Source organism: Cryptomeria japonica, chromosome 6 (genome assembly GCF_030272615.1).
Source record: "Cryptomeria japonica chromosome 6, Sugi_1.0, whole genome shotgun sequence".
Classification (NCBI taxonomy): Eukaryota; Viridiplantae; Streptophyta; class Pinopsida; order Cupressales; family Cupressaceae; genus Cryptomeria; species Cryptomeria japonica.
Window position 1 is genome coordinate 479,322,835 of NC_081410.1, and position 144,179 is coordinate 479,467,013.

At 36.3% G+C, this 144,179-nt stretch overlaps 1 protein-coding gene across 3 annotated transcripts; it reads left to right on the forward strand.

Moving 5' to 3' along the window:
• The first annotated feature begins 19,263 nt into the window (after positions 1-19,263).
• On the forward strand, positions 19,264-55,439 carry LOC131050999 (elongation factor Tu, mitochondrial). Of its 3 annotated transcripts, none has more exons than XR_009107063.2 (13): positions 19,264-19,772; positions 30,547-30,622; positions 30,856-30,948; positions 31,316-31,390; positions 52,334-52,438; positions 52,596-52,686; positions 52,788-52,993; positions 53,643-53,726; positions 53,799-53,864; positions 53,955-54,017; positions 54,104-54,344; positions 54,439-54,586; positions 54,900-55,439. XR_009107063.2 is itself a non-coding variant. In XM_057985322.2 (12 exons), the coding sequence occupies exons 1-12, from the start codon at positions 19,606-19,608 to the stop codon at positions 54,504-54,506; spliced, it is 1,335 nt and encodes a 444-aa protein (XP_057841305.1). In that variant the 5' UTR covers positions 19,265-19,605; the 3' UTR covers positions 54,507-54,855. The 3 variants fall into 3 exon arrangements, 1 of the variants encoding a protein (XP_057841305.1); XR_009107062.2 differs by lacking the exon at positions 54,900-55,439 and adding an exon at positions 54,695-54,855; XM_057985322.2 differs by lacking the exon at positions 54,900-55,439 and having other exon boundaries at positions 19,265-19,772; positions 54,439-54,855.
• Positions 55,440-144,179: the final 88,740 nt, after the last annotated feature.

Sequence of the window (144,179 nt, forward strand, 5' to 3'; positions counted from 1 at the left end):
CTAAGTGATGGAATCTCTAATTCTAAAGGCATAATAGAATTAGCACCATAAACAAGATTATAACCTGTGTAGTTCCCGTAGCAATTCGTACGCTCGTTTGGTAGGCCCAAAGAGCATAAATTAGCTAAGTACTCCAATCCTTACCATGCTTATTCACAGTTTTACGAAGAATTTGTTCAATTATCTTATTGGATGATTCGGCTTGACCATTTGATTGAGGATAGTATGGTGTAGAAAATTGATGTTTGATATGATACTTCTCGAGGAATTTCTTCACGTCCTTGTTCTTAAATGATATCCCATTATCAGAGATTATAGTGGAAGGTATCCCAAATCGAGAAATAATGTTTTCTAGAAGAAATCGACAAATCACTTCAGCAGTAGTAGAGCGAAGGGGAACGGCTTCTACCCACTTTGTAAAGTAATCTGTTGCGGTTATAATGAAAGTATGTCCTTGAGATGAAGGAGGGGAGATTTTACCGATAAGATCCAGCCCCCATGCAGAGAAAGGCCAAGAAGCTACATGAGAACGAAGTTCTTGGGCAGGAGCATGAATCAAATTATTGTGTTGTTGACATTGATGACATTTCTTAACAAATGAAAAAGAATCCTGTTGCATAGTTTGCCAATAATATCCCATATGAAGCAATCTTTGAACCAAGGATTTGCCTCTAAAATGCCCCCCACAGGCACCTGAATGGGCCTCTTCAAGGGCAATAGGGATTTCCGATTTGTTAAGACAACGAAGGAGAAGACCGTTATAACCCCTTCGGTAAAGAACATTAGAAAGAATGATATATCTAGCAGACAGCTTGCGAACTCTAGCCCTAGTGTTCCTATTAGCGGAATCAGGAAAGGTACCATCAGTCAAGTATCTTACGATATGCGAATACCTTTCATCTGAGTCTATAAAGTCACAACATGTCACCAAGCTAGAATCATCTACGATAGCTGGAGAAATAAGGTTGTGAATAACAAATTTAAGATCAACCATAGGGTCCTCTAAAGATATCAAAGAAGCCACACATGCCATTGTGTCCGCATGTTGATTATCTTTTCGAGGAACAGGTTCCATGGTGTAAGAATCAAATTTTTGTAACAAAGAGATAGCAAGGTCTTTATATTGTGATAATTTGTCTTGTTTCGTTTGATATAGTCCTGTTACTTGTCTTATAATCAATTGAGAATCTCCAAAAATATGTATGTGTTTTATATTCAAAGCTAAGGCTACCTTTATTCCCGCTATTCATACTCAGCAATGTTATTGGTACATAGGAAATTGAGACGATAAGATAAGGGAATGGACTTCTTTGTAGGAGAAATCAAAACCACCCCTGCCCCCGATCCTGTACGACACTTAGAGCCATCAAAGTATAACTCCCAAGTTTCATCTTTCTCTGTACAAAGAATGAAGTCATCAGGAAAAGACTCAGGGTTAGGGAAGGAGAAAGGTGAAGGGGCCTCAACTAAGTGATCGGTCAACGCTTGCCCTTTAATTGCTCTTTGTGAAACAAATTTAAGGTCAAATTCAGTTAACATCATAACCCACTTAGCTAGGCATCAGGTGATAAATCAGTTTTAGAGAAAAGATGCTTCAAAGGATCAAACTTTACCATGACGTGGACTTCTGAATTTAAGAGATAATGTCTCAATTTTTGAGTCGCAAACACCAAGGCCAAGCATTGTCTTTCTATCGCAGAATATCGGGTCTCATAATCGAGTAAGGTACGACTTATATAATAAACCGGACACTCCTTACCATCTTTATCATGTTGTGCCAATAATGCTGCAAGAGCATGAGAGGAAGCAGTTGTATAAAGAAGAAAGGGTTTAGAAGGTTCGGCCGGTTGAAGGATAGGAGGATTAGCCAAATACACTTTTAAATCTTCAAATGCTTGCTGACAATCCTCATTCCATTGAAAAGTGATATTCTTTTTGAGAAGTTGAGTAAAAGGAAAAGTACGATCCGCAAGTTGAGATACAAACCTACGAATAGCTTGAATCTTTCCTTGTAAGCTTTTAAGTTGAGACACATTTCTAGGAGGTGGCATGTTGACAATAGCATCTATTTTCTTAGTGTCCACCTTAATCCCACGATGCGAAACTATGAACCCTAATAGTTTTCCACTATCCACACCAAAAACACATTTTCGGGGATTCAAGCGCATGTGATATTTACGAATTCTTTCAAAGATTTGACGAAGGATTTTAATATGATCTATGCGAAGAATGGATTTGGCCAAAATATCATCAACATAATCCTCTAAAATCTTATGCATATAATCATGAAAGATAAGGGTCATCACTCGTTGATAAGTTGCACCAGCATTTTTAAGTCCAAAAGGCATCATTATCCAACAAAACGTACCCCAAGGAGTGTTGAAAGCAGTTTTGAATTGATCTTGAGGGTTAATGTAAATTTGATTGTATCCTAAAAAACCATCCATGAAGGATAACAAGGCATGTCCTGCCGTAGAATCAACTATCATGTCAATGTTTGGAAGAGGGAAATCATCTTTTAAAGAAGCCTTATTTAAATCTCAAAAATTGGTACACATTCTTATTTTATTATCTGGTTTAGCCACAGTGACAATATTTGAAATCCACGGGGAATAATCAATAGGGCGGATAAATCCAGCCTCCAAAACTTTTTCAATCTCAGCCTTAACCAGCAGAGCCACCTTAGGATTCATTTTTTGAATCTTTTGTTTCACAGGCTTAGCATCAGGAACTAAGACAATATTATGAGTAACAATCTTAGGATCTATACCAGGCATGTCAGAGTATGTCCAAGCAAAGATCTCGGGGAATTCACGCAATAAATCTTCATATTGTTTTTGTTCCTCTTCATCCAAACATTTTCCAATTTTAATAACTTTTTCTTCATTGCAAGGATCCATCTTAACATCAGTGGTGTCACTTATGAGAAGATTACTTTGTTGAGGAGTATCCTTTAACTGAGGGAATTCTTTCACAATCTCATCATTATCAATCTCTTTTCCAAAATAGGCTTCAGTGTTCAAACAATAAGGGAGTCCCCTATTGTGATGATAACGAGGAAGAGTATCATATGCTCCTAAGAACTCAGCTAAAGCAACATCGGTAGGAAAAACATCCAAAGCACAGGCACACGAAGGATCCTCATCAATGTACTTGGGGTGTTGCATTGATAGAGATGTAGAAATAGCATTAACACTAATACATGGTCTCTTAGAAGCTTTAGTGCGCTTGCAGGGATTATAGCCAAGTCCAAAGGCATAATTGTGAAGATTATTCTCTAGAGGAACTTTTATCCCTTGTTCGTGAGCGCCACAACCATTTCCATGATACCCTGCTTAGCAAAAATGCGAAAACCACGACCATAATGATCAACCATTTCAGAAAGAGAAGGCGGTTTTTCATAAGACAAAGAATCAAACTCTTCAGAATTAGAGGTGTGAGGAGAAGAAGTTTGAGAAGCGGCCACAAAATTATTGCTCATAGGCTCAGGTAATGTTGATTGATTTTTAGCTTCTTCCTTCTTTTCAACTTTAAGCTCTCTAGAAGGAACCTTATATTCACCTACAAAGGTGGGATTAAAATCAAGGGATCCCCAATCGTCGTCTGCGAGAACCTTCTCAGGATCAAAATCCTTCTTATGTGTAGTTTCAAGTCGAGAAGAGTCTTCTTCAGGAGCTCCAGACTCATCCAAAGAATTTTGATCATCAGAGAGCGAGGATTCATCGATAGGTATCTTGTTTAAAGAGTCATCACTAGACGAGGACGGCTTAGAAGAACCCCCTTTGGAAGTAGATGTTTGTAAACAAGCTTGGAAATTAGTATCACCTATCAAGGTATATGTCTTATTGTTATAGATAAATTTAACTTGTATGTGCAATGTAGAGGGGACAGCTTGCATACTGTGAATCCAAGGTCTCCCTAATAACAAGTTGTATGTTAGATTTCCCGACATAACATGGATAGGAGTAGGCAAAGTAACAGGCCCCACTGTGAGGGGTAAGGTGATAATACCTAATGAAGTCTTAGCCACATTGTCAAAGCCTCGAATGCGATGAGAGTCAGGCTCAATGAGGGATGTATCCACATTCATTTTATGCAGTAGATTAATGCTACACACATTAAGGCCAGAGCCATTATCTACTAGTGTTCGTCTTATAGCAGTGTCATTTATGATAACCATAATCATCAAGGGATCATATTGATGTTGAATTTCACTAGTAGGCAACTCATCTTGGGTAAACACAATTTGAGCTTTAGGATTCATCACAGAGTTAACCAAAGATGTTATATTACTAGATGTATTCGGTGGAGGAACATTCAAATCTTTCAAGGCATCTAGTAACATTCCATGATGAGCGGAAGAAGTTTGAATCAAATCCCATAGGGATATCTTAGCAGGGGTAACTTTAAGTTGTTCTATGAGATCATATTCCTTACTAAGAACTTGTGAAATACGTGGAGCTTGCGGAAGAATTGGTTGAGGATTCAGAAGAGAAACTGGAATAACAGGAGGAGGACTAGGCTGCCTATTATTTCTGGTATGATAAGTATGGGCAACCGCATAATAACTCTCTCTAGTTATTTGCTTGGCATAACTATAAGGACTTATGGGTTTTCTTCCTTGCACAGTGATGATTGGTTTATTCGGAGTACGAAAGGAATCATGATCATACCCTCCTTGGACAGTAAGGAGAGGTGATTTAGGAACTTGAAAGGTGGGAGAAGGATAAGGACCTTGGACTTCAAAGAGAGGCTTATTATGCTCATTCAAGTTTATCATGTTAACCAATTTAGAAGTCTTGTTCTTGTTTAAAGATTTTGATAAAGCCACAAAGTCATCAAGAGCATCATCCAACAAAGTATGATCATAGCTATCAAAAGGTTTATCTTTTGGTTCAAATGGAGATATCTCTTCATACAGGGGATTGTTGAAAACAACCATGTTACTAGATTTAGTGGAAGAGTTGATAGGAATGTACCCTTGAGAGGAATTATTCAACTTATCTTTCTCATCACAACGAAATGGCATAGTAACAAGGTTTATGAGTTTTTGGTAAAATGAAGGTTTGGCATCTTTAGGGTTCAAAAACTCATCTAAAGCTTCATCTAATTCATCTTGGCTATACTCATAATAATCATCATAAGCATGAACATTTTGCAAATAAAAGTCTGACATTTTGAAATAAAAGTGGCATGAAATTTAAACACACAATGCAAAGAAACACACTCTTTTTTTTTTTTTCTTTTTAATGAAAATGAAATGAAAACACACTAAATCTAGATCTAGATCTAACAAATGCAATGCAAGAGGAAGCAATGATAGATTCACGTCGGGTTCACCAAAATGTGTGGGGGAAAAAGCGAGACTAGGTTAACATGCCCTAATCCTACCTTTTGACACACATTACGGAATACGAAAGATCCTAGAGGTATCACACAATTGGCTACTTCTTTTTATGAAAGAGAGAGCCACAGGCTACCTATTAGGATTTCTATTCCTTTGCTGAAATTGAAAGGTAAGATTATGCAAGTTCAATTCCTAACCCTAAAATGCAAGTATGAACTAATAACAAGATTGCAGAATTGAACTTAAACAATGGAAAGCTGCAAACACAAGGACAAGAAAAGAATGCAGATGCATACCCAGAGTCAAAATTTGATTGAAAATGTTTGGGACGGGGGCGCGGGGGCCACTGTCCTGATTCTGTCCCGGAAACTACACCTGAAACTGCCGTTTTGCACTTTGGAAAACTGTCGGAAATGTTGTCTGTCAGGAGGACCAGGGCGCCCAGCGCCTCTGTCCCAGGGACCAGGGCGCCCAGCGCCTCTGTCCCAGGGACCAGGGCGCCCAGCGCCCCTGTCCTGGCAGGACCAGGGCGCCCCACACCCCTGTCTTGGTCTTTTGCTCTGCAATTTGGTGTGGAGTGCTGTCTCGACCTGCTTTTCCCGGATCTGCAACCTGTGGCGTCGTCCGAGTCCCGAAACCTGCACTTGTATCTGAAAAAGGTGTTTGGGCGGCTATATAGGGTTTTGCCTTAGTCAAACCCCCGCTTCGGTGATTTCCACCTCCACGAATAGCCAAGTTGTATTGTAAAAGTAATGTGTGTGCAGACCTTGTGTGTGTGCAAGATCTAAAATGCAAGTAAGCAAACTAGAGCAACCTAGAAAGTAAACCCTAATTGCTTGTAAATGATAATGTAAATGCTCTAAATCAAGATGCAAAGTGATCTAAAGCATGAATAAATGATATATTGAAGCTTATGCAAAGACATGAAAACAACATGAAACCATACCCAACCCCCAAGGGAGAGGTACAAGCCAATCTTCAGTCGGTAATCTCCTATTGTTCTTCAATGTCTTCCAAGCCCTAAATGGATGAATGGAATTGATAAATGCTTGATAGAGGGATGTTGAATGTTGTTGAAGTCTTCAAAGATCTGCTCTTTCGCTGCATATGAGGTTCCTGAAAACAAAATTCGGATCCTTTCCAATGAAGAAAGAGAGCTCTTATGTATGAAACCCTAGGTCTTAATTCCAACTTTTGGCCGACCTAGAGATTGAATATCCCGCCAATTTCTTGGGGTTAAGCTTTATTTTATGATTGGATCGTGCTCCTAAAATTTTGAGAAAAATGTCTGGGACCGTGTGCACTCCGGGCGCCACGGTCCCGACAACTTTTCACCAAATTTTCAGGGCTGTCAGATATGATGATTTTAGAGAGAATCCCGAAGTTACAAGTGATTTAGAAATGTTTTGACCCCCGAAATCAAGCCCCCAAGTTCAAAATAGGACTTAATTAGGGTTTTTGATTAAATGATGTATTGGAGGAATAACATGAAAAGGGGCACACTCTAATGAAAGGGCCCGACTTTATGATGTGAAGGATGATGAAATAGGACCTTAGACCTAATTAATTTGATTAATTAAGTGCTAAAGGAGAAATGCAATGCAAAATGTAAAATGCACCAAGGCGGGTGCTAAACTAGGTGTGAAATTGTACCACCCTAGCAAGTGCGTACAATTTACGACGCTACACTGACAAATAGGTCCAAGGTTATCTAGGGTTACACCGACAGGTTTATCTTTTCCAGATCAGCATGGCACGCTATGAAGATGATTTATTATTGTTGTAAATACATTAAGCCGACATGTTCAATTGGTTATTGCATCGGATATTATATTGTATGTAAAATGTTTTTATTGTAATATCTTGTAGAGCCGACCTACTAAAATTGGTCTTAGGGTATGGTATAAATATAAGATCTTATTTGTAAGATCGAATGTGGAATGCGAAAAAGAATTGTGTGAAGGTATATGCGAGATTAAGCAGAGGTATACACGAAGACATCATTTGAAGGTGAAGCTAGGTTTTTGTAGAAGCATATCAGCATTACACCGGTACTGAATCCAGCATATGAAGATGCTATTTTGTGCAGTACATTCTTATTGGATTTAACCATCCAACTGTAGTCAGTGTGACTCCCATTTGTGTTTGAGCAGTGAGCTCTAGGTTGTTGGCCTTTCTACATGTGCAGACCTCATTTATGTACACTTACTATCTACAATAGTATCATCTGATTGTGGGTAAGGTTTCCCACTGTGGTTTTTCCCCTTACAGGGTTTCCACATACAAATATTGGTGTTATGTGTTGTGGATGACTTTATGTTTATGTTTCATGCATTAATCCTTACCGGTATAGTAATTTACTGTTAACACTGTCTACCAGCATACTTAACTGGTTTACCGGTATTAAGCATTAAGCTGGTTAAATGGTTTTTGGTTTAAATTTATTAGACAACTGATTCACCACCCCCCCCCCTCTCAGTTGTCTCTGGGACCTAACAACAATTACATTGGTTTGTATGCTTTATTTTTTTGAATAAAGGGGTAAAAACTTTATTAAAAATCAGAAACAAGCATTACATAATAAAACCAAAGCCTCAAATCTCCAAAAGAGAACAACAAACCCAACCAAAAATCATCCATCATAGCACTAATTTGCAAAATATGGTGAACAATCCTTGCCAGCTGCCAATTAATCCCACTCACCTTCTGCTCAATCAATAGATTAACAATAATTAGTGAATCTGATTCACAGATAACCTTACGCCACCCCAACTCAAATGCACGCTCCAAGGCATAGAAAATTGGTAATCCCTCCACAAGGTTATTAGACTGCTGCCCTTTATGCACTAAAAAGAAGAAAACCACATCCCCCATACAATCCCTACCAACACCACCAATCCCAGCAGGACCCGGATTACCCGTAGAGGAGCCATCCATGTTAATCTTAATGGATTCATCTTGAGGGGGCAACCATCTTCCCACCCTATGAACCTTCTTCATAGCATGTCTACCTCTCCTAACACAAGCCAAGACATGAGACATCTCTTGCAAACCCAACCTACTCACAATATCAGCCTCTCCTATATCTAGAGGAAAATTCACCTCACATTTAGCTTCCACCATCTCCTGGATCATTCCAATGATTCTATTTCACACTTGTTGAACTAACAGTTTGACTTCCCTAAAGATACTCCTATTCCTCTCTAGCTAGATTTGCCAGAGTATGAAAATGGGCTCAATGTGCCAGATAGTCTGGAGAAAAGAGGACAAAATAGGAGGCCTTCCCAAACTGCTCCAAAACTCCACCAAAGAATCCACATGAACACAAGGGTGCTTCCACACACCCCACTAGTAATGCCAGATCAGCAACGAGAAAGGGCATATGAACAACAGGTGTGAAGAATCCTCCTCCCCATTACCACACAAAACATAGATGGAAGGCCCATGGAACCCACACTTGCGAATATTGTCCCAGGTTAGACATCTATTCAAAGCCAAAGTCCAAGCAAAACAGTTACACTTCGACCAAGATAAATTATTCCAAACCCTCCAATCTATGAGATAACAACTCCTGGTAGCCATCGACAACATAAAAACACCCTTAGGATCATGGGACTAAGAAAGTCTATCCCTATCCTTGAGGGAACTATAGTGTCTACTAGCCAAAATGCCATGAAGCTCAGCGCAGTCTTCCTCCATACCAACTGTAATTAGGAAAATGGAAATAAGCTTCAAAGCACATAAATTAGCTAACCACAAAAGCTAAAACACAATAAAAATTTATCCTAATACATTTTTTGGTGAACCCGACGTGGAATGCATCTACTTTAATGTTTTTTGTGAGATTTTTTATCAGGTACAGGTTCCAGAAGACCAAATTTCTTGGTTTCCATTCTCGTCATTGTTTTTGTGCAGGTTTTGGAAGAGCTAATGTGCTTGTTGCAGGGATTAATTGATCAAAGAATTAAATAAATAAATTTCATTTAGTTCTTAATTAGGCTTGGATTAACTTTCAATTTTATGCAATAAATTTCACATAGAATCTAATTAATATTGGATTAATCTTCAATTTCTCCTACAAATTACACATAAATCTAACTAGGATGTTAATTTTCATTTTAGTTGACAAATTGCACGTAGTCTAATTAAGTGATTAATTCATAAAGCAACTTTTTGTTTGCATGTTGCTTTTTTTTAATTTGCATGTAGCTTTTTTCATTGCATGTCGCTTTTTCTTGATTGCATGTCGCTTTTTTTTTATTTGCATGTAGTTTTTCATTGCATGTCATTTTTTCTTGATTGCATGTTTTTTTTTTTAAATTTGCATGTAGCTTTTTTCATTGCATGTCGCTTTTTCTTGATTGCATGTTGCTTTTTTTGATTTGCATGTAGCTTTTTTCATTGCATGTCATTTTTCTTTGCTTTCATGTTTCTTTTTATTTATTTGCATGTAGCTTTTTTTATTGCATGTCGCTTTTCTTTGCTTGCATGTTGTTTTTTTGCTTGTTGCTTTTTAGTTGCATGTTTTTTTTTTGCCTATTTTTTTTTTTTAGTTTGCATGTTTCTATTTTGCTTTTTTCTTGCATGTTGCTTATTTTTGCATATTGCTTTTTCTACTCAACTTAGATGTTTTGTGTGTTACTAATCATTTTGTGCAACACCTTGGCATTCGTTGGGAGAAGACAAACATTGAAACTACTGACATATTTGTTGTAGGATGCGACCAAAGACTTATATTCAAAACCATGTGTTTGTGATTTCTAGCTTAGTTGTACACTTCATTTTCTAAGGGATAAATGAACACCATGTATATCATTTTTTTTTTCATTTACTTGTGTGTTTTAACCTTTAGATAGTGGGTCTGCCTACCGATTTGCCTGGTACCTCGACATGCATTGGTGAGAGGGAACGACCCTAAGTGGTGACGGGGTTGAAGATGAACCTCTTCCGAACCACTCTAAATAATTGTGGATGCAACAAAAGTTGTAGACAAGGGGTGCTGGAATGGTGTAGCAACGATTAAATTCATTAGATCTACGTCCACCCGAATGAATGCCCTAACTAAAAACCTTTGTGCTTAGAGACCAAAAACCTTCTAGTCATTGGTACAAGAGGCTAGACCTCTGATGCCATCTCACACTTTTACGGCTCTTAGTAGAGATACAAGGTTTGCCACGGGGAGTTTTCATGGGAATTGATGCTTGGCTGCCCTGAAGAAGTGAGTGTCATGGAGTGGAGCTAGTGGGATCAAGCATCTAAGTATTTTCTCTGAGTAAGCATAGCTGGGAAACCGAGTAAGATCCAATGATTATTGTCCTTGCTAGCCATAGGATTTGTTGTTGAAGGTGCATGATTGTCTTGGGTCAAATTCAAACAAACATCTTGTCTTTTTATGATTGTTAAAAGTTGAATAAAAAAATAATCCACACAAGTGGTCATAAACAACCTTGGTTTTTCAAAGTCCAAACAAAGAGTTCACATTTTTGTCCAAGTATTCATCCAACAATTGAACATGTCTTGTCAAAACATTGGAAATCCTTGTCTCAAAATACATGTCACTTAGGGTTAGACTTTGCATAGTCCAAACTTTGGTCTTAGGACATTCATATTGCCTTTCATATTTAGTCCATTGCATTGTCATAATTCCTTTGCACTTAGATTTGGAATCATTTTCGTAAATCTCCATTGCATTATCATTATCATACCAAAATTAGGTCTTGGCTTAGGTTGCATTTTGCATATTTCAAGTCATTGGTCCTCACATATCCCTACCACATTAGCTTTGTCATTGCATAGTCCGAACCCTAGGTCTTTTCTTAGGTTGACATTGTCAAACATTTCCATTCATATCCTTGGTTCATATCATTTTGTCATATCATATCATATCTTGAGACCATATCATATTCACATCATATCCTTAGGTCATTGTCATTAATATTGTCCTCTTGCATTTAGTCTCAAAATTAGGTTTGCCAAACTTGCAAAATCAAAACTTTAGATTAAACCCTAAGTTGTTGTTAGGGGGTCTTGACCTTGTCCAACATTTGTCCTTTTGTCATTATCATTTTGTCAAACCTAGCTTAGTATCCAAGAATATAGGTGAGACATTGTCAATTTGTTCTATTCATTTTGTCTTTTGTCCTTTTAAGGTTTAGACTTTATTTCAATTTCCTAAGGGTCACATCTTTAGGTTTGCATTCTAAGAGTTTGTCCAAATCTTGAAAAAAAACAAAAAAATATAGGTTGCATTCTTACCTTAGATTGCATTATCATTTTCTAAGATTGCATTTAGTTGCATATCATTGTCATTCCAAAAATTCAAAATGTCCAAAAATATTTAGTTGCATTGTCAACCATATAAGTTGTATTAGTTGTATACATCATTCTAAAAATTCAAAATCCCCAAAAAATATTGCATTGCATAGTGACATGTCTATTGAAACAAGATTCCAAGCTCCCATGATGCAAAAAAGTTTGACATATCAATCAATGATTGGTCCAATGAATAACACAATGCAATCAAGTTTTGGTCCAAGAAAATCACAATTCTATCCAACCCAACAACAGAGCAACATTGATCAAAAAATTTATGATGAAACAAGTGTCCAAATATGACAACTGGAGTAAAAACTAGCTCAAGAGAAAGAGATCTTGGAACAAAAAGTGAAAAACAGTGAGAAGATTAGATCCCAAATGTCCAAAACATTTCAAAAATTTCAAGGTCCAAACTCAAACTTTGCGCCAATTGATGTAAAAGCTCTTATCGAACAATCATACATACTAGCTCTCATCTCTCAAATAGAGATGATGAAACAATTTCAAAAAACAAGCACAAATTTCAATCAAGTCCCAAATCAGACTTCATTTGGTCAAATTTCATTCAATCAAATCTCGAATCAACAACATATCCAACAACAACAACCAATGGTTCAACATATCCCACAACAACAACCAATAGTCCAACATTTCCAACCAACACAACCGATGGTCCAACATATCCAACCAACACAATCAATGGCACAATTTCAACAATATTCTCAACCAAACACACAATGTCAACAAATGGTTCAACCAACTATCAAGTATCAACACCAAGTTTAGTCAACAAATCAATATCAACACTTAAACCAGCAATTCAAAAGTAAAACATCACACCAAACCAGAACCATGTCACTTTCAAACAAGTTCAAAATCCAAATCCAACTATGTCAAAACCTCGCAAGGATTCAAATGCTTCTCCAAAGAAAAAGGGCTCTATTACAAAGCTCTTAAAGAGGGTCCTAAGTGATTTTTCTGAAAAAGATCAAAATCATATGCTCATTTCTAGCAATGGCTCATCCCCTCATAAACATATTGACTCTCTAGTGGCCTCTATTCCTACACCTTTTGAAGCTTCACAAGAACCTCCCATATCATCTCCTAAAGCTTCACAAGATCAATTTCCACCATCACCTCCAAATGATACATCAAATAATGCATCCTCCCAAGGGTTGTCTGCCATAGATGCTAATCAATGTCTTTATACAAATCCCTTGTACTATTTGGAAATGCAAGATTTAATGCCATTAGATTCTTCTCTTTTAGAGAGTCACATTCAAAGTCCATCTCCCTCATGTAAAAGCATTGATCTCTTGCCAAAATACCCCATGCATATCCAAAGTCCAACCCCATGTCAAGAGGACAATTTAGAGCATGAAGAAATGAGTCCTAAAACAAATCAAGATCAAGATCCTGAAACCTTATCATCCCATCCAATTGTTGACCAGGATCCCATCTCCCCAGTCACTCGCGATTATTCCCCTATTCTTGTTCATTCTATCCAAGAAAACAACACCCTTTCAAATCCCATTGACATTCCACATCCTGAGTAAGGTCAAAATATCCCTCCCATCCTTTCTAATGATCCCATTAAAATTCAAGAGAAGAGCACCTTTAAAGAGGAATCCAATGATCTTCCTCCTTGTCAAGATCAAATTATCCTTTTAAATCCACGAGATCCCTTTGTTCCTCCATCTCCATGTCCTAATCCTCCATATACGCTCCAAGATCTTATTTCCTTTGATGATCCCATTATTTCTCCCATTCCATCTCTTGAAGAGCCTGTCATTGATCCATGTCCACTACACAATCCTAGTCCCCCTCATAATCCTAGTCCCCCTCATGATTCTAACATGTTGGTGCAAGATGTTCATGAACCCTCAACATTCATAATGGGTTCTTCCACTTTGGTCCAATCCGATCCACTTCATGATCTCATTATTTCTCTCATATCATATCTACCTCATAATGGACTCGCATCTTCTTCCCAAAGCAAAGAGTCTTCTATAGGTCAAAATATTTCTAAAGGCAAAGGAGTAGACCTTTGCAAGCAAGAACCCCTCCATGTTAAAGAAAATCTTAATGGTCATGACCTCAATGAAATTCCTCAAGACGTTGGTACCCTTGCTAAATCCAACATCCCTCCAAAATCCAAACATATCCCTTCCCCTTCATCCCTTCCATCCATCTTAGGTCCTTATATTCCTTCATCCCCTAGTCAAGGTCAGCATAGGCACACATCTTTGAGGACATTCCATCCATCAAAAAGACCTCCATATCATTCCTATCCATCCATACATTCCTTTCCCCCTCCAATAAATTTGGATGCCAATCATAAAAATCATAAGTCCAACAATCTATGTGTATTCAAGGATCAACATGTCCAGTGTAATCGACATGTCAAAACAAAGAAAAATATGATCTAAAAAGAAAAAGAAAAAGAAATGTTCAAAAGGCCACAAAGGTCCACTGATCAGAAGAAAGAAACTTCAAAAGCTACATGGTTTCCTAAATCCCTTGTGCAAGCAATGCGTTCCAAAGAACCACAAAAGCATGAAAAATCCAAAACAATGTGGGTTCCTAAGAAGCTCCTTGAACCACAAAAATCAAAAGAAAAATCCAACTTGGTATCCAAAATTGCTATTCCTCCATCCAAATATTTCAAATCTATTCCTCCATCACCTCCTTCATCCATTTTGGGTCCTTATGTCCCAAAATCTATGGTCTTTCTTGCATCAAAATCTCAAAATCTGAGATCCACTTTCCCTCCATCAGTTCACTACCCCTCAAGGTGTGTGCCAATGTTGATCTTGCCAACATTTCCATATGCTCAAGCACAATTCTTCCAATACCCTATACATTATCCAATGCATATTTTCCATCCTTCCATCCCTTTGGTCCAATCCTTTGCATAAATCCTTGCCTTAGTTTCATCTCATTTTCCATGTCCTTATCCTACCAACGTCTTTGAGAATCCTTATAAAGGTCATGGTCCATTTTTTTTTTCAAGGCTACTCTACAAAAAACAAGATGCTTGAGTCTTTCTTCCATCCCCTATCATGTGTCCATCTACTGAAAAAGTCAAAAGTCAAAAAAAAAGAGAGAAGGAAAATAGTAAAGAAAAATAATTTGCCCATTGGTGAAAACCTGGCAAACAGGCACCTTGGGCAAGTACCACGATGAAAACCTGGCAAACATGTGTCATGTGTAATCCATGAACTTCTTGCATGTCATATTTGGGGGTAGGTTTTATCCTATCATATCCTTTTTGCCTTTCATTCTTCCACTATCATGTCATATCCTATTACCCTTCATTATCCTATCATGTCCTATTACCCTTCATATCCTATTGTCCCTCATGCACATATCCCATATTCCACCTTTGATCTCGACAAGGCTGAGGATCTTCATGAGCATCATGCTTCCTATTTGCAGCTTTCAGTCTATCATAACTTTTGATCATTTATCTATTGTCTTATTAAAACTTTTCATCCATATTCCATTGGCTTATCACAACCTTTCATCCATATTCCTTGGCTTATTGCAACCTTTTGTCACTATCCCTTAGCCTATCCCGACCTTCAGTCCATTTCCCTTATCCATTCTTGGTCTTGCTTATCCTATCCATATCTTATCACTATCCATACACTCTTTTTCATTCCTTGATCTTGATCTGACATAAGGACACAAAATTTAAACATGGTTTCAAAAACCTCTTGACATGTCCCTCATGCCATGCCATTGCCTTACATTGTCATATCTAGCTCCTTCTCCCATAATGCTATAGCCCTTGGACATTCAATATGTTTTGTCTCCATAATAAATGGCCTTCGTCTTCCATCTATCCACCAACATTTCAACAAGCTTGTTTATCCATTTGTCATTTTCCTTGCCTTGCTAGACAGTGGGGTAAAATCATAAGAACATTAAAAAACATAAAAAAAAATGCCTCGAAATAATAAAAAAACATTGAAAAAATGTCCTAAGATAATCCAAAAACATTCAAAAAATGTCCTAACATAATTACAAAAAAATTGAAAAACGTCCTCAAATAATACAAAAACATTCATAAAAATGTCTTGAAATAATCTAAAAACATTGTAAAATGTCCTAGAAAAAAGCACAAAAAAATCAAAATGTTCAAAAACCCTAAAAAGTGGAAAACATTAAAAATCCAAAAACAATCATTTTTGTTTCATTTCAGCAATAAATTGTCCCTCTTGTACATAGACAAACATTTGTGTAGACAACAAACAGATAACATGTTACAACACTGCGCTTAACAAATCATGCATTAACAGATGAACTTTTCAATCAAATCAGGCATTCAAACAAATCAAAATTGTCATGTCAATCAATCAACATCAATACCATTTGTCCTCGTCAATATTACCGTGGGTCTTATACAGGGTGTGGTATATTCGAAACCAGACTGTGTCATGTCTTAGACAGGGTACTGCATTCCCTGAAACCAGACAATATGATCATCCTTTTATCACAACACTATCACTTTGGCAATGGAGATCACAATGTTTGTTTGACTTGTTTGAATTTGTGAGTCTTATCTTTTTAATGATTTATTTTTGGCTTCGACCATGTTCCTATGTTGCTCGATGATGTCACTGAGTGATTTAAAGTGGTCAGGATGGCTCATGGTCCTTTATTGTTTTTGTCTTCTGTTTGCGGAATGTTTCATAACATTTTGGGGCAAGTATGTCTTAGGATTTTTGAACCATTCCTTGTCTGTGAACATGTCTGCCTTACGCAAAGGGATTGCATTATCGCCCTGGCCTTCATTGCCATGGTGCACCGCATCTGTTTTGCCATATCAAATAAAGGTTCTCACCTACTATTTGCATTTGTGAAAGCAATATTTCATCACATTAATCATTCTTCACTTCTCATTTGCATCTCTTCTGGCTAACATTTATTCTATCCCATCAATCATTATATCTATTCATCAAATCAATCATTATCATGCTATCGATTCTATCTGATCAATCAAGAATTTCTTCATTTGATATCAATCAACCCTCTTTCTACACTCCATTAACATTCTTCCCTTCTTATTAACATTTTTCTCTTTCATCATATTTTCTCCTTCTAACATTTATTCTCTTCTTTTGAGAGATCGTTCATTTCTTTCATCCATAAACAATCTCTCGAGGGGGCATCCTATCTCTGTCTCTCAATCTACTGGGGCATGACTTTTTTAATTATTCTTTGAAATAATGCTCATAATCGCATTGCCTCAAAGAGGGGCAAAATGTAGACACTCAAAATTGGTCACCACTCTTGTGTTGCTAACCTAGTTTTTAACATGTCTTCTATGTCGCATTTGATTTTCATCATATGTTGACATTGTGTCATTCTTCTAATTTAATTTTTCTATTTTCCTAATCATTTAAATCATTTCATCATTAATAATTAATTTCCTAACTTTAATTAAACAATCTTTATTATTTAATTAAATTCAATTTCATTTTTTTCATAATCGAATAATTTCTTTAAATTATTTAATTAGCTAATTGTTTCATCATAGTTAAATAAATTTCTATTTATTTAATAAAATCTTAATTATCTTCTTCCAAAAATCAAGAATGGAAACAAATCTTTATTTGTTTTTATTTAATTAATTTAATTTCTAATTATCCTCATCCAAATTCAGAAATGACAATAAATTGAGAAAATGATTTAAAAATTAAAATAAATCATTTCATCATTTTGGGACCCTCCTCCCAAGCCACACCCTCCTCCCAAAATCTCCACACCCCTCGAGCTCCTCCCACCGCTGCCACCAAACTCTGGACGCCTTGCACACCCCGCTCCCGCTCTCAAAGCAAACGCCTCACCACAATCCTCCCTGCCACCAGCCACCAATCTCCTCAGCAAAAGCCACCACCCCCACAGAAGCAAAGAATAGTCCCCCCCCCTCTTGCCCCTCTATGCACAACCTAATCACAGACCCCCCACAGGCTAGGGCTCAGATGCCCTAGCTCGACCCTACAACACTCGCGCCCGCTCCATCCTTTTCGACCGTATATGCTTGATTACTATAATTGACTAAATTCATTTAATTATTTGAAGATCATTGGGGACATTCTAGGTCATTCACTATTGAACACGTCTGTTTGGAGAATAAAATGAATATAGTTGCATTCATATTATAGATCTCTTATTTATATTCAATTTCTTTCACTCAAAGTTGTAAAATCAGTCCATCTAAGGGTGTAACCTGTTAGGAACCAGGTGTTGTACACCTTGCATAAGAAAATTATTTTAATTATGTAAAATAAATATTTATTTGTGGTGCGTCCTAGATGATGTGTTTAGTCACATCAAAAATTTAATTAGGCCCACTTGTATATCTGCATGTAACACCGATCATATATCTTATGTGTGGGTTGTAAATGAGCAAATATTTACCAATGAGAAACTTAGTACCAAAAATTAAATGTTCAAGGGGCTAATGTTTTTGTGCACTCGTGGTTTTATTTTACTACTTGATTGTTTTGCGTGAGCTTGATTTTATAAGAGTAGACACATATTTAGTGGTTGAGGTTAGTTGTTTGTTTGTTTGTTTGGTTAGTGCTTTTGGCTTAGTTGTAAATGTATTAAGCTCTCTTCTAAGAATTGCATATGTAAATCATGGAATGGAATGTGTGGATACATGCTTGGACACATGTAGGATGCATTAGAGGAGCATGATATTTTAGAAGTATTCAAGGACAATGTGATTGTATTGTAATATTTTAATTGCTAAATAATACATCATGTATGGATACTTTTGGAGGCTAGGTTTTTACTTCTTGAGGGTTTTCGTAGGGTATATCTTGTGTTACCTTGTGGTATGCCTTTGATTTTTGCATATGGTTATTTTGTAAGCTTGTATGCATGCTTTTCTCTCATGGGATTGTATAGGAAGTATTTTAATCAATCTATATTATTTTCATAACATAACCTAGGAGAACATGAACCTTGTGATTCAATAGATTCCCCAAGGTGTTTATAAACACTACATGTCCCTTACACTATAACATATATCAATATCAAGGCGACTTGATAAAATCATGCTAACTTGTGTTGGATTAGATCTACACACATAGGATCACATTTGCATAAAATATGAGGACCACACTCATGAAGATTAGGTCCATAGACCTAAAGGTGAACTATAACGACAAATAATTGATATTAAGAATTTTTTATTCTTATCACAAATCACCCTAAAAATCTGAAAAAAGATTGAATTGTTACATTTGATGCATCTTGTTTCTATCATTAAATCAAACTAAGTCTTGTTTTCCATTTATTGTATTTCAACATTTAATTTCTATGATTTCCTATAATCAATCTCAACTCCTTTTATCTAATAAATTTAGAATTTATTTAAATTAGCCTAGATAACATTAATAAGGGCAAAATAAAATCCCTTCCTTACATTAAAATGAAATTATATCTATAGATCCACAACAACAGCATATAGCTACTGAGCATTCTTCATTTTAAGTTACCTAGAAGCTTGTGGTCTTAGGAAAAACTGCGGCCATTCGCTGGTCGTAAGCGAAGTTAATATTAAAAAAATGATCATTTCATCTTATAACTATTTGAAGCGCTAATCTAAAACCCTACGCTAAAGCCCTTGGGGTTTTGTACTGCATTCAATACCAGGGGTTTTGTACTGCATTCAATACCAGGGTTTTACGCCTCGAGGCTTCTTCTATTCTTTCATTCCTCTACCTATTCGCTATTCATTTTTTCTTAATCCAAACTCATTTTTACTCTTATAATTTTAATGACATTTGCTACAAAGAATGCAAATGCAAGGGTTTTTTGAGCTGTGGAGCTTTTAAGCTGATACTTCGATGCACTGTCTTTTATTCGTGTATTGTCTGGGGTTCGATTCTCGTCCAGGTCGTGCATTTTAGGTTTCTGAACACATGGCGGCTGCTGCTGTTACCAGGGCCAGGTCTTCGAAGTCCTTGGGTCGACTCTCGGCCCCCCTATCGTATGCGTTAAGAGACGTGTCTTCGTCTTCTTCTTCTGGTTGCCATGAATGGGGAACAGATCTTTGGTGGAGGAGGACCATGGCAACGTTCACCAGAACGTAAGTTTACTCGATCTTTATCATCTCCTTCATTAGTCGAATCATTTTCTTTTGACCACGGGAAAGAAGAAGATTTGTAAAATTTCAATGCGTATTACTATTGGTCTGAAGGTGCTTGGTTTAATGGTACTCGAGACCAGAGTTTCATATCCCTGACACCAACAGACATGGGTAGACTTAAGTGGGACTCAGATTTTAGGCCATAATGCAAAAGTTATAGCGATTTTTGTTCTTGGTAAATGGATAAGACAAAAAATTTATGTTCTACACAGTTAATTGGAAAATCCCTTTCAGTACCTGAACCTGCTTATGCCGGCGGCGATGGTAAATGTAGCATAACTATGCCTTTATTCATGCCAACGTTACTCCCTCATCGAAATAACTCGCTTTCATGTAAAGAGCCCAGAGAAACGGAGGGAGTTGCTTGGCAGGGGCATTTACCATAATGGATAATAGAAAGGTTACGAATCGAAACATATAAGTAAATGCCAATGTATTGCCAAATATGGCACATTAAAAAATCACTGCAAGTTTTCACTTCACACCCACAACACTACAGAGCCATCTATAACCTCACTCAAGAGCTAAGAAGGGAAAAAGCAGATATTGATGCAAAAACCATTGTGATGTTTTATTTTCTTGCTGAAATTACTGAATTTTGCATGATATAAATAATGTCTCACAAACTGGCTTCCAAGGACACAGGGGAAGCTTATTGCCGGCAATATTTACCATATGACAGGGCAGAGAATATAAGAATCCGAGTATAAAAGCAACTGGCAACCTATTTCCAGACATGCATTATTATGCATAGAATATACACAGCCTGGGTACAATATAGGCCATTACCAGAGCCCTGAAACAAGAAAACACGGTCTGGGTACAATTTTGGCCATCACCAGAACTCTGAAACAAGCAAAGTAAGGTCATATGATTTCAAACTCTAAAAATAGTTTCGAAGGTCAAAATTTTAGTTAAAAGATCTTTTTAATAGAGTCCTTAAATAGATTAATCCTGTTGAGCGGAGTACCACTGTGACTTTTTTTTTGGCAGGTTGGCCCGAGGCATCTAAACTTTCCATTTAAACACAAGTTGTCATTTTTTGGGGAAATTTGGGGGGGGGGGGCAGTTGGCAGTTACCTGCACACACATAGAATGTTTAGGAATGTCTAACTCATTAACAAACTGCAGGCTTTGTGTAGTGGATTTTTCCATCAAATTTGCAACAGGTATTTTAATGCAAATATTGAAAAAATGCAGGGAAGAATGAAATGCTTCATGTTTGATGGGTCTGTTATTGCAAATGGCATCAAATTTTTTTCAGCAGCTCAAACTGAGATGATTATGGTATCCCTTCTTCATGAGGCCTTTGCCTTGGAACTTAACAGTAAATTAGAACCATCATAAAGGCTAGCGGAAAAATGTAAAATCCTTGCCAGATGAATGCTCAGCATGTTGGCTAACCGTCAAACTCAGGTTGATGTTCCTCCATTGTGTTGGTATGTATGTATTCGAACAGGATGGAGGGGCTAGTAGCCACGTGTCAACACATGAGGGGACTAACTTGCACTGACACCCTGTTGGGACGACAACTCCATTCCTAAAGTTTGGGCTTTCGGCATGGTGATTGCGTAGCTTGGTTTTAGAGTTGAGTTCTCAACGTCGAGCCCTGTGGAGTGTGGTGGGCACGTAATGTCCTTGTTGGATGAAAACCAACATGTTGTCTAAACCCTGACGGATGTTCCTCCATTGAGCTAGTGGGCGTGTGCCCAAACAAGATGGTGGGGTGAGCAGCCACGTGTCTACGAGGGGTTTGGCTTTCATTGACACTTTGGTGGGTCGAAAACCCCACAATAATGTCGGTGGATGTGTGATGTCCCCAACTCAAGCCATGAGGCTTAACAGTGCATTGGCTGTCCTTTCCTTGGATTACCCAAGAGAAGACGTAGAGCATTATTGGGTAAGTATGGAGTCTTTGGCTTGTATTCTATTCTATTCTTAAGTTGTGAGCATGTCTTTTTATGCAACTTAAGTGGCTCCTAGCCTAAATACTTAAGTTGCCCCCCTTTTTATGTGCCTTAAGTGATTTTAAAAAGCATGTGACGAAAAGGCAAAGAGGGCATGGGTTTTCTAGTAGCCTATTGGCTCATTTTTTAGGGTTTTAATGTGGAGCATTGGATTGAGAGGTGGTCGATCAAGGGTTGAGGTTAATTCATCTCTTTGGGAGTTAATATATAACATTCTAGGGTTCTTTTAGAGCTTATTAAGTTATGTTATCAGTCTTTATCTTTTGCTGCTGCAATCTTTGGCTGAAAGGTCTGAAACCAAAGTTGCATGGAAACGGATACGGATACAAATATATATACGGTATCGGATACGGATACGGCCGTTTTTAAGACCCCCAATATGGATACAGCTGGATGCATCATTCATAAAAAACACATACACATATATTTAACACAATTTTCTAAGTTATTCGAGGAGATCTTCATTGCTTCAAAAACAATAGAATCACATAATTGCTGCATAAATAATGATAAGTTGAAATAACTTTTTACAATATGCAAAGATATTAGAGTTGTTGAGACATGGACTAGCTAGGACTCGAACCTAGGACCTTCCATGCGTGGCTGGAGTGCTCTACCACTGAGCTACTGGCCCCTCTTGGACCAGTCCATTGTCGATCCAGGTGTGGCTTATTTCCAACACCAACACCCCCCCTTAAGCCACACCTCGTGTGCTTGGGGCTCCTAGCCTGGACCTGGCTCTAATACCATGTTGAGACATGGACCAGCTAGGACTCGAACCTAGGACCTTCCATATGCTGCTGGAGTGCTCTACCACTGAGCTACTGGCCCCTCTTGGACCAGTCCATCGTCGATCCGGGTGTGGCTTATTTCCAACACCAACAAGAGTTGCATTGGAAGATAACCCAAAAAATGGGTCACCGAAATAGAAAAATATTTCATTTGTCTTTCTCATTTGGTGTAGATTTTGTTTATACCAATTTTTTTAAAAAAAATGCATGAATGAAGTTTTTTAAAATTAAATTTAGGAAGATTTACGTCAAATTTAAAAAAAATCAAATCACGCAGTATCTAGCATGATGGGAAATCAAGGTTTTTTGTGCACGCGTGGGTACAATATTCAATGCCGGGCTGCATTGGATACGTATCTGTTTCAGATATGGGAACGGATACGGGGATACGCGTGCCTAGGGAGGGACAAAGGAGTTTCCGGCTACTATGTCTGAAACCCTTGTGTATCCTTGGTTTCAGAGAGACATATAGGATCTTCCTAGTCAAAAGGGTGTGTTTTGGTTGAAGGACTTTGGTTTGTGATGCCGTAGCACATCATTTTTTAGGGCTGTAATTGTTTATCAGATTTGGAGGGGAAGTTCAGAGTTACGGGTTCAGATTTGGACTAATTACAGCAAGGTATTTTCATATTTCTGATTATCATTGAGGGCAACAACAAAAAGGACAAATTTGTTAGACCTAGCGCTGATTTTTTGGGATGTTTGGCAATGTCGGCTAGGGTTTGAAGTCTTTTCCGAGGACAACTAGTGTTTGAAGACATATTCTGAGGTATTTGCATCTAAATCTGCATATTTTAATCGTCTTTATTACCAAAAAAAAGAAAATTATTGTAATCCATTTCTGAATTTTTTGTGCAGAATTAGAGGGATTCTATCTACTTTTTCGATAGTTAGTAATACTCTAAAATTCATTTCTATTAGCAGAAAAATCAGATCAATAATCTGATTATAAATCTGAGTTTGTTGTAGAATTTCTTATTTGCAAATAAAGTTTCAGATTTTTGAGTGCCCTAGTTTGGAGAAATTGTTATTTTTCTATTATCCCTATTTGGGGATATTATAGGATGGCATTCACCATTAGTTTGGGCTTTTGTCATAGGGGTGGCCTTGCTTGGTATTGGAGTTGAGGTCTCGAGATCGAGCCTTGCGAAGGCTGCTGGGCATGTAATGTTGTTGTTGGCTAAACTTTGACAAATGTTCCTCTATCGTGCTAGTGAGAGTGTACTTGAAGGGGATGGTGGGGTCGATAGCCATGTGTCCACCAGGAGGTTGGCTTGCATTGGCACTTTGGTGTGATGGAAACCCCACTCTTAATGCTAGTGGATGCCACTCACCATTAGTTCGGGCTTACGAACAAGCAATAGTTCCAAGGGTGTAAAGAAAATTATAGTCCGAGAATTTAACATAACCTTGCAACCAAGGGTACAGAGGGAATTATAGTACGAGAATTCTAGTTTTGGAAAGAAAGTTGCTATAATTTGAGAACTTTAGAACGATAATTCCCTTCCATCCGAGAAGCATTAGAAAAACCCCCTGATCCAAGTGCCTTCATGGAATAAGCTTTATATGGATTGGAGACTAAGCTAGTAATGTGTGGGACTCTGTCTAAGCTGGAGACCAATTTGGACTTTTGAGCGATCAATCAATAGTTTCTTTATGGAGACTATGCTAATATATCCATATTTGGGTAGGGCTCTTGTCATTTCCCATCATATTCCCTACAATGGACACTTTATATTGTAATAATAATATTATGGCTTGTCTAGTAAGAACCTAACCTCTTTAATTTTTGCCTTATTCATGATAGATATTCATTGTTAAATGATAGATATGGCTCGTTAAATGTTAATATTCATTGTCATATGGGTCTTCATAAAGATCACTATCATCATGATTGACTTTAGATGGTATAGGCAGATTAGATACAAAAGGAGTGCTAGTCCACGAACACTTGCACTAAATGTATGTTAGCTATTTAACTCAAAATATGAATATTGTTGGGAACTGGAAGCATACAAGTTAGTATGATCTATCTTTACATCCCATAGCTTTTTTACCACTTCCTTGTATTCCTTTTTTGTTTGCGTGAAAGTATGTGCAAGTTGGAATGCACATGCATTAACTTATCTATGTTTCTTGATGCTGATCAGTTGCACTTTGCTGTGTATAAAGCGATATGTATTCTGGTTGCTTAGGTGAAGATGAACTAGCAATCTAAGGCAATGCTAGAGGGTTGGAATTTTGAAATTAGAAGTAATTTCATGTAGGTCAAACGATTGGTAAGGTTGTGCCAAGGCTTTGGGTTCTTCCCATGTAGGTCCAAGGTTCAATTCTCACTCGCTGGGTTTACTCGGTGGCTGGGTTGTTTGAACATGCTTAGTCGTCCATCGAGGTATTTTCGCCTCAACTTGCCCCCTCTATTCCCCAAAACTCGATATAAAGTAAGATCAATGCAAGGTGTGGTTGGGTTGTTGGACTGAGTTGTTGGTTTATCTAATGATATCAATTTTTTTTTTGTTTTCAAATTTGAAAATACTTATATTAAAAATAAAAGAAATTCAATTTTAGAGAGTTTTAGATAAACTATGAAAAACTTACTTGGAATGAAACTTTGATTGCAAGAGACTATAGGTGTCGAAATGTCTAGCCATGTAGGTACCACCAATTGTGAGCATTCTTCTTATACTTGTCATGAAGAGCTGAAATACATTGTCCATTTGAGTGTACAATTTTAAGAAATTCATTTTGTACATCCTCCAAATTAGGATCAGGGAAGAGTTGAGCAAATCTTAGCTTGTATCCTTTGTTGAATTACATATCTTTGAATGGTGCAATTTTTCTTGGTGAACAAAGGATCTTAGTGCTATAATATTTTGGAGTCATTGCAGATTCAAGGTGGTGTAATGGGGTGGTCATTTTGTTTTATCGCTCAACAAGAATTGTTTGTGTTAGATTTTAGTAATCAGATTTGCAATCGCTTAACATATAGGTGCAGAAGTAGATACTGTACAGGAACAGAAACAAAGCACATAAATAGAGATGCACACAACACAAGACTATCCTGGGAAAACCTCCCCCTTGGAGGAAAAACCTAGCAACAACAGATCTTCAGATCTGATTAGACAAACAATCAGAAAATGTCTTTACAGATTAGCTTCAACCCTTGAAGCTAAATGAGGGCATCAACCTGATATACACAGAAGCATAATTAACTTATCTGTAATATGCTTGTGTAGAGATAATTCGCTGATCAAGGAGACCATTTGCAGATCAAGTAGACCATTCGCTGATCAAGTAGACTGTTCGCAGATCAAGTACATGATTCGTTGCCCAGAATTTGGTTCGTTGTCCTTTGAAGATAGTTCGCTGTCTTAAGGAGATAAGTAGCTGCTCTTGGAGATAACTCGCTGACTGAAGTTTGCTTTGCTCAAGAGAAGTTTGCTGAATGCTGATTATACAATTCGCTGCTCTTGCTGAAGGTAGTTTGTTCGCTACATCGGTTTCCTTCCAAAATGAATCTATATTTATACAAGGTAGAGGGAATGCATATAGGATCGGCCCAATACATTTTGGCGCCTAAACTCACTTTAATTCACACGCCACATAATGAGGATGGGTCCACACGTTAGCCCACACGTTTGGTAAATAGGTCCATGCGTTTAGAACATTGTATGTTAGGAATATAAGGGAAGTAGGGCCCAGCCCTATAATGATCCGAACAACATTGGAATAGGGCCCAGCCCTATTTGTTTTACATATTAGATTGAGATAGGGCCCAACCCTATTTAATCCTAATGGATTCGAATGTTGCCTTTGGCAATTCGAATCCACTATAAATATTTTCCAAACTAGTTACAAAACAACACTCCCTCTTAACTAGGGAGGAAAATAATTACATAATCTGATTTTCATGGACATTACCATGACATGAATAATTACAATGTTTAAGATTAGGGCCCAGCCCTAATAGTACAATCAATATGCAATTACAATGAACCTTTACATGATCTTCTCTTGCAATGCTTGCAGAGGATGGAGCCAATGCTTAATAGCTTTACACTTTCCTGGGGACCTGCATGTAACACCATGATCTTTCATCATGCACATCCACAGAGGATGACAGAGACCTTTCCATATGCACACCTGCAATAATTGATACTCAAAGATATATATAACCATATAACATAAATCATGCACAACCGTAGAGGATACATAAGCTTCTTCACAGAGAAGGACAACTTGTCACCTTGCACACCGCAGAGGGTGAACTCACCTTGCACTCCGCAGAGGGTGAGAAATAACCGCCACCTTGCACTCCACAGAGGGTGGAAGAGAACTGCCACCTTGCACTCCGCAGAGGGTGGACTCACCTTGCACTCTGCAAAGGGTGAGCGAGCACTGCCACCTTGCACTCCGCAGAGGGTGGTCCCACCTTGCATCCGCAGAGGGTGGATGATACACCCAGTGTATCATGGTTAGTATCATCATAAATAAACATTTTGCAATATACATTAGATATATATTATCAATTCCTCTATTAAACCATAACCCAAGAATGAAATGAGATATTAAAAGATATCAAGACTCCCTCTAAAACCCTATCTAAATAAAGAATTCACAGACCTGATGATTCATTCTTACTTACGAAGTGGACCCTTAGCATCTTAAAAGAGAGAGATGAAAGGTAGACTTTCATAATTAGTCCGATGACAAGATTTGAGGTAGGGCTTCTCAGGTCATGCATGAATGCTTTCTTCAGAGAGACATAATCTGAAAACATTATCTTCAAGAGTAGACATTAGGTTACCTTAGAGACATGATATAGTAAAACAAAACACCAACCCTTACAAACCCTCAAAACACAGATACAAACCCTCAAAACACAGATTCAAACATATAGATAGAAGACATTTACCTATACTCGGATCCTAATACACATCCATATATATACACTATCACTATTCAGCCATGAACACATTGAATATATAAGTGATAGCAGGTATATGATAGCAGAAATATATAAGGATGACAACAAGTATCAAAATAAGGTAAGTTTTAAGGTAGCTTCAAATCATCTACAACTTCACTTACCTATCTCCCTTGAAATAAATTGAGATTCATCACCTTTGAAGGTTCTAAGATACTAAGAGGATGAGGAATCCATTGATGCAGATGAAGGACCTTGACTGGGCATGTAATCATCTGAAAACCCTAGCTGTCACACAGAAGTCTAGGCTGTAAATCTGATCACTACACATGCAAACCTGGCTCTGATACAATGTTAGATTTTAGTAATCAGATTTGCAATCGCTTTACATATAGGTGCAGAAGTAGATACTGTACAGTAACAGAAACAAAGCACATAAATAGAGATGCACACAACACAAGACTATCCTGGGAAAACCTCCCTCTTGGAGGAAAAACCCAGCAACAACAGATCTTCAGATCTGATTAGACAAACAATCAGAAAATGTCTTTACAGATTAGCTTCAACTCTTGAAGCTAAATGAACAGCAGAACATGTATCAAACTAGGGCATCAACCTGATATACACAGAAGCATAATTAACTTATCTGTAATATGCTTGTGTAGAGATAATTCCTTGATCAAGGAGACCATTTGCAGATCAAGTAGACCATTCGCTGATCAAGTAGACTGTTCGCAGATCAAGTACATGATTCGTTGCCCAGAATTTGGTTCGTTGTCCTTTGAAGATAGTTCGCTGTCTTAAGGAGATAAGTAGCTGCTCTTGGAGATAACTCGCTGACTGAAGTTTGCTTTGCTCAAGAGAAGTTTGCTGAATGCTGATTATACAATTCGCTGCTCTTGCTGAAGGTAGTTTGTTCGCTACATCGGTTTCCTTCCAAAATGAATCTGTATTTATACAAGGTAGAGGGAATGCATATAGAGTTGGCCCAATACATTTTGGCGCCTAAACTCACTTTAATTCACACGCCACATAATGAGGATGGGTCCACACGTTAGCCCACATGTTTGGTAAATAGGTCCATGCGTTTAGAACATTGTATGTTAGGAATATAAGGGAAGTAGGGCCCAACCCTATAATGATCCGAACAACATTGGAATAGGGCCCAGCCCTATTTGTTTTACATATTAGATTGAGATAGGGCCCAACCCTATTTAATCCTAATGGATTCGAATGTTGCCTTTGGCAATTCGAATCCACTATAAATATTTTCCAAACTAGTTACAAAACAACAGTTTGCATTTGTTTGAAGTAAGTCTTTTAGGATCTCATCCCGTCTCATTTATGATGTTCTTCATCTTCTCAATCATTGAGTTGATGCTAGCATATACTTCTCCTAAACATGGCTAATCCACATTAGTAAAAGAAATCATGCTCAAAATGCGCTTGGTGAATCTAAGAAGAAATTCCACATCATCCCACAAAGTGTCATCTAGGATCATATGCTAAATTTCTCATTGTTGGATTGCTTCTATAAGGCTAAAGTTGGTTGATGACCATGCTAGAAAGTGTGCCTCCCACACCTACACAAGTCCACTCAAGACAACTGTGTTATTGGGGAATTTGGTCTTAAAAATAAAGACGAAAACATACTTAAGTTAAAATAAATAAATAACTCAAGTGAAACATAAAATTGTATCATTTAACTTACCTTAAGTAAGTCATATAGGATCATTTGCTTAATATTTGATGTCTTCTCATTGTTGGATTGCTTCTATAGGACCAAAGTTGGTTGATGACCATAGTAGAAGGTGCCTGCCACACCTTCACAAGTCCTCTCAAGACAATTGTGTTGTTTAGGAATTTAGTCTTAAAAACAGAGATGAAAACACAAGTTTAAAAAAATAAATAACTAAAGTGAAACATGACCTTCTATCATTTAACTTGGCTTTAGTAGGTCAAAGCCTTGCAACATGTGGTGGTTGGTGAAAAATGTTTGAATTTCTTTGGCCTTGGCATTTGATCCAATCAATTTTGTTGCCCATATTTTCTAGTGTATAGTTGATTGAATGGACAACACAAGGTGTCCAAAATATATGTGAATAAAATTCTTTAGCTAACAAGCTAGACGCTTTACAATATTCTGGGTTGTCCACTATGACTAAGTCAATGGCCTCTATGAGGGAGGGGCCCTCGTTGCTCGGGATCCTTTTCTGTCCAAAGGATGACTTGTCCTATGGGCAATTGCTTCTTTTGTTTACTCCTGCTCTCTAATATATTCCACCACTTTAAATGCACCCTTCTTGCACAGGCAAGCTTTAATGCCCATTCTAGGAATACCATGTGAATTGGCTTTAACTTGACTATATGAGCTTCTATATTTCATAGCATACCCATTGCAAACCTAAACTTGCTCACCACCACTGGGAACCTATTGTATTGTGTCAACATGCTTACACAATAGTTGCAATAGAGTCCACCCTAGGGTCGTTATGTCCTGCAAAACAAATCCATATTTACTTGGGTCCACTATAGAGTGAACTTGGCTGAATCTTGGTATGTTTTGTAGCAGCTTGTGCAGATTCATAGGGTAACCAGATCAAGAACAAATTATACTTGGATCTGGGGGTTTCCTTAGTGAACTGATAACATAGGGAAGTTTGACATATATCAATATCTGCATGTTAGCAAAAAAAGCTTGGAAATACAATTATGATTTAGCGGATGTGCAGGTAACAAAGATGTCTAATATTTTGTTGAAGTTTTTGTTTCCTAAAATAATGTATAGTGTTTTTTTTGTTTATTTTAGGGAACCTCATGTGAATAGCATTCCAATTGCTTTTGAACCTTAAATAATCAATCTTCAGTCCCAGGCAAGAATGAATGTTTAGCAAGTCTTATGTGGTTTGTGTCTTTTGCATTTAAAAGGAGGTAAATGAGTATGTTTTAGTGTTTCAAAGTGTTTAGTGTCACTTTTGCATAGAAATTGTATCTAAAAATAATTTACAGTATTTTTTTGTTTATTTTAGGAAACCTCATGTGAATATTGGAACCATTGGACATGTTGACCATGGGAAAACGACTTTGACAGCTGCAATTACGAAGGTTTGAAAACTGCAATTTAGCTTTGATATATATTATATTTAAATTTCCATATGTTCTTCTTTGGAAAAATTTACTGGATGTCTTTTCCTATTTTTGATCACAGTTAATTTCCATTAGTGGTAGTTTTAGCTGTATTATCAATCATTTGTTGGCTTTTTTAACCCTAGCAAATTTGCAAGATCTATTATTATTAATGAAGTGTGATGTCTGTGATGTTTTTGTTTTATTGGCAGGTATTGGCAGAAGAAGGTAAAGCTAAGGCAGTTGCTTTTGATGAGATTGACAAGGCTCCAGAGGAGAAAGCTCGAGGAATTACCATTGCTACGGTCAGCACTTTTCTACAATTGTGATGTTTTATTAAGGAACAGATGTTTGTTTTGATCACTCCTAATCTATTGAAATATATTATTGGCTTATCTGCACTCTCCTCTTGATAAGCATTTTCTGTAATTTTTGGTTTAGTTTTGGACATCTACATCTGTTTTCTGGATTGCAACTTTAGTTATTTTTTCAAGTCAGCGTGTCTGTATACAGCCTCTAGATTTATGCTGTGCATCCATGTATTTAATGCTATTCATTGACTCATAGTAATTTTCTATATTTTGACTGTAGTTTTTCAAAATTGCCTATGATTTTTAGGCTTCTGCTGAGTATATGTATCCTTTTTTTTATGTTATGCTTGTTTACTTTCAGGCACATGTCGAGTATGAAACAACCAAGCGACATTATGCACATGTAGATTGCCCTGGACATGCAGATTATGTGAAAGTAAGATCAATGTATTTAAATATCGTTTTAAAAAAATAAAATGAAATGGATTGTTTAAACATGGGAAAGTCAGTGAGTTATGCTGAGGACAACCATAGAGCATTTTTTGTAGTTATGTTGAAAGATCTCATCATATATCAATAGTAATTGCATGTCGTGGAAACAATTTCTTGAAAAGCTACGAATTGTGTAAACTAATTGTTGAAAAGCTACAAATGTCATGGTGCTCTCTCTAAATTTCTGTTCATGCATTTATCTAAGCTTGTTCACCACATGAATGGTATTCAAGCATTTTGCTACCTTTTAAAAATTTTCATTGACTAGTAAGATTCAACAGTTGAAATTTTTTAAAACATGGGAACCTCTGCCATCTGATGTGGGAGGTGCCCACCTTTGATTAATATTGCAGAATTTGACACCTCTCATGCCCACCTTTGATTAATATTGCAGAATTTGACCTCTCTTAAGTACTCACAACTGTTGTTTTCATTTTTGAAATTCGTTCCAGATTCGTTGTTTGGCAAAACCTCTGTGAAGTTTCTTAAGAGATTCTTCTGGCATTAAGATTCCATTTTTCGCCTCTACATCTTGGTGTTTCACTTGACAAATTTTATTTCATATTCATAAATGCTGCCTTATTGAAGAAATCCCTTCATATCTTATACCAGACTTACTATTGTTATTAGCTGAAATAAAATCTTTTTATATGAATTTATACAGAAATTCTCCTCATATTTGTTTAACTTAGCCTATTTGAAGATTACAGATGCTTCCAAATTTCTACCAACCAATGACTTATCAGACCACAAGAAATACTGTGGTGTCTACACATAGATGGAAAACAGTGACAACTGAACTTTCTGTCCAGTTATGGTTAAGTGTGATGCTGTTCATTGGCTTTATATCATTTAGATTTTTCAGGTTAACAGCAATGTCTTATCAAATATCAACTATCAAGTGATTGGTTTGATGCTTCTTTGACTGCTGGGCGTGCTCTTCTTATATCTCTCCATTGGGTGGAGAAGTGGTGACCTTTCATCAAGAAGTGACTGCTGGAGTGGAGGCGTCCCTTCCTTACAAACCACGACGTCTCCTCTTTTTCAAACCACATATGCCCCTTCATGTTATTACATACCTTTAATACTTTATCATTTCTTCTAACTAATCACCATTATAGAGGAAACCGCCAGAGGTAAATGGTAAAGGGTCAATCCACAAGGAGCCTTATTGTCTTTAATCCATGGAAGTTTAGCTGTAGTTAATCAATGATTATCTCCATGAAATTGTGAAGTCTTACCGTGTAAGACAATTTCATCATTTGGGTCTGCTGTTTTAGGAATGTGAGTTGCTGATCATGGTTTGTCAAACTGGGGGCATGACAAACTCTCTATTCACCATACCAGATTACTCCCAAACATTTGACTAGACACAAGAAGGGGGGCATATAACAGTATAACAAAGGAAACTGAACACTGACTCAAATGTCTATAGCATCTTGATTTGGAAAGTCAGAGTCACTGTGACAGCCCAATGCTCCATTGTCAAGACCCCTGGTTATGAGATATCCAGCGTCTGTCACTTGCATCAGTATTATCACAGGTCTTCAAGCCCTAGCCATACACTCTGATTCCTGAAGAGGGGGAAAGAGGAAGGGATTCTTGAGAGCAGAAAAATCTAACTCTCGTAGGTTCCCCTTCATCTCTGCTTCAGAGACTAAAATATGAATTTTCTCAACCTGGTCCACCAAAATGAGGAACATTTGCTTCAGCTTGGTGAAGGATGCTATTGATACCAGATCATGAATTTCAGTCCCTGCAATTGGCAAATACACCACTAGTTCCTGTAGTACATACTCCAAAGCAACATCTAAACCCCCATGAAAATCAGCTCTCACAAAGCAAGTGGCCATTATCCTTAACAACAATTTGCCATCAACCAGGGACAACAAATTGGAGATGAACATTGAAGTGACCTCACTCTCAGAATTAACCCTACCTTTAATTTCTATTTCTGAATAATTGCTTCCGATGATTTCATTGATTGCTTCTTTAATTGCTCCGTCTTGAACGATGAAAATTATAGTTAGTCTGGTATCAGAGACGGGGCCTCTAAAAGCTGTTTCTTTCTTCTCTGTAGACAGAAAGAAATGAGGCTTCAAGAAATGTTTATAATGTAAACTATTTGCAGAATAAATCATCCGAGATCTCTATGTATGCCTTGTCGTTCTCAAACCTAATGCCACGAGTGAGAACTCTTATCCAAACACAGCAGGTAATAATGACATGAGATGGAAACAACAAAGGAAATGATTATTGTGAATGCCTGCTCTAGAACAAGTAATTTTTTTGATTTTGATTGGAATTTTAATTGCCAAATTTGCCTAAACCTACCCCAATGATCTATGCTGTTATCAATTTATCAATGACTAACCCTCTTGGGAATTGATGCCAAACTTGGTTAAAAATTCTGCAAATTTATTTGTTTCTGAATGGTGAATAACAAATGAACAACTAAAACTGGCTCAAAGAAGTGTAATACTACTCATGACTGCCTCTAAATGCTCTTAATCTTCTAGTATGAGGAGTGCCAGTTACTGATTGCATTCATAAATGATAATTGAATCTGCATCCATACTTCACCTTATTAGACCACAAAGAGAGGTCACTTGAAGGCTCAACACAAATCTTTTCCTTCAGCCTCTATATTGGTCATATTAATCAGTTTCTTAGAAGCTGCTTGAACTAAAGAGCCAGCTCTATCTTGGATGACACATCCTGCCCTAGAAAGGCCATGGTTACCCTTGGAAGCATTATCAAGGTGGATCTTAGAAACTCATGACGGGGGAGGGATTCATCTCCCCAAATTTCTAGAAATCTGCAACGGCTTAATCCATTGAGGTCCATTAACAGGGGGAAATTACAACAGCCCCCAAGACTTGGCAAGCATTGAATTCCACTTGGCAACCTTCTTCCCTTGTTGCAGCATTGCCATTGCCTCAGCTTGAGTCATAACAGCCTTTTAAACTGCAACCTCTATCTTGTTAATGATCTTCTAACTGTTATAGACCTGGCCTGAAAAGCTCTCTATTTCTATCCTTCCAAACATGCCAAATTAGCATATAAGGGCAAATGGCACAAATATTATGGAAAACTGCTTTTGGTTTCAAACTTGGTCAGGACCAAAAAGGTTTTAAGAGCGTCTTAGGCAAGGCTTCTGGCCAATTCAATTTGGTACACAGCCAAGACCAACATTTTAACTGCAAAAGAGCAACAAATAAGAAGATGGGACACTGATTCTTCATCGCAACAACAAAGAATACAGCGAGAAGGACCCAAAATCCTAACTTTCTTCAGCCTCTCTTGAGTTCAGAATAAATCCTAGAGTGATTTGAGGCTGGCCAATAGGCCAGCTTTGCTGAATAGCTTCCCAACTTTGAACCAGTCCAACAAATGCCATTATTCTCCCAACTGAAATTAACTTTTCTCTTAGTAAAAATATTTTGAAGCTTCTATTTTGATCTTCTGGAACGAGGTTCAAGGAAGGATCTTTTGACTGTGACACCACAAAACCCATCAAATCCTTTCCCACTAATAACAAAATGCTCTCCCAGTCTCTAGAAAGGTTGCCCATAGTTGATTTTAAAGGAAGCTGTCCATTTCAAGATTCCTCTCAAAAGTCAGCCTGGAGTCCGTTTTGAATTTTCTAGGAGAAGGGATTAGTAATAATGGGCCTATACTTTTTTAATGTCCAAATTTGGGATTCATTCTGAGGATTTGCTATATTCAAAATTCTATGATGATCATCAGGGTACAAGTATATTTTTTTTTGAAGCAATTAATCTCACTTGGCTTTGGGCTGAGAAAACAAACCCCAAACAAGCTTTTATCTCCCAAGGCAAAATGCTGACCCTCCAAACGCCTAACCCTTACTTCTCTTTTCTCTCTAGGAGAGCAAGCTTTGTCTCAAGCAAGGTGAGGAATTTTCCTTGTTGATCTCTTGAACCTTGCTAATGAAACTTTTTAAATATATTTTCCAAACTTCTGATGATACTTGCTGGAGACTTGAGAGCAGAAATGAGATAATTGGCTGACTGGCTAAATTTGACCTCATCAATGTGATTCTGTTTGCATCAACATAATCCTGCCAGCCAAGGACAGATGCATATCCTTCCAAGAACTTAGCCTACCTTGAAAGGCATCCACCAGACTTTCTAAAGAAGGGATCTCTCAAGTACCAAAAAAATGGGAAATCCTAAATATTTGCTTAGAAGGGAACCAATTCAAAAACTCAACAAATGAGCAATCCTAACCCACAACAAAGACAGATTAATTGCAAAAAAGATTTCAGATTTTTTTATCATTAATGCTTTGGCTTCAGGCTGAAGTGTAGGTTGCTAGAAGAGATTCAATTTTCCTGGCTTCTTCCAAACTTGCATCTTTATACAACATAGCCATCAGCAAATTGCTGGTGAGTTGTCATGTCCCCTTTTCCCATAAGATTCTAGCTTGTTCCGTAAGCCTATTTTCCATTTCCTGTGGGCTTGGGGAAATGAATTAGGGAAATGACTTTGTAATATATAAGTTTTTTATAAAGTAAATGGTTTAAGTGTTTCAATTAGTGGGCACCCAGGTTATAGGCCCTATTTGTTATTTAATAAAGTTCTCTCTTAGAATGGTGTTGGCCAAAGGATTGTGAGTGGGGTTCCTTTGGAGGAAAAAAAAAAGGATTTGCAGTTGTCTGATGGAGAGAAGAGGAAAGAATTTGAAGCTATCTTATGGAGGGAAACTTGGGTGCTCAAATGCCTATTAAATCTATAAGCCAAAGATCAGAGGTGATATGCTTGTTTTACAAATCGTTTCCCTCAAAATAGATTGTGCATCTTTTTTTTCAATCAGTGGAGATTGGATGACAGAAACCCCTTGATTTCCACAGCTGGTTAGTGGATAAAAACTCCTAGTCTAGCATTCTGCAATTCCACACAGGGATTGTGTTTTGAGCTTCAACAATCTGTTGTTTAGGCAGGTCCCTTAGTGCCTAGGGTTTGTAATTTTGTGGTGGCTCCTTTGCTTGCATTTGTTGTTGATTTGCTGTATTTCTTGATAGTAATAAATGTTGCAGTTTTTCCTAAAAGTCTGGTATTATCTGAATCAATTGTAATTTGGAATCATGTTAAATAAATAAGAGTAATTGGTTATTGTGGAAGACTATGTTAATTGTCACATTTCTAAGGGGTTTAATTTGTTTCTGCACATTATATTCAGGATAATATCTGTTGCTGTAGATCTGATTTTGAAGTAAGATCCAGATTTTTCTGTTGAGTGGAGTTAAATCAATTAGATTTCACATAATATTCATATTGGGGATATTACAATGGTATTAGATTCTTGATCTTGCCAAGTTGAGTAAAAGAAGGGCTAATGCAATTTGTTGATAGTAGATTGTAGTGTATTAGAAGAGACAGAAGATGGTAGAAAGGAGGCAGGATTTTCTAGAGGTAGAACAGGCAATTTTTAAAGCGCTGGTCAATTTGGATGTGGGACAGAAGGAGATGGCTTAAGCATTCAAAGACATAATGGCAATGATGATGCAAGTCATTCAACGACAGAAAGCTCTTAGAATGTCATTATCATTTATTGGAAGAGGAAGTGTATTGGGGTTTAACTAAACTATTTGTTCTTTGCTCAATCCCTTCCAATCCAAATTCATTCAAAGAAAAGAAGATCCATCAGAAAAAAGACGCAATTAAGATAATAGATGATTTTTCAGCACTTCATGCTGAATACAGAGCTCTTGAGTGGGAAATTTGGGATGATCTATTATTCATTGCATTCTGGAACATCAAACTCTGTAATGGTTTGTGAATAGAGAAGAAATTAGTTCAGAATCTGGCTAACACAGAATTGCAACAACACTTGGGCAAGGTTCTTGTACTTATCTATGATGTGACACACAAGTGTTCAGCTCTTGCATGGATGCATAAGATCAATACCTTCATGTATTAAAGATCGATTGGCAAAGAAACCATCAAGTTTTCTTCTCTTCACTTGGAAGTACTAGCCCATGAATGGTGGTCCCATGGTATGGTGACATGAGGGCATAATCTTATCACTACTTTTGAACAATTTAGTGAAAAGATTGGTTGAAAGATTTGATAGGGTTGATCCAAAAATCCACTTTAACTAATTAGCACATGTAAAATACTGCAGATTAGTGGAGAACTACATAGGAGTATTTTAGAGGATGGCTGTCAATGTTTTTGATGTATCGGATAAGAGGATTATGGTTCTATTCATAAAAGGATTAGCAAAGCCACGTAAGGGTTTGGTCAAAGCATTACAACCTTCCACTCTTCAAGACAATTAAAAGAGCCCTCACCTTGAAGTCTTCCTTGCCTTAAATTAAATCTTATTTCAATGCTCCTATTTACTAGAAGAAGTTCCAAAAGGGAGAGTCAAGCACATAGAAGATTCCGTCACTAGTGAAAAGAAATGAAGATAGCTGAAATGAACTAAGAAAGCAACTTTGTTTCCAATGCAAAAAACCATGGGAGTGAGTCTACAAATGCTTGGGCAAAAATTAGGTACACTATATTGAAGTTATTTTTAGTAATGAAGCAGAAGAAACCGAGTTTGAGAAGGCAAAAGAGAAATTTGGTAAAGAAGTAGAAGATAAAAGTGGAGGAGCTCTTGTGATTCTATTTGGAACTTAAAGGTGTAGCCCATTCAAGATTTGTGAGTGTTAGTAGACAAAAGGATCACCATGTTGATTGACAAAGGGGGAACCCATGATTTTTTATAGATGGAGGCCTTGTGGTTGGAAGGGGATTAGTTGCTAAAGGTTTCGAGGGATTCAATGGATTGTGGCTGATGGGTTTACCATATAGTGTGCACGATGTATTTAGTAGCCGAAAATGAGTCTTTGGAGATCATTCAATTTGTGAAGATCTCTATGTGGTCAACTTGGGAGGTACTAATATGGTGCTTGGAGTACAATGGCTACAATCTCTTGGAGAATTCTCATTGAATTATCAATCTATAGAATTGAAATTTAGAAATGAAGGAAAGGAAGTATTGGGAATTTGAAATGGAGCACCTTGAGTAATCATTGCTGAAAGGATGGAAAGACCTTCAGAAGAGGACAAGTAGAGTGGGCGGTTAGCAACTTGATCATGCCCAAAAAGTCATCTATGAGCACAAAAGATGCTCATCATATTGATGCACAAGTTGTGTTGGACATTCCTCTAGGACTATTATTTGATTGAGGGTTCTAGCACATTGTTGATCTTGAAATGGGTGCAAAGATGGTGATAACTATTCCTTATTGTTATCGTAGGGTTCACAAGTAAGAGATTGAGGAGGCAATAAAATATCTTTTGGATATGGGCCACAATAGGCTGTAATGTCCCCAAATTTTTATAGTGTCTTAATTGATTAAGTTGTCCAAAAATTAATTTTATTTCTAAAGGATGACTTTAATTAATTAATTTAATTATAAAATAAAGTGAAAACAATAAAATAATAAAATAAGTCACTTTATTAAATTAACTCAAATATTCAAGTCGGCCTAATTGTTAGATGTTTCCTGGTGGTCTTTATAAGGAGGTTCTTTATAAGCATGCTAGTGAATTTGATATGATGATTTATGATTTTTGGGGCGAAAACCTTTAGGAGTTTGACAAAAGTGTTGGATGAAAACCTAGCTCTTCCAAAGAGGTGGATTTGTGATAGAGTCTACATCTGTGCCAAATTTGTGAAGTCTCTATTAGAGACATATTTGCAGTATTTGCAGAATAAATAAGAGGGTTCAATTAAATCATAAGCCATGGTTTGATTCATATTGGCTGGAATTAGTGAAAGAAGCCGAGTAAGTAGTGGTTGGTGTAATATTGCGATTATAGTATAATATTGTGGCTCAGTTGGAATTGCCAAATATTTGAAGGATATTTTTGAATTCAAATAGTTATCATTTCTATTAGCAATTAATATTATTAAGCTGTGGGTCTAATATCTTGGCGTCAAGAATTAAGCTTGGAAAACATTTGATTAATATTGAGCATTGGTATCTCGGAGTGGCTTTGTACATGTCGGGAGTGATTGGCGATAATATTAAATTCCCAATATTATTTGTAAACAAGATTATAGTCCAGCCATCCATTTGTGGAAAAATATCTATAGAGCTGCAGAAGTATTAAGTTATATTTTATGGGCAGAATATATTTTGTGGGTCCAATCCATATTGTGGCCTTCCAAAGATCTCTGTATAAACAATCGCCGTGAAGAGAAATATTTTGGAGATTAATATTGCAAAGCCATGTCTTATTGGTAAGCAAAACTTTGGAGCTGTGCTTGGGCTGGAGTTTATTCCTATGGTTGTGACATTTGCACAAACTCTGTCTCTGTTGCTTATCACGGGAGTTTTTTTCTTGGAACCGTTACTCCTTTTCAAGCCCATTGACTCCAGATATTCACATCGTGGATGCTTAGATGATCTGGAATCTGCCTCTGTGCAGATCACAGCAGCTGGTAACATGAAGAACTGCAGATTGGGTTTAGTATCGGGTAGCATCTAGTTCGGTCAAAAGAGGATTTGGTAGTAAGCAAGTAGAACAATCACTATATTCCGAACTGCCGTAGCTTGCGCTTGGGAACACAAGCTTGAAAGAGATATCGTTTTTACGTGAGACCACCTAGAGGTGTTTTTTCTTGAAGGACTAGTATGTTATTTATTCCCGATGCACAAATTGTAAGATTGATTGCTAAATCGAAAGGTTGAGACATCGTTTGGTTTTCTTTTTCTATTTCATGTAAAAACTGGTGATTTTGGTGTTCAAATACATTCAAAAAATTTAAATCAAAGTTGCCCACAATTTTATAGGAAATTATCTTGATGATACTGTGAAATCTATTACAAATTGTCCTATTGCATAAGTGGGTATCTTTCATAGGCCAAGTTTGAGTACATTTGCTTCTTAGTATTATCAGTGAGAAAAAAGAATGGGACCATGTGGATGCATGTCAACTATCTAGCATTAAATAAGAAAGCAATAAAAAATGGGTCTGAGTAAGATTGACAAATTGATAGATGAGTTGCATCGAGCTATATACTTATTGAAGATTGATTTGGACTTGGGACAATATCAAATCCGCACGATGGGTGAATGTTTTCATAAGATTGCTTTCAGGTGTCACTATGGACACTTCTCATTTTTGGTCATGCCCTTTGGCTTGATTAATGCCTTGACAAACTTCCAATCATATGAACAAGATATTCAACAAGCAATTAAGAAAGCTTGTCTTAGCTTTCTTTGATGGTATTTTGATATATAGTAAAACTGGGAAGGAGCACCTAAAACATTTGGATGAAGTCCTTAGCATATTGGAGTATAATTTGTTTCTTGCCAAGCAATAAAAGTGTGAGTTTGGGGTTAAGGAGATTTTGTATTCGGGTCATGTCATTAGTGAATAGGCAGTCCAAGTGGATCAATAGAAGATCCAAGCCATTCAAGATTGGCCACCCTCAAGATATGACACGGTCAAGAGGATTCTTTGGAATATGTAGCTACTACCAAGGTTTGTAAAATGATTCCCTTAACTCTTCTAACTTGCAACACCGCTCACGAATTTGACTTAGAAGGGAACATTTAAGTGAACAACGACAATAGAATAGACTTTTAATAAATTGCAAGAGATAATCTATTCAAGTCTAGTGCTTGCTATTGACATTGGAGCTGTTTTAATCTATGTAACCCGGGGACGCGTCCCTGGGTTAAAATCCCCCGTCCCTGTATGGGGGACGTTTCGGGGACTTGGGGACGGCTAGGGGACGTCCCCCCGCCGTCCCCAATATTGCAAAATTTGTGGGAAATGTCCCAGAAACTTGGGGACGACAGTCACTCTCGAAGGGGACGTCCCCCTGTTCCCAATATGGTTTGGGGACGTCCCCCCGTCCCCTAACCGTCCCAAGGATGGCCAGCCGTCCCCCTTTTCCCAACACATTTAAAAAACAAAAAAAGACTCGAATGCTCAAAAAAACATGTTTTTATTTTATTATAGGTCTATAAAATTGGATTTTCACTAATATGATGGGTAAACAATTCTGAATCACTTCCAAAAGCACTTAGAAATAATGAGCAGCAGCTTGGTAATAAATTTCACAAACACTTAGAATGCGGTAGTGCGTAAAAAAGTGGTTGTAGGTCTGCAATATTGGACTTTTCACAATTATGAAAGGTAAACAGGTCTGAATCATAGCCAAAAGCACTCAGAAATATGAATAACAACTTGGTATAGAATTTCACAAACATCCAAAACTTTGTAGTGCATAAAGAAGCGGTTGTAGGTCATAATAGAAATGGAAGACGATCAAAATATCCTTCAACCAGAAAGAAACAAGAACTACATGCAAACAAGTGTTGGCATATTGACAATGTATTTTCAATTATGAATGCATATTGAGTATTGACAATGAATTCTGAACACAAATGTGGTATGTTAAGGTTCTATAATGTACATATACTTGCTTTATCCATGTTTTCATATGAATATAATGTATATATACTTGCTTTATCTATTTTTCATATGAACATTTAAAATTTCACCATATATTTAAATTTTCCCTATATTTTATATTGCCGTCCCCTTTGCCATCCTCCCGCCATCCCTAAAATTGGCAAAAAAATTTGCCTTCCCAGAAACTCGTCCCGCCGTCCCCTGCTGTCCCCGTCCCTGAAACTCGGGGTAACATAGGTTTTAATGCAACAATAATATTGCATTGCTTTCAAAAATAGAAAACTAGTAGAAGCAATTTTTTTTTTCTCTATTTATGATAAGGAGATGCTAGCAATCATTCACGCTTTAGTGAAGCTCAAACAATACTTAGTGTGTGGGAAGTTTGTGGTCAAGGCATATCACAAAAGCAAAAATCGCGATTAATCTTTAAAAATCGGGAATCGGCAGGTTAGCTGATTTTTCCCCCCAAAAAATTGTGATTTTTAAAAAAATTTTAAATGTGCATTTTTCAACATGCTTTGTTGGCATGTATTGGCGTTTAAAATGGTGGAAAATTGCAAGAAAACACAAAGATTACCCTGCACAATTTACCCCCACCGTTATCGTAGTATTTTCAACCTATCACAGGTAGGGCCGTGTGATTTATCCGCAAGCCCGTGCGATTCCCCATGCCCTAGGGTTTTTCTTTTGTTCTATTTTTTATTATTTTTTTCTTTTGTAAGATTTAACACTTATGATAAATTTAAACATATATGAACATGTTTGCTTTTGTAAAATTTAACAATGATAATTTTTTTTTTCTTACTTTTACAATACAATAATATTTAAATTTAACATTTATCATAATATTTAACAACGATAAATTTGCCTCTTTTTTCTTATTTGTACAATACAATAATATTTAAATCTAATATTTATCATAAAATTCAACATTTAGATAAAGTTAATAAAATTAAAATTTTTTAATAAAAAATAATATTTAGTTAAATTAAAATCTAATTTAATTTTTAAGAAATATAGCATTGTTTTATTTTAATATTAACAAATGTTTTTATTTCAATTAAATTTTAAAGGTATTAATATTTTAAATTTATTATAAAATGATAAAATTTAACATTTACAATAAATATATAAATTTAATATGTTTTTCCTAGATTTAAAAAATACATTTTAATCAGTTAAAATTTTATTTTTAAATTATCAATATATAAAATTTAACAATTCAAATATTTAAATTAAATTTAAGTAATATAAATGTAATTATTTCAATTAAATTTTAAATTTATTACAATACAATACAAATTTACATTTATTTTGCTTTAATATATTTTTTATACATAAATTTAAAAAAAAAATATTATAGTTAATTTAAAAATATTAATATATAAAATTGTCAATTAAATTTAAGAAATATAGTTTGTTTTATTTTAATATTAACAAACGTAATTATTTAAATTCAATTTTAAAACTTATTAATATTTCTAATTTATCATAGTTTACTTAATTTTATTGATTTACTAAAAAATAAAAATTTAGAAATTAAAATTAAAATTATATCTTTTAAAAACTTAATTGGAATTTTATTGTCAGTATGACATAATTATTAATTACAATGATAAATACCTTCAACTTTTAAAAACAAGTATCTTTTTTTAAAAACATCTATTTTAATTTTTTAGTATACATTTTTTAAATCCAATTTCTTTGACGATTATTTTCCCATTTTTTCAAAAACTCTTATACTTTTGATTTGCCAAATTTTTTCCAAAACAATTTTTGAAATAATTTAAATAAAAAAAATTATCACCAAATTTTTTGTTGTAAAATAAAATATTCGAATAATTTTAAATTGAAATAAAATAATTTTGAAATGGATAAATCGCTTTGAATAAATAAAAATACTTATTCACAAATAAATAAAGTAAATAATATACATAAAATAAAATAAGAATTAAATATTTTAAAGTAACATAAAACTTTATATAGAAACTTATATACATCTATGCAAAATATGAATTGTTTTATTTTATTTTAAAATTATTTAAATAGTTTTATTTTAATTATATTATTTATTTTATTTTTATTCAAAACTATTTTATGAGATTTTAATTTATTTCAAAATTATTTAATTTTAATTTGGAACATTATTTAAAAGCCCTTGGACATGGGGCTGCCATTCTAGATTTATGCTTTCATTTTTTAAAAAAATAAAATAAAAATGAAAGCATAAATAGCGTGATCTTTATGCTATTTTAGGTATCTTAAAAGCATGATCTTTATGCTGTTAAAATACCTTTAAATTGAAAAGTAGCAGGTTTTTTTATTATAAACAACGAAAATCTATTTTCTACAATTCATGTGTTGAAGTATCTATTTTATTTGCCTACAATATTTATATGCTATGGTAATGCCCTTAAATATTTATAAAAAATAATTTTTGATTGTTTTTCTGTATTTTTTACGTTTTTTTGTAAATCCGACTTTTTCCCGATTAATTCCCGATTTTTTCAAAAAATCTTATACTTTTGTTTTGCCAATTAATTCCCCAAACGATTAATGCTTCTATGGTATTATGTGCTTTTGTAATCAAAAGATTTGAATAAGAGATAACATAAATGTGTAAGCAAGTTATAGGCATATCGTTTTGATATTAAATATGTTAAAAGGCAAGCATAACGTAGTTGCCAATGCAATATCTCGTGTGCCTACTTTATATTACATTTCTAATGTGTCTGTTTATTGGGTCATTGCCATCATATCTGAATATGCCAAGGATGATGTTGCTGCTAGCTTTTTGGATGAAAGGATATAGGATGATAATTTCAATGTGGTGGGAGATCTAATTATACATAAATAAAGTATATGTTTGGTCCCAAAGTCAAAGATGAAGGGAAAGATTTTAAGAGCCATACATGAGACTCCATTGGTTGGGCAACCTAGATGTTTCAAAACATACAAACGTATTAGAGAGAGATTCTCCTTGGAAGGAATGAAAGGGGATGTGCTCAAGTGCATTAAGTAATTTTCATCCTGCCAACAAAACAAGGCTAAACAATGTAGTTAGCGCACAATGTATATTGATATGTTTGATAAGATTGGTTATTTGACTATGTATTAATTGTTCGTATTAAGTGTTTGTCAGCTTTGGGTAGTTATGAGTGTTGGTTGATGGTTGTGTTCCTCTTGGCAACCGTCGAGACCTTTAAACAGATTGTGTATCGTCATGGAAAGTAGTATGATTTAGTTGGATCAACTTCGATCCCTGGCTGACCATCTCTGGTCTTTTTTTGTATTATATAATTTCATGTGCAAATAAAGATATTTTTTACTCCTGTATCTGGTATTCATTGTCATCTCTATTATTAATTCATGTATTAATTTATCAGATAGAGCAGTAAACAAACAAGTCTATTCTGCAAGTCTACCTTAGTGCTTACCCATCCTTGAGTAGAAGCAGGAAAATATATCTATGAACACTATATCATTGGGTTACCCAAGGTAAATGGTAAAGACTACATATTTGTTGTAGTAGATAGAATTACTAAGCATGCACATTGTTATATCCTTTGATTTCAAGGCTTCCCAAATAGCTGATTTATATTTCAAGGAGGTATTCTAATTACATGGTTTGCCCAAGAACATTTTTAGTGACATGGTCATCAAGTTTTTGAGTCACTTCTGGCAAGAATTGTTTCGTTTGGTAGGAACATAACTCACACCTAGCTCTAGTGATCACCGCCAAATGAATGGGCAAACTTGAATTGTTAATAAATGGATTGAAGGGACCTAAGAAATTATGTTTCTGGACTAAGAACAACTTAGGTAAGTGGTTGCATTTGAGAGAACATTGCTACAACACCTCCCACCATGTGTCCATATGTATGCCAACCTTTTATAATTTTTATGGATATAATGCTTTAACCTTTGTGGATCTTCTTGCACTCATGGAAAATAGGGTACCCAAAACAATAGATATGATCAAGAAAAGTGAAGAGTCATTTAGCATGCGCAGAATTAGTAAAGCTTTATGCAGATCAGTGGTGCACCAAAAGAGTGTTTGAAGTTGGAGACATGGTTTACTTGAGGCTACAACCCCATAGGTAGTCTTCATTAAATAAGAAAGGAGCATAAAAGTTGAAGCCCAGATTTTATGACCCCTATAAGATCATAAGAAAGAAGGGAGAAATAGCCTATGAGCTAGAGACACTAAAGAATAGCAGAATTCACAACCTCATTCTTGTTTCTTGCCTAAAAAAAGGCATTGGGCAGCATGTTGGATGATGAAGGAAGATTCATTCTGATACCAACAGCTATCTTGGATACTTGTTAAAGAAAGTTAAGGAATAGAACCATTATTGAGTATTTGGTTGGATGGAAGGGCTTGCCAGCAGAAGATGCTTTATGAGGAGTTGACATTTTGAAGCATCCAAATTTGAATTGCTTGAGGGCAAGCAATTTTAGGGAGGGAGATGTCCCCTTCTCATAAGTTTCCAGGTTGTTCCTTAAGCCCATTTTCCATTTCCTATGGGCCTGGGGAAATAAGTTAGTGAAATGACTTTGTCATATTTAAGTGTGTTATAAAGTAACCACTTTTAAGTGTCTTAATTGGTGGGTGCCGTTGATGTGTTTTTATGCACTTCATGCACAAAATAAAATACCAAGGTATCTTATCCTCTCTTGAACAAAATCTCCTCAAATGCTGAACTAAGTGATCACTTGAGGTGACTCCAAGGTTCCAAATGTCAGGTCTTGACGTGTGGATAAGCTCAATGGCTGATGTGATTGTTGGTAATCCAAGGGGACTTACATTTTGCATGAACTCTTGCATGAATGCGGCTGGAACGTGGAAATTTACTAGATTAAAAAAAGATAAAAAGGATGAGGGTTAAGAAAGACTACGCTACTCCTAAGATCAATGATAGTAATAGATCATGCGTGGATGGAGACGTTCCTTAACCAAGCTTTGCTTTGCCATGTTGCCAACAACTATACAAAGTTGATGCGATCTTCCAAGGAAATGAAAGGTTTTTATATCATGAATCATTCACCCAAATACCCAATACATTGGCGCAACTTGAATAAACTCATCCGCTATTGAACTTAGCACCTTTTATTGTTCAGGCTAACTATGCATTGCAATTGAAAATCATCCAATCACAAATAGTATGAACCAAGGAATTATCAACATCCACACATTATACCATCACAATCAATGAACTTCATATAACATGAGGATTCAACAAGAAATCATGCAATATGTAGAAGAAAAAACACATTCCACCATATCTTCAATGGAAAGGATGTTTTTTTACAAGCTTGGCAACAATTTCTGCCTTCTCCTATTCTTCTTCTAACGGCTAGCTGCTACTTGCTGTTCTCCACCAACTATTAACCTTTACAAATGAGGAAGTGGAGCCTTATATAGTGCTCTCAATACAATTGAATGGTCAAGATTGAAAGATAGAAACCCTAATTAGGGTTTGTTACACCCATTACATAGCATTTAATGCTTGACCAATGATAAAATTACATTTTTAGGACACATGTCCATCCTTGAATGATTGACCAATGAACGATGTTGTTAGGTGCATCGAACTTTGTGCCCACATGTGGTAGTTATCCTCCTCGTTGGATGAGTCAAGTGCATTGAACCTGGATGCCCTGACTCAGAATGATGTGATTGGGTTGGTGATGACTAGGCGCCACCTCAGCTTCCTCCTCTTGTAACTCATCACAAATGTTTGTGATCAAGGCATATCTCTTGATACTCAACATTTCCAAGCGCTTGCAGTGATGATGGAGGGAATGAGATGATGGTGAGAGATATTCCCAAATTGCACCATCTTCTCCGACCTGATCACCTTCACTTGAAGGCTTTGTCTTGGATTACTCTCTTGCTATACTAGCAATGATTCTTGGATTTCTGGAGGAAATTCAAGATTTTTGTAAAATTCCTTCCTTTTACACATTCACTCTCATGCTTGCTCTTTCATGACATTGATCTTTAGTTTGGGATGATGAGTCCTTACGCTTCCTTTGCAATGTTAATGAATGTTGGGGTATTTATCATGTGGAGCAATCTGCTTCCTTGCTTAACTTGATATCTCCCCTTGTGAAGTCTTCTCTCCTTTGAGTCACTTCCATGTGTTGATCTCCACCATGATGAAGTTGTTTCTCCTGCATCCTACGTACTTACTTCTTGCATCAAACCTTGATATTGCTGGCATCCAGTCCTTCATTTGATCACATTCAACAACAAACAAGCTAGCATCAAACACCTATGATATATATATATATAGATTTCATACATTTTCTGAGTTCTCTACCTTGATATGTCTTCCTAATGAGGGTGAAATGATGCTCTGATTTCTGACCTTATGTCTGATTTTTTAATGTCTTAAGGTCTGATTGAGGCTTTCAGTCTGAGACCTCACCTCTTAGAGGTCTGATTGGTGTTTCCACCAAGTGGTATACAAACTTGCTGCAGGTCTGATTTTCATCTATTTGCCCTTGGCCGTGGATTTTAGTATGTCTGGACAAAATATGATTATGGCTGGACTTTTTGATGGTAATTGGAAGTGAGCAAAAGAAGTCCAGGCTTTTGAGGGGGAAGTGGTAGTTGATAAGGTAGGCCGGGCTTTTCAACATGAAGTGGAAGTTGATGCAAGATGGCCGGGCTTTTGGGGGGTCACTGGAAGTGCTAATGAGATGGATGGCCGGGGTTTTGGGCCTATACTACAAGTGATGTATATTTGGCCGGACTTTTGCTTGCTAAGTGGAATTGCATTGAATCTGGCTGGGGATTTGGGTGCTAACTGGAAGTGCAACCTATTCGGGGGTTTGAGCATCAGTGGCACTGACTTCTAACAGGCCGGGCTTTTAGTCCCCAAGTGGAAGTGGTGACTTCCCTTCTTGATTGCCTTCATTTCTTCATTGGCCTTAGTCATTTGTCTGATCAATCATTTAAATCATTTTATTCTTTTCCATGAAAGAAACCTTTGTCATTGTTCAAGCATTAAGACAACAGTGTAATCATCATTGCATCTCCTTAGGTCGGGCTTTTGATAGCCAAGTGGAAGTTATTCAAACAGGCCGGGGATTTTGAGTGCAAGTGGAAATCATTCAAACATGGCTGTGGATTTGGGGGTTGCAGTGGAAGTTCCTGGATTTGGAGGGTCACTGGAAGTCAAGCAAGCTGGATGTGGATATAAGCATGAAGTGGAAGTGGAAGGGGTAACCCACTCATTGCCACCATCTTTTAACATCACCATCAAGACCTTGGTTGCTACTTATCAAACATTTCTTCTTAGTTGATTGCTCATTACTTCCATGCTGCAACCTAAAGATGTTCACTTGCCTGACTACTCATCACACTTAAGGCTCATACCTTGACCTGACCTAGAAGGTGCACTGCATCCCTTCTCAAGCAAGAGAATAGCTACAAAAACTACTACGACTAAACTAAGACAACTAACCTACAAGCAAAAAAAGTGGGGGCCCCCATTTGCAATGGGGTGATGTGTGAAAACGTCACGTTAGGTGCATACGTTATAGGGCCTATTTGTGTTATGTAATGAAGTTTATTTCTTAAAGTGGTGTTGGCCAAAGGATGGTGAATAGTCTTTGGAGGGAAAAGGAAAGAATTTGAAATTGTTTTATGGAGGAAAAGTTCCCATGCAAGTGCCTTTTTAATCTAAGCCAAAAATCATAGATTGAGAGGTGGTATGCTTGTTTGATGAATTTATTCTCTCAGATATATTTGACATCCTGTTCATCTAGAGATTCGAGGGTCGAAACCTCCTGATTTCCACATCTGTTTAGTGGACGAAAACCCCTAGTCCAGCATTGTGCAATTGCACATAGGGATTGTGTTTGAGCTTCAATGTTCTGTTGTTTGGACATGTCCCTTAGCACCTAGGGTTTGTAATTTTGTGGTGGCTCTTTTAGTGCCATTGATTGTTGATCTGCTATAATTTTTGATAATAATAGATGCTGCTATTGTTCCTGAAAGTCTGGTGTAAATTGAATTGATTGTAGGTTGAAATATGTTAAATTAATAAGAGTAATCAATTATTGGGACAGCTGTGTTAATTATCATATTTCTCAGGGTTATAATTTATTTCTGTATATTACATTGAGGATAATATATGTTGCGGTAGATCTGATTTTGAAGTGAGATCTAGACATTTTTGTTTTGTGGAGTCAAATCAGTTAGATTTCACATAATATTTGCATTGGGATATTGCATGAGTGAAAGCTTCAATATCCTTGGGAGCTTTGAGTCCTTTCAATCCACCCCTCCCATGAGCTGCCTGTAAAGATCTGCCCAAGATCTTCACCATTAAGATGAACATGAAAGGAGACAAAGTATTCCCATTGAAAATATCTCTTGTGGGCTCAAAGAAATCAATAGGGCTGCCATTAAGTAAAATGGAATATACGGGTACTGAAATACAGCTGAAACTTCATTCTCTTCAAACTTGACAGAAACCAAAATCATTGAATATTTTCACTAAGAATCTCCAATCCACCCCATCGTAAGCCTTGCATATGCGCAGCTTGATCAAAATACCTTTCAATTTGTTCTGAAAGGTCAAATGAACTATGTCATGTGAATTGATGGTACCTTAAGAGATGGCTCTATCCAGGACAAAGTTTCCCTGCTCTGCTTAAATAAGAGAAGGCAGAAAGAGATGAAACATCAGCACTATTCCTTTAGATATAATTTAATAAATAGTATTGCACAGGGAGATAGGCCTAAATCTGCAAAGGTGGAGGGGGAAGCAGATTTATGGATCAAGGCCACAAAAGTATTATTAAAATCGTACAGCACCTTTCTGGATTCCTTCAGATCTTCCACAACTTCACATACCTCCCTACCCGCAATGTGCCAAAGTGCTGAAAGAATGCTGCAGGGAAGCCATATGGACCTAGGGCCTTATCTTTTTGTGTTTGAAACAGGGAAAACCTCACTTTTTTTCTGTAAAAAGGAGATAAAACTCTTATTTTGTTCTTTTGAAGTTGAAAAGATAACTTTGGTCTATCATTGGTCTATCAAATAAGAGGCTTCTCTAGAGCTGAGAAGATCTTCAAAAAAACCAGTGGTCCCTTCTCTAATTTCCGAAATCATCTCCAGCAATCTTCCCTCTCGTGATGAAATAGATGATTCCTGTTACTACATCTTTCTGGCTAACATGGAATTGTGATAAAATTGAGTGTTTCAATCTCCTCGAAGCCACACTTCTCCTGGTTTCTCTCTCCAAAAAGTCTCCCCTCTCTCCTGGTCTTTAAAACAATTCAGCTAATAGCAGATTCTCCTTTAGATAAAAATTCTGAACAAATCATTGATATTATGCTTATTTTTAATTTTATATAGGATTTAATTAAAGGTACAGACCATATCGATTTAAGATGATTGGTCCTTTGTTAAGGAGAAATGCCTCTGGGATGGGCTGTGCTGTGATGTCTTTGGGATTTCGCCTAAGCCTTTTTGTGAAAGGGAATGCCTAGCCATCTTGATTAAATCAAGGATGCTAGAGGGTTCTCCAGAAGGACAAGCCTTGAAAAGAATTTTCCCACTCTTACTCACCCCTGCAGGATTCTTACCTCACCTGCAAATAGATGAAAACTAAAACACAAATTAAAAACATGGGGTACTCCACCTGACTTAATTTAGAAAAAAAAAATAAAAAATTCATTGGTGAAGCAAAATTTTACATCCAGCACCATGAAACAGGGAGGGGCTGCGGGGCGTGTTCCAGAGTTATCAGTGACGTAGCTCTCAAATGAGAGTTGAAAGTTCCTTTTCCAACTGCTTGCTAGTTAATCATTTACATTTGGGGAGTTGCACTAGTGAATACATTCATTTCAGCAAATTTTACAGTCTCAAGGAGTATGAATATAACAATTTTTTTATTATCAAATATTTAGGACAAAGTCCTTACGATGTGTGGGGCTATGGCACTAAGATCTTTTACAAGTTTCCTGTAGGAAACAATTTTGTGATGGATGTATAAAAATTGCCTTTTTTCAATGAACCAAAATCAAAGGACGTTGAGTAATCTTTCCCATTAGCAACTTGTAAGATGAAATTTTTTCAGTTCTGCTTGATTGGTGGTGATGCTAGTAGTGCTTCATTCAAGTTATAAATATTTATAATGTGTAGGCAGTTCAATTCTTGTGCATTATAAATAATTCTCTGCTGCTAATCATCAAGAAATTACATTTTTTTATTTTTATACTAGCAAGTATGTGTTTGTGGCAGTGGAATTATGCATTGAATGAGATGCATTGAAGAGAATTAACATAGGCAATTTGAGATATTTTTGGGTTGTGCATTTGATGTTTTTTGTATATGTGAAACAATTCTTTTTTTATCTTGGTTTCTGCTGATTTTGTGTAACCATTTTTATGTACTAAATGAATTTGTAAAAAGAACATGATTACGGGAGCAGCTCAAATGGATGGTGGTATTCTTGTTGTGTCTGCCCCTGATGGACCCATGCCCCAGACAAAGGAGCACATCTTACTTGCCCGCCAGGTTCTCTCGAGTTATCTGATTTGCAAATTTTGGTTGCTCTTTTTTGCCATAAATATATACACTTTTATTGAACGGGTGTGCTACTTAAGCTGGGTTGGTTGATTTTGGTTGGGACAAAATTAAATGAATCGTCTATATTTGTTAATTCTTGTGATAGGTAGGAGTACCATCTTTGGTGTGCTTTCTGAACAAGGTTGATGTTGTGGATGATGAAGAGCTACTGGAGCTTGTAGAAATGGAACTTCGTGGTATTTACTAATACTTGTTAAGTCTTCCACCTTTCTGATGTATCTTATGGCTTTCATTGTTTAAAACACACTGATATGATTAATTGTTACAACTGTGACAGAGTTGCTTAGCTTCTACAAGTTCCCAGGTGATGAGATTCCTATCATCAGGGGTTCTGCATTGTCAGCTTTACAGGGTACTAACGAAGAAATTGGAAGGAAAGCAATTTTGAAATTGATGGAAGCAGTGGATGAGTACATTCCAGAACCAAAGCGAGTTCTTGACAAACCATTCCTTATGCCCATAGAAGATGTTTTTTCCATTCAGGTGCTTTTCTTCTAGTAAATTGCAGCTGCACCATCCTATCTGTTACTACTACTACAAACTGCACTTTTATTTATGAGATAATATTACCAGGACAATTGTAGTTTCATATGCTGCCAAAATGCCTTTGGGAATTCCAAAGCCATTTGGTTGCTGGAGAAACTGATTTTCTCATGGCATGCATTTGCAGTGTGAAACAAATCTGTTATTTTTGATTTGCATTATGGTCATGTAATAGCCAGTACGTGTGTGCTTAATTGTGTGGCCTTACTTCTGACGTTTTGCTCTAGCTAAGCAGTAGTTTCACTAGTTCTGCTTCAGTATTGTATTTTTGCTGTCCAGTTTGTATTTTATATATGCATGCACATATCATTTTCACTACCCACATTTTCACTAACCACGTTTTCACTAACCACGTTCAATCACTCTTGATTTGCATATGGTGATATTATTTTTGTCCATCTGTCCTCAATTTTTAAATTTATGCCTCCTTTTTTTAACGTCTTTGTATGCATGGCTAATATGTGTTCTACTTTTGCTCTCCATATACTATAATTTGTGTGGGATTTTAGTATTTGATTCTGCTATTTGATTTAAATGAACAAATGTTCTATTGTTTTTTTAACTTTTTTATGTGTATCATTTGCCCCAGGGTCGTGGAACAGTGGTTACTGGACGTGTTGAGCAGGGAACTATTAAAGTTGGTGAGGATGTTGAAGTGCTAGGACTAAAAGAGGTAGGGATCTGTATTTGTGTGGGGAGTGTGTGAGATTTTCCACAATTATTTACAGTTTGCTTTTTGAAACAGGGAGCTCCAACAAAGAGTACTGTTACTGGTGTGGAGATGTTTAAGAAAATACTTGACCGAGGCGAGGTATGCTGTTCTAATGAATGACTGTATATTTCATTTGGTTGATTTTATTTCATTTGAAAGCAGATGATGATTAAGAGAGGGCTGTTACAGGCTGGAGATAATGTAGGTCTCCTTATGCGTGGGCTGAAGCGTGATGATGTCTTCCGAGGGCAGGTGATTATTCAAGGAAATGACTGGTTTTCTTTGGGAACTAGTTGCATGGGACAACCTCTCTGATGCACCTTGGACAATTAATGCAGGTTGTTTGCAAGCCAGGTACAGTTAAAACACACAAGAAGTTTGAGGCAGAAATATACGTACTTACAAAGGATGAAGGTGGCCGCCATACAGCCTTTTTCTCCAATTATAAACCACAATTCTATTTGAGAACAGCAGATGTGACTGGCAAGGTTGAGCTACCAGAGAATGTCAAGATGGTCATGCCCGGTGACAATGTTACTGCAGTTTTTGAACTTATATCACCTGTAGCAATTGAACCTGGTATGTTAAGTATGACTTGGTATGATTTTGATGACATTTAAATAAAAAGCTTAAGCATTAAGATGATTTTTTTCTCACTCATAAATTTATGTAGGACAACGGTTTGCTCTAAGGGAAGGAGGCCGGACTGTTGGCGCAGGGGTGATCTCAAAGGTCTTTTAGATAGAAAATGGGAAGGATAGATATTTGTTTTCATACTACAGTGAGGGAAATTTTGAAGGAAACAGCCGCTCAAATGTTAGGTAGGATGGCTCCTGAAATACAACTTTTTGGCAATAAGTCTTCTAATGATGAAGAGAAATTTTGTTTCTCATTGATTTTCTTATTACATTTAATCTAATTGTTTGAAGATTCGCCCGATTCTTTACAAGTTCGCCCAACTCAACTTTGAACCACAGCTAAATGACTCTAGATTTACAAGGACACTTCTGGACTGTTGAGATTGTCAAAGTGCGAGTTATGTGCCTCAGTTGAATATGTTCAGGATTAAATAATATCTTTTCTTTCTTTACTGGCTTACATTGGAAATTCTATTAAGAAAATGTTTTTATATAGGTGCGGATGAGGCAAAGGCTTATCTTTGCACTGGGTAAAGAAATGTGTGCAGATGTATTTTGGTATTCACTTAAGTAAAGAACTTGCAGGGATGGGATAAGTGAAAAAACAAGGAAGGTCTGTCTCTCTCTTTTTTGTGCCAAGGATGAGTTGAACTAAGCTAGATTTCCAGTTCATTGCCAGCATTTTTGTGCCATAGTCAGGATTCCAAGTTCAGGATTCCAAGTTTATGACCAGTAGTATAATTAGGATTTTAAGTTTGTGATCGGGAGTTTTGGGTTGTTGGGATAAGAAATTGAATCAAATGATGATTATGCATGTTTTTTCACCCTGTAATTTTTATTTTATTCACAAAACGCGGCATAGTTGATATAATGGAACCAATTATTTAGCACCAGCTATATTTTAAAAGTTGATGTAATAAATGTTGAGATGATATATGTGATATCTTCACCACAATAGTCATGTATATTGCAGTGCCATGTTGTGGACACCGTTCATTTAAATGCAGATGATCTATACTGCCATTTTATTGTACCATTTGTTTGGTCATTAGATAACATGATTTATCGATTTATAAGCTTGTATTACATAGTATAATTCTGTCATTACATAAAAATCCATCTCATAGCATCTTGCCAGTGACTCTAGTACTTGTAATTGAGCCTCTCCCTCCTCACATGCATGCGAGTATTCTCTCTAACCCATGTATATGCATAAGCCTAATTCTGCCTCCTTGGGTGTCACTTTCCATTAGGGTATAGTTACTTGAAATGGTTGAGAGGAAACTTCATGTCCAATTTTGGGGTAGGGTAATATTATATTTACTCATCCAAATGTTTGTAGTATTAAGTCTATTTCTAGCAAGTCCACTTTATTGTGATTCCAGGGTTCACTAAAATATGAGCGTCAATCCCAGCCAGATAATTCTCTCTTGGGATTTTGGGCTATTTCAAGAGAAAAATAGTTATCGTAGGAAAAGTTACATTAGTTAATTAGCTGGTCTAGATCTGTAAATTGCTCTAGGTTCATAAATAGAATGGGAGGGAATGGATGAGTTCACATATTATTCACGTGGACTACTAAAGACGCAGTAGTTGGTAATAATAAATCACAATAGATTCTCGATTCAATGAGTAAGAGCTTCAAAAACTTAAAAGAAAGCATATTATATAATGTGCAAAATCGTGCCTTATGTCATTGTATGGTTTAAATTGAAAAAAGTAACTTTCTTTCTAAGAATGACATAAAAGGGGTACTATTTTATTGCAAAATCTTGATATTATTACAACGAGTCAGTTTGTATATTATATGCGAGACAACGTCCAGGAGGTGAAAATGATTCAGAAGATCAATTACAGCTTTCATTTGACTGTCTCAAAGCGTAATATGCTAGATTATGAAACAAGTATTTGAGAAGATCTTGACAAGTTATGCATTTACCGTGCAAGGACTACAAATCATAGATGGAATACTTGCTGAGTACTCGATGAGTTTTGAAAAACTCGCGAGTATTTATGCCATTAACTTGTCGAGTTTTTTGGCTAGTTTTTGTAACTCGGCAAGTTTTTTGTTTTTTTGTTAAGTCAGTTTCATTCTTTTTATCAGAATATATACATGAAATATAACATTTAAGTTATATTTTTCTTTTCTTATACTCTAGTTATATTTCATGTATGTCTTTTTCCTTTCTTATATTTTAAGTAATATTTCATGTATATATTGGCATGATGTTTGAAAGTGATTTCAAATCTCTAAGAGTTATAATACAAATTCTAGGTTTTAGAAGATTTTTTAAATTATCAGACTTAGTCAAATTTCAGTAATTAGTAGGTTCTTATCAACATTCTCTCGTTCTTTCACTCTCTCTATCTCACTTTATTTGCTCTGAATTTGAGATCTCTCTACCACTCTCTATCTCACTCTCTCCTCTCTCCCCGAGATCTAGACCTCTCTCTACCCCTCTCTCAACCTTAGACCCCCGCAAGGGGTGCTACCCTCAACTTAATTTTTGGCGAGGTGGAGAAGTGACATCGGACTCATAGGACTAGACACTCTAGTTTTATCTCTCCCTTGTTTTTGACTAGAGCTGGGAAGAAGATGTAAAATGTTCTGATGTAGTATTTACTTTTACTTTTACAAGAACAATTTGCTATTTCATTTTGTTTCAGTCTATCAATCATTATGATTCCACAAGAGGATGCCATTTTGTGCCCAAATTGCATTGAAATCAATCAAATATATCTAGACTCAACTTGTTTCTTTTCTGTACTCATTTATTGACTCATTGGATGCATCTCCTCATTGAATTTTGCTAAAAAAAAATGCATTTTTATTAAATTTAAGCAATTTTTTAAAGTTGTTGAGTTTTCAGTGAGTTTTTTAAAGGCCTTGGCGAGTACAACTATGCTAAAAATATTTCTGAAATTGACTCGAGCCTTTGTACAGTAGTGTAGTTGAAAACAAAATATTTAATCTTATATAAATAGCATGTCCGAATAGTGTTGACTTTGTTGAAAAGATCTAATAATTATAAACACCCTTAAGATTTGTATGTAGTCAAGCTACTGTAGGCAATAGTCATGCAAGTCATTTTAATAAAATTAATTTGGTATATGATATTGCCAAGTCATAAGTGACATTGTAATTATCTACCAATGAAGAAACATAAACAAAATAATGAGAGCTCCATGGAACAGTCCAAACTGATACAAACCAATAGCCTCAAAATAACCTACTAAAACAATACTTATTTCCATCACCATGCTTATAACTAAACCAATAGCCTTACAGTAAGTTCTAAAGGATTTCTAGAGCTTGAAAATGAAGCAAAAGCATGCTACCATGTTGAAATATGTTAAATAGAGGATGATTGATTGTGAAGGAATTAGGGGTTGAGATGCCTTTGAAAATCAAGCTCGAACAATGCAAGGAATGGTTTAACATGTTAGTTGATTTTTTGAATTAAATGGCAAACAATTCAAAATATTTCATGAGTAATCTTTGTACACTCTAATTTTCTTGGATAACATGATGCCATTAAATAGGTGTAAGCGTTGACACATATCAGGCTTGATACCATGTGAAGTTTGTTAAGCAATTTTGCCCAAGACCAAAATGCATTAAAATTTATTAAAATAATCTATATTGTCAAAACAAGAACGAGAAATAATCAAATGAATGACTATTCCATTCATTAAGTTTATATTACAAAGCTCTGGAAGCTGCTACTCACCTACTACCATATGTATGAAGGTTGTGCTTATGAAATAGACGAGTGGGTAGATGATAGCAAGCCACCCTCAAAGAAGTGTAAATCCTAAAGAATGAGTTAGGCACCTCAATATTCAAATAAGAGAAGTGTAACTCCTTTAGAAAAGGGTAACACCTTGCACTCTTGAAAGGGCAATCTTAATATAACATTCAACTTTGGTATTGGAAAATGAAATAAGTGGAGCATAATAAAATGGTTTACATTGAAAATTGTGGAACATAATTATCAGTTATCGCAATAGGTTGAGTTGTAAATGAAAAGGTTAAGAATCTATTTTTAAATATTTGGCATTGAAATATGCACTCATGATGGAGAGTGGGATAGTGAAGAGGTTAGGTTTTTTGAATGAATTAGTTTAGGAAGCCAAAGATGCACATGAAGTTGATGAATGATAACTCTTTGAATAAGAAGAAAAAGTCATTGATCTATAGTTGGAGGTGGCTGCCCATAAAAACATGAATAGATCTTGTGTATTACTTGGAAATGATTTGTCTCAAGTTTGTTGAGTTATAGTGCTTTGGTGTGGAGGCCTTCGATAACATTGTTCTTCCCTCAACTATTGTTCTTTTTATTGAGAATGCAATCAAAGCCTTAGTTGTGATGGGTGTAGAGGAGGGTCTGAGGTGAGGATTTCCCTTCCCTCTTGACAATCATACTATTCACGACGTCTCTTCTAGTGGTGCTTCCCTTGGTGTGATATCTAAGGAGAGGTGGACATTCCTTGGTTCCTTATTTAGGCTAAAGGTTGTTATGCTAGTGATTCATGTAAGGTGGATGGAAGGGTTGTTGGTTGTGGGCATTTTTGAAGGGTGTTTGAGGATCATTAGTGTGCAACCCTCTTGCGATATAGATGACCATAAGTCTTGAGCAAAGGTTCTTAAAGGTAAGATTTTCTCTAATCCTACATTCTTTCTCTTTGGAATCAATTGTGGGTGATGAGGGTTTCCATCTTAGGTATCTAGATTCAATTGTTGAAAATTCATCCGTTACACTTGAAAACTCTCATTGGAAAGTTTCTTGGCTCTAGACTAAACATTGACATTGGTAGAATATGGGCTTTGAGAAAATAGAAATTGTGATAAGTTGAGATCTTTGCTTTCGCTAATGGATTGTTTTTAATCTCCTTGAATCATGAGGCTTGTATTTTGGATCCTCTGAATGGTCCTTGGTATTTGGGAAACATGGAGTTCTTTGTTTGAAACTGGAATACGAATTTTGATATTAAGATGGAAAGTATTAATAAGGTCCTTGTATGGGTTAGGCTACTAGGATCACCATTGGAGTAATAAGGTCCTTGTATTTTGGATCCTCTGAATGGTCCTTGGTATTTGGGAAACATGGAGTTCTTTGTTTGAAAATGGAATACGAATTTTGATATTAAGATGGAAAGTATTAATAAGGTCCTTGTATGGGTTAGGCTACTAGGATCACCATTGGAGTAGTAAGGTGATGTGGCATTGAATGGTATTGGAAATCTTTAGGTTAGTTCATAGCTATTTATGCAGTTGCGAAATCTAGAAAATTCTTGTTGTCTATTAGATTCAATGTTGTCATGAATAAATCTCTTCCTTTTATGGTTTCTTTGTCTTTAAAATATGATCAATGCGTACAATAGATTGCATATTAAGACTCAAATGTTTGCTAAATGTGCCACAAAGTTGGTCACCTTATAGTAGTATGCAAGGACAAACCTAGAAGAAATTGACCCTACTAGAATGGTTCAACCTTCTTTTAGCACACCATCATCAAATAAAGAGAAAGAAAGAATGGAGTCAAGCACTAGAGTTGGTTAGCTAATGGAAACTCCACCCCTTGTTGCAAATATGAGTGTGTTGTCACTGATGTCAAACTTGTTGTCATTGATGATAACTTTGGTCTGAAAGGTTGAGCAGTTGTGTTTCAGAGTAATATAGTATTAGAGGATTGGTTACGAGTTCATGTGGATGTGTGGAGATTGTTTGTAGTTGCTTTAGATAGTATATCCGATTGTGTTATGACTCTTGTGAAACTTTTGAGGCGTGTTATGTGGTCTGTAGTTGAAGATGGCTAAAGGTGTATCGTGGCAAAAAGTCTGTCAGACAGGTTTTGGTTTATGGTCCGCATTATGGCGCATTGCTTCAGCATTGCTTGTAGTTAGAATATGATGTTGGTGGATGTACATGCTTGATGTATCCTAGTTTTTATGTTCTCATTTGATTTATAGTTGAAATTGTGATGGTTGAGTATCAGTTTATATAATGACATCATGACAGTTTGTAGGAATGCATTGCATTCCTCCACCTTCACTTGTTTTGGTGGTATGGCTCAATGATTTGGCTATGTTGCTTTTGGGTTATGCTAAGTTGTGCATCCGCAAGAGTCTTGGTGGTCTGCATCATGTTTTGAGTAAGTTTGGTTGGTGTGCTTTATCTGTACTATCTTTTGGAACCGACCTAGCATGTAGTGTTGTAGGAGTTTATTTGGGATGGTTAGGAAGGTGTGCTGACATGGTGTGATACTTCACATGTTTCATTCTTCCTTCCACATTGCCTTGGAGATTGTTTTTGGGCCGATTGTTTATATCCTACACATTACATCAAGTTAGGCTGACTTAATTGATGTTTCTTTGCTTGCGAATGGTATATAAAGAAAAATATTTGGAGGAAGATATATATTGTGTGCGAGATATGAAGTTGTGTATGGTGTATCTTGTGAGTGCAAAGGTTCACAATTGTAGTTGAGTAGTAATGAAGTCAGTTTTATATATGTAACAATAGTGAACTGTAATCATCATTTTAGAGGATGCATTTCTCTATAGTTCAAATATATTAATTCATTGTATTTAGATCTATTGTATCTTTCCCTAAAGAAGTGATCTTCAATGTTTGCAAGTCCATTGTATCTTGCTCTAAAGTTGTGTGCCTTAGTCTTGCAAGTCAAAGATTAGGAGTAGTGAACTTCCTTGGCCTTGAGCCTAAAATTGACGCAATCAAGGTAGGGAGATCCAATGAAGGACATCCTTGCCTTGCAACCCATAATTCAAAAACACCATACAAGGTACCAACAACCGGTAACACAACACAAGATCTAACTGGTAAACAGATAAAGAGCAACCTAACCAGTAGAAGCAACACATGATATAACCGGTAACCAGATAAATCAATCATTACAACCATTTAAAGAATTACATAAGCCTTCAGCGGCTACACATACTGGATCGCAACCCAGGATTACAAAACAATCCATACAACACAAATCTAAGATCCACAGATCTTCTGCTCGATAAATAGGCCTCTGGTAACAGTTTGCATTGATCCGGACCTCAGTCACTCCGGACTTCAGTCCCCCCGAACTGGAATCTCTCCGGAGACTATGTTCTTCGCTCAATCTCTTCTTCGTTACACCTCTGTCCTCCAAAATGAATCTCCAAACTTTCCCTTTATACCACCCGCAAGCGATAACAACTCGATCAGGTCGGCCAAAGACCAACTGGTTCATGATGAAACGTGTAAACGATAACATGTCGGCTCAAATCACCAACAACATCTTCAAATGCATAAAACTTCACGCGGTGCTTTGGAAACATCGGACAAGGCCCAAAACAACATCGCTCAATGATCCGCAAGTTACGGAAACCGCCTGCAACCCAAAATACTCCTTCGCCACACACTGCAAGACCAACCGACAAGAACATACCAATACTGGGCCAATACCAGGATCAATGTCTCACTGAGATCAAGTCCAAATGCCAGTTTGAACTACTCCGGTGCTCCTGCATTAGACTCTCGGGGTTAATTGAAAAGTGAGTGACATCACTTGATTTGGTTTGGTGATCTGTCAGTAGGTACTTGCAATTGCCTCAGGGGTTTGGCGGTCTGACTACAAGTTCCGGTTGCCTCTCCTCGGCGATCTACCGGTCCACTCTGCAGCCTGCCTTGGTTTAGCAATCTATTCAAGTCTTCACCCACTAATTGCCTCAAGCTCAAGCTCTAGGTTCGACAGTCTACTTGCAAGCCTTGCACTGCCTCACATTCGGCGATCTGAACAAGTCTATAAGTTGCCTCAACTTCCTTTCCAACCAACCGGTACATAACCAGGTCTTCTTCGATCAACAGGTTCACAAACTAGCTCTGATACCACTTGAGGCAGTCAAGGTAGGGAGATCCAATGAAGGACATCCCCTCCTTGCAACCCATAACACAAGAACACCATACAAGATATCGACAATCAGTAACACAACACAAGATCTAACCGATAAACAAATAAAGAGCAACCTAATCGGTAGAAGCAACACATGATATAATCGGTAACCAAATAAATCAACCATTACAACCATTTAAAGAATTACATAAGCCTTCGACAACTACACATATTGGACCGCAACCCAAGATTACAAACCAATCCATACAACATAAATCTAAGATTCGTAGATCTTCTGCTCGACAAATAGGCCTCCGATAACAATCTCCACTATTTTGTACTGATCCAGACCTCAGTCCCTCCGGACTTCAGTCCCCCCGGACCAGAATCTCTTCGGAGACTACATCATCGCTCGATCTCTTCTTCCTCGGATCTTCGTCCTCCAAAATGAATCTCTAAACTTTCCCTTTATACCATCCACAAGCGATAACAACTCGATCAAGTCAGCCAAAGACCAATCAGTTCATGATGAAACGTGTAAATGATAACTCGTCGACCCAAATCACCAAGAACATCTTTAAATGCATAAAACTTCACGCTGTCCTTCGGAAACATCAGACAAGGCCCAAAACAACATCGCTCAATGATTCGCAAGTTACGAAAACCACCCGCAACCCAAAATTCTCCTTCGCCACACACGCAAGACCAACTAGTAAGAACATACCAATACCGGGCCAATACTGAGATCAATGTCTCGTCGGGATCAAATCCAAATGCCGCTTTGGACTACTCCGGTGCTCCTGCATCAAAAAATTTGTAACCCGTTTTCATACGGTGAGATAGTTTTCATTGTGGTTTTTTCCTTATCGGGTTTTCCACGTAAAATCTTGGTACTCATGTGTGATTGCTCTTTTGTTTTTCAGTTCTTTTCTTCTGGACATGTGGTAATTTGAAAGAATGGTTAATTTGGTTAAGTTCTAATATATGCAGATTCACCCCCCTCTCAACATCCAGGAGTGTTTAACAATTGGTATCAAAAAAGGTTCCCAAAGAAACGATCTAACAACTGAGGTAGATTCGAGAATTGAACACAATGTTGAATCTAGAGATTGGATGCTATGGAACAACCTAAATGGGATATTGATGCACTTGTAGATCTTGAAGGAGAAATGAGAGATGCTTTGTTTGATTAAAAAGGGTCCAAGAAAGCAAAAGAACTTGTTGTCTATCTAAAAAAGAAAATTGATGAAGAGAAAAAGACCATTGATGATCTTGAAAAAAAACTACATAATTTTTTTGGAGAATTCACCAAGCTTGAAGAAGTGGTTATGTTGTGGAAAGAGTCAAAAGAGAAAAAATAACAAATTGATAAGAACTTGAAGCTCAAAGGTGGCAGTGATATGCTTAAAGAGATGCTAAGTGAGTAGGAACCATCTAAAGACAAAGGTGGACTTAGATTTGATAGAGAATGTTCTAAAACATCCAACAAACATGACAAAGGAAAGGAATAGGTCAAGGATGAATCTAAGAAGACAAATGAAGATCAAAAGTGTTCCAATCAGGTCCAAAATACGAGAAAATTTAAGAAGCCTCCTCTTGCTCAAACTAGGTACTCTCCATGTTTCAATGGTAAATATTTTACATGCAATAAATTTGGACATAGAGCTAGTGAATGTAGAATTCAAATAAGATCTCAACCATTTAATGGTCAATGCTATGCTTGCAATAAGTTTGGACATAAGACAAATGAATGCGGAAGTAGAATGATGTACGTATATGTATATTCTTTCAATGGGTAGTATTATGCATGCAACAAATATGGACACACGTTTGTTGAGTGTAGATTTAATTTTAGATGGAATGTAAGTGGTCCTCAACAAGGTCCTACTTGTTATAAATCCAAAAAATCAGGACACATTGCTAAGTTATTCTAAAGAAAGAATAAGAAGACCTCTGCTCTGGAAAAGAAGATTGACATTAATGACATAAAGGAGAAAATGTAGAAGACATGGGTGAAGAAATCGTATGAGAATGCAGGTGGCAAGATAGTGGATGGATCTGTACCTATTGGTGGTGTAGATGCTTCCTCCAAAAACTAGATAAAATGCATTATTTGAGGGGGGGAACTCATTGAAGACCTTAAGGACCCCCTTATTGTGTGGATGCTGGATTGGCTTCAACATGGTAGATGTTAGGAAGGTATTTCCGAAATATTCAAAATGTTTGCTGTGATTTACAAAGGTATTTGTGATCATTGGCATAATAGAGTATCAACTTTTTGTTTGTAACATTCAAATTCTTTTAAGGCAAAAACCCTAAGTTGGTGGAGTTAATAGATAAATTGTGATTTTGAATTTATTTTGACCACTTTTGATCTTGCAAATTCAAGTGCTATTGTGTGCGAAAGAGATTTCTGGTGCAAACCCTAATGATAGAGTGTTTCAAGGTATTCTACGAAGTTTGTGATTTCAGTTTAGTTTGTTTGATCAATATGGCAACATCGATTGTTGTCGACATGTCTTTGAAGCCAGGATTGCAATTCAAACCCTATTGTTTTGTGGTGATGGAGGGAGATAAGGAAGGATCTTTGTCAAAGGTGCCTCTAGACATTGTATACATGGAGGATGTTAGGGATTATATCCATGCACCCCTAATAGGGGTTTGTCATGTAAAGTTTAATGATTTGTGGAAGATGACCTAACGACATTCAAACAACAATATAAGCATATTCTGGAGTTAGGGTTGAATATTTGGAAGGAGTTCCTTGATTTCAGCTATGAGCATGCATGGATTCAGATAATCTTGAGCCAATTTCATGGAGATGTTATATTTCTATAACACTCACAAAAGTTCACAAAGGATGCCATTAGGGATTTGATAGGGCTGTGCATCTCTGAGACACTTCCTATTTTGAAGTTGGTGAATAATGATACTGTGTCTGAGCTTACCAGTGCAAAATATGATGAAAGGGTTATGACTATTGAGAACATCAGTGATCTCGATGCCAAATATGATGAAAGGGTTATGGTTATTGAGGACATCACTGATCCTCCGCTATGTTACAAAGGGTTTGGAATACAAAATTTACTATCAGAACCGTGAGGTTTCTACCACCACCACCACCACTATACACTCTACTTATCAGATGGTGGTTGAAGTAGAGAAGTTTGATTTGTGTGAGCTTTTGAGATAACAAATTTTGGATAATCTAGACAAAATGAAGAAGAGCAAGCATCCTTTTAGGTATGGATCCCTGATCATATGTATGACATTTATGTTCATGAATGAGCTCATGGGTGTTAAGAGTAAAGTTTGGAATAAGTTCATTCCTGTGGCAGTGCAAGTAAAACATCATATTATAAATTTTAATAATGATATAGACGTTTGCAATATTGCATACTTTGGGTGGTTCAAAAATTTTCAAGAGAAGATGGAGGAAAGAGAGAGGGTTCCTCCCAGTTTGGTTTGGAAGTATAGAAATGACTGTTTCTAGTTAATTAGGACCATTGCTACATTGAGGCAGTAGAGCCAAGGACTGCATGGCTACCTAAGCTACCCTATTAGATATCAGAGGAGTATGTGGAGAAGAATATAGAGACCTTATTGCAGTTACTGGTAGATCAAAGCGCAGAAAGAGTTAGAACTATAGTAGAAATTTTGAACAAAATGTTTCATAAGAAGGTTGATACCAAACATGTAAAGCATATGGAGAACTTGTACAAAAATATTAAACTACCCACAATTGAAGAATCTTTTGGAAAGCGAGCACAAAGGAGAACTAGGCTAGTGTTTGCCTCTCCTCTAGTAAATATTAGTTTCTTTGGAGCCCCAGTGAGAAGCAAAAGGAAACGGGAGAGCAAGTTGGTCCAAAGCCTAACATTGAGAAAGTAGTCAACAACAATGCATATGAGGAAGTGAAAAAAAGAAAGTTTGTGATTAGAAAGAGGTCTGCAAAGACAAAAATTAAGAAAGAGGATGTTGAAGAAGAGGACATTGTGCTTCTTAGTCAAAGAAAGAGTCAAAGTTTGGTCTCTCCAACATAGACTCTTGCAAAGAAAAGGAAGGAAGCAAATGAGAAAGAACTAGAGAATACAAATGGAAAGAATAAGATAGATTCCCCTTTGGTTGATGTTGATTATCAACCGCTTGATTTTGACAGTCAAGAGAATGCTATTTGTCAACATGAGTTCTTGGAGGTGTCTGCAGTATTATATAAGGTTGCCCCTTTGATAGACAAAGAGAAGATGGAAAAAGCCATTATTTGGTATTTGATCACCTTTGACAATGATGCGAATGATATTGTAGATAAGTTACCTATGGGATTGCTAGACCCCATAACAAAAAGAAGGAAAGATACATTGATGAAAGAATCCAATGTGTGGGCATGGGCTTTAGATATGGTGTGTAGTCCTTTATCCAAGGATGATAGAGCAAATATTGTGTAGGATAGAGCAAAGATTGTGTAGGCTCTTAATACAAGATTTAGAACAAAAGAAAGAGTGAGTATTATAATGGGAGGTGATCTGAATGACTACTAGAAAATAGTCAAGTAGACTAAGGATGCAACATCTGAGGTTGTAGAAGAGAGAATATTTTGTCTTCTCTTGTGGAGAGGACAAACACATAAGCTGATATAGTAGGGAGTACACTTGGTGTTGGAAGCAATGCAGTTGATTTAGAGAAGAAAACTGATGAATAGTTAGGTGGTTATGGAGATACAAAAATCGATCCAAGTGATCACACATGGATTATAAGAATGTTGAAACAGTTGTAGAAGAGATTCCAAAGAATACACAGGAAGAGGAGTAGAAGGGCGCAGATAAAGAGCAAGAACATGAGAAGAAGACAAAGGAAGAAAGGAGTACTATGTCTGGCAGAGAATCTTCTGGTCCCTCCAAAAACTCTACATTAGAATTGTTAAAGTTACAATTTGAACCATTCGTTACCACTAATATACTTCGAGTACCTAAGACACAAGGTTAGATGGACCTTAATTGGTTGTCCTCTCTGTACATTTTACATTTAGGTGATATACTTCCCCATTCTGCATTTAAGAAATACATTAAATCTCAGATATAAAGCTCAGAGGTTATTGATGATGTAGTGAAGTTTCTCCATGAGTAACTTTCAAAAGTTTTGTTAGATGAGACATTGATTAATGCAAGGCAGCTACATGGGTTGCTTAATGGCTTGAAGGACCATGCTTCTAACTTGGAAGCAACAATTTCAAAAGATGTTGAAAAGAGAACAAAAGAGAAGAGGTTAGGAGAGTTAGTGAATAAATGTGCAATTGCATTTAGTCGATTGTAGGAAGGAATAAGATTTTTTGATAAGACTGTAAAGGATGTAGTGGTGATATATCAGTTTTGTTACCAGTGTCCTATATCTACCAAATATTTTAGGGTCAAATAGACATTTTGGAAGCACAAATTCTATGGTTGTCTAGTTCTATAGACTTGAAGAAGGATGTAGATGGTAAGGGTAGACTATAGATATACAATTTGTATATGCAATTAAATTTGTTAACTGATCAAAAGAAAAATATTAAAGCACAATTTGGTCATATGAGAGATATTGTAGACTTGCAACTCACCAACATGGTGAGACTTCTTACAGACTCTCAAAAGTTGGATCAACTATAGTGAGATAGTGGATCTTCTTTTGAAGATGGAAAGTTAGCACAACATTTTGACCTCTATGGAGAATGATTGGAAGACCACTTGGTTTTTGTTCCTTTACATACATTTGTGGATAAGTAGAAGGTTGGTGAAATACGGTTTTGGTTTTCAATTTTGTTCATACCCTAAGGGGGAGTTGTATACAGTCATTGAGTTTGTATTCTGGAGACATACTTTATCCTTAATGTCAAAGGGGGAGATAATTCATTATGGAAAGTGGACTGATATGATAATGTTTGGAGTTGGCACAAGTGTTGCCATCAATGACAAAGGGGGAGTTTGTCACAAATATGAGTTTGTGTTGTCATTAATGTCAAACTTGTTGTCATTGATGATAAATTTGGTCTAGAAGGTCAAGAAGTCGTGTTATAGAGTATTGCAGTTGTAGATTCTTCGAATATAGCTAGATCGAATAGGGCTTTGATCTAATATAGTTATTATGCTTGCGACCTCATTTTTAAAGGCGCACGAAAAAAATTGTGGAGTTTCTTGTTTTCATAAATATTTCCATGTAGAGAGATCATGGATAAATGAAATGAAAGTAGAGGAAAAGATCCACAAATTTCTGCTAGCATGCCACATGTCATAGAAGCTTTCCTGTTATGATACTCTAGATGAAAGTGGGATGTGTGGAGGTTGTATGGAGGTTCAAGCTCGAGTCAAGAAAACATCATCCTCAGAATTTTGCGATGAAGCGCTACATGTCCCAAGATGTGCAAGCCCACAAATGAATCTAGATGATTGACAAACTCGAGACAAAATTAGTTTTCAATATTAGCGCCAAGGTTCTAGAAGAAGGGGCATGCCAATTTTTTCTTTTGGTTTCTAATTGATGAAATCTCTAGGTAGCACTCATGCCTCAAGTTGAGAAGGGAAAATCATGAAAGGATCCCTCATGTGAGGGCAGTTGCAATGTGTGTTGGGTGAAAAGTGGACCTGTATCTGTATCTGGAATACACAACACTTCAATTAAGTCATTAGATGCATGGTTAGTAAATCAATAATCAATGAACAATAAAACCATAACAAAGCGACCCATTGCCTTCTAGTAGATGTGAGTTTAGATTGCTCTTAGATTGCTAAGCTATCCAGTGACTAGACAACACCTAAACGAAGGATTTTTATCTATATTTGCATGGATTTAAGCTAGATGAATGCAAGATTAATCTAACATGATTTAAGCAATAAATGAGCTAAGTGATTTAAACATATGAAATAAATAATATGCAATATCTCAATGCAAATTCTCAATGAACCTAGAGCAAAAATGACATAATAACAATATATTCTCTAGGATTTTTGAATGAGATGAAGGCCTGAATTTATAGAAAATTCAGAAAGAAACTGAAGGCTGAGATCAAATGATGATGAGCGGTCAAGATTTTCCAAGAGGAAGAACAATCCAGGTGAATTGATGTGATTGGATGCTTTTCTCAGTTTTAAAGGAAATTGAACTAAAATTAAGATAAAATCAAGAAAAAATTGATTTATTCTCTATTTCATTCAATTTTAAGATTTAATTGTTTTAATTGCTTTCTTTGAGATTATTTATCAATTTTTAATTTTTTTTTTTCAAGATTATCTCCAATTGATTTCTTTTCTCAAATTTTTAATTCTTTTTTTGTCAATTAATTCCTTTTTTGATTTATTTCCTTTTTTGAAGATTTGTGCTCATAATTTCCAATTCCTCTTTCTTGATTTGTTTCCTTTTTTGAAGATTTATGGAAAATTGATTTATTTAATTAAATTAATTCCTCTTTTTGATGATTTAATGGAAAATTGATTTATTTAATTAAATATGCAAAAAAATTTAATTAAAATAAATAAGATAATTGTTTAAAATGATTTACTTGGAATGATTTAATTAATTAAATAAATATTTAATTAATATTGATTGATTAATTTTGCCATGTGACATTTGATGATTTTAGAATTAATTGTGTGCTCAAGATTTATTTAATTGCCTTTGGTTAGGACCTTGGTGATGTTGTCGAGATTAGGGGCTCATGGTTTAGATGACCATTTTTAGGGTATTACATTTGCCCCTCTCTGAATTAATGTGCGAGCAACGCGTTGGTTCAAAGAATAGTTGATGTCTAAGAGATACCAGTTCTGAACTTGATTGATCACGAACTAGATGAAAGCAAGGTGTTTAGCTTGATTCAAAGCGACGAAGCTGAATGAAGTCTGATTAAAGCGATACCGATCCCGAACTTGATTGAACTAGGAACGATAGAAAACAAAAGATACCGAACTTGAACTTGATTGATTAAGAAGCGGATCTTACAGATCTAGAACTTGATTAATCTAGACACAGTGAGTGATGATAAAAATCGATCTTGAACTTGATTGATCAAGATACGATGAGCAAAGATAAACTGTCTAGCTTGATCCAAAGCGATGAATACTGAACACCTGCTTAGATTGAGTGTGATCAAAGAAACTCTTTAAACCCTTGATTGAGTTTAAATGAATAATCAGCTTGATGAAAAATGATGAAACTGATTAACGTTAAGAGATTGATTCAGATGAAGACAAATATCAGCTTGATTTGAAGTGATGAAACTGATATGCCCCTAGCGATTGATTCGATTCAGATGATTGAGAAATCCCAACTTGATATAAAGCGATGAAGTTGAGATGCCCCTAGCGATGAGGTCTTATTTGATTGATTTTCTTTAGTTGAAAAAGAGTTTTGCTAGACTTCTGATGAAGATTTGAAAATTTTCTTGACATTTGAAGATGTGAGATCATAAGGTCATGAGTATGCCCCTCGAGAGTGAAATCAAAAAATAGAGAGGGTACATGATGATAGGCAATTATTTTAGCGATGATAAGTTGTTTTGAGCATAAATTGATTCATAGGAATTTTTGAAATTTTAGCAAGAAATTGAGCGCAAAGTTGATTTGTAGAAATTAAATTGAGATTCAGTGTTGATTCATGAGAAATTGAGCGCAATTAGAAGAGAGAATGAGCTTTTGATGAAAAGCGCTAAGTGGTCAAAATTTTGTGAAATTTCGATGAGAGAGTTGACATCAGATTTTGATTTCGATCTCGAAAATGGACTCAGGACAACCGATTTACAAGCTCTTAATTTGATTTCATCATACTTGTGTTGATTGATTATGAGATGTTGTTCTATATGCTTTATTTTATATGTCTGCATATCTTTTCAGTATAGATGTAATGCAAATGAATATGGATGTTTATTTTTTTTAGTTCTTTTCATATGCAAATAAATGATGAAAATGAGTAACTAGTAGTGCAATTTTTTTATTTTTCAATGCGATAAGATAAATGTAAATGAGTGATAATGAATGTATGAATCTATATAAGATGCTTATGTATGCAGCTAACATCTCAAAACACAAGTACTCGATCGAAGAAATGATGAAAAGAGACCACTTAGCTAAGAAATGATGAAGGTTCCAACTCTCATGTAGAAGACAAAGAGATCATTGTTACCATACCGAAATCACTCTAAATTCACAAGATGCAGAATGAAATGCAAGATGATATACAAAATGAGATGCAATCCTAAACCTAGTCACTGGATTTTGAAAGGCTTAATTGTCATCATTGAGCGTTTTACAAACGTAGCAGGTAGATTAGAGTTCCTTTCTTTGCATGTGCAATATTAATTATCTTGTCCGTAATGACCCTTTTTTTTTTGTTCATATCCTTAGACAGATTACGCATGGACCCAGATTGCACAATAAAGAAATTTCCTTAAAATAGACAAAGAAATGATATGGACCTCCCTGTAGCATTCAAATAAGCGGAGTCGAGGTATGTGAGGTGATTCCACCTTGATGTGAAGGCTCTTATCACAGACACCCATCTAATTTAGATGTTTCCAAATCATTGGGATCATTCCTTCAAGCAGAAATCAAAGAAGATATTATGCCCCCAATCCTTGCTCCTCTTAGTCAAGATAGACTTCCTCGAGTTACTCAAAGGGATAATAATCAAAAACCAATATAAAAGACAACACACAAAGTAAATTTTCATTCATATCTCAAACTGTTTAGTGATTGTTTTCCGTTATGTTGTTTTGCTTGTTAACTCACTGATAAAACTCTTCAGTAGTCAGGAGATAAGTAACTGACTTGGAGTGGACGACCAGGTTTCACTGATGTAAGGTTGACTTGGTTGATACTGCTTAGGACATGTAATGCGCTCTGTTGATTACCCAAGACTAGGACATTGATCAATTTCAAGTCATGAGGGTTCCAACAAACCAGGATGTCACAAAAGTGAATGAAAATTATGTACAAATGAAAGCAAAGATGCATGAAAGCGGGAATGTCAACATTGCGTTGATAGATGGAGCGCTTGAGTACAAGAGGCACCTATTTGTCAGGGTTTCACCTGCTTGGCAGAGATGCATATATGTTTTTACCAAGGTGCCTGTTTACCAGGTTTTCACCAGGTGATTTTCTCAATTTTTTCCTTTTTTTTCTTCTGTTTTTCTTTTTCTTTTTTTTCTTTTTTTGAATTTCTTCAGGACTTTTTCTGATTTTTATGATTTCTTCAGGACTTTTTCTGATTTTTAGGATTTTTTTTAGGACTTTTTCTGATTTTAAGGATTTTTTCAGGACTTTTTCTGATTTTTAGGATTTTTTCAAGACTTTTTATTTTTATTTTTAGGATTTCTTCAGGACTTTTTAGCTACATAAGTTGCTGGAGCAGAGAATATTCAAGTGAAGAATTTCTTCAGATGGATAGTGTTGATCGGTTCACGAAGTTGTTCTCCTTCCGATGTTGAGAGTTGATAGGCACCAGAGCCAAAAGCTGCAATAACGATATAGGGACCCAGCCAGTTGGGTTCGAACTTCCCTTTGTTGTCTCGAAACTGTTGATTTTTAGGATTTTCTCTTAGAACTAGGTCACCAACCTGAAATTCTCGGTGTCGAACCTTTTTTGTTATATCCTCTGGACATTCTCTTTTGGTACACTTTGAGATGATCAAACACCACTTGCCGACGTTCATCCAACAATTCGAGCTCTTGTAATCTAGATATTCTACATTCTTCATCAGTAACAAGACCATGCAAAGAGACTCTTAGAGATGGTATTTCCACCTCAATATGTAATACTGCTTCAAACCCATACACCAGACAAAAAGGTGTAGCTCGAGTAGGTGTTCTGATACTTGTTCTATAAGCCCATAGTGCAGGACTGAGCTGCAGATGCCAATCCTTCCCAGATTTGTTCACTGTTCTGTGCAAGATAGTCAATAGGTTTTTGTTAGATGCCTTTGCTTGTCCATTACCTTGAGGGTAATATACTGATGACCAGTGTTGTTTTATTTTGAATTTCTCATAGAGTTTGTCTAGATCTTTGTTCTTGAATTGTCCTCCATTGTCAGTTATAATGGATGAAGGTATACCATACTTGCAGATGATATAATTAAGAATAAAGAGAGATACTTGTTTGCTGGTTGCCTTGATGAGTGGAACTGCTTCTACCCACTTAGTGAAGCACTCAATGGCAGTGATAATAAATTTGTGTCTGTTAGATGATGCAGGATATATTTGGCCAATTAGATCAAATGCCCACTGTTGGAAGGGCCAGTGTGTCACAAAGGGTATGAGATCCCTTGCTAGAGCATGGATAAGGTGCCCATGCAGTTGACACTTTTCACAGGTTTTAGCAAATTTTATAGCGTCTTTCTCCATGTCTGGCCAATAGTAGCCAACCCTTAGTAGTTTTTGTGCTAAAGTTAGACCGTTCGAATGGGATCCAGAAACACCTTCATGAACCTCAAATAATGCGCGTTGGGACTCCTCAGTTTCTAGACATCAAAAAAAGTATTATCTAAACCTTGCTTGAATAGGTCATTAGCAATGATGACGTACTGTGACGCATTTCAGATTAGGTTCCTTTTTTCATTTCAGGAAAGATTAGCAGGGACAACTTGGTCACACAGGTAAGAGTAAATGTGGCTATAACGGGATGAGTAATGTCCAATAATAGAACAAACCATCTGGGATTCGGGAGAATCATAGGCAGGATAATGTAACTCTTCCACCAGGAATTCAAAGCGAAAATTAGATTCTTGTAGCTGTGGTATAGATGCCAAGGTGGCCATTGCATTCGCTGCTCTATTTGCTGTTTTAGGGATCTGTTGAAATGATTCGAAGGTAAAGTATTTCTTGAGATCATCCACCATTCTTTTATAAGACATTAGTTTCTCATCTCTTGTTTGATATAGGTCATTGATTTGGTTGATGATGAGTTGAGAATCTCCATAGATGTGTAATTCAACAATCTTCCACTCGATCGCCAGCTTGATCCCATTTACCAAAGCTTCATATTCTGCAATATTATTTGTGCAAGGAAAGAGAATCTTGTAAGCTTTCAGAATTGAATATTTTTGAGGAGTAATAAAAATTATTCCCGCACCAGAACCATGTTGAGTGAAGGACCCATCAAAGAACATCTTCCATGATTGTTTGGTAAGGTGCATGATTAATTCATCTGGTAATTCTACATGCAGAGGTTGACTATCTTCAAGTGGAGCATCAGTAAGTTGGCCTGCAATAACTTGTCCTTTGATGGCTTTACATTCCACATATTCAATGTCAAATTTTGTAAGAACCATGACCCATTTGGCTAGTCTCCCTGTAAGTGTTGCTTTACTGAGAAGATATTTGAGTGGATCAATCTTGGCTACCAACTTAATAGAATGTGCCAACATATAGTGCCTTAATTTTTGTGATGCAAAGACCAATGCCAAGCATGATTTCTCTATTATAGTGTAATTCATTTCATATGACACCAATGTTTTGCTAATGTAATAGATAGCTTGTTCCTTTTTATTGTCATCTTGTTGTGCCAGAAGTGCCCCCAGTGAAGTATCTGTAGCTGATATGTATAGGATCAGTGGCTTACCTTGAATCAGTGGCATTAATATGGGTGGATTAGAAAGATATTCTTTGATTTGTTGTAAATGTTGTTCACAATCTTTATCCCAGTTGTATTGAACTCCTTTCCTTAATGCCTTTGTGAAAGGTTGAGCTTTGTCGACTAGCTGAGATATAAAACGCCTTATTGATTGAAGACGACCTTGTAAACTTCTCATTTGACTGATATTCTTGGGTGGAGGCATTTCCATTATAGCTTGGACCTTTTTAGGTTCAACCTCAATTCCTTTTTTCGAAATTATTGAACCAAGAAATTTTCCCGATGTTACCCCAAATGCACAGTTTTTAGGATTTAACCGGAGCTCGAATCTTTCCATTCTATCTAGTATGAGGCCTAGCTCTTGAATATGCGTAGATCTCTTCATAGTCTTTACCAAGGTGTCATCAACATAATCTTCCATGTTTTTATGCATCATATCATGGAAGATAGTGGTTACTGCTCTTTGGTAAGTTGCTCCTGTGTTCTTTAGACCAAACGGCATAACATTCTAGCAGAAGGTTCCCCATGCACATGTGAAAGCTGTCTTTTCTTGATCTTCAGGTGCTATCTTGGTTTGATTGTAACCAGAGAATCCATCCATTAATGAATACATCTCATATCCAACAGTTATATCTACTATCATGTCAATGTTGGGCAATGGAAAATCGTCTTTCAGACATGCTTTGTTGAGATCCTTGAAGTATGTGCAAAATCTAATGGATTTGTTTGGCTTTGATACAGGTACTATGTTTGATACCCATTCTGCGTAGTCTATAGCTCTGATAAATCCAGCTTTTAGCAATTTCTCTAGTTTAGCCTTGACTAGCAGTGCCACATGAGGATGCATCTTACAGAGTTTTTGCTTGACTGGTTTAACTCCTAGTATAATAGAGAGATAATACATGATGAGATCAGGATCTAGTCCTGACATATTTGAGTATGTCCATGCAAAGTTGATCTTCTTTTCTAAAAAAAGGTTGGTGAAATCTTTTAACTCTTTTGCTGATAGTGATTGAGCTAAATGAATGATGTGTGGTGTCTCTTGAATCCCAATGTTCACTGGCTGAGTTGGCTTGATCAATATGGAAGATCTCTCCTGGAAGTGACTTGGCAGTATATCAAGTATCTCACCTTCAAGCGCCTCAGAGATATTTTCACCTTTAGGTACGTCCTTTATCTTCTCTTTTTTAGATTCTGACACTGCCACAATGTGGTTTTCGCCATCAGATCTTTTATTTTTATTTTTCTTGTTTTTGCTACTAAGATACTTGATATTCGATTCAGCCATGTTCTCATTCTATTCGCTGGTGGAAGAGTACATGGGTTCAACTGCATTGAGATAGTAGGCTAATGTATAGTCATTGGCAAAAGTAGGTACATGCAAGGGTTGGTTATAAAAAGTACAATCAATCAGTTCCGGATGCATTAAGGATAAGGTTGGAACAGGCTCAAGGGAGTTCACGATACTATCATCATGGCTTTGGACCGACCTGTCGAGTTCCAGAAGACTACCTTCTGGAAGTGTCTCGAGACCAGGAAGAGTTACGACATGATTATCGAAATTCATGTTAGTATTTATTGGACCTAACCCAATCGACCTACTTCTAGCACCGTCACCTACTTCAGACTGGACTACATACTGTGGTGTGGCAGTAACAGGGTTAGCGGACATCATCTCAACATTCATGACAGAGTAATCATAATGTGTTGTTGAATAATCGTTGTTATAAATAGAGCTCCTGTCTGAGTTATTACATTCATAAGATGAAGTTTCTAACTCATCTTCAAGTGGCTTGGTAAAAGTATATATAGTATCAACACCCACATCTTTGATGCTGCAAGTTCCTTCGTGATTTGGTTCATTGATTGTTTGTATTTGACACACTTGTGGACATAACCTTGATGGTTCTGTTAATCCTTGTCATCTGTTCCATTCAGCTTCCTCTGGACTGATGACTGGTTCTGTTTCTATAGCTTCTAATTCTTCTTTTGTAGTTCTGTACCTGATATCTCCTACCTCATTAGAGGGGGAGTTAGTAGGTGAAGAAATTGCTTGTGTCTTTTCTTCCTCCAGCTGTCGTTTATAGTCTTCTTGTCTTTTTAGTCTAATTTCTTCTGTTTCCTTTTGCATTTTTAGGTGTATCAGCTCTTGTGCATCATCTGTGATATCACTGGATTCTTCAGAGGTTTTTGTACTAGATGTATCTGAGAGATGGTCAGGACCCCATTCATACTCATTTGAATCAGTTTCTGAATCATCTACTTATTGTCTGCCGGTATATGTGACCGGAATTTTCAGCGGTGCAAACAATTCCCTGATTTTGTATACTTCATCTCTCATATCCTCTGGGACTTCTACTTCCTATGGTATTATAGATGATATAACTGGAACTTGATTACCATCTGTTTCCTCTCTCTGGGTGGGCAATTCTTTTTGTTCACCGTCATACTCTTCCTGAATTTATTGAGTATTAATTTCTTGTGTTGTTAAAGGTAATACCTTTTTCTTCCACTTACATTGATGGTGGGGCATGTGCTTTTGATCTGATGACTTTATTGGATCATATCTCAGTCCAACTTTATCATTGGCAGACTTAGTTTGTAATTGAATAGGTTCAACAATACCTTTTTGATGTTTGCCTAGAGGACCAGTACCTGAATATCCCATGCGTTGAAGCATCTTATAGCCTGGACCATATTGTGTCGGAGAAATCTCACATTGTCGTATTTCTTTGTTTGCACTGTCTTCTTTGAAAAGTGACTTGAGAACATCATCCTCTTCTATTTCACTTGCAAGAGAAGTAGAGGACTGTATAAAGACACCATCGTAAATGACTTTTGGAGTTGAAGTTTGTGGCTTCATAGTCTCTGATGGTTTTCTCGACTGTCTTGGTGATGGAGGAAGAGACATCAGTGAGAGTATATAGGCTCTATTTTGTAGCCATCTATGCCAGTGTTTGTGATTTTCAATTTCTTTTATAAATCTTTCAGCAAAGATCACAAACTTTTAGCTGTGGAGACCGCTCTATTATGAGGAACAAAAGCATCAACACTCTGCGTTAATGCATTGCAGGTATAACTTGTATCGACAGGAATACTGACTTCAACTCCATTATAAGGAAACTTCAGGCATTGATGATACGTAGATGGTACTGCTTTCATTTCATGAATCCATGGCTTGCCTAGTAAGATTTTGTATGAAGGATGAAGATCCAGGACTTGAAAAATGACATCTCTTTCTACAGGTCCTACCCTGATCGGTAATCGTACTAGACCCTTGGAGGTTCTTTCTTCTTCATCATAAGCCTTGATTGTTATTTTCTTTGTTGGATCAATAACATTTGCAAAAAATCCCAGTTGTTTCAGTAGATTGTATGTACATATATTCAACCCAGCGCCTCCATCTATCAAAACACGTTTAACTCGGTGTTTATGGATCATGGCTTCAATGTGTAATGGCTGGTTACATGGGTGACTCAGTGAGTTATCATCTTCTTCAGAGAAAGTGAGATAATGAGGTGAGGTCAGGTGACCCACCATAGATTGAAACCGATCTACGTCTAAATCTTTAGGGACACTGGTGGTAAGTAAAGCCTTGTCCAGGACCTCTCTATGAGCAGAAGAGATCTTAAGCAGTTCCAAAATGGAGATTTGAGCATTGGTTCTCTTTAATTGTTTGACAATACTATAACTAGGAGAAGACGATGAAGCTAGTTATTTTGATTTGGCCATGATTGTGTCTGTTTGTCTATTTTGTAGATTTGATGTTGTTTGATTGAAAGTTGAGGAACTAGGTCCTGGGAGAGTGATCTTCCTTTGACCGTCATGATTGATTGAGAACATGCGATAAGCATGCAAAAAGGAGGGGAATGAAAATCAACAGTTGGATATTTTGGGAGAGGAATTCTATAAAGCTTGCATGCATTTATATAATATGGGTTCAACACTTTGCAATAGTACAGATATTGTAATCCCCCTATGAAATATTAAAAGAATGTTTTGGTGTTTATTGATTAGTATTTTTGATCTAACCTTAGCATGTTTGTTCTTAGAAAGGGCATTGGACTATATCTCTGTTTGCCTCTCATTTTCTTTACTTAAGTGGGCATGATTTGTTTCGCTTTGATTTGGAAGCAATTGCTATTTACTCATTTCGACTTCTCTATTTGATGTAGTGGATTTTAATCTTCCATTTTCCTCAAATTAGGAATTAGATTATGCACTTGAGAAGCAATCTTTTAAGAATGGTTAATTATTGTGCAAATCATAAATAATCTTTCTCTTTGCTATCAAGCCTTGGCAGATGCTTTACATGAGAGGATTTGAAATCTTTTACCTATGTCTATGTTACTTTGTGCATCTCTTTCTCCTCTCAACAATGAAGGGTTGTGGTGCAATATGCTCACTTTTGGGAATCAAAACTTTTTTGTGACTTCCACAAAAAGGGAATTAAAGTGTTGTAAAAGCTTTGCATTTGATATTTCGCCTCTATTTAGTTTTATGTATCTTTTCCTCCCCTCCTTTTCCATTCCCCCTTCAGAATGAAGAGTCGACTTCTAAAATATTAGAGGTCATTTCACAAATTATATATAGGTCCCACATCTATGAAATTTATGGACTACCCTTATTTAAGGTGTAAACCTTCTTAGGGATCAACAGTTTTTCTTGGCATGCTCAGTGGGACTTTATATTTTCACTATGAAGGGATTAAATTATTTCTTAGGTGTTATGCTAGAAGCAATCTTTTCAACAACAAAATTCCAACATGACCATGACTTAGAGGGTATGTACCACTTTCCCTTTACGAGATAATCTCTAGCAAGCTTTTGTTCATAGTTCGGCTCAACCATGGGAGAATATTTTAGTCAATAAGTATTTCCCCCCTTTCTTTATGAGAATGAAAGAGTCTCATCCATGTATCTCCAATATTTTTATTAATCAACCCATCGTGTTACCTATTATCATGTTGAAAAGAGTTCCACTAATGTTAGCATCAAAGGAATTATGAAGGATTTTCAAGACCAATTAAGGTCAATTGAAGAGGAAGAGCTAAAATATCAGAACCAATTGGATTAGCATGCCTTCATGCAACAACAATATTTGGAAGAAAAAAGTGTTGGAGATTGTTGGGATAATGTGCAAATGTGTGTTTGGATTGGCTGAGTGATGTGTTGTCATTGCTGTCAACATATTCCTCTCTGTGTTGTAGTGTTGCAGTCAGATTAAGTGGGTTGGTTTGGCTAGTTTGTTGCAGATGAGTTGTTGCAGATTAAAGGGTTTTGTGATAAGTATCTCTAGTTAATTCATCTCAATTTTTAGTGGTTCATATGGAGATTTGATTGAGTTATGAGATTCGGTATTGCAATTGGTTTTTTCTATTGTTAGATGTTGATCAGTGTTCTGGGTTTTGCTCCGCATTGCTCTGCGTTGCAATATCTTGGTTTAAGGATTTGGCAGAGTGTTTAGGATATTTTGGTGTGTCCTCAATTCAAATGGTTCATGATTTGGAGATCCACAAGGGAATCATTTAGTTTGTTAGTCATTGCAGTTAGTGTTCTTGAAGTTCAGTATAATGATGATGGAGATTCTAGTAAGTTGTGTTGGTGCGGTTGTTTTTGTTACAAGTGTGGTTTCTGTTGCACCAAAAATTGACCTATTAATGCCCGATATGACCACTAGACTTATATAATCCACAAGAGGCGGTTAAGCCATGTCACAAACCTGAGCACTGCGCTGCACAGGACAAGGAGACTGTTATCACAAAAGTTTGCACCCTTGATGACCCAAGAAATCATGATCATCAACCTTGTGAAACATGGAATCAACCTCTCAAGTGTGGGACCTTGATAAATGTGAGGTTGAGTCTCTGGAGAAGGCTGACTTCCTCTTCAATCTGAGTACAGGTGTTGGACCAACCCAGCACTGGTAAAACTAACTTATGATTCGACAGGGAAAAGGGAGAGAGAGAAGGCTTGCACCTAGACTGAAATGATGATCTCCCCTGCATATGACTGCATAGAACATCAATAAAACTACCCCACGAATGCACTGATTTTTCTCCTAATTGATCACCTAAATGTGAGTGGAGGTTGGAATTTGGAAAATGGCAAGAGGAACTGAAACCAGTTCACAGGTTCCACCCAAAGAGGAATCAACACTACATAGCTCAGGAAAGACAACAAGAATACATTCATACAAAGAGGTAAAATAAATACACACATTGTAAGGACTGAAATGAGGCAAATAGACTAATTTTATTGATGAGAAGGCAAGGCAATTTTTATAAATGTAGAGAAACATGAAGAGGTCTGCAGAATAAAAAGGAGAAGATTTTTGCAATATGTTAAAATTTTGCCTTTATAGATCAAGCATAACTCAGATGACTTCATTTGAGAAAACCCTAACCCCACTCAGGTTAGGTTACAAAATATCAGAGAGGAGGAGAAGATAGGATCGAGGATGATTTGATAACATGCTGCATCTAGCTCTGAGAGCATCCTCTACCTCTGGAAAAGGAAAAAAACCCATCGGTGAAGTAATCCTTGCCAACAAGCAAGGTCGAGCACACTTGCAGGGACAAAAGTCTCTATTTTGCATTGAAGAGGCATGGTGACATCAAAATTGGCCTACAAGCGTCACTTCTGGAGTAATGGCGAGCAAATCCGATGGCTGGGAGAAAATAAGATCCAATTTGGGGCACCGACTAAGCAAAATGAAGACCTCTACCATCGGGTCGACAACCACCCCTGACAGAGAGCATTCAAACTCCAATGACCACTGCTTTTGCATGCCATAACTATATAGGTGACCCTGCAGGCTGATTTCAGACACCACCCATGCCTCTTCAATGTAGATTGAAGACCTTTTTGTGCCTACATACGCCATCTAGTATCCCAGATGCATTCAGATGGAGCGTTTTCCTTGTTTTGCGAAGTTTTTTGTTCCTTTAGAGGTAGATAATGCTCTCAAAAGCTGTTTCAGCACATCATCAGATCATCCTTTGATCTGATCTTCTCCCCCTCTCTGATATTCTTTAACCTAACCCGGGTGGGATTAGGGTTTTCTCAAATGAAACCATTTGAGTTATGTCTGATCTATAAAGGCAAAATTGTAACATATTGTTCGAATCTTCTCCTTTTCTTCTACAAAACTCTTCATGTTTCTCTTCACGTAAAATTTTTTTTGGCTCCTCATTAATGAAATTTACTTGTTTTTATTGATTTCGAATCTTATAATGTGTGTATTTCTCTTACCTCATTATCTGAATATATTCTTGTTAGTTTTCTTTCGTTGTAGGTGTTTGTGTTGGTCCCCTATGTGAATGTTGATTGTGAATTGAGCCAAGTTACTCTCCTCATTTCATAGATCCCAACCTTCACTTGCACTTAGGTGGCTGATTAGGGTAGAAACCTGTGTATGTCTTGGATGGTTTCATTTGTGTTTTGTGCAGTTATAGGCAAGAAGATCACAATTTCAGTCTGGGTGCAACATCCTTTTCCCTCTTTTAGTATCCCTTTCCTCTTTCTCTCTTTTCCTTGTCAAATCAGTAGATTAGACTTTCATGTGTTGGGTTGGTCCAACACTTTGCATTAGATTGAAAGGAAGCCGGACTTCTCTGGAGATTCAACCTCACATTTAGCAAGGTCCCACACTTGAGAGGTTGATTCAATATTTCACAAGGTTGGTGATCAAGCCTGATCACCAAGGGTGCAAACTTTTGTGAGAATAGAGACCAACACACAAACCTTGCAACAATCCCCGCCATCGCAAGCGAGGGGTTTAAACTTGTGACCAAGCTCTGATACCACTTGTTGGAAACAACAAGAAGGAAAACTGAGAGGGGGGGGGTGAATCAGTTTTCACTGGATTAAATCAATTAAACACAGTCTCAGATCTGATCAACTGCAGCAGAAAGAAAGATAACAACAATAACATCAACACACATAACACCAATTTTTTTGACGTGGAAAACCTAGTTAAGGGAAAAACCATGGTGGGAACCTACGCACAATAAGATGATACTCTACTGTAGTATGTATAAATATTACAGTGGGGAATGCACATTCACTCAGAGACACTACCTAGAACTCACTGCTCAAATTACAATGACCCAGAAGGCTCCAACCCTCACAAAAGGTTTACTACATTACACAAATATTTAGACTACAATCTGGAAAGAATGAATTGCACAAATAGCATCTGCTAATGCTTGATGATAGTTCCGGTTAAGCTCAAATGTCTGCCTTTCACCAATCTCTATTCAACACACCACATCGAAAGATGAATTCACTTGTTCGCACATACACCACTCTCTAATAATGCAGATTCAACACCTATGACCCAAATTAGAAGAATATTACACCCATTTATATAGATCATCAACATTAAATACAAGGTTGACCAAATCCTTAACACCTAATTACAAAATTACATCACACAATACATAAATCAACCATTAGACCAATACAATGCCATAGACATCATAGCATGGACCTAAATCAACTCCTCAAACACACATCACCACTGAAAATCCCACCAAGAACAACCACAACACATTACACCACCAAGAATACTACATAACACGAATAATATCACTAGACCAAGAAGATCATCAAGAACTCGCACAATTATCAATGCAAACCACCAAGACAAATAGGATATGATTAGGAAACACCAAAAAGCATGTTAGAACCATCCGCAATAGCTGCACCAACACTACTTATGCAAATCTTCATTGATCAACATGCTAACATTCAAGAGCACTCAACAACAACAACTCAGATAAGAAAGATAGCTTCCAGAGAACCAAATCATGAACCACTTGAAATGAAGATACACACGAACATCCAAAACATTCTCCCAAATCTGCAACACAAGATATGATCATACCGAAGCTCACCAGATAAAAAACCGGACTTTGCTAGCCACTGAACAAAAAGACCAAAACCTCAAATGTAATCACCGGATCACCAAAACAACTCTGCAATACCAAAGCACAAGAATATGTTGACATCAATGACAACAACATATCCTAGCAGCAACAATGTCCAACAATCTCCCCCTTTGGCATTGATGACAACATATAAATGTGAAAAAAAATCAATGCAAAGGAATAGATCAACATCAAAAAAATCCAATAGGCTCCCCCTAAGATCATGCACACAAATATCCAAAGATAAAATAGTTTTTCATATGCTTCTCTCCCCCTTTGGCAACAATGCCAAAGATATAAACTGATCAAGATTCTCTCCCCACTAGAAAGAACAATCTCTCCCCCTTAGAATAAATTTACAGTTCTGAAACAACTCATTAACTACTCCAGTTGAGTAGCAACATCAACTCATCAACATGAATAAAGAGATAAGACTATAAAGTCCACCAGATTGATGCATCCCAATGCACCTACTTCTCATTAGGAGGGACAAGGACCCCTAATTTGTCTCTCAAATACTCAAATGTATCTGCAGGCAAAGGCTTAGTGAAAATATCTATAATCTGATCTTTTGTAGACACATACTCCAATTTTACTTCTTCATCACTAACTTTCTCCCTCAAGAAATGATACTTAATTGATATATGCTTAGTTTTAGATTGCAGTACTAGATTTTTGGAAATATTAATAGCATTTGAATTGTCACAGTAAATAACAATAGGCTCATCATACACAACTCTAATGTCTTTCAGCATCTATTTCATCCAAACTACCTGAGTACAATTTGTAGCAGTAGCAATGTATTTAGCTTCAACAGTAGATAAATATATATCATCTTGTTTCTTTCTTTCACATGACACCAACTTCTTCCCCAAAAAGAAAGCTCTATCGGTAGTTCTCTTCCAGTCATCTACATCACCTACCCAATTAGCATCAGTATAGGAAAAAATCATAAAATCATCATTATTCGGATACCACAACCCATAATCAATAGTTCCCTTCAAGTATCTGAAAATTATTTTAAAAATAGTAACATGAGTCTCTTTAGGATCAGCTTGAAATCTGACACAAAGACACACAACATGCATAATATCTAGTCTAGTCTGAGTCAGGTACAACAGTCCACCAACCATAGATCTATATACAAGGTCTGATTCACTTTCTTAGATTCATCATTATTAGATAACTTGCATCCAGTCACCATAGGAGCTTCAATAGGTTTAGTATCAACTAACACAAATTTCTTCAAAAATTCCTTCACATATTTAGATTGAGAAATGAAAATACCTTTACCGGTCTGAGTAATCTGCAATCCTAAGAAGAATTTCATCTCACTTGTCATAGACATCTCAAATTCCTTTTGCACATCAGTCACAAACTTCATACTCAAATAATTATCTCCTCCAAAAATTATTTCATCCACAAATACTTCAACAATAAAGATGTTATCATTCTCAACCTTAAAGTATAAGTTACTATTAGCAGTACCTTTACAAAATCCCAAATTCATCAAATACTTATCCAATCTAGCATACCAGGCTCTAGGAGCTTGCTTTAGTCCATACAATGCTTTCTTGAATCTGCATACCATGTCTCCTTCATGTGATAAAGAAAATCCTTCCGGTTGCTCAATGTAGACTTCCTCCTCAAGATCACCATTCAAAAAGGCCGACTTGATATCCATCTGATAAACTTTGAAATTATTGTAAGCTACATAAGCTAGTAATCTAACAACTTCAATTCTAGCTACATGAGAAAAAGTTTCTTCATAATCAATACCTTCCATCCGAGAGCACCCCTTACATACTAACCTTACTTTGTTTCTTACCACTTCATTCAGTTTATTCCAGAACACCCATTTAGTGCCAATCACATTTTTGTCTTTAGGTCTCAGAACAAGCTCCTAAGTGTTATTCTTTTTAGTTTGATTCAACTCCTCCTCCATAGCTTTTATCCAATTCTCACCCTTACATGCTTCAACAACATCTTTAAGCTTAATCTTAGAAATCGAACATATCTCTTTAGGAACAAGTCTTCTCCTAGTCATCACACCCTTGTTCTTATCACCAATAATTTGATTCTTAGAGTGATTCAATTTTACATACCTCGGATTCTTCAGATTATTCTGATTCTCAGGCTCTTGAAGTCCTTCACCGACAACAACAATATCTGGATTAACTGTCTCTACCAGATTCATCTGCTTTAGTATCTTAGTCTGTGTAGGCTTAGAGACAATATCCTGTTCATCAATCTCATATCCGCATGCTCTGATCTTCTTACAAAACATTCATCAACTTTTTCATTTTCACTTTCCACTATCTTCTTCAACCTCTTATTATAACACTAGTAGGCCTTTCTCTTAGTAGAATATCCCAAGAAGATTTCTTCATCACATTTTGTATCAAACTTTCCTATATCCTCATCTCTTTTTATATAACATTTGCTTCCAAAAACTTTGAAATATCTAAGGAGTCTTACCAGAATCACCTTTTATATGCACCCGATTGAATGTGTAAACAACAATGCTACCAACTTCCTTCCAAAAGGTCTGCGCAACATTTCCTTCAATCAACATCGTTCTAGCAACATCCAAGATTGTTATGTTCTTCCTTTCAACAAATCCATTTTGCTGAGGGGTTCTAGGAGCAAATAACTGTCTTCTAATTCCATTCCTCTCATAGTATGTATCAAACTCACCGGATATGAATTCTTCTCCTCAGTCATATCTCAGACACTTCAGCTTCAACCCTGTCTCAGTCTCCACTTTTGCTTAAGTCACCCACATCATTCTAGAGTAATCATCAATCAACAACTTGAAATACCTGTCACCCTGCATGCTTCTCACTCTAGTAGGACCACACAAGTCAATATGCATAAGATCTAACTGTCCATTAGATGTATACAATTTTCTTTTAAATGATGTTCTTGTTTGATTCCCCAACTGACATTCTTTACATATCGGATTAGAGGGCTTCACAATCTTAGGTAAATATCTAACAACTTGAGTATCCTTACCATACAGTCAAAGTTAAGATGACACATCCTCCTATGCCACAATAAACTTTCATCTATCTGAGTAATCAAACAACTTTTCTTATCGACATTCAAATGAAAAATATTACCTTTAGGTTTAGTCCCTGTTGCAATCTCTACACTAGAGGTATTCAAAATATTGCATTTACTATTCTTGAATAGCAGATCATATAATTTGTCAACCATCTATCCAACACTTAGAATATTATGCTTTAACCCTTCAACATATAAGACATCATCAATTTTATTCTTACCATCAAAAGATATAGAATCTCTATCACAAATCACACAAGCTTTACCATCTCCAAATCCTACCATACCACCATCATACCTTGCCATACTCACAAATTTACTTTTATCACCTGTCATATGATGTGAACAACCACTTTCAATTACCCATTCATCTTTCTATTCAATCTTAGCAGCCAAAGATTTCTCCTCAAGAGTGCAACTTGTAGGATTCACTGGTACCAGATCATCTTCTTTGATAACAATAAAAACAAACTCATCTCCTGAATTCCCATTGTCTGATTCTTCATTTGTCACACCTTCATCAACAACATAATATCATCTCTTCTAATTTTTGTACTTTTGGTAGGGCTTGTAGGTCTTATCATGCTTATCATGCTTATCATGCTTCTCATATCTATCATTCTTATCAAATCTATCATGTCTTTCATCCTTATCATACCTAGACATTATTTTAGGACACCTAGAAGCAAAATGTCCTATCTTATTACAAGAGAAACATTTAAAAGGTAACTTTCCATCATACTTATTGGCTCCCTTAGGCAATCTTCGGGCAATAAGTGCTTCAAGCCCATCCAACTCTTTCTCCTGTTCTTCAATCTCTCTCATCTCTCTTTCATATCTTGAAATCCTAGATGAACTCTCTCCCAAATCATACAATTACTTCATGGATACAAAGGCTTTAAATGTAGTCTCATATTTACCATGTGATTCTCCAAACTTGCTCAACTCAAATGCAACTAGCTTACCAACCAACACATCTCTTGTCATAGTAGTCACACTCCGGATCTCATTAATAGCAATGAATTTATCTTTATAGGAAAAAGGAAAGGATCTCAATGCCTTAGCAAAAATCTCATCTTCCTCAAGAGTTCCACCGATACATTTGATGTTCATAAAAAGCTCATTCACTTTAGCCATAAAGGAAGTTATGTTCTCATCTTCTCCCATCTTTAATGATTCATATTTTCCCTTCAAACTCTGCATTTTAGCAACTTTAACTTGTGCATCTCCTTCATACAAGACCTCAAGATTCTCCCATATCTCATGTGCAGTTTGAAGTCCCATCACATTAGTCATCTTTGAATCAGTCAAAGCACCCAACAACACTTCCTTAGCCCTTATGTTATGTTCAACTTCCTTGATCTCATCAGTAGTAACCAATCCATTCAGAGGAACATTGTAAATATTCTTTGTAATATTCTAGTAATCTTCACCAAGACACTTCAAATGAACTTCCATCCGGTCCTTCCAGATAGTATAATTATTTCCGTCAAATCTAGGACTCTCCTTCTTAAAAACATAGGTTGCCATCCCAGATCTCCTCAAGCGATTAAGCTTCTTCCAAAGGATCTAGCTATGATACCACTTGTTACAAGTGTGGTTGCCGTTGCACCAAAATATCGACCTATTAATGCCCGATACAACTACTAGACTTATATAATTGATGCAAGAGCATCCCTGGTTCTTGGCAAACTTGCATCAACCAAAAATATTTCCTTTATGTTTTGCTTTTTGTTATTTATTTCCTCGCATTGGCTCACCGAATCTTGAGGAGTTGGATTTTTTCTTGAGGAATTGATCATATACCTTATTCCCAAATCATAGAGCATTTGGATCATTTTCCGACAAGTTATCGCTACTGGTTTCTGAGATAGGTTTTTGGTACTAGTTGCCTGGACCTATTTGCATTGTAATCTACTAGATCCCTTCCATTTCTTGTGGAGCCTTGAGCGTTGATTCTGATGTCCTTGGCATGTGGCCAACCTTTCCTTTGATCTACACTTAATCCTTTGGATTTTCCAGAGGAATTTCTTTGGCGGAGGCCGACCTTGTTGTTTTTACACGTTAGGTCTTGTTCTTCAACTTTTGATCCTTTTTGGGCCGATTGGATCCCCTTGGATCATATAAATCATTTTACTTGAGCATTAGAATAGGGATAAGTGATGATATAGAACATAGAAGATAGATCTAAAGATTTGAGGTTCTGGTTGTGACATGTTCTGTAATTAAGCATGTTTTAGCAGGCCAATGAGCTAGTTTCTGTAACCCGACTGTTACCGGTTGATTGTAATCAATTTTCATGATAACATACATTCTGTTCTACATTGCCTCCATTATATCCTTGTGTTTCCATTGTGTTTAATCTTGCTGACCGGTCCGGATTGATCTCTTTGAGGTCCCTCCTAACCGGTGACTACACCAAGTGGTATCAGAGTGAGCTTTCATTCCAGAGATTGCATTGTTCTGAGAAATTTTGTTGTAGGGTGGCGGACTATGGATCCAACCTGTAGCTACAAAGGACTAGCGTGAAGATGGTGCAAAGAGGAAATACGAATGGTGGAGCACACGGGAATGTAGACCATGCTATGATGGAAATGTTGCGACAATTGCAGCCTAGTTGGAAGCCATTGAGACAGCCCAGAGAAGAGGCCGACATATTGAGTATGTGAGTGAAGATGAAGGAGAAGAAGCCCCAATAGAACAAGTAAACCCATCGACGATTGATCCTAATGAAGAAAGGTTTTTGAGGGTTTTGAGTAGGGCGAATACTAAACCTCATTTTACCCATCGAAATATGATGAAAAGTTGGATTTAGATGAATTGATGGATTGGATCTCAGAGATGGAGAAACATTTTGATTTTGAGAACACTGTAGAGGAAAGAAAGGTGAAATATGCTTGTACCTAGTTGAAAGATCATGCATCTCTTTGGTGGGAGAATTTGCAGGTTGATAGACAAAGAATAGGTAAAGAGAAGATCAAGACATGGGATCAGATGATTGCTAAGTTGAAATCAAAATTTATGCCAACTGATTATCAGGTGAATCTGTTTCAAAAGTTGCAGAGTTTGAGGTAGAAGGAATCTAGTGTGAAGGAGTACACTGAAGCATTTTACAAATTGAATATCAGATCTAGACATATTGATGATGAAGTTGAACAAATTGTAAGATATTTGAATGGATTGCATATTTCTATACACGATGAACTCGGTTTGATCAAATTGTAGAATGTTCAAGAAGCTTACCAGTATGCCCTAAAAGCAAAAGAGAAGCTAAACAAAAGACATGAGCAAAGGTAGAGAGGTAGAGGTGGAAGGTTTTTTGGAGGAATATTTTAAGGAGGAAGAGGATATATCAGAGGTAGAGGAACCTGTACATATCAAAACAATGACAAGGAAGTAAGGAAAGAAGGTAATTCATACCAGAAAGATGATAGAATTTTTTACCGGAGGAGAGAATCGAATGGCTACCGGAATGAGAATTTTGGAAAAGATGACAGAAGACAAGAGAAGAGAGTGTTTAGAGGAACTTTTTATAAGTGTGGAGGAGAAGGACATCGTGCTTTTGAATATAAGAAGATAGAGAGTACTAGAAGAACAACAGTGGTGGAAGAAAACCCCACTAGATCATCTAATAAATCAAAAGATGGAGAAATGTTGATGATGAGGAGAGCTTTGTGTCATATCAGAGGAAATGAAGAGCCCTTGCAGAGGAAGAATTTGTACAAGATCAGATGTAAGGTATCTGGTAGGTGTTATAAAGTTGTTATTGATAGTGGTAGTTCGGATAATCTTGTTTCAAAAGAGATGGTGAACAAGTTGAATTTGGAAAGATTGAAACACCCTAACCCTTATCAGATAGCATGGATTCAGGATGATTATAAGTTTTTAGTAAGTGATCAATGTTTGGTGAAATTGAAAATTGGGAATTATCATGATGAAGTCTTGTGTGATATTATGCCTATAAATATTTGTCACCTTTTGTTGGGTAGACCTTGGCAGTTTGATAGACAAACAATACATGATGGGAGGAAGAATACATACACTATTGTGGCCAATGGGATGAAGCAAACCTTGTTTCCCTTGAAGGAGCCTTTGAAGAGTGAAGTCTGTATGAATGATAGAATCTATTTGGTGGATGGAAGGAAATTCTTGGATGGAATGAGACATGAGAATGTGTGTTTTGCCTTAGTTCCTAAGAAGACTGAGAATCCAGAGCATGAAGAAGAATATTCGGAAGAGATAAAAGAGTTGCTGAAAGAGTATGAAGACATCATTTCATATAATGTGCCTAATGGATTACCACCTATGAGAAGTATCCGTCATTGCATGAACCTAATTCCTTGAGCTAGTTTGCCTAACAAAGCTGCACATCGGATGACACCGACAAAGAATGAAGAGTTGAATAGACAAGTGCAGGAATTGTTGAAGAAATGTTTGATCAGAGAAAGTTTGAGTCCTTGTGTAGTACCAATAGTATTAAAACCTAAGAAGAATGGAGAATGAAGGATGCATACCGATTCTAGAGCAATAAACAAGATCACAGTGAAATACTAGTATCCTTCGCCTAGGATGGATGACAGAATGGACTGTTTGAGTGGAACCAAATACTTTACAAAGATAGACTTGAAGAGTGGATATCATCAGATCAGGATCAAAGAAGGAGATGAGTGGAAGACAACATTCAAGAAGAATGAAGGACTGTATGAGTGGTTGGTGATACCTTTTGGGTTAACTAATGCATCAGGTACTTTCATGAGGCTGATGAATGAGGTATTGAAGAAATTCTTGGGTAAGTTTATTATTGTATATTTGGATGACATTCTGATTTTTCAGTAAGACAAAAGAGGAGCATTTGTTGCATTTAAGACAAGTTTTGTAGAGGTTGAGAGAAAAAAAGTTGCTAATAAATCTTAAGAAGTGTACATTCATGAAAGAATAATTAGTGTATTTGGGATTTGTGATATCTGAGGATGGACCCTGAGAAAGTAAAAACAATTGTTGAATGGCCTACATTAGAAAGCATTGGAGAGTAAGATCATTTCATGGATCGGCTAGTTTCTACTAAAAGTTCATAAAAAATTCCAGTTCAATTTGTAACCCTATGACTAAGACAATGAGGGGAGATAGGAAGGAATTCAAGTGGACCACCGGAGCAAACAAAAGTTTTGAACTGTTGAAGCAGAAAGTGACTGAGCAACCTGTGTTAGCTTTATCAAATTTCAACAAAGTATTTTAAGGGGATTGTGATGCAAGTGGAACTGCAATTGGAGCCATATTGAGTCAGGAAGGGAGAGTGATAGCTTATTTTAGTGAGATTGAATGATATCCAAAAGAGATACTCAGTGTATGATCAAGAATTTTATGCCATAGTTCAAGCCTTAAAGAAGTGGAGACATTACCTGTTACCTAAGGAGTTTGTGTTGTATATGAATCATCAAGCTTTGCAGTATTTGAATAGTTAGAGTAAGTTGAATCAGGGACATATGAGATGGGTAGAATTTTTGTAGAGTTACACCTTTGTGTTGAAGCATAGAAGTGGGAAATCTAACAAAGTTGCTATTGCATTGAGTAGAAGAAGGAATTTGTTGACAGAATTGAGAGTGACAGTATTAGGATTTGAGGAGTTGAGGACCTTGTATGATGATGACCCGAATTTTGTAGAACCTTGTAGAGCATGTAGAGAACCATTTATGGTAGATAGAAGCAAGTGGTTGGATTACTTCATTCAGGATGAGTTGCTATTCAAGGGAGTTCAGTTGTGCATACCCAAGAGTTCTATGAGGGAGAATCTGATAAAGGAGAAACATAGTGGAGGATTATCCAAACAGTTAGGTGTTGATAGAACAATAGCAGTGGTGAGTGAGCATTACTTTTGGCCCTAGATTCATAAGGATGTTAGGTAATAAGTGCAAAGTTGTAGAGTTTGTCAAGTAGAAAAGGGTAGTAGTCAGAATGTGGGATTGTATAAACCTTTGACAATACCAGAGAGACCTTGGGAAGATATTAGCATGGATTTCATACTTGGATTGCCTAAAACATAGAGAGGGAATGATTCTATATTTGTAGTAGTAGATAGATTCTCGAAGATGGCTCATTTCATACCTTGTAAGGAGACATCAGATGCAATGCATATAGCTAACCTATTTTTCAAGAAAGTGGTGAGATTGCATGGATTACCTAAGAGCATAGTTTCAGACAGAGATACTAATTTTTTTGGTTATTTTTGGAGAACACTTTGGAAGGAGATGAAGACAAATTTGAAGTCCAGTTCTACTTTTCACCCAAAAAATGATGGACAGACAGAAGTAGTTAACCGAAGCTTGGGAAATTTGTTAAGATGCTTAGTTGGAGACAAAACCGAAAGTTGGGATTTGATTCTTTCACAAGAAAAGTTTGGCTACAATAATTTAGTAAACAAGAGTACTAGAAGGACACCTTTGAGATTGTTACCGAAGAACACCCTAGAGGTATATCAAAATTAAGAGATATTAGCAGTGAAGATCAGAGAAGTGCAGAAGCAGAAGAATTTGCAGATCACATAAAGGACTTACATATTCAAGTTAAGCAACATTTGGAGGACATGAACAACAAGTATAAGGAGAAAGCAAATGAGAAGAGGAGACATTAGGAATTTGAAGTTGGCGATGAAGTGATGGTGTATCTGAGAAAAGAAAGATTCCCGGTTGGAACTTATAACAAGTTGCAGATGAGGAAATTTGGATCTTGCAAGATTTTGAGAAAGTTCATTTCCGAAAATGCATATGAAGTGGAGTTACTAGATAATCTGAGTATTTCACCTATATTTAACATTGTAGACCTACATCAATATCATGAACAAGAATTCAGTAAGGGAAATACTATAGACTTGGAGAAACAGTTGTCTCGGAAGGAACCATATTAGATTGAAGACATTTTGGATAGTAGGATTAGGTGTAGTATCCAGAGTAGTCAGTATAAGGAGTATCTAGCAAAGTGGAAAGGCATACCAGTTGAAGATTCATCTTGGATTTCTCAGGCAGACAATATTGTAGACTTGGAGAAACAGTTACCCCGAAAGGAACCGGATCAGATTGAAGAAATTTTGGACAGTTTGATTGGGCGTAGTAGTCAGAGCAGTCAGTATAAGGAGTATCTTGTGAAGTGGAAGGACAGACTAGTTGAAGATACATATTGGATTTATCAAATAGAGGTAGACCGCCTTGGTTTTCCTCTAACCCCAACAAAGTGAGAGACTTAATTTTCAGCAACCTCGGATGTCTGATGCAGGAGAATCCCCGGTTCTTGGCAATCTTGCATCAACCAAAAATATTTCCTTTCTATTTTGCTTTTTGTTTTGCAGTTTCAACATTTTATTCTACATTTCCTGACATTGGCTCACAGAATCTTGAGGAGTTGGATTTTTGCTTGAGGACTTGATCATCTACCTTATTCCCAAACTGCAGAGCATTTGGATCATTTTCCAACAAGTTATCGCTACCGGTTTTCGAGACAATTTTTTGGTACTGGTTGCCTTGATCTATTTGCATTGTAATCTACCGAAATCTACCAGATCCTTTCTGTAGCTTGTGGAGCCTTGAGCATTGATTCTTATGTTACTTGGCATGTGGCCGACCTTCCCTTTGTTCTACACTTCATCTTTTGGATTTTCTGGAGGAATTTCTTTGGTGGAGGCCGACCTTGTTGTTTTTACATGTTAGGTCTTGTTCTTCAACATTTGATACTTTTTGGGCCGACCTGATCCCCTTGGATTGTATAAATCATTGTAATTGAGCATTAGAATAGGGATAAGTGAAGATATAAAACACAGAAGATAGATCTAAAAATTTGAGGTCCTGGTTGTGACCTGTTCTGTAATTAAGCATATTTTAGTATTCCCGTGAGCAAGTTTCTGAACCCTACTGTTACTGGTTGATTGTAATTGATTTTCATGATATAATACATTCTTTTTTGCATTGCCTCCATCGTATCCTTGTTTTTTGATTGTGTATACTATTGCTGACTAATCCAGATTGATCTCTTTGAGGTCCCTCCTAATTGGTGACTGCACCAAGAATCCACAAGAGGTTGTTAAGCCATGTCACAAACCAAGCGCTGTGTTGCATAGGACAAGGAGACCAAGGGTGCACACCTTGCAACAATTTCTATGGTAATTCATGATGCTTGTGGATATTTATAGATCGTTCCCTATTTGTGTTGGTGGTTCACATTTATCGTTGTGCACATTATTGATGATTTTCCTTATTCCGGTGGCGTTCTTCATGTTCTTGGATGACGATGATTGTAGCATGTTGCGGATGTTCAAGGCATAATTATTAGAGGTGTTGATTTGGGTCCATACTATGTCTTAGCCAACGTTGTTTTGGTCCACATATGTTATTGTAGTGTGTATGGTTATATTTTGTCATTTGTGATGTGGGTTGAGACGACCTTGAAAGATAGGTTGATGATATGTATAGATTAATGTAATACAATGTTGCATATATATCTGCAGATGTGTGTGATGTGTGAATAATGCTTTAATCTTTCGAAATCAGTGAAGAAGTGCGAATAATTATGAAGAGGTGTGAAAGAGTAGTATATGTGCCTAACCAGAACTATAACTAGGCATTAGGAGATTCTATTTTCTCAGTTCATGATCTTCCAAATGTAATCCGAATGTTGTTGTAAGATAGTGAACCTTCCTTGGGTTGTAGCCCATTGTTGTTTTTGAGTAGTGAGCTCTACGTAGTGTGCCTAAATGCATGTGCATTCCTCATTGTAATATTTCATATTCTAACAGGGTATCATCATATTGTGGGTAGGTTCCCACCATGGTTTTTCTCTTGACCGGGTTTTCCATGTCAAAAATCTTGGTGTTATTGATGTGGTGTTGATTTATGCTTTCATTGTTAATTATCATATGTGAAATTGTGTTTAAGTTAAGTAAAGATTTTGAGAAAGTGATTCACCCCCCCTCTCAATTTTCTACCTTGTTGCCAACACAAAGGAGATAGGATGAACGACCTAATACCCATGCCAGTACAAAAAGTCAACAAATGTTTGTGTATGAAGAAAAGAGTCCCACTTCATAAATTGCACCGACTCAAGGAAATCAATTTTCCTTTTCTTGCTTGAAAATGATATTTTATCTACGAATACCTCTTCTTAACACTATCTTTCTTTTCAAAGATGGACCAATTATTTGGAGATCAAACAGGTCTCACGAACAAGGAGAGGAAGTACATCACTAGTACATTTGGAGTGGTTTTTCAACGAGCATTTCCGACGAGTTATGGGATTTCTTTTGTTTTGTAGGATTAATTTTTTTTTTTTTCAAAAATTACCTTGTGTTCGTCAGAATTTTGAATTTCGACGAGTTAAAATTTCACATCGGAATTCAAACGAAAAACCAACGAACATTTCCGACTGGCTATGGGATTTCTTTTGCTTTGTCGAATTATTTTTTTTTTCTAAAAGTATATCCCATGTTCGTCGGAATTCGAACTTGTTGAAATTTCACGTCGGCATCTTGATGAACACAAATTTTACTTGTTGATCGACATATGTTGCTCCGGTGATTTTCACAACCTCTTGATTTCTTCTTACTCGTTGGGATAACATAAGCCGATGACCTCTCTTCCTACTGACCGGTGCGAGTTATCCCGCTAGTCTCATCGGGCATCGAGATAGCTTAAAATATGTTTAGGCGATGGGCATAATTTACCCGATGTCTTTTCCCTTGGCATAGATCCACTTGATACGTCATGTCTCCTCAACGTAAGCTTTGACCCTTTATCACCGTAACCTTTGCTGATACGTTTTACTTTTGCCAATGTCTAGTGAGATAAGTCTTATCGATAGCAATTTCGACTATCAACAATACAAGATTTATCCATTGCCGCTAGTGTGCATTCTGCCGATGGACTTCATCTATGTATTCTATCCCGATTACATGCTTCTACTTGTGTGTTACCATCGGGTTGACTTTTGCCGATAGTGCAGATTTCATATTTAACGTCGGAATTCCGATGAATGTGGTATTTAAAAAAAAAAAAGTAATCACGCGCCATCATTATACGCGGGCTCAGGGTGCAAAAATTGGGAGGAAGCGGGCACAATTGTTGCACATAGATGCTCGACAACAACTATACAAGAGGTTGATCCTTTCGTTTTTGTCATCAATTTTTTTTTGCAAGTTCCTTTGCTTTCCTTGCATTTTCTTGTTCACTTTATTTAATGGTATTAGCTTTAGCACAATAAGGATCCTCAACCTCCTTAACCTCTCCATTATGCGACTGCCAGTTATAAAGACAGGTTGCTGGACATACCAATCTCCCCAGTTATGATTCACTATCTTTTTGTCATCAAAATCTTTAGGTCTTAAAAGTCTTTAATATCATCTGAGATTGATCCATCACACGGAAATCCATACATCTAATAAATTGGGTTTACTATTCATTCCTCAAATTTGATATAATTTGATCTTGTGTAATGACAATCCCAAACAGAAGTCCATAATTGAACATGTTGCTCCTCCCCTTGGCTGTTTATGACGTTAAGCCTCAATTCCTCGGGCCACATACCCCTAAAACATCCATAGAATAAGATTAATGCATCAATAATGAGTAAAACTTAAAATTAGGGCAATTATTAGGGCACAATTGCTGCAGATAGATGCTCAAAAACAACTATACAAGAGGTTGGTCCTTTTGTTCTTGTCATCAAGATTTTTTTGCAAGTTCCTTTGCTTTCCTTGCATTCTCTTATTCACTTTGTTTAATGGTATCCGCTTTGGCAGAATATGGATCCTCAACCTCCTTAACCTCTCTATTATGTGGCTGCCAGTTATAAAGACAAGTCACTTCATAGCTTTTAGAGGGGTCAACAATTCTCTATAACTGTAAACCCTTCCAACCCTCAAAATAACCCTTTATATGGAAGCAACTTTTATACAATTATTTAGGACTCTACGGGCAGATAAAATTCCTCATCTTGGGATGACTCTTTATATGGTGTTCGCCAATCCTTAAATCCATGTACCAATTCAAAATTTATGTCAGCAAGAGTTTCTCGCTTTTTATTGGATGTTGGTTGTTCCACACTTCTAGCATATTCATCAATATCAAGGGCCTTTAACACACGGGGATATTCTTTGACATGTACAATTGCCATTTCTTGTATTTCATCATCCATATCATCTATATGCTATCTTGCATCTTCATAGTATACATCCTCAACCATTTTTTTGGCTAGTTCATATGACTCTGGATGAATTCTAGTATCTTCCATATGGATCCATAACATGGTTCCCATAAGCTGCTTGCCCGGTCCCTCTAACCCTTTAAAAACTAGTAACATTTATAAAGACAAGTTGCTTCATAACTTCTAGAGGGGTAAGAAATTCTCTGCGACTATAAACCCTTCCAGCCCTCAAAATAGCCCTTTGTATGGAAGCAACTTTATACGATTATTTAGGACTCTACGGGTAGTTTCTTGTATAATTTTCCCCACTAAAAGGGTCTCTTCATTTTCTCTAGTTAGCAGATAAAATTCCTCATCCTGGGATGGCTCTTTATATGGTGTTCGCCAATCCTTAAATCCATGTACCAATTCAATCTTTATGTCATCAAGAGTTTCCCGCTTTTTATTGGATGTCCGTTGTTCCACACTTCTAGAATATTCATAAATATCAAGCGCCTTTAACACATGGGGATATTTTTTGACATGTTCAACTACCATTTCTTGTGTTTCCTCATCCATATCATCTATATCCTATCCTGCATCTTCACAATATACATCTTCAACCATTTTCTTGGCTATTTCATATGACTGTTACCTATTTTAGCTACTAGCTCAATCGGGTAGAGCTATGATGTTTTACATAGCACACAAGAAGGTGCATTTTTATTCAGCTGAATTGCATTCATGATTATTTGACAAGAAAGACAAAAGATTGCAATATCATGTTTCATTTTTCAGGTGCATATGAAATAGAGAGAACACAAATTTTTGATAAAAATAATCTTTTATTGATGAATGTACAATGTCTCACCCAAGCCGTGAGACTACTGGTGTGGTGTAGATAAGTAAAACAATATATATTTGCAGATCCAAAAACATTAAAGTAAATACATGTAAAGAAGGGTGACTCATCATTGCCTGAATGAAGAGCCCTATTTGAGTTTCCCTGTAGCACCTATAGTCTTTCGCCCAGCTTGCATCCAAAAATGAGCTACCTTGTTGCTCTTGAGTACCTGCATCTGAGAAAGCCAATGTGTTAGAGCAAGGAGAATCATCATCCATTATCTGCACATGCATCTGAAAACATACAATCCATCCCTCATATGCATCACAACAACTAGTATGCCAAGCAAATCAATAAATATCAGGTCAAATCATCAACAAGAAATCAAATTATTCATTATTTTTGTCTAACTTGTTTGTTTCATGTGCAGGAATAAGGAATAAATGTGTGCTGGTTACAAATTTTGTGTATGAGTGGTAGTAAATGTGGCTCCCACAAGGGTTGAGCCCAGCTCATGAAAGAAAATATATGTAACCTTTTGTATATTCAAAGTGCAAAAGAAATACATGAGAACTGATACAAATAAAGGAGCATGTAGCAATCTCAGTGCAACATGTGTATAAGGGTATCTCAAAGTCATAGTCACTTCCACAATTTTATTATGTGACAACCAATGAATAAGCTTAGTAGCAGCCATTTACCAGTTAAAGGAGATAATAGTCACTAATGCACATGACATGGAAAAGCATTTTTAGTCACAGTGGGTTATTTCAGATGATATCAACAAAGATAGAAAAGATCTTTTGATAAGAGGGCTGCTATGTGAACTAAAGAAAGGTGTATGGGCTATATCTTCATCCCTAGTTTTAAAAGACAGTGATGTTAAGAACAGTTCATGAATGAAAAGACACCCGATACACAAACCCTTGTATGCACAATCAAACTAAAACACAATAAAGTGGCAAGTTTTGAAGTGGCTATCCTAATAATCCATAGCTCAAAGTTAGTTCTCAGATTCAAAGGTTGGAGACAACCATGTATCTTATGGGTTATGTCTATATTGGCAACAAGACTAAGGAGAAATCATATATCTTGCCATCAAAAAACAACCTTCAATACAACACTTTCAGTTAGAATTCAGTCCTAGCCTGCCCAAGTAATAATTGGTGTACAATGAGTAGATTGGTATTGTGAGAATCTGTTTGCAACCTTTGAATACCCAAAGCATGAGCATCAACGATTAAGAATAGTCATCAGAAAGATTAGAAAGACATCAATGTCTCCCGTGAGAAATCAAAGCACAATGGATAGTGCATATACAACTAACAATCATTTAGAAGCCCCGTCAAGGGCAGGTTTAGTAGCTATATGATAAAAAAAATGCAGTAATATATACCAGATAATTAAGAAGACTATTAGGCAACCATACCAATAGTGCAGTCAAGATAGCAAAAGGAACAAAGCCAAGTTACAACAAGACATCAGTCCTCAATCTACACAGTGTTTCAAAGAGTCAACATCTACTGATTGTCCATGCAAATGGACAAAGCAACAAAAGCTATCACTAAGCAGCATTAAACCATAATATCATTCATGAAGGAAAATATGGACAATATAAGGAATGATTCACCATGAGCTCAAACAACAATATGAATATCAAATAGAGGAGCCCTAAGTCTTCCATCCAAATAAAAGATGAGAGTATCAGTCTTCAAAGTGTTAAGAACAATATTGTCATTATGTGGTGTTATTAATGATCCACGTGTAGCCTCAGATAATGAACAACAATGTACCGACATAGAGCAGTGTGACAAAGGTACAATAACATTTAGCGGCAAAGAGACCAAACTTTTTAGAAAAGGATAATAATATAATAAGCAACCTTGCACAATAATGATAGTAAAAAAGCACATTGTCCAGACTTAGTCAATCATGAACATTCATTAAGGACACTATGCAGTCATAGTTTAAGGGCAATGAAGGAAAATGCAGTACATAAAATTCTTGGAGCAGCTTCAACATGCCAAAGATGTAGCAGATGATAACCTTCAAGACATACAATTTTTATTGTCACAAAAGTATCTATTACAATGTGATGTCTAAACTATGAAATGATTGGTTTTAGATAACAGTGTATACAGTACAGTTATAACTGTGTATAGATAGTAGCCCCAACATATATCTGGTAACACCGTTTTTGTCAATAAATGAAAGTCAGGTCATAAAGGTAGTTTGCAAGTTTGAATCAAACCTTGGACAATATCTTGTTAAGCACCATTATTTGCAACCTACCATTCAAAGAGTTAATTTGTGAGACCAATACCATCAAGGAAGAAGTCACAGTGGTTCAACCAAACCCTCTATAGTGAAAGGATTCAATCAAAAAACCCTTTAGCAACCCAGGTTGGAAAACATCCACATCTTTTTCATGCAAAATAGAAATCATTAAACAATAAGTGGACAATGTAGAGTCGAGATGCAGAGCATTCACCAAAATAAAGTGTTAAGCCACCATTTGCAGAGAAGTAAGAATTACTAGAGCAAATATAGCAGTGATAATGGCAGAGAACTTGATCATAAAAGAGCCTCCCAAAGCATTATTCATATCATCGTTAGAGGTTTTCAAGAGCAAGGTCTCAGATAGTCATGAGCTTGGAAGTTCAAAGTGCAACCCTAAGGGTCTAGATCAAGTCACATTGCAGAGATAAAGGCAACTGATCAAAGACATTGAAGAACTTTGAAAATCATAGCAATGAAAGAAGACTATGCAAGGATGATGAAGAATAATAAATAATGCAGCATGAAATAACAATCCCTAGACTGTTCGATCCTTTTAACAGTCTATGCAAACATTTTTAGGGCCATTTGCAATGATACCAACAGAGAGTGAAGAAATACCTCACTGAAGTAAACAAATTTGAAGCAAAATAGCCATATCTCGCTATTTCCTTGCAAGAGTCTGCAAAAATCATCAGTTACAGTGATAGATGGAGTGCATCTCATGCTCAAAACCATAGCAACATGTCGACACCCTCAAGCAAACCAAAGTGCAAAATAAAAGATGTATCATTTTCATCTTTTCTTTTGCATTAGGGTTGAAACCCTAAAGAAGGCCCGACAAGGCAAAATATGTTTGCTTTTGCATTTAAAAATAAAAGTTTTATTCATCTTTCATGTCGTGACTTTCCTTCTTATGTTTCTTTAAGTGTTAATAAACACTTATAAATTAAGCCTTTAGATCTTAGAACTCTTTCATATATGCATAAAGCTTGTAAGTCTTTTGTTTTTAAAGTGATGGTTATTAATCACTTAAAATAAAAGATTTTCTTTTTGAATGCATAATGGAGTTTGTGTTGCTTTTGAGTTGTGGCAGTTAGGAAAAGTAGAGAGGCTTGTCATCTTTGAGTTAATGCATAAATCATGGAGTTGATTGAAGTTGTGTCAACACATGAGGGAGTGAAATTAGGCATTTTAGACACCTAATAGGCAGTTTGAGTCCAGTTAGAGAGTCCTAGTAGTTGAAGGTTAAGTCAAAGAATATTTTTAGGAACTCAACTACTTGATTCTTGGAGTTTCATCCCTAATTTTGAGGGATTTTCAGTTGCATCCGAGTCAAAGAGTTTGTGTTCACTTTGACAACTTTTTTGGCAGTTTTGAGAGGAGATTTCTTCCAGTTAGGCACCTGATTTTGAGGAGAGGCTTAGAGTTTTGACAACACATCTTTCTTGGAGCCAATTTGAATTTTTGCAAGATTTTGTATAAGTGATTGTTTGTCACTCTTCTCTCTCTAGTTCTGGAGTTTCTTGTACTTGTGTAGCAACAGATATTTAGGCTCCTGTAGCTCATTTCCTATCAATTTTTTTTTTCAAATTTGTAATGCTGAAAGTTCCTTGTTTCCAATAAAGAATTTGAGTTCCTCCTTAAATACTTTGGTCTAAGTGTTATGATTGTAAGCATTTTGGTTCAAATTTGTAAGATTCTTTTGTAGAATCCTTTATTTTATCTTAGTTTCTTCAGATGCTTAGGGCTAAGGTACATGTTATAATGCATGTCTCTAATTGTGTATGTGATTCTGTTGCATCAAAATTGTGAGAACATTATTATTCTCCTTTTTGTGAACATCAGTAAGCTAGCCTTTCAAGAGAATCATTTATGCAAACATGTATGTTTGAGTTGTGAGTTTAAGTAGTTTCATTAGTTGGTTATCTTGTGGATTTGTGCAGTTTGTAGGTCTTTTATCATTGGTGGATCACCTTCTTTAGCATTAGTTTCATTTTATGCATATCCTTCTTCCCTTTTCGTAGAAATTCAATTAATGTTTTAGGTGATCAAATAGGAAGCTGACCTATAATCTAGAGGTCTGCTCTCATAATAGTATACCCATAGCCTGAGAGCAGTCCAATGTGTCACGAGATTGCTAGAAATTAAAGCTTTCCTCGGGTGCAAATCCCACGTGACAACAATAAATTTGGATGAATTCTAGTATCATCCAATGGATCCATAAGATGGTTCCCATAAGCTTCTTGCTCATCCCTATAACCCTTAAAAAACCAACAATATTTATAAAGACAATTCACTTCATAGATTCTAGAGGGGTCAACAATTCTCTACGACTGTAAACCCTTCCAACCCTCAAAATAGCCCTTTGTATGGAAGCAACTTTTCTAGGTCCAAGGCCATCTACAAATTGCAGAGGAGAAAACATTCATTCATGTGATGCTGCTAGGTTTATGTCAACACCAACATGGTTGGTTACTGTAACCATTACCTGTTCGACAACTTCATACTTGTCATCTAGACTAAGGAAATGTTCGAGTGAATGAAGATTCAATGATAATATCTCTTTGCCAAGACCACATAATGTTACAACCATGGCCAATGGATTCAAAAGATACCGACCAAGAGCCACAACATACCTCACAATCCCATAAATTTTCCCTACACAATGAATTCATCATCATAAAACACAATGTTAAACACATCCTAATGGATATTGGTTCTATCATGCAAAATCATTTTGAGTTGGGGGCTTGAAATATGAATAATTTATCTCATTTTATTTGTTAGTTGTGTATTTTTTATGGGTTAATAAAAATATGGGTATTGTATAGAAATTTAAAAGAAAGTAGAATCTAATCAAAAACTATATTTCATTTGACGTTATCAAGAATTTTGACTAGTTTTCTTCATAATGTGTATCCTGTATAGTTTATCTTAATATTGTCTTTCTTGTATTCTGTAGCAGTTTTGGAAGAATTATCATAACTTTCATTTGAACCATTGGATCTTTCTATAAATTGGAGGACAAGTCAGTAACAATGATATCAAGCGACTGACCAAAGCGATTGGCTTCATTATAAGGTAAGGGCAGCCTTGTTCATGTTTGTCTTCCTCAAAGTATGGTTGGTGTCTATTAACTTGTTGTCTTGTAAGGGTGTTTTGAAGATTGAGAATAGAGTTTTGATGGGCATTAATCCCATTGTTGTCAAGTATGCCTGATTGGAATTGAATGTTTCCAAGGTTTATGTGCATTAGAGGGCAAATGATTCCTGAGATTGTCACTTCAATTAAATAATTACTGAAAACTTTGAATTGCTTGCTTGTAAATGAATGCTTTAAATAAAAGGTTACTTTATTATAAGTATGATTTTTTAATTGAGATTACTCTGAAAAAACCTGATTAAATTATCTTCAAACAATAGTAGACTGGCGCCTTCACCCCTAACATAATGTTGCAGTTAGTCTTATTGAATTTAACTTTGCTCTGAAAGACCAATAAGACAAAATGAAGCTTGACATCCAATCCTTCAAACTGATAATCAAACTGAAACTTAACCCAAACTATAATAACATAGGACAACACATTGAAACAATCTAAATGAATAGATTTATCATAGGGAACTAATCAAACAATCAAAAAGATAAATACCATCAGAGATGAAAAAAACTTGATCTTTGTATTGAAATAAACATAAGATAATCAACTGATTACATATATCACAATGTCTTTTCACTAGTTTGGCATTTATAGAATATAACCCTGGAGACAGTCTTATTAAAATTGCTCTTTAAAACAAGACCATCACTTCAAAGGCATCTAAATGAATTATTCAAACTGAAACCTAATTCAAATTATAATAACATGAGATAGCACATTGAAACAATCTAATTGAATATATTTATCACAGGGAACTAATCAAATAATTGAAAAGATAGATACCATAAGAGATGCAAAACATGTGATCTTTATATTGAAATAAACATAAAATAATCAATTGGCTTCAGTACAACGTAATGTCATTTGCCAGTTTTGGCATTTCCAGAAAACAAACTTCAAAAGGACCTGCATAGAATACGTCTTGAATAGAATGATCATGAATGCCTTCTCATCAAAGGGATCCCCTATAAATAGATGATGATTCAGTTCCAAAATGAAAGGGCATGCCCTTTCATTTGGAATTAAACTTACTAAGACTTAAAATCCTAACTAAAAACTAACTGACTAAAACTAACTTAACTACTAGACATATTGCATAAAAGCATTGAAGATAACATTTTGAAATATTTGAAAACAATTTCAATCCCCAAGTATCTCACCACATTTATGAATATGCTCCAAGTACTTTTCTGATTTGTAGGTGTCTGCATCATGGATTAGGTCCCTGACAACAATCTCCCATGTGACGAATTGTTCCATCTGTGTAACTGTTTCCTTCAAATCAATTCTATTTGATTGAGCAGCATTAAGGGAAACACTGAGTATATTTTGGCATTCTAAAATCCACTTGTCTTATCCTTGATTTCTCCTCTCTGATCAGTTAGCATTGGGATACCATGCTGGACTATGTCTTTACATTCATCATATTCAGTTTTTTACTCTGCATCAAATTTGTCATGTTTTGCAAGCAACCTTTTTGATCTTCTCAATTTCTTTAGCATCTGTCCCTTCCAAAGTCTGTCATGTAGTTTGGTTCCCAATCTGTTCTTTATCCTATTATGTGATATAACATTGTCCATATTCTTTTAAAAAATAATCCAGAACTCTTCCAAATATCCTTTCAAATTTTCAAATCTTTTATTCAATAGAAAAGAGGCAGTATCAAGTCTTACATTCCCCATTTTTTAAAGAATTCTATGGTTTTCTTGTTGCAGCTCTTCACATTTCTTTTTCCATTTTGAATTATTAGGGGAAAATATCATTGGCACAGATTGTCCACTTCTTCTTATGGTTTCCTCATACAATCCTTTGTATTCATCTCTTTCCCTTACTGTTCTAAATATTTGTGCTCTGTTAAAATTTTGAATGTTGACTCCAATGTCTGCTGAAACAATGGGATCAATTTCCCCAACTTTCAATTTCATCATATGGCCAAATTCTTTATCCACATCAATAGTTTTAGGCTTTTTATTTGGAGGATACAATGCTCATAGTAGTAAGGCTTCCTCATCTTGGTCAAACTTGGATCCAATAAACACATCATTTACTCCTTGAATGTCCAATTTGAAATCCTTGTTGTCAGAGTGTAATAGACTGTCAAAAATAAAAGATGCACTCAAATCCTATCCTGGAAATAGAATTACTTCAACTTCTGCAAGTAATTGCCTCCCTTTTTGGGGAGTCATTGTAACCAACTCTTCTTCTATATCCTCCTTTTCCTTTTCAACAACTGTACCTTATTTTCAGGTGTTATATGTGGGATAGACTCCCTCAACCTTTTGCCTTTGAAATTATAGAGAAAAGATTTAAATTCTTTAGATTTCAAAAATATATCATCTGTTACAAAATCAGAATGTTCTTCTAACCTTGAATCTGCATGAATCTCCATCTTAGTCACAATTTGCTCATTTTCATTTGGTTCTTCTTCTTGTTCCTTTGCCTGATATCTAGAAACAACGTCATGGTCATCTGGTTCAGTTTCTGACATCTCTTCTTTTGTCTCCATTTCCATCAACCTTTATTTCTTTTCTTCCAGCTCTCTATTCAAACTATCAATTACCTCTTGTGCTTCTGCATCTTCCATATTTCTGAAGATGTCTTTTGCCTCCAAACTTAAGTGCAAATAACCTCCTAGATTTTGTCTTTTCTTACAGGAGTGGATGTACCCCTCTTAAGGATTTAGTCCTTATTATAAGCTTTCCAAATAGTATAATTTTTAATATATTTAATTTCATTAATATATTTTTATTTTATTTTTTATGAATGTAGGTTTTTCACCGAACATGAACTTCTTTGTTCAATGCATTGGGAAAAATAGCAAACTCATTCAAAAAAATTCTAAAAAATATCTATGCACTAGGTATAGATGTCTTCTTTCTAACAAAAAAAATAAAACTGAATTTTGATATATATAGAACAAGTTATGTGTTCAAACATACACCTATATCTAAATTATAATTAGTCGGACTTAAAAAATTAGTAAAATAAAAAATATTCAACATATCACTATCAAACCACCTGCATGCCCTGGGTACTGATGTTACAAACCAAAATTTAACAAAGATAAGTTTTTATCATATATAGAAAAAAACATTATACATTTCGGGATGCACATCACTCTTAAAAAATGTTGTTTGTTGTAAAAAACTACTTTTGAGGGAGATGGAAAACTTAATAAATTTTTATTCAAAAAAAATTGAAAAAACTATATTTACAATCTACAAAAAAGATGTTACAAATCACTAGTTTACATCATCTTCAAATTCTTAATGGTTTAAAAGTTATAGGTGTCGGAAAAGTGAAGGTTTTTTGCAAAATGTTCATCTAAGTGTAAAAGTTGGTCAAAAAGTGGGAACCAGTATTGTGAGTTCACCCCGTCGCTTCTTGGAGGTGATAACCCATCACGTGTTCTCCATCATTTGCAGAGACTTTGCACATTCCCAAGGTAGATAGGATCAATCTCCTTCATGCAAGATCCATCACGTGTAGGAGGTTGTCATGGCAATACGATACGATCTCCATTACAATGCTAACTCATCACACAATGCCATCGGTTGAAACACACAGGCTCGAAACACTTCAACTAGAAACCCTGAAGCTGAGGCTACCAACCGGTAGTTATGCCATATGAACCCTAGATACAAATCATTCCATATACCGGTTCTCATTCTGACATACCGGTTCCGGTTCACAACTTCATACCGGTTCACTTGGACAGGCATACTGCTTCACTTTTTCACATATGTCGGTTCACAACATCATACCGGTTGTCTTTGTCAGTTGCTTAACTTCAATAATCATGTTCACTCTTCATCATGTTACCGGTTCACTCTTCAGCATATTACCGGTTCTCTTTCAGCATATTGACATCAATGACAACACAATATCATCATGTCAACATATTCTACACATATGCCAACATTTTTGTTGTAGAAATGTAATAGTTTGGGCAAGGTTATTAATAGTTGCTTCGGTAGATGGATTGAAATTGGACATATTGGATTGTGATGGAGGAGTAATGTTATTGTATACATAGGTGGAGGTTGTGAATATGGAGGTGGAACACTATGATATGTGGGTATGGGAGATGATTGGGATACAAATGGAAGACTCACCAAAGGAGGGATATAAGAATATTGATTAACAAGATTCCCCCCATGACTAACATGTGTAGGGTTAATATTTTGTGTGGACGTATTCATGATAGAAGATGTAAATGTAGGCACACTAGGCAAGGATGTAGGCATAGGAATGGGATGATTGACTTGACTAGTGGGTTGAGAGTAACCAAGGACTTCAACACAACTTTTGATTGGAATGATATTAGTGTCAATAATATGAGCAAGGTCACACAACAAATCAACACCAATTTTATCATTTTACATAATTCTTTTTAATATTTTAATCAATGGGATTGCCTCACTTTCAAGGTATTGTTGACTCATCCATTGTTGAAGATTTTCAAATTTATTATCAATCTTCTCCAATTAGTCAATGGTAACCCTAGTTAGCGATTTATACTCATCATGAGAATTATGAAGAAAGTGAGGATAAATGACATCATTTGTTGGATTGGAAGAAGAACCAACATTCTCATTAAATAAGTTATCCAAAGTAGGCTCCATATCCTTAGTGAGTAAACCTTGGGAAGCCTTAATTCTACAACTTCTTCTCACAAGAATATTGTAAGTAGGACTAGGATCATAGTTTTTTCTTACACTATGTTCAAACAAATTATACTCCTCCATTAACTTTCTGTCAATTATTTCATATGCCTTTGTAGAAACAATAGTGAAATCTCCAAAACTAAGGGTTCTAGGCAAGAAAGCCTACTTATGTTGATCTCCAAAGTGTTTAGTATTTGAGACACTTAATTATCTTACAATCTCCAAATATGCTATTCTATTAGGAACACATTTTGGTAACATGTATGGGCTTCTTTCAAATCCATAAATCCTAAAACAAGTAAAGTTCTGGTGCACATACCAATCTCCCCAGTTATGATTCACAATTTGCCTATCATCAAAATCTTTAGGCCTTAAAAATTCCTTAATCTCATTTGAAATTGATCCATCACAAGGATCTCCGTACATCTTGCATAATTGTTTCGCTATCCACTCTTAAAATTTTATGTAGTTTGATGTCACATAACGAGAGTCCCAAATAGAAGTCCATAATCGAATTGGTTGTTCCTCCTCTTCTCTATTTTTGGTATTAAGCACTAACTCCTCATGCCATATACCCCCGAAACATCCATAAAACAATACTAAATGCATCAACAATGAATAAAACTTGAAATTAGGGCTTTTGTTATCCCTAAGGTTCAGGAAACCCTCATGTAATTTTTCTACCAAATAAGAGGCGTAACCAAATGGTCTGCGATCATACATTTGGATATTTGGGGTTAAGACTAATGACCCAATACTCATTAGATCAGGAAATTAAACTCCTCCTAACTGCCCACAAGACATATAAGTATATTGTAGGTAATGTTTGAATAACTCAAGGTTGAATGGTGGCCCATCCTGTTTTGTCAGTATACCTGTCTCCTTCTTATGGATAGCTAACTTCCACCCAGTATATGTTGTATCCATTCTGAGGTATTCTTCTTCCAATTCTCTGAAAGACAACGGTTTATCAGGGTTGGGATCTAGGTTAAATACTTTATTCAGTGTACCAACAGAAAACCTAATAAATGCATCTCCATTGGAGGCCTGAATATACCTCCCCACATAATTATAGTTTTTCACTAGGGTTTCTAGCAATTTCACACTTACAAACACATTTGGGACAATCTACTTACCCAAATTGGTCTTCCATGGGTTGCACAGTGGCATTTCCTTGTCTCTTCTTAGATAGTGAAATAGGAACAATTTGTATCCTCTCACTTTGGTCCACACATCTCCGACGTTTTTTTATTTATCTTCTTATTGGTCCCTCCCTGGCAAATGTTGTTTCGATCTTCTGGACTTAGGGCCTGATGCTTGCATTTGTTGTATCATGTCTTGGTCCAGTCTTCAAATTGAGGCTTCCTCTTCTTTCTTAGATTTCTTAGCCCTAGATTAATAGATTTTTGTCACTCTTTTCTTTCCTGTGGAACTCAAAGACTCCATTTTTGCAATCAGAATTTTTTCCTCTAACTCTCAGGAATTCAATTCTCTGATCTATCAATTGCTTTGCTGTGTAAAAAATTGTGTCAAGAAATCTTGATATATGCCAAGTACATCTACATACAACTTTGTAATGATGATCCTCTCATAAATCTACCTTGTGTGAACCACAAATAAATCTACCTGATGCAAGCATTTAATAAAAGCTCACTTTTTTAGTTTTAAATTCTGATACAACAACGGCTCATAGGTGTATGTCTCTCTGATGAAACTTCATCTTTGGCGCCATCAGAAAAATCCCTTTTCCTTTTAGAAACTTTATCTTTCTTGTCAGGGTAACATAAGTCGATGACACTCCTTTTTCTTTATCGGTATATGTCAATCGATACTATCATTGGGCATTGGGGTAACTTCAAATGTGTCATGGCGACAAGCATAGTTTTCTCGATGACCTTTTCCTTCAGCATAACTTTTCCCGCTACATCATGTTCCATCGACATAATCTTTCTCGATGATCTTCTGACCAACCACTTCATCGGGCATTGGGTTGACTCAAAATGACACATCCTGACTCCTTTGGCTATGCCAGTGATCTTTCTTTGTTATAACCTTTGCCAATGCACTTTTATCCTTGGTTCCGTTCATTGGGATAAGTCTTATAGATAGCCTCAATAGATTTCGACAAGGCAATATTTTTCTTTTGCCGACAATGTATGTTTTGCCGATGACCACAATTGGTATATGTTTCCCTGATCTATCTGACTTCCTTGGCTCCTTGGCAATGATCGATACAACTTCCACCGATGCATCCAACTTCGGCTTATCACGCTTATACATCGGTATATGATATCTTGACCATGCGCTACTCATTTTGTCTAAGTGTTTTCAATGAGATAACTTTGGCCAATAGTACAAGTTTGAATTATTTGCAACTTTTACTTCATCTTATGGATACAAATGTTTATAATCTGCTTAATGGATTCAATATAAACTGAACAAAACCTCTAACACACATGGGAGATTTGTTGTTTCTTGCCATGATCTCTGAGATTCTTTTTGAAATATATACTTGGGTAAAATATACGTATCATGTAATTATTATGATGCTCAATTGTTGGTGCTAATTATATGTATATAATTTTGTCTGATTCTATCATCCTTGGTAGAAACAGGTCATTGACTGCAGACATCGTCAATCTTTTTTTTGAGGACCCTGCACTTTCTAGATAGACGAAAGGTAAGGAAAAAAAATGTACAATGATTATGATGTTTGCATATTGTTCATGTTGTCTACTATGTAATTTTTAGCATACGTATCATGTGATTTTTAGTTAACATAAGATAAATGAATTACAGATGTAGGAACCTGAACCCCTTTGATGAGGATCGTGCGCAGTGTCATGGAACAACAAGTATAAGTCAATACATCCTATAGAAGCCATTTATTAATTGCTTTCTTTCTCTTTAATAATAAGCCAGGTTTTAGCAGCAATATTTTGTGAAAATTTTAATTTTTTTTCTCATCGAAACCACATGTTATAGCTCATTCCACCTTCTCGGCCCTCCTATATGCAACAAATCTAATACAGTTATCAACACTTGAGGCCCTAGTTGGGCTTATTCAAATTTTAATCTCAACATCAACTTTAGGGCTGACTTCTTCATTTGATGGAGTGCAGGTACCACCAAATAGGTATTTGTCAGATCTGTCTTCCTCGAGCGAGGGAAATTTAGGAAGAGGAGACGAAAGTGAGACATGTAGTGCATCTAAAAGAGGGAGATCAACTAGAGGTCAAAAGATTAGGAGAAAATTCAATAAACACATGCAATTTTTTCTTACTCAAGGGGGTTCATGTTCTTATGATGATGAGAGCATAGGTGAATTTGAGGTGCCCTCGAGGTACAAACATCTACAGGAACAATGGTTACCCAAGGAACTTCCTCCAATAAACATTGATTTTTGTGTTAACGAGAGGATATATCACATAACACCATTGTCATTACATGGTTTGGGCCTATTTTCCATGGACGACATAAAAGTCCATTACAACAAAGTTACTGAATTGATGGAGTATGTCAGAGCATGTTACAATTATAAAAATTGGATGCAGATTGTTTGATATAAAAAAAGTATGTGTAGGTATGCACTCTCAGTGAATTATATACAACAGAAAGATAATGATCAAAGTAAAAGAGTGGCTATGTACATTGAAGGAAGGCCAAAAGCAACAAGTAATATTGTAGGTTTTATAAATAGTACATGACCTGGGTCAACTAATAAGCAACCCAATTGCATATTTGAGGTGCGCGAAGGAAATTGTGTATTTGTATGTGCGATAAAATCAATAAGTGCAGGGGACGATCTGCTAATCGATTACAATTTGAATCACATAGATACAAACAAAGTTACTATCATGGGGGTGGTACATACTATATACCATTTAAACCAACCTTCAATTAATGACCCCAATATACCATTTTATTATTAAGTTTTTTTGCTAAGTCTATTGGTTTCATTTCGCTAATGTTTTTTTTTAATATTTAATCTTTGTCACAGGGTGACATTCATCCAACACATAGCACAGACAGGGATGTAGCTCCCAACCCTTCTACCCAGCAGGTAAACCTCATTGTAATTGTACAAATTAGATAGAAGCAAAATGTTATATTATTATGTTCTTTTCTTAAGGGTTTTCGAGTAATTTTGATAATGTTACTAATATTCTTGTCACAGACGGATGTTTAGGGAAAGGCATCTGCATTACTTGATGACAATACAACGGTGGACTCACTATTATGTGATGATGACATCGCATATTCCACAGACCCTGCCGCGATGATGAGAAAGATCCAAAAAAAAGTTAATAGAGAAATTATTGCTTTGACATACCAAGTCCCTCAACCTGATGCAATAAAAGAGAGGTAGCAACAATTGATGTAGAGAGCACAAAACATGCAAGTAAGCAGTAATGAAATCTTTAATTATAACATAAGTTCAAAAATAGTTTATATTTTATACTCTTTTATGTCAGGAACTAAAATATTTACATGTTGTTTTTACAAGAAATATTGCGTCCTTATCAAGTTGGTGGCCATGATCAGGGTACTCCAGGTAGTTTAGGTGATGTCCATGTTCCATACATTAAAACTACTACTTTAAAAAATTAGTCCTAGTTCTTCATTGTGCTCTTGGTGCTCCTGCACCACTGTGTTATTGCTCATATATTTAATGTTTTGTATATTTAATGTATTATTCTTCAGGTGATGTCCATGTTCCTGTGCAAACGCCGCCTCATCAGATCCCATCATCTCCACCTATATTGCCAACTGCAATGTCAACAACATGCAACATGCAAACATCTAGTAGTGCACATCATACTGACCCCGGAGTTGGTAGATCCCTCTTTTTCTCTCTCTTTTGTTATGTGTTTATTTCCCTTGAAGTGTTCTTTCTTGGGGGCATTTCATAGTGGATTCATTTTCTGCAGCAAGACATGTACATGATGATGTAGAGGCCAACAATGGTGATACCATAGCAATATTTCTTGGACCTTCCCATATTGCTAGTATGCAAACATTGCCGGTCACATTTGTGGTGACCGAAGATTTGCTTCCCATAAAGATAGAGAAGGTTCCAGGTACTTTAAAATCATTATGCTATATAGAGTAATTGTAATTTACTTATTGATCACTCCTTTTGGACTAATCATCCCATGATTTGTTTGCAGGGAATGATATTTTTTATAAAAATCTTAATGAAATTATATTGGAGATCTTCGGGCCCACCATACGTAAATGGTGGAATGAGCAAAAAAAAAAGTTAAAAGATGAGCTCATAAACCGTTTGGTTGGGTTGTTCGGAAATGACACATTCAAGAAAAACAAGTTCCTTGACCAAGCTGGCAAACATCTAAAGTATGAGAGGGACCAATATAGGACACATTTAGAGAAGAACAAAAAGTACGAGCATCCCCCCATGATTCTAGAGAGGGAGTGGAAGGACCTAATTTTGGATGCAAAGGAGAGAGTTGAAAGGAAAAAAGGAAATACACCACCATGCAGAAGAAGGTATGTGATACTATTAAGAATGCAATTATGTACTAATTACTCTTTATATTTATATAATCTAACATATTTCAGACTTTTCATAGACTGCTCGACACGTCAAAGGCAACTAAGGCAAGAATAGAAAAGCACGAGCAACACAAACTCTACTTTGGTGGTTATATGAAAGTTGCCGCATGAATTGTAAGTATCAATAAATGAAATATCGCATTGAAATAATAAATTGCAAACAATTTTTTTAATCATTAATAATACAAGCAAAATTCATGATATTAAGGAAAAAATGCATGGCTTTGATTTCAATAGAGTGCCCATAGAAGATGACATAAAAATTGCCTTCCGGGAGGGCTTTAGAACCATGGCTGAACGTCTAAAAGAATTGAGTAGGAAAACAAAAGAATCTAGTGCATCCGTCAATCATGTAAGTAAGCTAAATGAAAATGATTTAAAATTGAATACTTGAGCAATAATCTATTCAATGTTAATTTCCAACATAATGTGACTATATTTATTTTAAATAATCAAGCAATCATAACAATGCACATGACATTGGAATGCAACCTGCACAAGGTGGAACACAACCTGCACATGATGAAGGTCGTGGTATGCATCCCAGTACTGGAGGTAGTCACGTGCTAAACAATTTTTTTTATGTAATGATTATTACAATTAAACATCTTTAATTGAAATTGGTGTAGTAATTAATGTAACGTTTTTTGTTTTATTTTAGAGCATGTAGACCGTGGTGAGCAAGTTGAGCATGGTCCAAGGAGACAACATCATGAACGTGATGGGGCCCCACAAGGTAAAGCGGACCACTATTATTTCTTTAAACGAATTTAATTGCAATTGGTGTATTGATTAATGTAACCTTTTGTGTTTCAACTCCAAAGGAATTAGAGGGTGTTCAGGATGTTGAGGATGAGCATGTAATGATTATTACAATTAAACATATTTAATTGAAATTGGTGTAGTAATTAATGTAACATTTTTTGTTTTTATTTTAGAGAATGTAGACCATGGTGAGCAAGTTGAGCATGATCCAGGTAGACAACATCAGGAACGTGATGGGGCCCCACCAGGTAAAGAGGATCACTGATATTATTTCAAACAAATTTAATTGCAATTAGTTGATTGATTAATGAATGCAACCTTTCGTGTTTCAACTCCATAGGATTTAGAGGGTGTTTAGGATGTTGAGGATGAGGCTAGACAAAATAATCAGGAAGATGATGTGTCCCCATCAGGTAAAGAGCACCCCAATAATTTTCTTTTAATTAATGAAATACTTGTAACAATAATAATAAAACTCATGAATTTAACCCATTTATTTGTTATTGCAGCATACCCTCCTTTGCATATGCATCCTCATCGTGAGTATAGGACTAGGCATACATTAACTAGATCACGAGCAGAGGGCAGAAGAACAGAAGAGGGGACAAATGTTGAAGACAACGATTGTCCACTTAGTCTTTACCTCCAAGCTTCAAAAAGAAAGAAAAAAAATGATTGTAATCTTATTATATGTTAACAACTGGATTTTATGTGTTAATGAATATAATTATGTGTTAACGAATGTTAATGAATGATATGTGTTAATGAATTTTGATGAATGTTACTTGTTAATGAATGTTAATGAATGATGCATGTTAATGAATGTTACGAGTTAATGAATGTTAATGAATGTCGTGTTAATGAATGTTATGTGATAATGAATGAATGTTATGTTTCATTAATGGATGAAAGAATGTTAGACATTAACAGGGAATTTATAGTGATATTACGGGGGGGGGGGGAGGCGCCAAATGAGCTTCCACCTTTGCTTGGTTGGCCCTGTTAAGTAGAGAATATTAAACTATTCTTCAAACAAAGAGAAGCTCAATAAGGTAACACACTTTTCAATATTTCATTATGCTCCACTGTTAATCTTATTGATGCTAAGCATCTTGTTTTCAGGTTACATATTCAGTGTTGCAGGTTGTGAACATGCTTCTACGAGACAGTTCCCCATTACAAGTGAATGCATGCATCATTGGTTTTGTGAGTTTATTTTGTTCTCGAATAGACACACTTTCTCTATTCATTCCTTAACATTTATTCATTTTGATTTAGAATAGACACACTACCTCATTTTGTTCATTCATTGGTCATTTTGAGTTTATTTTGGGTCAAATTTGAAGAAAGAGCATGCATAAAAGGAGGTGGAACTGCTGGAAATTGACTATTAAACTAAGTTACTGATTCTTCACTAAAACCCCTGGATCCTGATTCTGATTCTGCCTAGGTCCTAGTTCGAGCCTGATTCCCCTTGGATTCCTCCAAGCTCCTTCTTAGGTGGCTAGGTCTTCACACAATTATCAACTAATTTTGAAATTTAACCCACATGATTACCAACTTACCCTTCAACACTAAGCCCTCTCAAGGGACCAAAACTTGACTTCAACCTTCCCAACTTGGTTTGCCACATCCTAGGGTCTTCTCATACCCCAAAAAACATTATTAAATATAATTAAAACTCCCAAATTACTGGTTTATACCCAAACCCCAAACTAGGTACCAACTAGGCTTATTTCCCCAATTAGGACTCCAAACCCTATTTTTTGGTCTTAACTTCCAAACTTCCCAAAACAATTGGAAAAATAATAATATATTTAGATACCCTTTTTATATTTACACAACATATAAAAAACACTCACACTACTCTTTTGGACCAACTGTACGAAATGATGACTTTTACCCCAAAACTAGGCCTAATGAGGTCAGTTTTACAAAGAAAGTACCCACAAAACTTAAAACCAAGACTCCAAACCCAGAAAAAGTCTTTATTTACCTTCCAAAATAAATTATTTTCATTCCCATTCAAAGAGCCATGCTCATTTGTTACCCCAAAACACAAGCCTTTCTTTCTAGGAACAAAAACTAGGGCGTTCTCAAAATGAACCCGAAAAACACTTCCAAACCAAAAAATAGGTTGTCTCACCTTGAATTCAACATATCTTAACACATTCCATAAAAAAAACACACCCTCATTAAGGAAAATCTTTAGATCAAATACATGGTACCATGCACCCCCTACTCACACAACACACAACTTGCTCATTTGGTGATCACCATTCAAAAATTCATGCTCATCCTGCACACATATGGTTAGTATTTGTTATTTTACAGCATATTGGACCCATTACAAAATCCACAATAGAAACAAAAAGTGGAATGGGTCATTCATCCATAATAAACCCCAAAATTCAATAAAAAATGTCAAATATCAGCCTTTAGGACAATCAACATTTTGGTGCACAAAATGATTGATTAAACCTTCAAAATGAATTTAAATTATTCTCAAAACATTCACCAAACACTTTCCAATGGGTGTAGATCAATATGAAGAAATAAAACCACAATATGCAAGGAAAACATTGAATTTTTATTGCAACAGTTTGTTTTCACATAGATCAACCTTCAAATCAACATAAAAAACCTCTCCACATGTGAGAATGAGGTTTTTAAACGCTATTATAATTCATTATGATAAGTATTCTCATGCATTCTTGTAGCTATTTCATCTTTATCTTCCTGATAATGAAGTACCTATTGCACTTAATCCTTTGTAAGCTCACTAATATTAATGCTGCTGATATTAATCCTTTGTAATCTGGAAAAGTAAACCCAATGGTAACACCGACAAGTAGAAGCATGTGATCGAGACAGCATAGACCGTTTAAGTCCATCGACAAAACACACACTAGCGGCAATGGAGAAATCTTGTCTTGCTGATAGCCGATGAGGCTATTGGTAAGACTTATCCCAATGGACATTGGCAAAAAGTAAAATGCATCGACAAAGGTTACGACGATAAAGGGTCATCGGTGTAGACAAAAGCAGTCGGGATTTTTTTTTTAAAAATGTTTTGGAAAGTCAGAATTCCGATGAACACCACAAGACAACTGACGATGTTGCCATACCTGTGATGTCAAAACATCACAAGATGCAGCCTCATCCGTTGTCGTAATCGTCAAAATTCTGACATCTCCTTGAAGATGGTCCATCGACATAACACACACTAGCGGCAATGGAGAAATCATGTCTTGCCAATAGCTGATGAGGTTGTCGGTAAGACTTATCTCGATGGACACTGCCAAAGTAAAATTTATCAGAAAAGGCTACGACGATAAACAAAGGGTCATCGGTAAAAGGTTACAGCGATAAAGGATGCAACGAGGTCGAAATTTTGACGTCTCCGTGTAAAAAAAACATGCCGCGGGTGCATAGAAAGTTCCGACGTGGTGTCGTCTAAATTTTGACATGAATCCTATCATCAGAATCAGTGAAAAAAAAATAGCAATGAACAAATACGTCAGAATTTCGACGTTTACTTGTTTGAGTTCTGATGAACAGTTGTTGAAAAACTGCTCCAAATGTACTAGTGCATGGAGATATTTGGGCCCCATGCCTACCAGAAAGTAAGGAAGAAGAAAGATTGGTATTGGCCCTAGAAGCTGTATTAGATTTAAGATGAAATAGGGCAAATACTTGTGGACTTTTTGTGCACAGAGTGAGTTCCAATGATAAAGAAAATATCAAGAATGAAGGTAGGATTACTCTCGATAAACTTCTCAAAAATATCTCTCAACCTGGGAGGAAAGTGAGGTAGAGACAAATGAATTCCAATTTTGGGATGAATTGGAAGCTTTCTGCTTCATAATAGAAATAAAGATGCCATCACATAAAAAGGAACATTTTGAGAAATGACAAAGGGGCTTCATCTTTGAGCCTTCATAAGAAACTGAAAGAGAAAACCATGTAGAAAAATAAGTTGTAGATGAAGCAGAATGCACTTACAAGCAATCAAGCCCAACGCCTTCAAGAGGTTGCCCTATTCAACATCTTGCTCAACAAAGGGATGACCATCTCTATTATCATGTTCACCTTAAAGCATGAAAATGGATTTGAAAAGGAAGAAAACCGTGCCCTCCCACAACCTTAAGACACTATCAATAAACCAAAAAATATGATTTTATGTATGTTGGTGAATATTAAGAAATTTAAGAACTGTAGGTCTTTACATTCTTCTTTTCCCTTGATTCAAAGGCATGAGAAATGTAAAAAATTAGACAAGAATGAAAGTTATTTTAAAATTGCAGTTAATGGTTCATTTTACATTAATTGTCATAGTTAGTTACATTAGGGTAGGTTTAGTTAGTTGCTTTGTGTTTTGTTTCCAAGAAGTGTTGCTGCACATTTGCCTCCTCTTGAGGATTGTGCCACTTGGCCTTTTTGTCTTTTGCAAAGTGTGTGACCCTCATACCCCAATTAAAGGTTTGATAACTATTAGCTGTTATCGACAAACAACGAAAAATGACTTGACAAATGTTTGCGAAAACTTAAAATCTCATGCAATGCCTAATAATAGAAAATGCTAAGGTTTGAGTGTAGGTGCTTCAATTTACCATTGCGTATATTTTGGTTAATAGGTATACCCTACCCATTTCCATCCTTTGTATGCAGTGTTTTAAAATCTCATGCAATGCCTAATAATAGAAAATGCTAAGGTTTGAGTGTAGGTGCTTCAATTTACCATTGCGTATATTTTGGTTAATAGGTATACCCTACCCATTTCCATCCTTTGTATGCAGTGTTTCAAGTCCTTAGCTTATAAATGGAATGATTAACAAATAGAGATGTCAAATTTCATATTCATTTAAATATCTTTTTTGCTCCGAATAATTATGTCCTTTCATGCATTATAAATCTAGTTCACATTAAATTAATCATGATCATGCTAAAAGAAAATTTTCATAAAAGAGCAAAAGAAACAAACATGCATGCATAATCAATCTTTGTAAGAAAATCGTAATATTGAACACTATGTGTATGCATATTCATTTGCATAATGTTTTTTTTTCTTACAAATATATGTATATATTCATGACCCTTTTGTATTATATTGCACACCTTTGAAATGGGTCATCAAAAACTTACAAAATTGTTAAGATTCTTGTTAAAAAAAAGCAATGTAATTTTCATCGCACGATAGCCAACAATAAGTCATTGCGTCATGTTTGAGGACTGTCTCCTCCATCATCCTCTTCCTTATCATCATCCTTGTCTATATGAAACATCTCCCCCTTGCTAGTAATGTCACTATCATCATCATCGCTTTAGATATCCTAGTTATCCACTAGGAATCGAAAGTCCTCCAACCTCTCCACGTTTAAGCCAAGTTCTTCTTTGGTTGATTTCTTAAGGAGTTCAAAGGCATGACCATAACGAGCTCGATGGTCTCCAGGAGATAAGCTTCTAAATTTTTTCATAAAAGGCCACCAAGGCACAATTGTATCCTTCTCCAAATAAGTCTTCATGTGTCAGTTGCCGTAGGGATGCCAATCTCATGTCAAGCCACCTCCAAAACTTGATCTATCCCACTAGTGAGCTCATCTTGAATAGCCCTTCCGTCATCCTTGCAATGTCATCTTTTGGGGCCCCAAGGTGGAGCAGAGATCCCATAGATCGAGATGCAATATCAGAATTCACTCGATAATAGTCCTCTCTATTTAAGAAAATTTCCCCAAGGATCCATTTCACTGTGGCTAGGATCATGTCATTGTTAGTATTTATTAATCTTTGTAGCTGAATGTATGTTGTGGTGCCTAGGAATTCCCTTTGTGCCTTACTGCCAGTTAGCCTAATTGGAGTATCCATGCTATCTATGCTAACAACTATTATAGTGCTCTTTCCTATGCATGCTTAATTAGTAGGTTTGGAATGATTTAATTAATAGAGTGTTGCCTTTTATAAACAATTTTATCCCTCTATACAAGTGCGAATTGCTATGCTCCCACATCTTGAGGTGACTAATCATGCTCTACAGAAAGTCTCTAGACATTAAGGTAACGCACCCAATACTCTCTGTATTTAGTAAGCTTTTTTTTCAATGTCCTTTTGAATAACAACAAGGTTAACACAATGTAGCTTTCTCTTTCAGGTAAAGTGAGGAGTTAATGCATTTATTGGTCTAATTTTTAGCATAAACTTTGGCTTGATTTTCCTTGAGATTTTAATTTATGTGATAGAAATTATCATGCTATTACAGTCTTGTTATTTGTTTGGCGATGACATTCATAAGTGTTAGTGTAGGTTTTTTTATTTTCCTTATGTTAGGGGGTATTTATTTTTCCTACACATATATTATTAAGCTTGCTTAGGTTATTAGGTGTGGTTAATATGAGGACATGTGGCGGAATACATTAGCTACATGTGTAACTCTCCACCTCACATGGGTAGTTGAGTTACACACTCTCTTTTGGCTTGTTGTGCCACCTCTCATAACCACTATTTTGTCATTTCCTAAGTGGGTTATGGGGTAGTTGGGTTTCTCACCCTCTTTTGGCCTTATGTGCCACCTCTTATAACTCCTTTTTTGTTTTCGTGTAAGGAGGTTATGCCACATGTTTTGGCATTTACCAAGTAGGTAAAAACCTCCCACCTTTTATGGGGTAGTATATGGGGTAGTAGGTAAAACCTCCCACTTTTTATGGAGGTGGGAGTTAATGCACCTCTTGGTTGTATATGCTATTATTTTTCTATATAATAAGCAATATACTCTCACCTTCACAAGTGAAGTGATAGCTCGGTGAGAGTCTTCTCTAAATTCTCTTCTTTATCTCTATTTTTCTCTCATATCAGATTTATCTTCATTCAACCATTTTGATCTTTGATCATCCGTTGCTTGGAGTTGCATGTGATCTATGACCGACATCAGATCCTGGCTCAATTCTTGCTTCTCACAGAATTTAACATGGTATCAGAGCCGTGTTGTCTGGTATAGCTCATTGCTTTTCTGATTTATTTGAGAGATTTGAGATTGTTAGATAGCTAATATTTTTCTTAAAAACCAAGTATGCTCTTCTCCTGCATTTTCGTGTGATCTGGAGAATCAGAACAGTTTAAAGGAAAATAAGCTTCTAGTTAAATCTGGTTTTATATATGTGTTCTTTGAGATCTGGGTGATTGCAGCATTTTTGGTAATATTGGAGGCTTCTTTAGCATTTCCAGAGTGTCCAGAAGGCTTGTGAAAATCATAAGTGACTTTTATTTCACCAAATTCAGAGTTTGGAGAACACAGTAAAAAAAATCAGAGTACTTGACGGAAAGCTGGAAATGAGCACTCTTCATAATTGCAGGTCTTATTGAAATATTCTACCCTTCTTTGTTAGCTATTGCAGGTTGAATCAGCTGCATGTTTTTTTTTCTTCTATAGATCATATCTTTCTTCTCACAACTCTATTTTACAAAAACGAATAGTTGTTGGAAAGGTATTAAGATACATTGAGCAACTATAAGGCTAATTTTTTCAGATTTTGTGTTAAATTTATATGTATTTAAACTTTCTATTTTGGCCATTAAAGCCTTAGAAAGTATTGTAATCTGATAAAAGCCTTGTAAATGCACTAATTATAAAGTGCCAACCTTGTAATATTTGGGGGGGGGGGGTGATTTCAAAGACTAGTGAAAAGGGGGGGTGTCTCTTGTGTCTTCTTTCTTGCACTCTTCTTGACTCTTTGCAATCTTCTTTTCTGCTATCATGGATGCATCTACAGTTCCACTTTTAACACCATATAATTACTTTGAATGGAAATCTAAGATGATAATATATCTGAAAAGACATGGATATCATCGTGTTACTATGGGACTTGAAACTGAACCTCAAGATGCTGCAGAAAAGATTAAATGGTTTAATAAATGTGATGAAGCTTTTGGTACATTGTGCATGTCAGTCTCTCCTGACCTTCTTTTTCACATTGAATCTACTACTACACCAAATGTAGTATGGACTACTTTGGGAAACCTCTTTGGTAAGCAGGATGAACTAAGAGGTCATCAATTGGAGAATGAACTCATAGGGTTGAATCCAGCCAATTTTGATACTATACAAGACTTCTTCACTAAACTTAAGTCTATAAGATTGCAGTTGGAACAGTGTGGAACTAAGAAAGATGATAAGCAACTGATCTTGAGTATTCTTTCTAAGCTTGGTCCTAACTATTCAGTGTTTGTTTCTACATTCTATGCTACCAAATGTGCCCTAGGTACCACATTCAAAATGCCTTCTTTAGATGATTTTGCTGCAGAACTCACTAGGGAGCAGGACAAATTGGTTCAAATGGGTACAATAAAGCCCTCTAAGTCACATGCCTTAGTTGTAAATCAAGGCACAAAAGAACATAAAGGGTCTAGTAAGCAAGATAAGAAACAAAAGAACCAAGGAGAGAAGAAGAAAGATCAGAAATCTGCTACTTCAAAAGCAGACAATGAGACCTCTTTATCAAAAGGTGAACAACCTAAGAAGGAGAAGGTCAAGTGTTCTTATTGTAAGAGGCCTGGTCATGATGAACATAAGTGTTTAAGGAAACAAATTGATCACCTTTCAAATCTTCTTGAAAAGAATAATATCAAGGTTCCTGATTCAGTCAAACAGAGTTCATCGGAAGGATCTTCTAAGGACATAGATAAGAGTAAGGGGAAAGGAAAGGGTAAGGCCCTAGTTGCTATTGCTTCACAACCAAATTCTTGGATAATTGACTCAGGTGCTTCACACCACATGGCTTCTTCAGAAGATGATTTCACATCTTTAGAGCCATGTTCTATGCCTTCCATCCTAATGGGTGATGACACTCCTGTTGAAGTGCATGGGAGAGGGTCTGTTGATGTGGGTGAAGGAACATTTCAAGATGTCCTTTGTGTTCCATCTTTATCAACTAATCTCCTATCTTTTTATCAGATCACTCATACTAGTTCTGGCAAGCGAGTTGAGTTCACACCAGATGCAGTGGTAATCAGTGAAATGCATAATGGGTCTACTGTTGCTGTGGGAAAAGCAGATCATCATTCTAGATTATATCAGTTTTCTCACTTTGTTCCTGATTCTCCTTCGACAGTTTTACTCACTCATGCAGATGAGGTGAGTTGTTTGTGGCATCAACGGTTTGGTCACTTGAACTACCGTTACTTGCAACAACTCAATCAACAAGAAATGGTTTCAGGGTTGCCTTCTATTCGATTTTCTGATGGAGTTTGCCAGGGGTGCATTCTTGGTAAGCATCCAGAGGAGAAGTATGATAAAGGTAAAGCTTGGAGAGCTACACAACTATTGGAGTTGGTACATAGTGACTTGGCAGGACCATTTCCACAACCATCCTTCAACAAGGCTAGATATGTCTTGACATTTATTGACGACTTTTCCAGATATACATGGGTTTACTTTCTCAAACAAAAGTCTGAAGTCTTTGAAAATTTTCTAGATTTCAAAGCTTTTGCAGAGAAACAATCTGGGAAGTTCATCAAGATTCTGCATACAGATAATGGGGGTGAATATGTTAATAATCAGTTTGAACAGTTTTGTGCTTTAGAAGGTATCAACATGCAGCACACAGTTCCATACAGTCCTCAACAAAATGGTGCAGCAGAATGAAAGAATAGGTCCTTGAAGGAGATGGCTAATTGTATGATTCACTCCAAGTCTTTGGCACCTCAGTATTGGGTAGAGGCCATCAACTATGCATGTTACATCCAGAATCGAGTTCCTCATAAAGCTGTGAAGGGGGTAACTCCCTTTCAAGCTTGGACTGGTAAAAAACCCACAGTTAAACACTTTAGAGTGTTTGGTTCTCTTGCATGGGCCCACATTCTAGCTGAAAAACGCAAGGCTATGGATCCGCAGAGTAAGCCTTGCATATTTGTTGGATATCCAGATGATGTCAAAGGGTATAGGCTTCTCCATCCCACTACTCATGAGTTGTTCATTGAGAGGAGTGTTCATTTTGAGGAGAGTTCTTCTAGTTCTTCTCATACCACTTCTCCATCCACTATCACATTGGAGAAATTGCATTATGATGACAGTTCTTCAGAGGATCTTAATCCTCCTAATCTTGATGAGGAGTCTTCTTCCTCTACTTCAGATGGTGACAGTGATGATGAGGATTCACATTCCTCTCATAGTCATCATTCAGAGGTTGATGATTCTCCCCTAGACTCTCTAGCCTCAGTGCCTCTTTGGGCTCGACAAACATTTGAGTCAGCAGGAGATTGGCTTGGTGATCCATTAGATACTAGAAGAACAAGGTCACAATTTCAGCAAGCTCCACATCTCTTCATTGCTTCAGCTTCTGATCCACAGTCCTTTCGAGAAGCTTCAAGTGTTCCTGAGTGGGATACTGCAATGCAAGAAGAGTTCAATTCCTTGGAAAGGAATCACACATGGGATTTAGTTCCTCTTCCTAAGGGAAGGAAACTTGTTCGATGCAAGTGGATCTATCGAACAAAATTTGCAGCGGATGGGTCGGTTGATAAGTAGAAGGCTCGCTTGGTAGCAAAAGGTTTTTCCTAAGTTATAGGGGTTGATTACTCTGAGACTTTTGCTCCAGTTGCTAAGATGAATTCCATCCGACTTGTTCTTGCTATAGCTGCAGCCCATTGTTGGGAAGTTCATCAGATGGATGTGAAGAGTGCATTTCTTCATGGTGACCTTCAGGAGGAAATCTACATGGAGCAACCACAGGGGTTTGTTCAGGATCCTTCACTTGTGTGTCGACTTCGAAAGTCTCTCTATGGCCTCAAACAGGCTCCTCGAGCTTGGTATGCCAAGATGGACTCATTTCTTCTGATAGTTGGTTTCACTCGGTGCCATTCTGATCCAAACGTATACATTCTGCAACAGGATGAAACTCTCACATTTCTAGTTCTCTATGTTGATGACTTGTTACTCACAGGGAGTCACTCATCCACCATCAAAGCAATGAAAATTGCTCTACATGATAGATTTTTGATGTCAGACTTGGGTCTTCTGCATTACTTCTTGGGAATTGAGATCACTCAATCATCTTCAGGAATCTTCCTTGGACAACCCAAGTATGCACTTGATATGCTCTCTAGATTTCACATGGCTGATTGTAAGCCTGCACCTACTCCATTTTTGTCAGGGGTCAAACTTGAGGCTAAGTGCTCTTCACCCTTGGTTGATGGCACTTTATATCGATAGCTTGTTGGAAGCCTCATTTATTTGACTCATACGAGACCCGACATTTCTTATGCTGTGGGCATGGTCTCTAGATTCATGCAGGAGCCACATGAGTTGCATTGGAAAGCAGCTAAGCAGATCCTCCACTACATTCAGGGTACTCACAATTATGGAATTCAGTATGTAGCAGGTGTGGATATTGACTTGGTAGGATATACGGATTCAGATTGGGCAGGTGATTCTCAGGATCGCAAGTCTACTTTTGGGTATTGCTTCTCACTTGGTTTTGGTCCAGTTTGTTGGTCGAGCAAGAAGCAGTCTGCAATTGCTCTTTCATCGACAGAGGCCGAGTATCGAGGGGCAGTCAATGCCACCACTGAGGCTATTTGGCTTCAAAATATTCTTACTGAGTTTGGTATTCCAGTCAAAAAGCCTACCATCATCTTTTGTGATAATCAAAGTGCTATACAGATCTCAAGAAATCCAGTTCATCATCAGAGGATGAAACACATTGAGATACATATGCACTATATTCGGGAGCTCATTCAGGAAGGCATCATTGATCTTAAGTATTGTTCTACATTGGAGCAAACTGCGGACATCTTCACCAAACCTTTCACCGAAAGCAAGTTCCTTCATTTGCAATCTTTGCTTGGGATGCAAAAGGTGTCTACTTCAGGAGGGGCTTCTTAGTCCTTCATTCTTTCTCTCTCTATTTTGGGGGGGTCTATTCCTCTTATGGGGGGCTTCTTCTTTTGGGGGTGATATTTATGTACATGGGTACCTAACATGGCCTCATTTGCCGGGACCCATCTTTTCACCCACCTAAGCTACGCTTAAGGGGGGGTGTTAGTGTAGGTTTTTTTATTTTCCTTATGTTAGGGGGTATTTATTTTTCCTACACATATATTATTAAGCTTGCTTAGGTTATTAGGTGTGGTTAATATGAGGACATGTGGTGGAATACATTAGCTACATGTGTAACTCTCCACCTCACATGGGTAGTTGAGTTACACACTCTCTTTTGGCTTGTTGTGCCACCTCTCATAACCACTATTTTGTCATTTCCTAAGTGGGTTATGGGGTAGTTGGGTTTCTCACCCTCTTTTGGCCTTATGTGCCACCTCTTATAACTCCTTTTTTGTTTTCATGTAAGGAGGTTATGCCACATGTTTTGGCATTTACCAAGTAGGTAAAAACCTTCCACCTTTTATGGGGTAGTAGGTAAAACCTCCCACTTTTTATGGAGGTGGGAGTTAATGCACCTCTTGGTTGTATATGCTATTATTTTTCTATATAATAAGCAATATACTCTCACCTTCACAAGTGAAGTGATAGCTCGGTGAGAGTCTTCTCTAAATTCTCTTCTTTATCTCTATTTTTCTCTCATATTAGATTTATCTTCATTCAGCCATTTTGATCTTCAATCATCCGTTGCTTGGAGTTGCATGTGATCTATGACCGACATCAGATCCTGGCTCAATTCTTGCTTCTCACAGAATTTAACAATAAGATCAACCATCATGATATAATTAGTGTTTCCTCAATATGAAATATTGAAGGGGAACATGTCTTCTTTAAGTCAAAAATATAAAGGTAGCACTTGCTACCACTTTAGTTTCCAATTTGATGGCCCGATTTTATTACCAGTATTGAAAAATTAAATGAAGAAATGAGCTTGCTTAGAAAACTGAAAGTATAAATGATAAGTATTCTATATTCAGGTGACATGAACAACTCTACCAGGACTATAGACACTTGACTAGCAATAGAGCAATATCTATTAGAAACTAAAGTGATATCCTTGCTGGAGCTATGGATGCTCGTTTGGCAGCAAGGCTCTATCTGGTTGGCTATGAGGGACTCACCGAATTATGTAGCTCAATGTAGAAATGTCTTTTTTATTTCATTCCACGTAAAGGAAAATTAATCAAGAACAATGCACACACGATCATTTGATCCTCCTCAACTGGCGTCTTGATTCCTGGTAGCACAAAATTTCTAAAATATAAATCTCATATCTAGGAAATCAACCTACATCTTCTATTATAAATTAGATTTCCTAATTCCTTGTTTTCTTTTTAAGAGAAGGGGCATATAATTATCACAAATCGGGATATTGTCATTGGCTCACTGGATACTTTTTTACACTACCTAAGTCTTTTTTCGCTTGTAGGTCCATTGGCTTATTTTTAAAGTTTATTATTAAATCCGCCTTGTTCCCCTCATGCGTGTTTTCAAATGATTGTGAAATTAATCTCTAATCATGGATGACACATTTTTGTAGCGAAGTCATCTTTATGCATAATTATTAGCTTGCGATGGGTATGGTTTGTGTTCATCTTAATTAGTTAGCCATTGATCTTTGATTTTTCCTTGTAGATGTTAAAAGGAAAAAAAAAATTATGTAACTAAATGCAAAAGATGTATGACCTTGTCCCGTCCACTAGCAAGCCAACATTTCTAGAGAGATCAATCTAGTGATCAAAGAAAAAGGTCTCCACTAGACCATTATTGATAATTGATCAGAGAAATTCACAATGGGACAATAGAGATACTACAAAATTGGTCAATCGGTTTGTGAAACCAAATCTTCTAAATTCATCCTCCACAAGTGAAGAACCCCTATGAGTTATCAAAAGCTTTAGATTCTTTGAATACAACTAGATGAAATTGGGCTTCGATCTATTAAAGTTATGATCCTCATGGCCTCATTTCTAAAGGCGCACCAAAATTTTTGGAGTTTTTTGTTTTCACAAAGACTTCCATGTGGAGAGCTCACAAAGAAATGAAATGAAAGTAGAGGAAAAGCTCCATAAATTTCCGCTAGCATATCATGTATCACGAAAGCTTTCTTGTTATGATACTCTTGTCGAAAGTGGGATGTGAAGGTCATAATGAGGTTCGAGATAAAATCAAGAAAATATCATCCTCAGAAGTCCAAATGAAGTGCCACACATCCTAGGATGTGCAAGCCCATGAATGAATCTAGATGCTTAATAAACTTGAGAAAAAATTAGTTTTCGATATTTGTGCCAAGGTTCTAGAAGAAGTGGCATGCCAAAGTTTTTCTTTTGTTTTTGATTGATGAAAACTCTAGGTGACACTCATGCATCGAGTTGAGAAGATGAAATTATGCGAGGATCCCTCATGTGAGGAAAGTTACAACACACTTCATGATTGATTAAGAACATGCAACATGTATGCAAAAAGGATGGGAATGAAAATCAATAGCAAGATCTTTTGAGGAAATGGATTTTGTAAAGCATGTGAACATTTCTCTAATATGGGTTCAACACTTTGGAATAGTGTGGATCTTGTAATTCCATTTCTTATGAAAGATTAAAAGAATGTTTTAGATTTCAATGATTAGCCTTTTTTATTTGACCTTAGCATGTTTGTGTAGTGTCATAAAATTGTGACCCTAGCAATTTTAACCATATTTGAGGTCCTCACCTTGGTGACAACATCTTCCTTCCCAAACATGACTTCTCTCTACATTTCCACCTTGAACCTTTCCTTGCTAAAGCCCTAAGATGACCTCAGGACCCTGTTCAAACCCCAAGATAGGGCAGGGGCGTGGCAGCCTTGTTCCCCCCTCTTAGGGTGGTCCCAAAATAGGTCCCTCCGGTCCTATCTGCATTTCGGGATTCTGAACTTCCCCGATGTCGGTCTTTGGTGAATTGATCCTCTGAGGCATGTATAAAAGGGAGTGGGTCACCTCATTTGCATATACATGAAAGGGCGATACAAAAGAGACAAAGGAAGAAATATACACAATAGGGAAAGTTCAAGTATTCAAGTCTTCAAGCATCCATCGAGTCTTCTTCTGCATATACATCTTCTTCATTTATCCATTGGAGAAACATTTACAACATTCATTTGCAAGCATATGTGTGTGTTAGGGTTTTGTCAGTTACATGCCATTGCATACAACATTTGTGATTACATTCAAGAAGCAAAGCAACCATTATCAATAAATTGTAGATCTACAAGGTATACATTTTCATTGTTTACATTCAAACATTTGCAATTACTTTCTTTTAAGGTTGATTCCTTAACCGGGGTTGGACTGAGGCAAAATCCTATCCACAACCCTTCTTCCCCTCTTTTCTGTGTAGGTTGCAAGTGTGCAGTTGTAATTGCAGTTTTGGGCTTCATTTGCAGAGACGGAGAAACCCTTTTCATTTTGAGGATTTTTTGGAGGACTGTGGACACTTTCAACATGGTCCCAACAACTTTTCCTCAAATTCATAGGACAGATCCGTACCAGTCTAGATATCTTAGATCCAAAGTTACAGCGTGATCCTGAATCAATAGCCCCTCATTTCACTCATTTCATCTCTCCTTTCTGTTAGACAACTTAGGTAACCAGAGGACAACTGAGAGGGGGGGGGGTGAATCAGTTGTCACTGGATTATAAAAATTTAAGCATTCAAAACCTTATTATCGGAACGCATAAATTCAATACCAGAATGCATAAACCAAATACTAGAATAGAAGATATAGAAATTAAACATAAACACAACTCACATAATAGTTACCATCCATCCATAACACATGACACCAAGATTTGTATGTGGAAAACCCGGTAAAGGGAAAAACCACGGTGGGAAGCCTACCCATAGTCAAATAATACTTCTACAATAAGTATGTCATTACAATATGAAGGGGCCTGCACATGCAGAAAGGCCAACAACATAGAGCACACTGCTCATCACAAAAGGAGCCTCACTGACTACAAAATACATTGGACTACAATCTGGAATGAAGATTGAACTGCAAGTATAGCATCTCCTATGCCTGAGTATAGTTCTGATTAAGCTGAATACCAGAGGTCTTAAACCTCTCATACAAAACCAATTCAATCACCTATGATCGACCAAAACCTCTGCATATGATTACAACATTATTCGCACACAGATAATCCTATATCCCATACCATACATGATCTACAAAGAGATCTTACATCATATTTATACCAACCCCGAACCTAAACAATTAGGCCGGCCACCTAAAAGATAATACAATAAATTCATAGCATAAACCCATAATCCAATAATCAAACAAGTCGGCTTAGGCCGAAAACAATGCAAACCAATCATTAAATCCCAATGGCAACACATTGGGATCATCCACCAACACGTTACATAAACTAGTCCAAAACCTAGATAACACCGGACCCAAAATAGGTCACCATAAACCAAATCCAACACCACCGATCAACAAGAACACATACAAGATAACCAACAACATCTCGAAATCCATCTAGAAGCCGCACCAACACCACTTATCACGTGCATCAAAAGATCTTCAACAAAGCTCTGTCGGTAAAACACTTACTCGTGACCAAAAGGCTTACTAGAACAAAGGATAGCTCTAAGTCATCAAATCCTGAACCAATTGATCATGATACACAACTTAATAGGATGAATGATAGATCCAAACCAATACCAAAAACCAAAGCATACCAAAGCATACCGGATCAATATCATAAACCAACCACTCTATCGGAACCAACCGAAAATCGGTAAACAACCAAAACTGCCGGTGTTGCCATCAATGCAACACATAATCAATTCCTCCAAATTTCCAACAATCTCCCCCTTTGGCATTGATGGAAACACTAAATGTCAAAAAACATCTAAGTGCCAAGAAATGACAAACAAGTCTCCCCCAAAGGAAGATATCCAACAATCTCCCATAAGATGATATAATAATGAAGCTCTGAACCAAACTCCCCCTTTGATTGATATTCTATTAAGCTCTATTTTTCACATATATCTCTCCCCCTGTGACATCAATGCCAAAGATCTGGCATGAACATCAAAGAAAAATCATAAATCCACTGAACCACACAACTGATTACTCTCCCTGAGTATTAGCATCACCACATCAATCTGGAATGAATACTAGCTTTGTAAATGCATGCCAGACTGATGCCAATCAACATCATTCAAGTCTCTATTAGAGTGGTAGAAACCCCCAATCCATCTCTCAAATACTCAAATGATTCTTTAGGCAAAGGTTTAGTGAAAATGTCTGCAATCTGCTCTTTAGTGTTCACATAAACCAGTCTGACTTCATTTGCTTCCACCTTCTCCTTCAAAAAGTTATTTTTGATAGATATGTGCTTTGTCTTAGAATGAAATACTAGATTCTTTGATATATCAATAGTAGCAGAGTTATCATAGTGAATAACTACCAGTTCATTACAATCCACCTTTATATCCTTCAACATTTGCTTCATCCATAGAACTTGTGTATAGTTAGTAGCAACAACAACATACTTAGATTCAACAATAGATAAATATATACATGATTTCTTTTTGCTGATCCATGAAACAAGTTTCTTTCCAAGAAAGAAAGATCCATTAGATGTGCTCTTCCGGTCATCAACATCTCCATCCCAATCTGCATCTGTATATGCACTTAATGTAAAGTCATGATTTTTAGGATACCACAAACCATATTTAGTTGTTCCCTGCAAATACCTAAAAATACTTTTCACCACACTAACATGATTTTCTCTAGGATCACTGTGATATCTTGATACAATACAAACTGCATTCATTATATCCAGTCTAGTCTGAGTCAGATATAAAAAACCTCCAATCATAGACATGTACCTTGTAGGATTTACCAGTGTAGATGCATCATTCTTTGATAATTTCTCACTTGTAACCATAGGTGTACCAACCGGTTTAGAATTTTCTAAACCAAATTTCTTCAACAACTCTCTAGCACACTTAGTTTGATAGATGAAAATACCTTTATCAGTTTGAGTAATCTACAAACCTAAGAAAAATCTCATCTCCCCAATCATAGACATCTCAAATTCATTCTTCATATTGTTAGAGAATTCCATAAACTTATCTTCACCTCCAAAAATGATATCATCAACAAAGACTTCAATAATCAACATGCCATCATCAATGATCTTATAATATAATTACTGTCATCATTACTTTTAGCGAAACCAAGCTTCAAAAGATATTTATCCAGTCTTGCATACCAAGCTCTAGGGGCTTGTTTCAATCCATACAAAGCTTTCTTTAAACTGCAAACATATTTTTGTCATCTGAAAGTGAAAATATATCCAGTTGCTCAATATAAACTTCCTCTTCAAGATCTCCATTTTCACAATTGACATCTATTTGATAAACCTTGTAGTTCTTATGTACAACATAAGAAAGAAATAATCTCACAACTTCAATCCTAGCTACCAGTACAAACGTTTCATCATAATTAATTCCTTCCTTCTGAGAATATCCTTTACAAACCAATATATCTTTATTCCTCACAACTTGACCATCTTCATTCAATTTATTCCTAAAAACCCATTTAGTTTCAATAACATTCTTATTTTTAGGTTGGGGAACTAAAATCCACGTGTTATTCTTTTCTATTTGATCTAATTCTTCTTCCATAGCTTTCATCCAACATTCATCTTTGCAAGCTTCAATTACTGATGCTGGTTCAACTTGAGAAATTAAACATACCTCATCAGCTACCAACCTTCGTCTTGTCATCACTCCTTTGCTTTTGTCTCCAATGATCTGATCTTCTGAATGATTCAACCTTACATACCTAGGAGTCTTTTTATTTCCTGTTCCTCTATCCTAATCTTCAGTTACTATTGAATTTTTTGATACTGCTGGAGTTACTGGTTCAACATTCTATTCCGGTGCAGGTGCTACCAGTTCAGTTATGATCATTTCCACTGCCGGTTCCTTCTCATAAGTTCTGATTTGACTTCTGTTCTGCTCATCCACCTTGACATTTGTTCTCTCCACAATTCTCTACTATCTTTTGTTATAATATCTATATTCTTTACTTTCATTAGAATAACCAAGAAATATTCCTTCATCACATCTAGGATCAAACTTTCCAATGGAATCATCTCTTTTGATTTAGCATTTACTACCAAAGATTCTGAAATACTTAACTGTCGGTGTATGACCAAACCATAACTCATAAGTTATCTTACCGATGTCTCCTTTGATATGACCTTTGTTGAATGTGTATACCACCGTGCTTATAGCTTCTCTCCAGTAGACATGAGGTAGATTATCTTCCATCATCATGGTTCTAGCTGCAACCAAGATAGTTCTGTTCTTGCTTTCCACAACTCCATTTTGCTGAGGTGTCCAGGTAGACAACTATCTCCTTATCCCATTCTTCTCACAATAGTTGTTAAATTCACCGGATGTGAATTCTCCACCCTGATCTAACCTTGAGCTTTTAATCTTCAATCCTGTCTCAGTATCAACTTTAGCTTTAAATATTTTAAACTTTTCAAATGCTTCAGAATTCTCCCTTAGAAAAGTAACCCACACTATTCTTGAATAGTCATCAATGATTAGCATGAAATATCTATCACCCTGAAAACTTTTGATTCTAGTAGGACCACACAAATCAGTATGAATAAGATCAAGAACATCATTAGATTTGTCTTGTATGCTCTTAAAAGTAGTTCTGACTTGCTTTCCCATTTGACATTCCCTACATACTAGATTATAGGGCTTTACAATCTTAGGTATATCTCTAACTACCTTAGTAGAAATGATCTTCATAGTCCAATCAAAATTCACATGAAACAACCTCTTATGCAATAACCAACTCTCATCAAGTTGTGCAATCAAACATGTCTTCTCACCGGAGTTCAAATGAAAGATATTACCTTTAGTCTGTGTACCGATTGCTATCTCCAATCTAGATTTGTTGATAATCTTCCTTGAACTGTAACTGAAATCCTTTATCCACCAACTGTCCTACACTCAAAAGATTATTCCTTAAATCTTCAACATAATAAACAATATCAGTGTTATGCTTACCATCCAATGATATTGATCCTTTTCCCTTGATCATACATGCTTTGTCATCTCCAAATCTAACCAGACCACCATCAAATTCTTGCAAAGATAAGAACTTCCTTTTATCTCGAGTCATATGATGTGAACATCCACTGTCAATTACCCATTCATCCTTGTCTTCAATTTTAGCAGCAAGGGCCTTCTCTTCAGGTACCGGATCATTTTACTTGATAGCCAAAAATACCCATTCCTTTCCATTGCCAGATCCACTAGCTGAATCTTATGCCGGTTCATCATCAGAATTAGTCACACCTTCCTCATCAACATAGTAGCATGATTTGTCTTTGTTTCTCCTGTACTTATGCTTGTTCTGATAATCATGGTTAGGCCCAAAAGATCTTCTATCTCTTTCCTCAAATCTTGAATTCCTTTCAGGACATCTAGATGCAAAAGGACCTATCTTATTACATGCAAAGCATTTAAAAGGTGATTTTCCTTCATACTTACTTCCTGCTGGTCCTTTAGGTACTCTTCTAGCAAATAAGGCTTCAAGTTTCTCAAACTCTTCATCTTCTTTCTTCATATCCTCTAGTTCCTTAGCATATAAATCTTTCTAATCACTCTTGTCAGTAGATGATGTAGATGCATGAAAAGAAGGTTCAAACTTTATAGCTCCAGAAGGTCCAAATTCCTCAAGCTCAAAAGCAGATAACTTCCCAACCAAGGTATCCCTATTAACAAAGGTGTTTGCCATAGTTATCAATTCATTAATTGGAGTAGCCTTCATCTTATAAGCCGGTGGCAAAGCTCTCAGTACTTTAAAAATAATTTCATCTTCTCACAAAGATCTACCACAACATTGAATTCCCAAAATAATCTCATTAACTCTCTCCATAAAAGCAGCAATCCTTTCATCTTCTTCCATCTTCAGGTTCTCATACCTTACCTGGTAACCATCAAGTTTATCAATTTTAACAGTAGGGTCACCTTCATTTAGAGTCTCCGATTTTTCCCATATAGCCTTTGCAGTTGATTTGTCAGTTAGTCCCATTATTTGCTGATCAAAGAGTGCACACAAAAGGCCTTCTCTAGCTCTACAATCATTCTCAAGCTCTTTATCCAGACCTATCGGAGGAGGATTGTTGGAGGCCGGATTAAAAAGTGTAACACATTTCTCAGTGATCTCCCAAATCTCTTTTCCAAGACATCTCAGATGAGTCTCCATCCGAATCTTGCATACCCTGTAATTTGTTCCATCAAGCCTAGGAATTTCTCTCCGGAAAAAAGATGCAAATGAACTTGATGAACTTGCACTATTAGATGCCATAGGATATTCCTCAAGCGGTTAAGCTTCTGCAGAGAGGACCAAGCTTTGATACCAATTGTTAGACAACTCAGATAACCAGAAGACAACTAGGAGAGGGGGGGTGAATCAGTTGTCACCGGATTATAGAACTTTAAGCGTTCAAAACCTTATTACCGGAACACATAAACTCAATACTAGAATGCCTAAACCAAATACCAAAATAGAAGGTATAGCAATTAAACATAAACATAACTCACATAACAATTACCATCCATCCATAACACATGACACCAAGGTTTGTATGTGGAAAACCCGATAAAGGGAAAAACCAGAGTGGGAAGCTTATCCACAGTTAGATAATACTTTTGCAGTAAATATGTGATTACAATATGAAAGGGCCTGCACATGCAAGAAGACCAACAACCTAGAGTGCACTGCTCATCTCAAAGGAGCCTCACTTACTACAAAATACATCAGACTACAATCTGGAATGAAGATTGAACTACAAGTATAGCATCTCCTATGCCTGAGTACAGTTCTAGTTAATCTCAATACTGGAGGCCTTAAACCTCTCTTACAAACCCAATTCAATTACTTATGATCGACCAAAACCTTTATATATGATTACAACATTATTCACACACATATAATCCTATTTCCCATACCACACATGATCTACAAAGATATTTTACATCATATTTATACCAACCTGGGACGTAAACAATTAGGCTGACCACCTAAAAGATAATACAAAAGATTCATAACATAAACCCACAATCCAATGCTCAACCAAGTCAGCTTAGGCCAAAAACAATGTAAACCAATCATTAAATCCCACTGGTAACACATTGAGATCATCCACCAGCACGTTACATTAACCAGTCCAAAACCTAGATAACACAAGACCCAAAATAGGTTGCCATAAACCAAATCCAACACCACCGATCAACATGAACACAAACAAGATAACCAACAACATCTTGAAAGCCATCTAGAAGCTTCACCAACACCACTTATCACATGCATCAAAATATATTGAACAAAGCTCTGTCAGTAAAACCCTTATCGATGACCAAAAGGCTTACTAGAATAAAGGATAGCTCTAAGCCATCAAATCCCCAACCAACTGATCATGATACACATCTAAATAGCATGAATGACAGATCCAAACCAATACCACAAACCAAAGCATACCGAAGCATACCCAATCAATATCATAAACCAACCACTCTACCGGAACCAACCAGAAACCCGTAAACAACCAAAACTGCCAGTGTTGCCATCAATGAAAAAACATCAATGCAACACATAATCAATTCCTCCAAATTGCCAACACTTTCTACATAGTCAACAAGTCAACTTTCTCATTTACAAAACAGGGTAAATCAAACTTCAACCCTTGCAATCCACCTGGAATTCACATTCTTGTTTCCCTTGGATTTGGATCTAGTGGATTCAAGCCCCTCTTTTGAATGTTAAGTCCTTCCAAGTGAAAATCATCCTAGTGGCTTCCTTTCTCTTTCCTATGTGGGGAGTCACTAGGATCCAATTTTCCACTTTATAGTTTGTTCTTAGGAAGGGCATTGTACTATGTCTCTATTTGCCTCTCATTTTCTTTACTTAAGTGGGCATGGTTTATGTTGCTTTGATTTGGAAGCAATCGCTGTTTACTCATTTTTGATTCTCTATTTCCTATTAATTTGTGTATAATGGTCCATGTAGTGGACTTTACTCTTCCATTTTCCTCAAATTAGGAATTAGATTATGCACTTGGGAAACTATCTTGTAAGAAAGGTTAATTATTGTGAAAATCATAAAGAATCCTTCTATTTTCTATCAAGCCTTGGTAGATGCTTCCCATGGGAGGATTTTGAAGCTTTGCCCTATGTATATGATATTTTGTGCATCACATTCTCCTCTTAAAAATGAAGGGATGTGGTGTGATGTGCTCACTTCACGAAATTATAACTTCTTTGTGACTTGTACAAAAAAGGAATTTAAGTGTTGTAAAAGCTTTGCGTTCAACATTTCGCTTTTGTTTAGCTTAATGTATCTTTTCCTCGTCTCCTTTTTTGTTCCCTCCTCTGAACAAAGAACCAACTTTAAAAATCCCAAAGATCATTTCATAGAGTGCATGTAGGTCCCACATTTTTGAATTTTTTAGATTGCCCTTATTTAAGGTGCAAGACTTCTTAGGGATCAACATTAGTCTCAAAAGATTGGTTATGAGTTCATGCATATGTGTGGATATTGATTTTAGTTTCTTTAGATAGTATATCCAGTTTTCTCATGAGTTTTCTAAAACTATGGAGGTGTATTTTGTGGTTTGTAGTTGAAGATGGCTAAAGGTGTCTGTCTTGGTGAAAAGTTTCGTAGACTAGGTATGGTTTATTGTTTGCATTGTGCTGCATTGCGTGCAGTTAGAATATGATGTTGGTAGATGAAAGTGATTGATATATCCCAATTTTTTATGTTCTCATTTGATCTACAATTGAAGTTGTGATGGTCTAAGTATTAGCTTGTACAGTGACAATATGACAGTTTGCAAGAATGCATTGCATTCCTTCATCTTCACTTATTTTGGTGGCGTGGCTCAATAATTTGGCTATGTTGGTGTTAGGTGATTCTGTTTTGTACACCCACAAGAGTCTTGGTGGTCCACATCATGCTTTGAGTAATTTTTGTTGGTGTTTTGTATCAGTTCTATTTTTTGGAACCAACCTATGTAGTTCTGGTCGTTGTGGTAGCATGTAGAGTTATAGGAGTTGATCTGTGATGGTTAGCAAGGTGTGAAAACATGGTGTGATACTTCACACTTTTCATTCTTCCTTTTGCAATGCCTTGAAGATTATTTTTGGGCTAATTGTTTATATCCTACATGTTACATCTAATTATGTCGACCTACTTGATGGTTCTTTGGTTGCAAATGGTATATAAAGACGAAATCAATATGGAGGAAGATACAGATTGTGTGTGTGAGATGTAAAGTTTTGTATGGTGTATCTTGTGAGTGCAAAGGTTTTCAAGTGTAGTTGAGTAGTAGTGAAGTTAGCTTCAAATGTGTAACAAGAGTGAATTATAATTAATATTTTAGAGGATGCGTTTCTCCGTAGTTCAATAATATTGATTCATTATATTCAAATCTATTGCATCTTGCCTTGCATATGATCTTTAGTGTTTGCAAGTCCATTGTATCTTTCCCTAAGGTTGTGTGCCTTAGTTTTTCAAGTAAAAAATTAGTAGCAGTGAGCTTCCTTGGCCTTGAGACTAAAACTTTGTAGCCTATTTTTATATAGTGAGATAATTATCATTGTGGTTTTTATCTCATTAGGTTTTCCACATAAAATGTTGGAATTCATGTGTGATTGTTCTTTTGTTTTTTAGTTCTTTTCTTCTGCATGTGGTAATTGGAATGAATGGTTAAATTGGTTATGTTTTAATATATGCTGATTCACCCTCTCTCCTCTCAGCATCCAAAATTGTTTAACACCCATAAATATTTGCTTCAACTCACTATGACTATGATGTCCTCCCCTCCTTGCAAAGAGAATTACATTTTTTTGATGTGAGGGCTCTAAGAATCTGTAGGAAATTTCTACTACTCAAGAGAATGCAATTAGGAAGGATTCTCATCAAAAGTTTTAGAGGGGAAGGGCCACAAATGGTGTTCGAGGCTTGTTGGAGCTCCTTGGATTTGAGATGTGTATCTAGTTTCCCAATTGTTGTCTCTTTTGCGCCATGTTATGAAATTTACTCTATGTTATGTAAATTTTATCTCAACTAACTTGCTTTTTTTTTTATAATTTGAGCAATCTATGTGTTGAAAGTTGTTTTTGTAGCCCCTCACTTCTATTGGTCCTTGTGTAGCTTCATAGTTGTTTTTTGGAATACAATGATATTTCTGAGCTAACCTTCTTAAAAGCGTTTGAGCCTTTTAAAAAACACTCATTTACCTCAAATAGAAAATGAAAATGAAATTCCTAACTATAACTACACTCCCCATAGGAATAGTTTAGGTGGGAAATATATGGGTTATGGAAAGTTAAACCCATTTTAGATATTTATGTGCAAAGGTGTCTCCCCAAAGAAAGTGATAAATAATCCCCATGGAGAGAGGAATAGTCCCACACAAAGAGAGTACTGAACTCCCAAAGTAGATTCTTCCAAACTCCCAACAAATCCTCCAAATGAAATTCTCATAATATGTTGTAGTTACCTTTTGTTGAAAAATGCATCCCCCTTTTGGAGGAATGAACCCCCATGTTGTGTATTTGTTTAATTTACACTCCATAGTAGGATATGATGGAAAAAAATGTTGAAAGGCTAATAAACCCATAATGAAGCTGTAGACTTAAAAGTATCAACCAAAAAAGATACCTTCTACAAGAGAGTGCTACAACATGAGCTTGCATGAATATTGAGAAATAACCAATTGATATGAAAATGATAATAAGATATGTTACAATGTACAAGAACCTTAAATATATAGACAAGGTGTGATTAGGTATGACAACTACCCTTGATACAAAATTTAAATGGTCAATGCAAAATAATAAAATGCCTAAATCAAATATAAATATCTAAATGATTAAAAATAAATAATGAGACATGAACCCATTTTAACTAACTTGTAGAAGGTGATACTTAGGATTGATAGTTCTGATACTTAATGTAAGTACAGATCAGATAGCCAACAAGATGAGAGGGGGGGGGGTGAATCATACAAACTTAATCTTCCATAAAAACATTAGATTCAACCTTGGTAACATATACTTCAGTAATATAACCAAAACTGCTAAACATGCAAACTCAAAAGCATATAAACATCATAAACCTCATAACACCAGATTTAACGTGGAAACCCAAATAGGGAAAAACCACTATGGGATTTCAGACCCACTAAGAAATATACTCTTCTAGAGTATGCTCGGTTAAAAGCAAATCCTGTTAAAGATTACAGACACATTGCTAGATGTGACCCGATTAAGGGATTTCCCTCAAATCTGTTAGGATCTTCACCTTGTTAGAAGTGACCTTGTTAAAGGATTTCAAACACTCAATCAGAATGTCACCTTGCTAGAGGGTTTTACAAATAAGACTGTTAAGTCCACTCGGTTAAGAGATTTTCTATCACTTTCACAAAATAACAGTAATAAAATTCTATCTGCAACTTCACATCTAAAATGCTAAAGCAGATTGTCATTTGCTTAATAAAATTTAGACATAGAACTAATCTTGTCCATTTGCTGGGCTTCTATACTCTATTATTCAAAATAGGTCTTCAAGCTTCTGTGCTTGGTAATCACTATGTAGCATCCTTGTGCATACATTTGCCCGCATGCATTGTTTATCAACAGTTCCCTATTTGTAAACAATTCACCAACTGCTTAATCTCCTTGATCACATTTCCCATGATCAATCATAGCCATCAGATCTTGAAACATGTCTAGGTTCAATGTATCCTTCGATCTGAAAAATGTTTTACCCTGCCTTGGAACTTGCATACATTTCTTGGAACTTGTGCTAGAGTAATGCGGTTCAATTTGCACTGTAGATCTTCATGCTGATTTTCCTTTGCCATAGATTCTTTAACAAACTTCATGCATGACATACCAATCATTTAATCAGTTCCAGCTCATCAAATTCCTTCATTAAATAACGCATGTAACCATTTAATGTATTCTGGTACAGCTCGGTTACAACTTGATAACAACTCGGTGAATACTAAACTTTACTCAATAGACATTCTGCCTTCATTAACCAATAGTGATAACCTTAGGGTTTACCGACTAGGTTCTTTGCTCTGTAACATAGTATAGTATTAACCTTACAATTTACAACATATGTATGATGTTAAAACAATCTAAACATCATGATCTCATCATTTTCTGACTCGGTAATAGTTGTCCATTGAATACCTTATTCATCCCCTTATTCATCATATTCTTTCTGTGTCTTTTACCGACATCTTTATACTCATCAAATCATATTTCTCAAGATATGGCAACATCATACTGAATTAGAAAATCAATTTCTTGACATCAATGACAAAATAATAGTATTAAGACAGTAAACATCCTTAATCAGTTATATCCATAATCATCAACAACCTTCTCAATATCCTTATTGAAATGCCAACAATCTCCCATTGTCTGTTATAATGCCAAATGCCAACAAGGATATAAGAAAAGCTAAATTTACACCTAGGTAAAATTCATATGTGAAAAGGTTCCCATTAATAACTTGATAGGAAATAATCTCATTCACACTAACACCCTCATTATATGCAACTTAGGGAGTGGAATTATTATGAAAATAATGAAAGATCCTAAGTGATGATGTAGTATGCAAATGAAAATGAACTATAGGTCTTGAATACTAAGCCATATTAGGTATCCATGCACAAATAATAATGCATAACTAATTTATCACAAACAAAGAAAAGGATAAAACTCTATGGGACAAAAATCATCTTCAAAAGAGAGAAAAATCAAATCATGTACAAGTGATAGAAGAAGTGATGTATGGAGGTCTAAAAATCAATACCTTGAAAGACTACATCAATCACAAGAATACAATACAACTACCTCTCCAATGAAGGGGAAGATAGAGACTAGAATAACCTCCCATAATGAAGTATCATCAAAACCACCGAAGAAAGTCTAAAGCCAAAAGAAAATCCAATGACGACAAACAACTTGTATCCCCTTGGGAAGAAAGAGATCCAATGTTGAATGTAGATGAAACTTCATCTCCATGAAGAAGTAAGAAGTCTAAAAAATAAAGTTTTGAAGAATAAACAAGTGTGTTTGAAAATGTCTCATCAAAATTAGGAAGAACCCCAATCAAGGAAGAAACAATGGAATGAGTAAACTCAAGAACAACCTCCAATGTAAAATCTACAAAGAGGAGAGTTACCCCCTCAAGAATGTCCTTCAAACCTATAGAATAAAAATGAATAAACAAGTCTAAAACACCTGAAATGAATCCATTTTGCAACCACAATTTTGAAAAACTAAATATATCATGATCTGCTGAAATTTTGGAATCCATGTCAACTCCCAACTTCGATGAATTAGGTAAGGAGAAATCATGAAAAGATTCAAAAAATCATTAAGAGGATTTTAATTACCCCCCACACTAGTAGAGGGATATCAAGGAAGACGAGGAACAAAATTATCTTGAGACTGGGAAAATGTATACACCTTAGACCTATGATCAACCCTACCCACTGCAACAAGATCTCCTATCTCACGACTAACGAACACTGAATCGGATGTGAGTTGAACTGTGGTGTATGTCTGTGTCATTTGATAAACTAAAAGAAGAATATAGACAATCTCAAGAATGCAAAGCACTTTAGATACCAAATTTGTACCTAAGACAACATCTCCAACAACAACAACAAAATGAAAAAACTAGCTAGATGCAGTCAAAAGCATATTATAATGTGGAGCTCTAAGAGATTTTGGGATCATGAGATTTAATGAGCTAGCAATATGTTCAGAATCACCTGAATAAATAATCTAACCAATGTCTCTAATTACATG

Bases quoted from the DNA above. Each gene is read 5' to 3' on its own strand.
- LOC131050999 (XM_057985322.2), top strand. From the start codon at position 19,606: ATGGCGGCTGCTGCTGTTACCAGGGCCAGGTCTTCGAAGTCCTTGGGT. The intron at 52,439-52,595 runs GTTCTCTCGAGT...TTCTTGTGATAG, and splicing joins ACATCTTACTTGCCCGCCAG to GTAGGAGTACCATCTTTGGT. The intron at 54,345-54,438 runs GTATGTTAAGTA...AAATTTATGTAG, and splicing joins ACCTGTAGCAATTGAACCTG to GACAACGGTTTGCTCTAAGG.